General features: G+C 36.4%; 7 protein-coding genes across 11 annotated transcripts; 3 read left to right on the forward strand and 4 right to left on the reverse strand.

Moving 5' to 3' along the window:
* Positions 1-1,028: 1,028 nt before the first annotated feature.
* LOC140756438 (facilitated trehalose transporter Tret1) lies at positions 1,029-20,495 on the reverse strand. The gene is made up of 7 exons (XM_073091944.1): positions 20,240-20,495; positions 6,098-6,327; positions 5,344-5,667; positions 4,807-4,942; positions 2,764-2,987; positions 1,932-2,117; positions 1,029-1,544 (listed from the first exon to the last, which is right to left on the reverse strand). Exons 1-7 carry the CDS (start codon positions 20,310-20,312, stop codon positions 1,287-1,289), a joined length of 1,431 nt encoding a protein of 476 aa, XP_072948045.1. The 5' UTR covers positions 20,313-20,495; the 3' UTR covers positions 1,029-1,286.
* LOC140756436 (disintegrin and metalloproteinase domain-containing protein 10) lies at positions 17,671-43,311 on the forward strand. 3 transcript variants are annotated; one of them, XM_073091942.1, is made up of 13 exons: positions 17,671-17,812; positions 26,639-26,833; positions 27,313-27,428; positions 28,037-28,280; positions 28,683-28,878; positions 33,344-33,507; positions 34,917-35,114; positions 35,454-35,562; positions 35,819-35,930; positions 41,675-41,827; positions 42,282-42,441; positions 42,712-42,884; positions 43,156-43,311. In XM_073091942.1, the coding sequence occupies exons 1-13, from the start codon at positions 17,797-17,799 to the stop codon at positions 43,264-43,266; spliced, it is 1,947 nt and encodes a 648-aa protein (XP_072948043.1). In that variant the 5' UTR covers positions 17,671-17,796; the 3' UTR covers positions 43,267-43,311. The 3 variants fall into 3 exon arrangements, with proteins under 3 accessions (XP_072948043.1, XP_072948042.1, XP_072948044.1); XM_073091941.1 differs by lacking the exon at positions 17,671-17,812 and adding an exon at positions 24,561-24,815; XM_073091943.1 differs by lacking the exons at positions 17,671-17,812; positions 26,639-26,833 and having other exon boundaries at positions 27,320-27,436.
* On the reverse strand, positions 43,282-49,569 carry JMJD7 (Jumonji domain containing 7). The gene is made up of 12 exons (XM_073091948.1): positions 49,301-49,569; positions 48,917-49,222; positions 48,579-48,695; positions 48,242-48,359; positions 47,919-48,128; positions 47,535-47,703; positions 47,271-47,341; positions 46,328-46,478; positions 45,344-45,499; positions 44,711-44,877; positions 43,929-44,159; positions 43,282-43,595 (listed from the first exon to the last, which is right to left on the reverse strand). Exons 1-12 carry the CDS (start codon positions 49,472-49,474, stop codon positions 43,375-43,377), a joined length of 2,091 nt encoding a protein of 696 aa, XP_072948049.1. The 5' UTR covers positions 49,475-49,569; the 3' UTR covers positions 43,282-43,374.
* Positions 49,570-49,721: 152 nt separating this feature from the next.
* On the forward strand, positions 49,722-50,431 carry Sf3b5 (splicing factor 3B subunit 5). Its single transcript, XM_073091947.1, has one exon. It carries the CDS (start codon positions 49,851-49,853, stop codon positions 50,106-50,108), a length of 258 nt encoding a protein of 85 aa, XP_072948048.1. The 5' UTR covers positions 49,722-49,850; the 3' UTR covers positions 50,109-50,431.
* On the reverse strand, positions 50,418-53,846 carry LOC140756439 (exosome complex component MTR3). Its single transcript, XM_073091945.1, has 4 exons — positions 53,594-53,846; positions 52,571-52,688; positions 51,713-51,872; positions 50,418-50,916 (listed from the first exon to the last, which is right to left on the reverse strand). The coding sequence occupies exons 1-4, from the start codon at positions 53,763-53,765 to the stop codon at positions 50,428-50,430; spliced, it is 939 nt and encodes a 312-aa protein (XP_072948046.1). The 5' UTR covers positions 53,766-53,846; the 3' UTR covers positions 50,418-50,427.
* A 303-nt stretch (positions 53,847-54,149) lies between these two features.
* On the forward strand, positions 54,150-109,588 carry LOC140756442 (putative divalent cation/proton antiporter TMEM165). 3 transcript variants are annotated; one of them, XM_073091950.1, is made up of 5 exons: positions 54,150-54,500; positions 55,113-55,232; positions 102,520-102,873; positions 108,413-108,686; positions 109,211-109,588. In XM_073091950.1, the coding sequence occupies exons 2-5, from the start codon at positions 55,119-55,121 to the stop codon at positions 109,279-109,281; spliced, it is 813 nt and encodes a 270-aa protein (XP_072948051.1). In that variant the 5' UTR covers positions 54,150-54,500; positions 55,113-55,118; the 3' UTR covers positions 109,282-109,588. The 3 variants fall into 3 exon arrangements, with proteins under 3 accessions (XP_072948051.1, XP_072948052.1, XP_072948050.1); XM_073091951.1 differs by having other exon boundaries at positions 54,150-54,327; XM_073091949.1 differs by lacking the exons at positions 54,150-54,500; positions 55,113-55,232 and adding an exon at positions 77,715-78,104.
* Positions 109,589-118,166: 8,578 nt separating this feature from the next.
* On the reverse strand, positions 118,167-124,007 carry LOC140756623 (uncharacterized). The gene is made up of 7 exons (XM_073092170.1): positions 123,893-124,007; positions 123,192-123,394; positions 121,848-122,220; positions 121,163-121,297; positions 120,699-120,843; positions 119,630-119,763; positions 118,167-118,315 (listed from the first exon to the last, which is right to left on the reverse strand). The coding sequence occupies exons 1-7, from the start codon at positions 124,005-124,007 to the stop codon at positions 118,167-118,169; spliced, it is 1,254 nt and encodes a 417-aa protein (XP_072948271.1).
* Between the last annotated feature and the right edge of the window lie 20,172 nt (positions 124,008-144,179).

Below are 144,179 nucleotides of genomic sequence, written 5' to 3' on the forward strand. Positions count from 1 at the left end.
GGTCACGCCGATCTACTCGAAATATCGGCGGCCGGGATGACGGTGCTCGGGTGACGTGCGTGCGGTGGACAAGCTGCTATAGTAAATGTATGTACGCTACTTCGGTGCCGTCATTAATAATTATCGGTACCGGCTAGGTGACGGTGGCGGTGGACAAACGCCATACTGTGTGCATTCTCGATGGTAATGCACGCAGTGCGTGTGATGCGTGCAAACGCGTGTTAAATATTATTTCTCAATTCTCTTCATAATAAAATAAAAAAAAATCTGTAATGTCTCTTCTAATCGACGGTTAACTCTTGATTTTTCCTAAATGTAAAGGATTTCGCTAATAAATATAAAAATATAACTACATATAGTTTACACATGCTGCATTTGCTTATAAAACATAGTAAGTACTTATTAACACTTTAAGTCACATCATCCAAGACTATTTAATCTCATAAAATATCTGTATCTGTAAGTACAGTAGAATCCGTTTACTATGACTCCGTTATTGACCAACCGCTTATCATGACGTTATTACATAACGAAGTTTGGTTTTCATATAAAATTCTTTGTTAAAAAATCGGATATAATGACTTCCCCTACAGTGACATGTCGCTTATTATGACCCATTGTCGATATATTATGTCTGGTTTTAATGACCAACAAGACAACATGATTTTTACATCTTCGGTAAAGTTCGTTGATCTTTGTGGTCACGAAACCTACACTCAGATTCTTTAGCAGCACCGGAAATGTGGAAAGATTATGTTGACATTGATAGCGCTCTCCTCACATCTGAAGCACCAACCGATGAAGATCTCGTACAGAACATGAATGTTAAGGAACAACTCAAAAGTGATGAGGGAGAGGAAGCCGAGAAAGAACCATTACCTACCGCAGAAGAGGCATTAAAGGCTACTAATTTTTATTTTTATTTATTATGGTATGTTTCTCTATTAAAATACATAAGTAAATATTTATATAAAAAAGATTTTGTTCACGAAACGCTTTATGACCTGAGTCCGCTTATTATGACGTGTTTGTCAATTCCCTTCGATGTCATTATAAAAGGATTCCACCATAGATTTATTATCCTACTGACGTGATTCCACTGTAATAATAAATTCTTAAAACAAAGCTGCATATACAAAATCATTTCACGTAACATGAAACAGTCATCCCTACAAAGTTAACTCAACAGTACCTAACGTATACATTCAAAACGAAAGCTGTCAAAGTTTCGCATTTTCCTACAAGATAACCAAGGCCTCTTACATTACCCAGGCCTCCTACAAGGCCTACAACCGAGTCACAGAGGCCTCGCAGTCCTCTGTCTTCTTCCCCGCTAACTCCGCGTATATCTCTTCAATCGTTCTCATCTTGGTCTCAGGCACACAGCACGCGATGTATACCGTGCTGACTAAACACACTCCGGAGAATATAAAGAAGACCACGTATAAACCCACAGATGCTGCTATGGGCTGGAATACTCGGAGTTCCACGGAAACCAGCGCGCATGCGAATGCTATTACTAAGGATGTTACTGTGCCTCGGAGCTGGAAATAAAATATTTGAAAGTATTAAAATAATTTAACGGGAATAAGAAAGTATGTTATTTTACGCCTACGTCTGTAAGTAAGATCAATTTTACCACTTTGTATAAAGATTTTAAATTGATGACTCTGGAAGCACCACCGCCACACCTATTTCTGAAGACAGCCCCAATAAGCACAGATATTTTCTGTTTTTGAAGGCTGTGTTAAGAAGATTTTAACACGAGATGTTACTGCTTATTTCTTAAGTGTACCAATGTTATTATTTAACAATGGCATTGTGATCAAGTCTACTTGGCTATGTTAACCATGCATCTGACTAGTTGCTCCATAAAAAAGGAGCTCCATAAGAATAACTGTAAAGTATAAAATTACATAAAAATAACTCACTTGAAACGAAAACATCTCAGTCATGACGACGAACGGCACCGGCTGCAGCCCAGCTGCGTCGCAGTAGATACACAGACAGAGCGCGGACACCGGCAGCCACGCGGCCGTCCCACTGCCCACCCAGAACCACGCGCCCAGAGCACCCAGGGATAACCCGGAGACCAGGCAAGTGGTGCCTAGCAACACCTGGAAAATATGTTTCCTTTAAGAAAGGTGCTGGGGTATTAATGAATTATGAAAGTATTTAAGTAATTCCCGAACTAAGTAAAATACGTCTGGATAATACATATTAATATATTTTTCTGACAATAGTAAAGAATGACCAGTTGTATTACAAAAGTGTGAGTGGCCTGTTAGTATTGCATAGAGGTGCAATTAACTCATTTCAACAGGTATGACAAGTAAATGGTACTGAGAAACAATTGGCCATTGAAATTAATAGTGTTAAAACTTTTTTTTAACCGACTTGGAAGAGGAAAATACGATACATACGTACAGCCATAGTACTGTACGTATTTTTATTAAGTAAGATGCTAAGCAGATTTAGGTAAGTGACTCTTTTCTTAAAAAGGAATCTTTATTCAAATTATATAAAAAAAAAAATAGGAAAAAATGTCGAATATTAAAATTGAGTTGTAGTTAAATAATTGGGATTTTCAATCATAGTTTTAAAAAACTACAAGGAATTGAGTTTGGGTTTAAACCATGAAAATTTTCAAAGGTCACTTAGCCTTTACAAATTGTCCCTTGAAATTAACGAGTACCCACTTTTAGGACTCATGAATTAATCAAAGTCAGTCAAAAATCAATAAAGCAAAGACATCCAACAAACCTTCCTCCCAGTCCGTTCCACCAAACTCGAGGCAGTACACGACCCGATCAGCTGCACCACACCCAACACAGCCGCCTGCTGGTTAGCGGTCAGTACCCAGCCGCCAGCCGCCTGGCTGAAGATGAGGGACGCGAAGTGCAGCACCGCCAGGCAGCCGCACAGCTCGCGGGCTATCGTGATGGTGAGCGTAATGCGGAAGGCCCGGAAGGTGCTGCGGTCCGTTACTGGGAAAAACAATGTAAAATATAATTGAAATGAAATGAAATATATTTATTTTGCTTTGGCCTGCGGAGGTACTTACAAATTGTCAGTTATAATATTTTTTCTTATACTACCTACTTGTAGTAACAGATCGGAACGCGACCTCAACTGAGAAGATCCGGTAGGAAACTCAGCCGGTTTGTCTTTTTTTTGATAATCATTAGGTATATTTATTGACTTTCTTAATACCTAATTAGAGCTTTAATTTAATTTAACAAATACAGGCACACAGTTTACGTCTTAAATATTTTCTTAAAGATTGGCCTATTTTTGTGTTCTTATATATTAATGTTTAGAAACATTTTATTATTTGCGGGTTTAGTATTCTATAATGTTAAATAAATAAATTAATCTACACTAATATTATAAAGAGGAAAACTTTGTTTGTTTGTTTGGTTGTAATGAATAGGCTCAAAAACTACTGGATCGATTTTAAAAATTGTTTCACCATTCGAAAGCTACATTATCTACGAGTAACATAGGCTATATCTTTTATGAAATATATTTGATAAATAGATTATGAAGCGGTACAAAGTTTGCCGGGTCAGCTAGTTAAAAATAAAACAATTGTATCGCCATCGATTATAGAAGTTTGATATTATTAGAAGCTAATAAGCACGTGACGTATTTTTTTTTGTACTGCTTAACACAAGTCTCGTCAAAGATTGAAAGGGCCTTAGACCATAGTACACTACGATAGATAAGTAGATAGTGCGGATAGATAGACTTTATATACCTTTGAGAATCTTATTTAAAGGAACTCTCAGGCGTGCAGGTTTCTTTACCATATACTTTCTTAAGCTTGTGAGAATTAATTTGCAATATGAAAATTTGAAAACTGAGGCAGTCCGAGGGTTTGGGATTGAATCCTGAACCTCCAGTACAAAAAGAACTAGCCACTGGGCCAATAGACCTGACTAGGTCTATTGGCCTAGTGGCTAGTTCTTTTTGTACTGGTTCTTTTTGTGCTTGACTAAGCAATAATAAAAAATCCGTTAACCGTTGTTTACAGCAAACCCGATCCCCGTTCCCGACCACTTAGGAACACAAACACGCGGTCATTACCGTCCGCAAACAGCGGGAATGATGTTTAGCTGCCACTCGGTAATGACACGTTTACACAATGTTACCGACTCCAGTTATGGGTTGTTTACTTGGATGTAAATGATTATCGGTGATCCCAGGTGGGATTCGGGTATTTATTTTTTTCATACTAGTAACTTTTTGAGAGACCTGTGCGAGTCAGTGGGTCAAAAATTTGGATAAGTGTGAGTCGTACTCGCACACGGAGGGTTCCGTGCAACCAAATCTTCAATTCCTTTTGTTTTTAATATTTATTATTGTTTTAAGAATGGAACATGACAGATAGAAGGGACCTGGCAACACTGGATGAGTACAAGAAGATATAAGATGGCGGAGGTTAGGAGTTCAGTAAGATATGTATAAAGTTTTATTTAGGCCTAATAAATCAAAGAAGTAATGAAGTACAAAATTGTGTTTCAACATAATACAACAGTTATAGCAGCCATAAAACTGAATGCATTGTGAAAATTTGAACTGTCTATCTATTACGTTTTATTAAATAAAGCGAAAAACGCCGAAAAATAGCGGTTTCTCGTATGGCGACCCCCATTTATTTTGAAGTTTTCTGTGTACCCTTAAATCACTGAAATTAGTAGAGACAGTATAAAGCACATATCGTCGTATTAAACAACACAAACACACAGACACAAACGCACACACTCATACGATATTAACGTTAGTTATTTAGATAAAACTCACCAATAGTTTTCAGAGCGCTAAAGAATTTCCCAGTGCTCTTCGTCTCTAACTCCAGAAGTAGTCGTTGCAGCTCGTCTTCTACCATCGCGTCAGTGTTCTGCCTGCAGCGCAGCCACGCCAGGGTGTCACGAGCCTCCTGGATTACGAACAATATGGTTTTTTTCCTGCTGATACTCGTAGGTACAGTGTGAACAACAATGTAAACTGTGGAAATGATTTGAAAAAGTCTCTGCCAGTCTTGCTTAACATTAGTTACAGATGCGTAGCTACTCATGTCAACTTAATTGAATGAATTCCTTGTGCAATTCTAACAAACGTTTCATCTTTTCATATTGATTATACTGATATTTTATAAGCCAGAAGTAGGTGTAGCAATGGTTCTTTCGCAGTCAAATCGCGAAGGATTCTGCAACCTCTAAAACACATTTTATTGTAGTTATCGATATATGGTAGTGATTGTACATAGACAAGTCTGGTTACAACGTTCATTCCTGAAAAATCTTAACAAACAAAAGCGCACAGAATCTAGAAACTCACCTCGACCTTCCCACTCTTCAGCAGAAATGACGGTGTTTCCGGCATGGCCATGAAGATCAAGATGTGAACGAGAGGAATCGCCAAGCAGATCCACAATGTGGCGTGGTAACACAAGTATTCCCCCATGATGTACACCACCAGGTTCCCCAGGTTCTGTGAGAGGACCACCAGGCTCCCAAGAGTTCCTCTGATCGCGTCTTCGCTGATCTCCTTGATGTATAGCGGTGTGACCACGTAGCAGCCACTGACGCCGAAGCCGACAATCGCTCGGGCTGTGATCAGGGCCCATGTTTCCGTCGAGTACAGCTTTAGGGCCCAGCATAGCTGGAAGAGAAGACTTTGTTAGAAGCTGTAGATTGTCATAATATGATCGGTCTAGAATACGTAGTAGGTATCTACCGAATACATAGAAGTCGCTTTCTAAGTAAGTAGGTTATTAATATTATCAATCCATTACTGTCCCACTGCTAGGACTTTGTTCTCAAATTGAAAAGAAAGCTAAAACTATAATAGTAATACACGTATTCATATACACGACACACGACACTCAAAATGATGAATTTTATTTCGCCTATGTGTGCTAACTTTAACAAATACCTATCACAACCAAAAGGCAAAAGAAATGCATAAAAGTTTTAGATGAATTTTGACAAACCATAAATGGGATCAAACTCTTTAAGTCTAGAATTAAAATTATATGTAACAATAACTTATAAAGCCTTTATAGCCGCGATAATCTCCAAAAAATACTTACAGCCATCGAAAACGAAGTCAACATGAGAGCCTTCTTCCTGCCAAAGTTATCCACGATGAAGGCAAACAGGAAGACACTAGGCGTCCCCACCAGGTACACGATGGACGCCATCCAGGATATCACGTCGGGATGCACCGGCTCTGCTGCTGGAGTGTCCTCGGACATTAGCCGAGGACCCATGGGTGAGAGCCACCCCACTGCAGTACCGTAGGAGAGGACTGGCATGACCACTGGAAAAAAAGATGTAGGTATAGTCCGCGTAAAACTGCTAGTCCTACGAGGATACTGTTAGTGTTGTGTGTCGTGATATGAAACCTAGAAAAGAAAAACGAACTAAACGTAGGGTAGATAATTGATGATTTTTGAAACCCTTTGTGGTTCGACTCCAGCGGCACCACCGCCACACCTATTTCTACCTAATAACAGCAATGTTAAGCGCTGCTGTGTTCCGGTTTGAAGGGTGTGGTAAGGGAGACAGACTTTTCCGAGGCGTTCCAGCTTAGTCCTCAGAGGTAGCGGCGCATCTGTGGCCGACCTCAGGTGGGAATATCTAATCCTATCTGGGGTTGATTACAGATGTCTATGGGCGGCAGTAGCCACTTACCATCAGGTGGACTGTATGCTCGTCTGCTACTCCTATATTATAAAAAAAAAGATAGATTAATCTACCACAAGTACTTGTCAACGGTTTCTCCCCTCCAACTCAGTTTCGCCGTGACCACGTTCCATGCAACTGGGTCGAAATATCGGCAATAAACAACGCATATCGTGAGTACCCGTTACATAATAAAATGTCTCAATTGCGCGATAGTTTTAGTCTAAAATCATATATTTTATAACGCTTTTATTGAATTGGCCTGTGTGTATTCATGTATGTATCTGATTTTACCCACTTTGAGCAGTCACATTAATTCAAAATATTGAACTATTACAATTACAAAGAAATGATGACTCGATTTTAATAATTTTGTATCATTGTCTTCATCAGGATCGTCAAAATTAATGATTTTCCTTGTGCAATATAAGCGTCGTTTAACGTTTTTTTATGTAAATTAAAGTAATAAACGGGCATGCAACGGTCGGGACAGGCCTTCTACGTAAGTAATCGCTGCCACCCATAAACATCTGTAATCAACCCTAGATAGGCATAGATTAGAAAAGATTATTCACTCCTAACAAGAAAATGTAACCAGTTTTGACAATTGAAATTGTCACTGTCATCTATTTTCGTGTTTGAAAATATGAAAAAAGGTAGTTTTTAGAGCATTTACGAATGAAACGAAATTTCTCCGCACTTTTTCTTCGATTTCGTGTTGTTTTTGCACCACTTAACTGCACATGTCGGTATTGTTCCGCGTAAATTACACCATGACAGTCGGAGACGTAATGGGAAAGCAGTCAGCTTTTATATGTGTCAGCCATTTAATAGCTTCCTTCAATTACAAGGCGGTGAGATAACTATACTTATCTTTGAAGATAGGATTAGAGACCAATCTGAAGGTCGGTCACATACGCGTCACGACCTCAGAGGTCGAGAGGTCGAGAAAGTCGAGTAAACCTTTTGAAAGTATGCTTATTACACTTTTAAGATTTAAACACAGCATTGCTAGACACTTCTTAGCTATTGAGTATTGTTGACCTTCTACAAGTTTTCCTAAAACTAAACCTTAGTCGAGTCAAATAGGGGAAGAGTGTACTGATCCAGGAGTTTGAATTATAAAATACCTATATGTGGAGACGTTGTTATAAACAGTGATAGCCTAGAGGTGAAGAAACTCGGCCTCTCGATCGAGGGGTCCTAGGTTGAAATCCCAGGCACTCCTCTGATTTTTCAAAGTTATGTGTGTATCAGAAATTGGTTATCACTCGCTTAAACGGTGAAGGAAACATCGTGAGGAAACCTACACACCTGAGAGATTTATAAAAAAAATATCTCAAAGGTATGGGAAGTTTACCAATAAGCACTTGGCCAGTGCGGTGGACTATGGCCTTATCCTTCTCACTCTGAGAGGAGACCCGTGACCAGCAGTGGGACAGTAATGGGTCGATGATGATGATTATCTGTAGAAGTAATGTTTATAGTAAACTATAGTTATAGGTATGTACTATTTATTTATTACAATTACGATTCACAGAAACATGTTCTAAGAAATTAATTGAGATATTAAAACATAAATAATGTTAATCCACTCGATATCGAACAAAGTCTTTCCCATGAATATGAATTTTCTAATTACATTTGCATAATTAAGTACACAATTATATAACACGACGACGTATTGTACTTGATCTACTCGTATTATATATAGATAAATCTAACTGAAGTAGTTATTGCAAGATTTTTTGAGTGAGTACAACAAAACATCATTTTGTACGATAGATTTTTTACAATATAAATGTAGCAGTCTAGCATGCAGTCCACCTGATGGTAAGTAGCTACTGTCACCCATGGACATCATCCTATCCATACACTTCAACCAGAACACAGCAGCGCTTAATACTGCTGCAGTTGTGAGGCAGAAATAGTTGTATCGGCAATACCTCAGGGATAGAACCACGTTCCAAATAACGTTAATTCTAACAAATTGACTATAATCCTAAGAGAAAGAGTCCAGTAAAGAACTGTTACAATTACTACTGTTACCTACTGAAAAAAATATAAGAGCTTACGGACAATGATATCAAATTATTATATTGTCATCATCCTCTGACCCCGAGCGAAGCCGCGGGTAAAAGCTAGTGACCAATAAAGCTACCTACTATTACGTAAAAGATAATGTTTGCTATGTAATAAAATCTCTATCAACAATGTAAGGACTTGTTTACTGGTGCAATTAAAACCAATATGTGGGGATAGCAATAGCTCGCTTAATTATGAGGTTCAAACGATGTCAACGACGTGACGGGCCTCGTGCCTTCAAAGTACACGTGCAAGGGACGAATAAGGGTTTTTTATTAGAGTAGCAGACGAGCATGCAGTCCACCTGATGGTAAGTGCCCTCTATCGCCCATTGACATCTGTAACCAGACAAGATTGGAATCCTACGCGACGTGGACCAAAGATGCGTCGATATCCCTGAGGACTAAGCTGGAATGCTCCGAAAAAGTAAGTCTCCCTTACCACACCCTTCAAACCAAAATACAGCAGCGTTTAACACTGTTATTAGGTTGAAGTAAGCCGTTCTTTCACCCGACAGCCAAAGAAGGGTAAATTTTCGCGCGTTTCTTGTGTGTTTGTAAATTTCTTTATTAAGTACTTTGAATCTTCCAACTGGATTTCGACAGTTAAGGTATCCTGATCGGTATTAAATACCCAAGTGTTCTTAGATCGACGTTTTAAAAAAACAAAATGGCGGATTTCTGGTAATATTTAATGAGGATTATATTTTTGCCCGGCTTATACTCGTAATAAGCAACATATGTTTTGTTTATGACTGTTAAAATATAAGATATGTAATATAGACTTTTTAGTCTCCAATTTCTGCCCCACTGCTGAGAATTTACTTATATTTTTTTGGCTATTGGCTAACGGCCTACCCAGCTGCACCAAGTTTTGGTGGCGACCCAGCTCAGCTGGAACAAAATAACTATGAGCTGGAAGGGAGGGATAGGTTGGTTGCCGGGATCGTCCACCTTCGCTAGTTGATGAATCAATTTGCAACAAACTCAATAAGGGTGAAAGTGTCCAGCAATGAAGGTCAATTGGGCGCAAGAATCGTTCAAATAACAATCCAAAATTTATATTGTTACAGTTCATAGATCTGTTCTAATTATGTTGTTGTTCAAGTTGTTATTCTAATGGTTTTGTTGTTCAAGTTGCTGAGTGCCGGACTGTCTCGATGGTTCGAGAACAAATATGTACTTCAGATAGGGTTGCCTATCACTAATAGACAAATCAATTACCTAAACTGTAAACCTACTTCTGCCTAATAGCAGTGTTAAACACTACTGTGTTCTAGTTTGAAAGGGGTGGTAAGGGAGACATACTTTTCCGTGATGTCAACCCCTGTAATGCATCTAATTTCGATCACTTAATCTAAGGGTCCTAGATTTGAATCCCAGATATGCACTTCGGATTTGCGTAATAGAAATTAATTATGACTTGCTTTAACAGTAAAAATCATGAATTTCTTAAAAAAGTTTTCAAAATAAAGACCTTTTCGCATTTGGCCAGCGCGGTGATCTTGTGGTGGTTAATACACCTATCACTCGGAAACCCTAGCCCAATAGTGGGAATTTATTATATATTCATATATATTATATATCTATTACTTACTTGTTACAAAATACACACGTACACATTCACACTCATATACATATGTCTACACGGACATACTTATACACACATTTATGCATATTAATATAGCTTTGGTGGTTGTTAATAAATTACAAATAGGAACGAGTGTTAGTGAGTGATCGTACTTTATTATTATTATTTGAAATACTCATAAAATGTAGGTAAGTCCTTAATGGCTGTTAGTAGATTAAGCATGAAAAAAATGTACAATACTTTAAGAGCTGTGAATTTTGTTAATAAATAAAATATAATATTAATTTGACAACAATGGGTGGCAACCCTAACTGCAACAATTGAATTGTTTGTATGTGTCCTTACAATGTTCATATTTCATTTCATAGACATTGATTGTACGCGAAAATTCTATGGTATTTCTATTAAATTTTGTTGTTAAATATATGTAATTGAATTACATATTATTATTTTTTTACAGGATAAGATTGGTCTTTAGGTAAAAATATCTTCAAAATAAACACTTTTGTGTTAAATATTAACACCTAATTGTTCATTTGATAAAAGTAGATACCTAATACCTCGTTAAGAATGAAGTTCCTTAATTTTTATTGTACTTATAAATTACAATAATGAGACAATATAGGTTGTGCACCTAAGACTTATGTGCTTAAGAATTATTTTTTTTAATTTTTAATCAACCCCAGATAAGAATATATTCTTACCGAGGTCGGCCACAAATGCGCCGCTATCCCTGAGGACTAAGGCTAATGTGTTGGTAGTGGTCAAAGGTGGTAGAACCCTTTGCGGTTCGACTCCGGCGGCACCACCGCCACACCTATTTCTAGTTAATAACAGCAGTGTTAGGCGCTGCTGTGTTCCGGTTTGAAGGGTGTGGTAAGGGAGACAGACAGACAGACTGTGGCCGACCTGAGGTAGGAATATCTAAACCTATCTGGGGTTGATTACAAATGTCCATGAGCGGCAGTAGCCACTTACCATCAGGTGGACTGCATGCTCGTCTGCTACTCCTATATTATAAAAAAATATGTCTCCCTTACCACAACTTTCAAACCAAAACACTGCTGTTAAGCAGAAATTGACATGGCGGTGGTACCGCGGGAGCCGAACCACAGAGGGTTATATCACCTTTAAAAGGTAAAGCTGTTCTGCTTTTCACTCATCATCATCATCATCGTCATCAACTAATTACTGCTGGGCACGGGTCTTCTCTCAGAATGAGAAGGATTAGGTCATACTCCACCGCGCTTGCCAAGAGCGAATTGGTAGACTTCACATAAGTTTGAATACTTTTTTTAAGATTTCTCAGGTATGCAGGTTTCCTCACGATGTTTTTCTTCACCGTTTAAGCAAGTGATAATTAATATCTAATACGCACTTTGAAAAATCAGAGGTGCTTGCCTGAGATTTGAATCTCGGACCGCTCAATCAAGAGGCCTAGTTTATTAATCACTAGGCTATCACCTTTTTACTCAATTAGTAGGTTATCATCGTAATTATTTCCAGCTTTCCATTATTTTATACATACATACGACACTGTCACATTCTGAAAGATATTAATTGAGCGGTTGTTATCGCAATTATCGAATCGAATGGATGAATTGTCAATTGTTTTAATTAATGCCAGATTGTTCCGTCATGTTATTTGCTTTTCTTTTACAATTTGTGCGTTTGTGACCTAAATGTGCACGAAACATACGAAATGAGATGACCTGAAGGAAACATTTAAATAATTATGTAGTCGTTGTCAACCTATTACTGACCCACTGCTGGGCACTAGTCTCCTCAGTGTAAGCGGGTTATAGGCTGTAGTCCACTGCTGGGCAAGAGCAAATTGCTAGACTTCAGTCACCGTTGAAATTCACTCATATAACAGATAGGATTACATATTCCTATCTGAGGTCGGACACAGGTACGCCACTACCCCTGAGGACTAAGCTGGAACCCCAACGAAAAGTATATCTCCCTTAGGGTGTGGCTTCAAACCAGAACAGAGCAGCGCTGAACTCTGCTGCTATTAGTTAGTAATAGGTGTGGCGGTGGTGCCGCCGGAGTCGAACCACAAAGAGTTCTACTACTTTCAGAACCCGATTTCTAATACGTTCACATATTAAAAATTTAAAATCACAGACATGCCTGGGATTCGAACCTCGTACCCCAGGTTGAGGTCGTATTTCAAACTACTAATCTATCACTACTATTGTCTTGGTGATGAGTTTACCCATTACTTCCATCGTGTACCTACTCGTAAGTAGTATCAGTACTAATTATTCGACCCTGGTACATAAACTTGGCCTAGTATTGGTTCTAGTAAGAACAAAATAATTCAGAAGGAAGCGTAGGCGTCTTAAAAAACAATACATATAGTGGCGATCGGGTTGGTAAACATTTTTTTATTCAAAGTGTAATTGAGTATGATTATGACAGTTTTACTTTTTAACAATCACTGGTAGTAACCACAATATAAAATCAAATATTTTGTGTAGTAACATAGGCATGTAGAGTATTATATTTTTATATATGTACTACTTAACATTATAAAGAGGAAAACTTTGTTTGTTTGATTGTAATGAATAGGCTCAAAAATTACTGGACCGATTTTAAAAATTCTTTCACAATTCGAAAGCTACATTATCCACGAGTAACAGGCTATATTTTATATGAAATATATTTGATAAATAGATTTTGAGGCAGTACAAAGTTTGCCGGGTCAGCTAGTTAAGTATAAAGAAATAGCAAACGAGCATGCAATCCACCTGATGGTAAGTGGCTACTGCCGCCCATGGTCATGTAATGAACCCCGGATAGGGGTCCTTCCTACGATATGCAGATGCGTTGCTATTGAGGTCTAAGTTCGACACCTCGTATAAGTATGTCTTACCACACCCTTTTAAGCGGAATACAGCAGCAGTGTTAGGCGCTGTTGTGTTCCGTTTTGAAGGGTGTGATAAGGGAGACTTATTTTTTCGAGGCGTTCCAGCTTAGTCCTCAGGGGTAGCGGCGCATCTGTGACCGACCTCAGGTAGGAATATCTAATCCTATCTGGGGTTGATTACAGATGTCCATGGGCGGCAGTAGCCACGTACCATCGGGTGGACTGCATGCTCGTCTGCTACTCCTATATTATAAAAAAAATAATAAGTGTGGCAGCGGTGCTTCCGCAGTCTAACCACACAAGGCTCTAGCTCGTATAATGCCGGTAAATCGTATTTACCGTGTCTATGTAGACAAGTTTTTTAATATTCCACGTACCTGAGATAGGTAAGCACTGTGGTCATTACAAGTCCAGTTAATTTGTAATTAGTTGTCTTATCGTAAGTCAAATGCGCCTCATTTCTATAATTAGAAGGCATCCCTTTGAATATTTAGTGGTTTAAATATAATTTACCAGTTAACGTGCGACTTGTGAAGTAACCACACTGAATGAATTCACTGAATGTTGATAAGGTAAATTCCTTAGTTACTTTACATTTAGTAGTATTAAGTATGAGCAGTGATAGCCTAGTGGTTGAGAAACTCCGACTCTCGATCGAGGGGTCCGAGGTTCAAATCCCATTCACCTCTGATTTTTCAAAGTTATGTGCGTATTAGAAATTAATTATAACTCGCTAAATGGTGAAGAAAAACATCGTGAGGAAACCTGAGAGATTTATATAAAAAAATAAATCTCAAAGTTATGTGAAGTCTACCAATACGCACTTGGCCAGCGCGGTGGACTATGGCCAGCAGTGGGACAGTAATGGGTTGATGATGAGTATTTAGTCAATTGTCATTGTGTCAGTTATGTGACTGAGAAAAGAATAGTTGGCTAGTATGGCGTAGTTTCAGGTTTTTATTTTGGGCATTTTTTTTTTATTTTTTATATGTAACCTTACGATAAGGCAGACGGGCTGCCTGATGGAAAGCAGTCACCGTCGCCTATGGACATTTGCAACACTAGAGGAGTCGCCAATGCATCGCCGGCTTTGAAGGAGAGCTCTTTTTACACCCCTCTTGAAGAGCCCCATGTCATAGTCCTGAGGGAATACCTCAGGAGGAAGTTCATTCCACATTTTGCACGTACGCGGCAAAAATGATCGATTAAACCGAACCGTGGAGGACCGCCACGGGTCCAGTTGATGTGGATGGAACTTCATCCTTCGGCGAGTGGTGCGATGAAGGAAAGGCGACGTAGGCACCAGATCAAACAGTTCCTCAGAACACTCACCATTGTAAAGTCGGTAGAACACGCAGAGGGAACCTATGTCCCTCCGCAGGCTTAAGGGTTCTAACCGATCAGAGATCGCTATTAATTAAATAAGGATATTTGTAGTTTTCAAGGTTAGCGCATGCAGTCCGAAAGAAAGTTAGATTAAAATATCTTCATAATATAATTCGCCAAGTACGAGTCGAACTCGCACATGGAGGCTTCCGTACCACCAAATGTTCATTATATTTATTCATTTTATTATTTTCAACAATACTTAGTTATATGAAACGACAATAGATGGCGTTGGGGTGATGATGAATGATTCGTAAACAACGTATAATAAAATTAAAATAACTGTACTACAATATGTTATGGTTCTTATTTGTTACATTCTTATTTATTATAATACCAGTTATAGTAGTAAACGGATTATAAAAATTTCAACCGTCTTCCTAGTACGGTTTAACAGTTAGATCGAAAAATGCCGAAAAATACCGGTTTGTTGTGTGGAGAACCCCTTTAAAATTCAACTTTATTTTATTTTTAGTATTTGTTGTTATAGCGGCCACCATTATACATTCTCTGTAAAAAAATCATGTGTAGGTATATCTATTACGGTTCCGGAGATATAGCCCTGTGACAAACGGACAGACGGACAGACAGCGAAGTCTTAGTAATAGGGTTCCGTTTTTACCCTTTGGGTACGGAACCCTAAGAAGCCAGAGAAAATTTATTTTAAGAAAGTTTACTTTATAAGTTGCCACTAAACTTGTAGTCTACTTGGTACTAATTACTTAGTTACTGCCTTCTGTAGACTTCCAGTTAAAAGTTCGTTAATATTTGCCTTGCTACTCGTGTGGTAGTGGTACCACCGTGATAGGCATCGAAGAGCTTTTTTTATAAAAAAAACATACAAGAACAGAGCCATTTTAATTTCATTAAATTTGTATCCTATCATATTGTAATCGTATATGCAATGTCACTACAATGCAATCACTGCATTATCACTACTCAAATGTAATCGTCTAAAACAGTGTTTCTAAAAGCATAGGTCACGATCCCCCGGGGGGTCGCAAAGCCTGTACATAATCGTAAACCCGCTTAAAAAAGCAATATAAAGTTCAAAAACATAATTTGACTAAGAAAATGTTAATAGACATTTTTGCCGTTTTGCTACGTAATCGACGAAACAATATTTGTTTTAAGTACTTAATTATTTTTAGAACATTTATTTAAAGACATAAAAATGTTTTGTTTTAATATCATAAAATACACGTTAGAAATAGATGTGATGCGATACATTTTGGTATGCTAAGGGGTCGTGCAATAATAATTTTAGTAATTCCTAACTTTTCCTCTCTTCCTTCTCTATGAAAATAAGTGAAGCCCTATCCTATTCTTCCATAAACACTTATATTATAACCTACTGAATTTTGCAAAAAAAATAAGGAACAATAAGTTAATACAGGTAACTGATGTAACCACAATTCGGACTCCCCTGGTCCTAGTGATCAAACATACGCGATTTAAAGCCTATCCATTTGGTGCCATAGATTAGTAAAGATTACTCACTCCTAACGAGAAAATGTACCTAGTTTTGAGAATTGAAATAATTGCGTAAAAAAGTTTTGCCACGTCTCCGTGCTAAAATGTCTCTAAAATATTTGTAATTATTAATATAAATTATTTATTTTTTATGTAAATTACGCAGTATTAGTTATTTATTCGTAAATTTTCTCTAAAAATGTTTTTATTTGTCAAGCATTCAAAAAAAGAACTTACTAATAAGCCGTTTGTGGCTTCATTCAATTTCAAGGCGGCGAAGTATCTTTACTAATCTATGGGTGCTTGCGTAATACTGGAACGACACCTAAAGTTTGAGAAACACCGATTCAAAGAATCAATTGCGTATAAATATGCGGCGTCCCACACCGCGGGGCGCCACATGCCACTATTTTAAACCTCTACTCGGAAATCTTATATCAGTATCCGTTAATGAGAAAGATTTATTCGCGCCGTTATACCACCTTCGACATGTGTATGTTGCGTTTATTATTTATGTTTTCTTCCTGAACGATTCGATTTTTAAATACTTGTAACGCTGGTTTAGGCTGGCAACATTAAATTAAGTTAAAACTTAAATGCCCTTTTTATCTACACTAATATTATAAAGAGGAAAGCTTTGTTTGTTTGTTTGGTTGTAATGAATAGGCTCAAAAACTACTGGATCGATTTTAAAAATTCTTTCACCATTCGAAAGCTACATTATCCCCGAGTAACATAGGCTATATTTTATATGAAATATATTTGATAAATAGATTTTGAGGCGTTACAAAGTTTGCCGGGTCAGATAGTTGATTAATAAATAGATAGAAAGATTTATTGGATAGACTTATTGGATAATACATATATTGGATTTAACAATAGATTTATTGGACGGAGATTCAATGTAGCGTTAGTCTCATAGATTATAATTTTATTTCTCATTTCATTTTTTTTTCTGCATTTTTGTTTGGTTATTGCATAGATTAGTATTCATCTATTGCGATTTTTTTGTTGAATTAACATTTATTGTTGTCTAATATTTAAATATCTCTGCACATAAAGTTAATTAAGATAAAAACTGTCTTCATGTAGGTATTTCTGTCTATTTAAAATAATTTTAGGAATTACTAAACGGATTTGAACGCAAATAAAATATAATTTCTTTATAAAAGTCGTTACAATATATAATGGGCTTTATTAGCAATTACTTTCTTCACCCCAATGCTGGGTTACAGGTAAGTTACAGGTATATTTCTTATTAATTATGACTACGAATAGATTTAGGGATCTTTGTAAATTAAAAAAAGTTATTTGTGAAAAGGGCCCACAGGCTTGAGGCATCGTAAAACAAAGATAAATGACAAAGTACCAACAAAACTAGGCTTATTACCTGTATTAGGGTCAATAGTGCAAAATAATAACTTTGTTCTCGTTCATTTAGTTCAGTTCCGTTTCCATTCAGCGGCCATTTTTATTTATACAGCTGTTAATGCATTTTAACAATAAGATTAATAGTTTTAAAGGTGAACAGTATGGAGTGACTTCGTTGTATATAAAAAAACTGTGTTAAGTGCGAGTCGGGCTCGCTCATGAAGGATTAAAATAGAACAACGTAACTCTGCCATTTAACTAGATGTCAACTTAAAGTAATCTAGAGGCACGGCAGTGCCTCCGCCAAGTCGAGCCTAAGTTCTTATGGGATCGAAAGGAGGTAGGTATTATATTGAAAGTGCTTTTTCAGTAAACTAAATATGTTTAATAACAAAAAGCAGTGATTGCCTAGTGTTTAAGAAACTCGACCTCTTTATGGAGTGGTGCGAGGTTCAATTCCCATGCACGCACCTTTGATTTTTCAAAATTATGTGCGTATTAGAAATTAATTATCACGTGCATAAAACAACCCTTTGTGGTTCGACTCCGGCAGCACCACCTGTACACATATTTCTGTCTCGTAACAGCAGCGTTAAGCGCTGCTGTTTTCTGGTTTGAAGGGTAAAGGAGACATACTTTTCCGAGACGTTTCAGCTTAGTCCTCAGGGTTAGCGGCGCATCTGTGGCCGACCTCAGGTAGGAATACGATATTTGGATTTGATTACAGATGTCCATGGGCGGCAGTAGCCACTTACCATCAGGTGGACTGCAAGCTTATTACAAAATGTATTTTAAAATGTTTTTTGTTTGGTATTTTGAATAGTGAACATCTTTAAGCTTTTAAAACATCAATAAAAAAATTAAAGGACGGGTTTACCTCGTTTTTTATTTTTAACATTTGGTCAATTAACAAAGTTATTTACTCCACGAGTAAATATTTAATTCGTCAAGTAAAACATGATTTGGTTTATGACATGTAACCAGTTAATTAAAATTAGGGCCGTATAAATAACATAGATAAAATAGAAGCGTGGACGTCAGAGACTTGTATCTAAAATACAAATACAGGTCTGTGGTGGTGATTTACCATCGGGGCTGGACCGACACGAGGCCTTAGTAATTATACGGTATTTTTATAAGATTGGAATAGCAGACGAGCTTGCAGGCCATCTACAACCATGGCAACCACCACCTTACTTACGTCACGTAACTTAAATGGTCCACTGCCGCCAATAGACATCTGTGACCAACTCTAAAGACATTAAGATCTTCCTGAAGACAATCACAGATGTATTGCCATTCCTGGACACTAATATAGTTGTCTTATATCTCTATAAGTCAGCCGCCATTAGTCGTCTTATATATAAGTCAGCCGGCATTAGTCGTCTTATATAAAAGTCAGCCGGCATCCACACCCTCCCACCGAAATGCAGAACTACCTCAAGTTACAAAATTGTTGTGGGAGTTGTTACTCCCTAGTAAAACCATATTGGCTCTACCACCTTTAATATCTTATTCATCGCAGTCATGAGAATTTAATAAATAATTCTAGTTAGAAGAGATACGGATCTCTTTTCAGAATTAGAATTGAGTTGAGTGTTTTTAAGTGTTAAAAAGTTTTATCAAATATTTGTTGGGCACGGGCCCAGCAGTGGGACAATAATGAGTTGATAAGCATTAGAAAAAGATGTGCCCAAAAACTGAGGAGTTGAAACCATTAATGAATATATAATTAAAATTACCTATTATGACCTTAAACTTCAAAAAATAAGTACTCTAAAAACCAGTTAAACCACTTCTAAAAGAAGACTCGTAATTCGACAAACATACAATTATGTGTGTAAACTTGTAAATAAGGGCCGACTACTTATTATAATGATTTGATTTATGCGTAACCATAACTTTAATTTATTTTTGGTTTATTTACGCAAATACGCTGATTATGCAGTGATTATAATCAAATAGGCACAAGGCATTATCATATTTGTAGACTTCACACCTTAAAAAGTTTCTTCACGATGCTTTCCTTCACAAGTTTTTATAAGCTTTTTAAAGTTCATCTCAAAATTGAAATTGTTTAGGCCACTTTTATATGCAGTTGTTAAAAAGAACCCTATATTTAAATATAAGTATTAGTAAAAGGAAATGCAATAAATTGTATTCTTCGAGCTTATTCATTAATACGGAATGATTCGATAAAGCACTTGATATTCAAGAATGAGATAGCGCTCCAAGAATCGGCGCGGGAAAGCTGATACGAATGTGCCATTTTGTGATTGATGGATTACTGCAAGCCTTTGCATGCAAATCGTACGCGTTTAAATAATCCTACATTAAAGTAAATGTAAAATAGAATTGCATGAAGTCAATTATAAAGTTAAATAGCTTCCGGGTAATGGCTGCATTTCCCTAAAAACGGTGAGCGTTTTTAAATGTTAAAAAAGTTTTGTATAATATTTGTTTTTGTGTCTGGTCGCACTTGACGCTTACTTTTTTAATAATGAGATCATAGATTTTTGATTATTTTTTTATTTTCTTGAAGTACCTAAGCCCTTAATACTGAATACGATATTACTTTTTGTTATAAATAAATATATGTTTTGTTATAAAGGTATTTTAATTCATGTATTAATATGAAATAATAAAAGTTTTATAATTTCTATTAACAGGAATTTATTTTTATATAAGTAAATAATTGTTTCTTTATGTTAAATATATTTTGTGCATTGTAATAAAATAAAATAAATTATATAAAATAGGTACTTACTGAGACTGGCCACAATGATCTGGTTGACTTTGCTTCCTTCAGAACAATATTTTTTCACGGTATATTTTAACATTTTAATATTTTATAATTTACACTTTACAAAAAATAGGCAACTTATTTTTATATCACAAAAATACAGTTAATAAATAAAAAGTAATAAATATTATTTATCTGTAAACGTAATATTTTTGTCAGCCGGGATTGACGCGGGAACGCGCGTCTACGGCCGGATTCGTTATTCGAATGAACATGCGTTATTTTCAATGCTTATTTGAAGTCGTTTATTAGTCTGGCCGGCTCCTGAACCCTATAGAACTAACCCATTGATATGTGTTGTTAATGATTTCTCAGTAACTAGAATATAATTGATAGAACTTTTTACAGTGTGAGCACCATGTCAGGTCTAATTATTTAAAAGTAGACTAAAGATGTCCATAAAATAATATCGTTAAAGATTAGATTAGACTGCTTGCTAGTTTATTAGTTTTTATGTAAAATAAAAAGTAAGGATCGAGGATTACAGGGCGGTAAGGAAAAAAATACTCGCATGAGGCGTTCAAGCTAAGTCATCTACTCAGATGCCAGCAACATCAGCTTTAGACTCCTAAAGCTTATGTTGCTGGTTTCAAGGACCTAATCCAATTTAATGAAATTTCGTTTTACAGAGCTTTTTGGAAACTTACAAATAGAGTGACCTATATAACAGCAAAGTACATTTGTATAAGATGGTATGTTATTGAAGATTATTACAGATGTCCCGGAGCAGCAATATCCACTTACCACCAGGTGGACTGCATGCTCGTCAGCTACTCCGGTAGCTAGTCATCCATCAGCCTTTAAGAGTCCACTGCTGGACATAGGCCTCCTTTAATCTGCACCACTTCGACCGGTCTTGTGCCGTCTCAATCCATCGGTTACCCGCCGTCCGCTTCAGGTCATCTATCCACCTGGTCGGCAGGCGTCCTGTACTCCTTTTGCCGAGACGTGGTTTCCATACGAGCACCAGCAACTAGTAGTTTTATAAAATACTTTAGTATTTTATTAAAACGGCTCATTGACGCCTATACCAAGAAGTCTAAAAAGCCGGTCCCTTCCAACGAAACGGAGGAACCGCTTTACGCTAGAAAAAAGTGTGGCAATACCTTCCCAGTTTTCAGGAATCATACTGCTTGTATCTCCTTTCGTTGCATCTTCCTTTCCTACAAACACTTCATCATCATCAACAGCAACCCATTACTGTCCCGCTGCTGGGCATGGGTCTCCTCTCAGAATGAGAAGGATTAGGCCATAGTCCACCGCGCTGGCCAAGTGCGAATTGGTAGATTTCACATACTTTTGAGATTTTTTTTAATAAATCTCTCAGGTATGCAGGTTTCCTAACGATGTTTTTCTTCACCGTTTAGCAAGTGATAATTAATTTATAATACGCACATAACTTTGAAAAATCAGAGGTGCGTGCCTGGGATTTGAACCTCGGAATCCTCGATCGAGAGGTCGAGTTTCTTAGCCACTAGGCTATCACTGCTATGCTATCACATACACTTAAAACATTCTAATTCATAATAATTTGTGTAGAGGTACATACCTATTTTTACTTAATTTTATAATGAAAAAATATAAAACATTTTTTAAATAATATTTTCCTTATCACTGTCGACGCAATATGGTTTGCATGATCATTATCAAGTGTTAAGACAGTTTTTGTATCCCTTATTAATTCTAACCTTTTTCACTTTAGACATTTAAGTATTAGAAATGAATCTTCATTTTTTGAGAGTGCACGAAAACAACGTGACGTAAGTGGACGTAACCCATATACCTGAGAATTCTCAGTATTTTTGCATGTCATCGTCGTCACCCTACTACTGCCCCCACTGATGGGCACGGGTGTCTTCATAGGTATAACTACTAATGAAGTACCAATTGTTGGTACTTAGCTAGTGATTATAGCTCCACACACCTCGGTTTTGTGAAGATTTTTCCCAAGTGCAAGTGATAATTAATTTCTAATACGCACACAACTTTGAAAATCCAGAGATACGTGACAAAACTTGCGCGGGTATCTGATTTAGGGAAATAGTACATGTACAAGACCACGCTGCTTATTATATTACATACATACGTACTATTCAATATAAATATGCGAGCAGGCACACATTAGTTTTAGCTTGCGCCATAAGGTAATGGCAGATTGAATTCAGAAGTAGTGTCTGAAATTAGTCAGTAAAAGAAAATATCGTTGACACAAGTAATATCTCATAGGTATATATCGACAAAAACGCATGTAAAGCGCAGAAAAAACAGATTTACGTAGGTCCGCGGGCCGCAAGGGACGGTTCTAAGAAGATCCGCGGTCCGCCGGGCCGCGTATGTCCCGCGGGCTGCAGGTTGCCGACCGCTAGGCTATCACTGCATGAATAATATTCGCTATTTGTAAAACGCGCGACGAGGTGCGAGCGGTGCCGTGTTTCTTCGCGTTACCTCCTCAGACATACATTACGTGCGTCGATTTATATAAAGAGTACTTTCGTTTAAATTATTCGTTTCATTCGAATGCAATTTTCCTATTCCACGAAACGGCTGACAAATTATAATATGTGGAGACAGTGTTAATTAAAATTTGTCATGATTTCTTTTGACCACTTTGAAAATTCGTGTAAAGTAAATAAAATTCTTATAAAAGGTAGAAGCCTTCATGGTTCGATTCCAGGACCACTTCTATTTTTATACTAAGTACCTACTGGTCATTTATTTCTACCGCTAAAAGCTTCATTAAGCGCTGCTGCGATCGAATGTGGACTAATGAGGAGTCAAACACTTATACGAGGCGTTCTAAGTTAGTCCTTAGAGCTATCAACATCACCGATTCCAATAATAATCTTATATGGAGTTGATCAACTACCGTGGTTGACTTTATGTTCATTACCAATTTATTTTGAAACACTTTTTACAGATACAGAAAAAATACAGAAACGGTTTGGATTCGAACCCCGGACATCTAGATTAAGGATCAAATATCTAATTACTCGCTTAATACACTTATAAATTAAATGACTTAATCTCGATAAAAAGCAACCTAACATGATTCTTACGTAATAGCGATCATTTAAAATCAATATAGAATTAGCATGCATATCATGCAAATATTCAATCAGACAGGACAGTGACACTAATGGCGCTGGTACAAGTAAATTAAAGCAGTTGGTCTTACACGATTATGTTAATATCCTCGTAGATACATACTGTAATGTTTGTAAGAACCTCTAGGGCTATTAACGCACTGGCTCACCACTACACCAGCTCCGAGCAGGGCTGCACGTCCGATCCGTATCTCGTACGTCACCAGACTGACTTTGACAGCTACCCTCTCTACTGGCATACGTGAGACAATGTTCATATATATCTATTTAATAGATACATACACTACATCCCTTCCTTTTTAACAAATTTCATTTACTTATATATACATAATTTCCAATCTAAGTAATATCTTATTTTCATTTTTTGTTTTACTTATTCAAACCATTTGTTTTAATTTTGAAATCAATAATATTATTTAAGTATATTTTATTCTTTAACTGTCGTTTCTTCGATTGACAAGTCTTCATCTTCAACCGCTTTCCATTGCTCTTTCACACGCTCTTATTGACTTATGTTTCTTGAAGTCTTTAGCCAGTTTCTTTATTCCTTATTATTATATCCCATCCTCGTCGCCACTTGTAATGTTTGTAAGAACCTCTAGGGCTATTAACGCACTGGCTCACCACTACACCAGCTCCGAGCAGGGCTGCACGTCCGATCCGTATCTCGTACGTCACCAGACTGACTTTGACAGCTACCCTCTCTACTGGCATACGTGAGACAATGTTCATATATATCTATTTAATAGATACATACACTACACATACGTCATACGCTCATTAAAGGTTATTGTTTGATTGGCGATTGTTTGGAGAGTAATAATTATAAGTATGTTGATCGATTGTCGTAACAACCAATGTTTATTCGATTTTTTGACTGAAGTACGAAACGAACATGTGGTTGGCCCGTGGACAGATGCACGGCTAAAAAAATCGCCTCATATGTAAGTCATCCGACATTCTCACCTTTCCACCAAAACGTAAAATAATAAAAATAAAAATATGCCTGTAAAAATGTGATTGTCGAAAGATAAAACTATAGTTATTAAAATTTATAATTTTTCCACCTACACATATCATCTTAAGTGCGTGCAACCTATGCATGGAAACTCTTCATTAATATTTTTTATGAATAGTTTTATGACAGTATTATTTACTTTTCTCTTTTCTTATCACAAAAATAGAAGAACCTAAGCTTAGATCAGTGTCAAACTGACAGCCCATGGCGTAACATAGTCAATACTTTCGTTATATTCAAATTCAAAATTGTATAATGATCCAGTTCGTATACTGTGTTCTGGTTTTGTTGATAGCGTGCCTTGCTCTAGAACATTCCCAAATTCGACGCAAGACATGTGGAACCCATGACCATATGATCGTGGGTGCGAAATTCGGGAGAGAGACCCATTTACTATGCCTCAAACTGAGACCCATTGGTAAGACTTGGACTAAGAATATATCATGTTCTATCGTCAATCCACTTCTGTTTTTCAGTTTTATCTTTTTTATTATACAAGTTGCACATAAATCAGATACCATGGCAGCCGTACCAAGAAAATCCAAGTCTATGATAGCAATTTACGAAGCAACTAAAAATGTTCAGTTCATTTGTAACTGCTAAAGATTTTGTAACTAACCCTACACGACGGGAAAACTGCCTAAGTTGCTGGCCCTAATGTAGCTTAAACGCAAAATCATCGTCAACCAATTACTGTCCCACCGTTGGGCACGGGTCCCCTCTCAGAATGAGAAGGATTAGGCCATAGTACACCAAGAGCTTTTTTATAAGATCTTTTTTTATATTTTTTATAAGATCTCAGGTATTCAGGTTTCCTCGCGACGTTTTCCATCACCGATAAATCAAATGAGAATTAATGTCTAATTTACACATAACTTTGAAAAGTTAGAGGCCTGGGATTTAAACCTCGGACCCCTCGATAGAAACGTTGTGCTTCAGCCATTAGGCTATCATAGTTTTTTTAACGCAAAAAAATAGTATTTAATATGTTACGATTACATTTGTATGTAATTTGTTACGTTAACAGGTTTACGTCACATTTCAAATTAGAACAACAAAATCTCTTTAAAAACTAGGTTCTAAAACTTAAGTCCTCCCTCAAAACTCCATAAAAATTCCATAAAAAACGGCTTCTTTCGAAGTCAATGCAGAAACTAGTAATGTCATATTTGTTTTACCATAATGAGACATGATTTACGATTTAAAATCTAACGGTGTTCAAATCCATATGGTCATCATCTCGTGTTACTTAAACTAATAGTTAGCGGACAGGTTTTGCGTACCTAACCCTGTTTATTACTTGCAGTCGTAGGACAAATGTTTGTTTTAGAAATGGAAAAAATAAACAACACGTAGGTAATTACTCGTAAGGTACGCAAGATATAGTAAACGCCGAGACCTTACCGCATCTAGAAAATTCGTCGCATTTCTTTCGAGAAGAAAATTCATAAAATTATATTACACTAGCTGACCCGGAAAACTTTGTACCGCCTCAAAATCTATTTATCAAATATATATAACATATAAAATATAGCCTATGTTACGCGTGGATAATGTAGCTTTCGAATGGTGAAAGAATTTTTAAAATCGATCCAGTAGTTTTTGAGCCTATTCATTACAATCAAACAAACAAACAAAGTTTTCCTCTTTATAATATTAGTATAGATATACATAAATAAAATTATATTTGGTCATATATGCGCTTAGGATAAGATTTACTAAAACCTTTAAGATTAGTAAAGCACATAACATACGCTAGTTAGTTCTAACATTATTTAGACTTTCAGCGTTACTATGAATTTGTCCAATATATAACATCTACCAATTTTAACAAATAAGTTATCGCGGTAATTTAGCCTCAGGGCTTCCTCATAAGAACAGCTTCATGCTTGTGGCAAATATTAAGAAACTAAAGATACGAGTCAATAAGTTGAACTGCATGCAGTAGTGTGCGGTTGTAACACTTGTAACACTTGTAACTGACTGCATACGGCAGTGGCCACGCATATAATTTAGGAACTCGATATACAAGATTGATAAAGATGATTATATTACGTACTCCACCGGTGACCCTAACAAAAAGATGATAAAATATTTTTCAACTGATAACTGTGGAATGTAGGCTGCTGAGTTTGCTGAATTCAATAATATTTTTAAAGAATTATAGTCAATTAATCAACTATATATGTATACATGCATATAGACCACTAACCATTCCCCATGAATGAACTCGTGTTCCAGGGTCGTCCACTCTTACCACCCATCAATCAGCGCTTCTCCTCAACCCTGATCCAGAAGAAGATCTGCACTCCATCCAAGCATTCCCTCTTTCCGAAGTGACCATGGCATTCGGGTACCCTCTGGAAGATCCTTCAGCCGGTTCCGCTGAGGGTTATATCGGGGATGATCATCATTTTTATGGTGTTTTGCATTTGGGTATGTACCTACTATGCACGTACTGAATGTAGAAATATTTAACATCGATAATTTAATTATCAGTAATGTTCAAGACTTCGTCTCGTAGCTACATTTTCTGAGAGGAAGTTTGCAGGTTCGATACTTGGTTTGGCAGCCATCTATATTTTGAGATTATTTGAGCTATGTTAAAACTTAGAAACTTATTAGGCACCCATTTGTATGAGGCATGTCATTCTTTATATTGTTATTTTTACCTTCAAAGCTGGTAATTCATTTTTTTACAACAATCTGACAACAACGCACGATATGCGAAAAGCCAGAAGCAAGACTTCAAATTATAGCACTGGACTTCTGCAGTAGAAGGTCGAAATTTTGTATAATTTTCTGTATAAATACTACAAAATATGAGGGAAAAAAATACCTATAAAAATAAATGTCAATAGAATTTTATTTTTATTCAATTTTATAATGGATTTTACCACTTCGTATTTCACTAGGCAACCGCACACTCCACGCCGATCCTTACGGCAAGGACGACCTAAGCAAGTATTTTGGCGCTTTCGAAAACGACAACATGGCCGCCCCGGTGCGACCGCGCCGCGACCATGCCCAGGTGATCAGGTGATGATGGACTTAACGTTACACCTTGTAATACCATATAGTCCGCGCCAAACTTCTAGTCTGCTCTGAAGTTGTTACGTCAGTCAGAGAGCCAATGCGATCGAACACAATTACAAGCATATACTCCGTAGCAACGTAAGGGCACACTAATGTGCGAGAGCGGGCAGCGGATAGGTGCTGGACTCCGCGGGTCTTAGTCCTGCTAATATCTACAATTTACTATTGCGACTTATTTCTATATTCGGAGGACCCCTAGCGCGGACTCTAATACCATACCATTACCATTTTGAAGGTGGTAGGACCCTTTGTGGTACAACTTTGGCGGCACCACCGCCACACCTGTTTTTGCCTCATAACAGCAGCGTGAAGCGCTGCTGCGTTCTGGTTTGAAGGGTGTGGTAAGGGATACATACTTTTCCAAGGCTCCAGCTTAGTCCTCAGGCGATTTCAGGTAGGAATCCAAACTTATAATTTAGGTTTATCTTATTCAAGCAGCAACTATATACACAAACAACAGGAACCGAAGCTTTCTACTTATATAATAATATCATGTTACTTAGTTCTCTTTGCCCCATTCCTCATGCAATCGTTTATTTTCAGCGCGGTCCACTACACAGTCACATGGAAAAGCTACCCTTCAACATCGAGGGTTATACTAGCAAATCTGGCATCGCTAGAGCCAGGATATGTGACCTGCTTCTTCTCGCTGATAAGGAGTTCTTCGAGAGAGATGCCAATTCCAGCTTGAACCATGTAGTTCGCAGAATGATTCACGCTGTTGCGCAGGCGGATATTATATTCAGGAATGCTGATTTTAATGAAGATGGTATTCCTGATAATATTGGTAAGATTGGTATTTTTACTTGAAGCCGTCGATGCATCGCTACAGTAGTAGAATTAAATTGCTTTCCTTCAATCTATTTTTCACTAATTCCAATCTTCAAATCAGAGTATAGTCAACTTTACAAAGCTGGTATAAGGTAAAACTAAGGTTTCGTGATTTGTCTCCGGAGCAGCACCGCAACATTTATTTCTTCCGAATAAACAGTATTAAACACTTCTAATTTAAAGTGTGTGTTAACGAGATATGCTTATACAAGGCGTCCTTCTTCAGCAGGCGGAGCAATGTTCCTGTAACCGACTTTCCAGTACCAATCTTGTTCAAGACCAATTAAAATGTCTACAAGCGTCCAACATTCATTCGTTTTCAGTTGCATCCTCATTCTTCAATTTTACGTTTCATCAGGTTTTTCAGTGAAATACATCCTAGTGCTTACCTCAAATGAAACCAACACAAGAGTATTCGGAGACTTGCTCAAGGAGAACGCAATTGACGGTCGGACCTACTTGATGCGATTCGCGAGGCTACGACGGCTCTCTGAAGTGTGTTTGGGCGTTGCCTTCTCTGGACACGCGTTTTATAACCGTACCCTTGGATTAAGGTCAGTATGTTATGGGAGCAGCAAAATAAAATCAGCATAGTACTATCTACCGTGTTTGTAAAATATTGAAAAAAATGTAGTTTTTAGATCATTTACGAACGAAATGACACTTCTCCGCACTTTTTCTTTGATTTCGTGTTTTTGCACCACTCAACTGCGCACGTCGTCATTGTTCCGCGTAAATTACACCATGACAGCCATTAAATGGCTGACGTAATTGTCAGCCGTTTACGCCATTTAATAGCTTCCTTATTGAAGGAAGCTATTAAATGGCGTAAACGGCTATTAAATGGCGTAATGTAATTGTACAAGTCGGTGAGATATCTATTTTAATTTTTTTTTTATTTATTTTGATAGTGAATGGCGTTGAACGAAATCAACCAACTCCACTTTTTGTCAAAATGCTTTCTTTTTTATTTATTTTGATAATGAATGGCGTTGAACGAAATCAGCCAACTCCACTTATTGTCAAAATGTTTCTTTTTTAATTTTTTTGATAATAAATGGCATTGAACGAAATCAAAATAAATAAAAAAATACGTGTGGCACTCGGAGACTGCCGCGGTAAAGCTATTGCATAGCATTTTTTATGCTATGAAAACGCTCAGAAGGAATTCCAGAAATACAATATATTCTTCCATAATCATCAACATTTACATTAATACATCTTTATCCACTATTTTATCATATCTCCATTATATAAGACATTGCAAATATCAGCTGACATTTCATAACTCCAAGCAAGACTGAACATTCTAAAATATAAAATAGAAAAGTATTTAATAAGTGACGTAAAGTATTAACAACCAGCAATATAAATGGATCAATACGATGTGCCTGTGACATTTGGCCAAATGTTACAGGTACATCGCATTTTTCATGAATAAATGCACTTTGTTTATTCATATTTAAAACTTTGTACACAAATTATTTGTACCATAAATCATAATGGCGTTTTGATTTTGTGCTGTCAAGTCTGTCAGTTGTAATTGTACGTTTAAAAATAACAAACACTCTTTTACGTTATTTTATCAATCCAGAATTCAACATAGCTTATGTTGATAAAACATATTATTTGGATAATATGGTAATATCATTTTGAATTTTATAATGGGAATATAAAATATACTTCACGCAATTTTAAGATTTCTGCACGGATTATAAAAAAATGTGTATTACTGCCATCTGTGTTCAAGTTGACGAATTAAGGTTATCAAATAAAATAATAGGGAATGTAAAATAATACTTTATTCAATTATATCCATATTTTTCTATTGACAGTCAACAACTAGGTTGCCTGGAGACTTGATATCCAACAGTCCTCCACCGCTATTTTCACTTACACCACCAGGGGCGCCGGCAGCATTTGGTCAAGGTGACGGCGCACCAGTATGCCATTTTCAGTTCTGACTTCATAATGGAGTCTACCTAATCTTCGGATGACGACTCCGAACTCCCATTTAACTCTTGGGTTGGTGTAACTGCGGACTTGTACCTTATCACCTTGTCCGAACTCCTGCGTTGGCGGTGCATTGTAATGTAATCTGGATAGTGGGGCGGATTTCTTAAATAAGGCATGCATATAGGTTCTTACCTCTCTGCCGAACATTAACTGATAAGGTGATAACTCTTTTGTATTAGGTGTACGTCTCAAGCGTGCCTTGACAGTTAACAGTATCAAATAAACTTCCGCTCTTGCTGATATAAAAGAACATTCAGGTATTAGCCGATTATTTTCTTTTTGTACATTCAAAAATTTAAATTTTAGCTTTGTATATATTTCTTCAAATTCGTACCTGTATTTTATTTCCTCTTCTAAATTTTCTTCTTCTGTAAGCCATTCAATTTTTTCTTGAATCGCGTAGAATTTGTTCAAATTTTCTTGTAAAGAATTCAGTCGTATATTTATTTCTTCAATGTCAATTTTTTCTATTCCCGAAATGTAATTTTCGGTTCGTTTCATTAACCCACGTAATGTGGCTCGTATTTCCTTACTTGTTTTTTAGTTCATTCGACATCTCGTCGCCAATATCAAATAAAATAATAAGGAATGTAAAATAATACTTTATTCAATTATATCCATATTTTTCTATTGACAGTCAACAACTCGGTTGCCTGGAGACTTGATAGTTGGATATCAAGTCTCCAGGCAACCGAGTTGTTGAAAGGCATTGATCTATAAATATAAAGATCCGCCACAAGCGGGCAAAACTTGAAACATACAAAATACGGCAAGTGGTGTAAAACGACTCCAGCCAAGTCCAGTCGCTCTCGCGCGGCGTAGTAATACACACGAATGTCACTGAACACGTTGAACGTCATTATTTTGAATTTAAAGCCTCAAAATGCCTTCTTGTGCAATGCGTAAATGCAAAAATTATGCTCGAAAAAGAAACAAACTTCATGGAATCACCTATCACACGTAAATGAAGAGAAATTATTAAATTTTGTTTATTTTTCGTGTTCGATCCGCCATGATTACGTGAGTAACCAGAAAGAGACAAAGTATGTTTTAGTCAATGAAAGTGATAAAGACGCAAAATGCATGGTCATAGATCAACAGAACAGAAGTGACATTTTATTGAATCTGACGATGTTCATATGTCGTATGTTATAGTTTAAGATCCCACTGCTTAATTTTTATATTAGTGTGTTTTTAGTCAAAATATAACATTTTATGGTTTATTTTAATAAAATAAAATCGATATATGGGAAATTCTGTATCCTAATCTTTAAATTTCCTTCGATACCTGTGGTAAATAATAAAAAATATTACCATAAAATTTATATAGGATAGTATACGGTATTTTCAAATTTCTTTAATTGAATAAATATTTCAATCATTAAGGTCGTATTTCTTCCTTAACCTAAACATAATTTAATAAATAATCTTAGTATAGCCAGAAATTAATCCTCAAAAAGACCACGGTAAAATTAGAATCTTATATATAAAATTCTCATGTCACAATGTTAGTTACTGTACCTACTCCTGCGAAACGGCTTTACTGATTTTCACTAAAATTTATATGCATATTCAGTAAGTCTGAGAATTGGCTACTATCTATTTTTCATATCTCTTAAGTGATAAGGGTTGTTCACCCTTAACATTTTTTTTATTTATATGGCAACACAATGTTTGCTGGGTCAGCTAGTACATTTATAAAATTTACACAACTTTGCAATTAATGGTCGTGTGTAAAATAAAACTGATAATAATAAACATAGATTAGTAAAGATACTTCGCCGCCTTGAAATTGAAATAAGCCACAAACGGCTTAATAGTAAGTTCTTTTTTTGAATTCTTGACAAATAAAAACATTTTTAGAGAAAATTTACGAATAAATAACTAATACTGCGTAATTTACATAATAAATAAATAATTATTTCAAATATTTTAGAGACATTTTAGCACGGAGACGTGGCAAAACTTTTTTACGCAACTATTTCAATTCTCAAAACTGGGTACATTTTCTTGTTAGGAGTGAGTAATATTTACTAATCTATGATAATAAATATAAACAATTTTTAAATCGTATATTTTAAACCAGTCGATACATCTGTATAGATACATTCTTTCAAATTATATTTTTATTTAATAATTATTTATTTAGTTAAACTGTACTATAACATTTCTACGTAAACGACGTACTAAAACTATTATCGACAGTTTTGGACATTTTTTACCTTCTGTTCCATTATTTCATTGTCTTTGACAAGCATGCGGATCAATGGGATAGCCACCATACGTCCCGTTTTTAACGGGACAGTCCCTTTTTCCGATGCTTCGTGCCGTTGTCTCCGAAATGAACCGTTGCCATTGTCAATTAAGTAACAGTATATAGTATAATTATGAAAAAAAACATGGGGTGCTCCATTTACCAGTTTTGTAAAAAGCGCCCCACATTTTTTCCACAATTATAATATTTACTGTTCCTTAAATGATTCATAGATTGAAAATTATTTTCTACTTTTTAGTTAATTTTATCATAAAAGCGTGTTTTTTAGTATCTAACTATATTTTTTCAAGTAAAAAGTATTTGACATAAAAAAAATCGATGTCCCGTTTTGACTGAAGTAATCATTGGTCACTATATTCCATGGTCAATATTTACGTTTGCGTAGACTTGAAACGCAAGGTCAAACACTAGTTGTCTTTTTTTATCACATTGTTCTAATAGCTCTGTCCCTTATAGAACATTTGTCTATGTAGTAAAGGTAAGTAAAATAAAAAACGTGCATGTGTGCTATCAAAGCAGTTTCGCTCAAATTTTCTCTTAAGTTAGCGGGCGTATAACGTGTCTAGTATAAAATGTCATTGTTGAAAGGTGTTACTTATTTTCGTTACGGAATTTCTCGATTCGGTCGCCGCGCTCAAAGCCCGCGATAAAAGCTATGCAATAGCTTAAAAAAATGAAAAATAGTGGAGTTGGCGGGTTTGCAAATTAAGATATCGATATACATACAGTTTCACGTCCCTCGGCGGCGGTATGGGCGGCGCGGCGGGCGGGCTGTGCGACCGGCGCGCGTACGGGCGCTCGTTCAACACGCTCGCGCTCGCGCACGCCACCGACGACGAGCGGGAGAGGGTGCCCGAGCGGATCGCCGCGTTGACACTCGCACACGAGATGGGTGAGTACTGATGACGAGCGGGAGAGGGTGCCCGAGCGGATCGCCGCGTTGACACTCGCACACGAGATGGGTGAGTACTGATGACGAGCGGGAGAGGGTGCCCGAGCGGATCGCCGCGTTGACACTCGCACACGAGATGGGTGAGTACTGATGACGAGCGGGAGAGGGTGCCCGAGCGGATCGCCGCGTTGACACTCGCACACGAGATGGGTGAGTACTGATGACGAGCGGGAGAGGGTGCCCGAGCGGATCGCCGCGTTGACACTCGCACACGAGATGGGTGAGTACTGATGACGAGCGGGAGAGGGTGCCCGAGCGGATCGCCGCGTTGACACTCGCACACGAGATGGGTGAGTACTGATGACGAGCGGGAGAGGGTGCCCGAGCGGATCGCCGCGTTGACACTCGCACACGAGATGGGTGAGTACTGATGACGAGCGGGAGAGGGTGCCCGAGCGGATCGCCGCGTTGACACTCGCACACGAGATGGGTGAGTACTGATGACGAGCGGGAGAGGGTGCCCGAGCGGATCGCCGCCTTGACGCTCGCGCACGAGATGGGTGAGTACTGATGACGAGCGGGAGAGGGTGCCCGAGCGGATCGCCGCCTTGACGCTCGCGCACGAGATGGGTGAGTACTGATGACGAGCGGGAGAGGGTGCCCGAGCGGATCGCCGCCTTGACGCTCGCGCACGAGATGGGTGAGTACTGATGACGAGCGGGAGAGGGTGCCCGAGCGGATCGCCGCCTTGACGCTCGCGCACGAGATGGGTGAGTACTGATGACGAGCGGGAGAGGGTGCCACCAGCTGGACTCATGGCGATCCTCCATAAGACGTGAAATGCCCGAGCGGATCGCCACGTTGACGCTCGCGCATGAAATGGATGAGATTGGGAAAAGATTACCTATTTAACAAAATCCCGATAGAATACTACCGACACTAGACCTAATTGTGTGGGGGACGTAGAATAGAAAATTGTACACGTAGTATAATTATATTACTAAAATTGTCCTCAGCCAAGTTAAATGAATATTGTACTGGCTGCATATTTTAATACTACCTTTTTGGCGTAATTTTGATGGATTGATATCCGAATTAGATGAAGTACGCAATTACGAGTTTCCACTCTACTTCTACTTCGGATTCTTTCTAATAGACTTAGTACGAACTACGAAGGACTTACTGAACGATTTCAGTTTCATCCCATGCTCATCAAACTTCATTGAACATCTTATTTAATGTTCTTATTCTGAGATAAGTAGAAACATCCCTAATTACTGCTTATCCCAGCATTAGACTTCCAAAGTCTGATTGTTGCATGTACGATAGATAGAGTAACATATATCTAATAAGTCACACAGTTTGGCAAGGCGATAAAGCATTTCTTGATACATCCCAATTTCAACTAGGACACAGTTTCGGCGCCCATCACGACGACAACTTCCCGAACCCAGAGTGCCATGGGTACCTCATGGGTTCCCAATCATCGACATCCACGTCAAGCCATCAGTTCGAGTTCTCGATTTGCAGCAAACGACTCATCGCGGCAACGTTGAGCAGCATGAGCTACTGCTTGATTGAGGAGGACAGGCCTTATTGTGGGAATGGTGAAAATCATGATTTTTCAAAGAATTTTTTCATGTTACTTAAGTTGCAATAGGCATTTTGTTTAGATGTGGTCACAGCCTGCATGAACATCTGTTGTAGGGGTGTAGTGTATTGGAATAAGCGGCAATCTGCCCCCAGACGAACACGGCAAAGGTTCTAAATCACATGATTTTAATATACGCCAAAATTTTATTGAAATTAGAAACGGCAAATTCGGTCATCTCCCCGGGCGGCAAATACAGCTTACACGCCGGGCGACAATTTAAATCTACACCTTAAGCTGCAAATACATCCTGAACTTCGGACAGTTAAAATCCACGTTATCTATTATGTACCAGGTATTGTGGAGGAGGGCGAATCTTGCGACTGTGGTCTCCCCTCGCACTGCAGTCGCCGGGACCCTTGCTGCACGCCGAGAGCGGGCGGTGCTCTCGTATTTGAAGACGGGTTTGTTTTTAGATTTTATGTAGGTACCCACAAATAGGGTTAAAAATTGCCTGTTACATCTATAGAATTTGTAGTAATATCATATTATTGTAATATAAAACGTTTCAATGGCCTGTGCTCCCAGGTTGGTGTTGGTTGACGTCATAAATTTTTGCGTGAAAGTTCAGTTCAAATTCAGTATTGCTCTTTATAAGCCAGAATTCAACCTTATTTGCTTTTTTACAACATATAAATAGAAGAGTTTTACCAATGACAGGGCCCTACACAAGGATGGTTGTTCCGTTGCCCCGACAGCAATTTGCCACCCGTCGCAAAGTCTCTGCTGTAACTCGAGATGCGAGTACGCAAACATTTCCAGGAGTGGAATAGTAAGTACTGTTATCGTCGTTAATAAGAAGCTTGGATATTAACGATATCACATTTTTATAACGTTACATTAAAGTAATAAGTGACTCATTTGATACTACAGTTTAAAAACAGATGCGGGTAGGTGAAGTGGGGACGACACCTTGGCGGCGCTCGAATTAACAGAGAGCGACATTCTGGTCGGAGACTTCAGCAAGAGCAGTCGAATAACGGAGATACTTGTGTAGTTATAATACTTCTAATCACTAGTGTGAACTTACTTACGTATAATTGTTATATCGTTACTCTGTACCGTTTATGTGACTATATTATTACATGACTTCAAGACCTACAAGATGAGTTTGATTTCATCAGAAGTGTACAAGAACCAGCTCACAATCATGGACGGCGATTCGTAAGTACGAACATACTTGACACAGGAATAAAAACCGTGAGTTAAAACATTATTATGTCATATGTGAATTCATCTTGGTAGAATAAGTAAAAATGGGGGTAGATAATGTCGTTGATGTAAGGGAAAACTCATTTGAATTAAGAAAATGGATAGATTGAGACTAGTAATTCAATGAAATGTTAATACCCTCTGAAAATGATATACTTAAATTTTGTGAACAAACTTTACTCTTATCAAATTACTTGTTAACATTGTAAACTGAGGTGTTTACTTCAAAATAAGTGCATTTTCTGTGAAGAAGTGTCTAAAAGTAATTTTGCAAGGCAGTTCTTGTGGTAAATCTGTCCATTTGGTTAAATTCTGTGGTGTAAAAAGTAAATCCTAATTGTTCTAAAGTTACACCTACTTTGAAATATATAGAAATACACGTACTTATGAAAATATTTTAAGGATCTTTAATCTTAAATGTGAGGCTTTATAGATATGGGAACCTAATGGTTGTTAATATAGGCTAATGTACGCCAGAAATTGCATACAGGTTAGATTTGAATTTATTTTTGATAACTTTTAATGTTTCAAACGGGGTTTACGTATATGCGTTTGTTTTTATTGTATGGAAGGGACTATGCGGTAGCAACAAACGCAGTTACAGAGTACAGTATACCTACTTGATATAAGTGACACGTTTATTAAGTTGCAAAATTTTGATTATTCATAATTGTACAGAAATGTATAATATCTACGTGGTACATATTTAACTGCCTGCAAAAAAGTATCACGACCACGGTATTGAGTGGCTGAGTGTACCCAGGAGGGAAATGGTAAATGAGTTTAAGGTTTATTGTTTTTTTTTTGGATATTAATTGACTATATTTAAAAATAAACTTGCATTCACATCTACATTGTTCACATTTTCATTTTATAAATCAATGAAAGTTTCCTTTTGATTTCATATACTTGATACGTAATTGTTATGAAAGAAGCATACGTACGTTGCCAAATTTAGATTTCCATCAATTCTAGGCGAATTCACGCAGTACTGTGTACTACTGTGTTTTGACTCCCATAAAGTATAAATGCACATTAGTTAATGATCTATAAGAAAACTGAGAAACTTATGCGCAGCGGTCTTTGGAATATTATATATAAAAATATCTCTCTTATCTCCCATTCTACTTCAGACTGACTCACTTATACATAATATTAAATGTCTGTTTTAAATTTAGTATGCAACGTTTCGTTTTGTATTAATATTTCTTTACATCTCGTAATTTTAAATCTTTAAATTTCAATTTGAATTTGACACATTACACGTCCTTTTGGTTTGAAAATTGGGCACTATCAAATACTGGTAAATGAAGTTTGTACCTTAAACGTTGAGACGCTTAGACTATCGATATTATTAATTATGTGAGCCATTTACGAAATGATAAACGGGATCCACTTTGTATGGGATTGAGAATAAATTATTTTAAGTAAAATAATAATAATAATAATAATAAATTGATGCTTTTATAACTTGAGCTTAGTTCTATTTACAAGTTACAGCAATTAAGTTATTATACGTATTAAGTGAGAAACGGTCACTGAAGCCTACATAAATTTAGATAGTCTCTTGTATACCATATTTAAAATGAGTCTTGCCTGCGACTTTGTTCATGTGGAGTCAGAATATAATTTGAATTGCATTTTTAAAACGAGTCTTGCCTGCGACTTTGTTCATGTGGATTCAAAATATAATTTGAATTGCATTTTTAAAACGAGTCTTGCCTGCGACTTTGTTCATGTGGATTCAAAATATAATTTGAATTATACAATGCCCTCTGTCAAGATCACGGAGTACGTTAGTAATTTGGAATTGTCCATTACCTGGTCATGTAATGTTTTTTAAAAAAAATGTATACTTTTGACATCAACTTCGTAGTTTTGGTTTTAATGCATTTTCAAATATACAAACCGACAGACAATTTTTCTTTTTCAAATATATTCGATGTAAACACGTGAAGATTTCATTCTTATTATATGTATATCATAGCCAAATGAATAATAATGTAATCAAATAAAAGCATAGGTACATTTCGATGGGATTTTCTTATACAATAATTTACTTTTCATATAAATTTCATACGGTTCACAATTGCGTCATGTCTAGGTTTTCTCTATAGAAACATCGAGCATCTCCTTGAGAGTGTTGGTTGTAAATGATACATATTATATTAATATAATCTATATAGATATTACGCACTAATATAATTTTTATTACAAACTATATAAAAGTCAGGTGAAGCCGAGGCGTTTGAAATATATATAATAAATATGAATTGTTCGGTAATAAGGTGTATCATAAGATAGTTTGACTAACTGTTTGTTTGGCTGGCTGGTATAAAATCATGATCAACTTTAATAGACCTTTTTCAGGTCATAGAAATTTTAGGTTGTGATTGATAAGGAGCCACATGTTATGTAAAACAGTTATAGTTTTAAATCTGACGATCGTGATGAGACAAAATTAGAATCAGACAAGATTATTAAAATCATGTCATGTCATAGGTATTTCAAAATTTTTAAATAAATCTGACCGTTCAAAGTAGGTAAAAATCGAATTCAAATATTCCGTTACATACATACAGGTCAAGTTAATAAAAGCGTGGCAAAAATAAAAGCGTGTTTAAAAAAAATCTTTTATCAGTTGTAGACACAAATAAGTATAGTTAAATAATGGCCGGTTTCTGAAGTCATTTTTCTTGGTAGGTAGTTTACGAGTGTGTATTCAATAACACTATCCGTTTGATAACTACCTACGGAAAAAAAAATCCGCTTCCGAGGAACTCAATGTAAGACAAGGTCTGTTTAAACTCCGTTTAGATTAACGGACCATTTTAATGTGTTTATTCTTTCCATAACATTATTTGATTTTTTTTTAAAAACGACGTTTGCGTAAAGTCTAGCAAATCTTCCTTAGTATAATGCATAACTTTTACAGTAAAATAGCCCAAACTATAACTTCCTTATGGGAATCTTAATTTAAAACTTTTGGTGAAATAAAAAAAAAAAAAAGTTAAGTAGTTAAGCCATACACAATTGACAAGTATGTCGCTGACGTGAACGCATGGGTCCTTTGCTTTGTTAATTAAATTTTGAAATTCATGTAATAGTATGTATTATTATAACTGAATATAAATTCAATTTAATGTAATGAAATTTCTTTCTGACTTTCAAAAGTGGGTTATGTGGCCCTACTTTGAAAGAAATAATTTGAATTTGTGATAAATAACGTAAAAAAATTGGGTTCATACAACTTATACGTGTTATATTGTGTGAAATTCATGGTTAGTTTACCATTATTTAGTCTTTAACTTTGATATCATTCATTTCAAATATTCACGATATATTATTATTTTGATACTGCTTCATCAGTTGATAAAAGACGTACATTGGAAAGGCAACTATTTGTATAAAATAACATTGTAATAATTAAAAGAAGTACTAAGTAGTAATAAAATAATTTTATAATAGTATTTTGAGTCGCACAGATTCATTTAGTGGCCAACTATAGATCTATCTATCTATCAGTATAACAGTTATTGAACAGGTTGTTGAGCATTCCGAAATGGACTAATAAGATTAACGTCGTTATTCTGATGCGTAACTTTATCGAATCAATAGTTGTTGGAGATTTAACTATTGGACTTAGAATCCAGACATAAGTAAAGTGGGCAGCTAGATGTTGTCATTACTGTAGGTGTAGGAAACTTTTTTTAGTTTGATTTTTATTTATCTGTAGTTAAGATGGATTAGTGCAGATGCCTCGAGCAGTGTAATGTTCGCGGGTGTCTCTTGGTGATGCATATGGTTGGGTGTATGTATGTATGTTGGGTGGATGTATTACATTGAGTGAATATTGCATTTTTAGAGTAAATTTGAGTTGAGCACTGGCCGAATGTTATCGTAAACAAGGTATAAAAACTGCGGTGATACATGACTAGAGTGATCCTATATGAACATCACCTAGTTTAAACCGTGTGTTTTATTATTTAACAATGGTCTAATGCATTCGCTTCAATACCTGTCGCGCATATGACATTTATGTAAAGAGTCCTTATGAACTATGCCTGCAACAGAAATCCGTGGTGAACACTGTTGGGGCAGATTTATAACCTAGGTAATACACAACTAGTGTGATTCTATATGAACATCACCTAGTTTAAGCCTTGGTTCGGATCAACAGTTCGGGCTTTTTACATGCGAGTCGGTATTGCAAGAAAATGCGTAGAGTTTAAGCCATGTTTTTGATAAACAGTTCGGGCCTCTTACGTGCGAGTCGGTATTACAAGAAAATGTGTAACTCTTCTGGACTTAGGCATTAAACAACTGGTTTTCTTTTGCAGCTCTTGCATCAGACCATACACGATCGAGGACGAACGTGTGAGCAGGACGGCCGAATGTTATCGTCGTTAATAAGAAGCTTGGATATTAACGATATCACATTTTTATAACGTTACATTAAAGTAATAAGTGACTCATTTGATACTACAGTTTAAAAACAGATGCGGGTAGGTGAAGTGGGGACGACACCTTGGCGGCGCTCGAATTAACAGAGAGCGACATTCTGGTCGGAGACTTCAGCAAGAGCAGTCGAATAACGGAGATACTTGTGTAGTTATAATACTTCTAATCACTAGTGTGAACTTACTTACGTATAATTGTTATATCGTTACTCTGTACCGTTTATGTGACTATATTATTACATGACTTCAAGACCTACAAGATGAGTTTGATTTCAGTACAATATAGCGTTTTTTTTTTTGTTTCTATAACTTAATTTTGTTACTAGAATAACAATAGTAAAACTGAATGAGGACATAATCACTTCATCAAACGAAATGTGACATGGTCTATGCATATTCAGCGTATCGAAGACTGGATTCGCGACCTATATTTATACCATTATATGTTATAACCATTTTTATTTCATAATCTTTATTGTTATAAAAAATCCTCATAAAGATGGCGAAACTTAAGAATTAGCCAATAGACGAGGGCCAGCTTACGTCAGGTGGTCTTTTTGTGGGGCGGCAAATTTATAAAATCATATATTTTGGCTTTGCTGAAAATTCTGGTGAATATTAGCGTTAGAAAATGAAATGTATATTATATTATAAAATACATACATACTAAATCGTCCATGAATCTGTTATTTCTTCCTGGAAGGCATTTTCTTTATTGCCTTCGCTCTGGGCGAGTAATATAATTAAACTTCAATTCGTGCCCTAAGCGAAAAACAAATTTGCGCCCCGGACGACTTTACCCCACGTTTCGCCTCTACAATACAGATACACCCTTGCCTTTCAGGATTGCACAACGAAAGACGAACAGTGCGTTTGTAATAACACAATCGAATGTCGGTGCGGTCTTGGCGGTCGATGCCTGTCGGACGGGAGCTGCCATGCAGCAGAGTGTGCTATACTAGGGCTGAGGGAATGCAGCTGTTTGAAAAAAGGGCCCGTATGTACTTGTGTGTTTTGGTTAATACATGTGGAAAAATATCGGTGATACTACCACTTTTTAGGGGGATATACTTGACAGGGCTAACTCTGGTGATCTTAGCTCGGAGTTTTTACATATACAAAATGTTTAGAAAACTTCAATAGCGTGATTCAAGCAAGCTTTTTTTGTAATTTGAAGTTGCAAATGAGTAGCCGTGCTGGTAGTTAATTGCCAACCATCTGTAATCAACAATACATAGAATTGAGCTCCTACCAGAAGTAGTCTATGACTAATAGACGAGTAGATGCCTCGTAATAAGTGTCTTTCCTTTACCTCACCCTTCAAATTGATGATTTTGAAACTGATGTTGAACACTGATGTTGAAAATTGAGAAACGTTATAGCGGCGATCCATCTTGAGTCATGGAGGATTCTACTGTTTTAGTAAAATATTGTTTAATATTGCAACCCAGGGTGGTCTGGTCGGCCGAGCACACAGATGCGGCGTGTGTTGCCAGATTAATAATGCCAATAAGCGGCGAGATCAGTGCGTTGGCGCGGAAATAGCTGCGCGGGAAGCCATGGCGGTCAACATGCTGCCAGATGACTGGCCCAATGATGAATATATGGGACGTGAGTAATAGACACACACACATAAAATCATATAAATAATAAACTGTAGTTTAGTAATTTTTAAGCTGTGTTCGACTTGGAAAGGCCTAAATATAATGGTAGGTCTCCTCCACGTATGAAGTTGGATGGGTGATCACTAGTGGTGATGCCATTGATGATCACCCATCCAACTTCACCAATCCGGTGATCACCCGGTCACGCCAGACGTTGTTTAGTTTCATATGTTGAGATCTACATAATTGCTGTCTATTCATTTGATTCATATTTCAGCAAACATAACGCTAAGCCTGTGCAAGGACAAAGAGTGCAAGACGGCGGCGTTGCGAGCGTGGGTCCCCGGCGACTACTGCGTGTCGCTGAACACGGTGGGCGTGTGCTCGCCGCGCGGCGTCTGCAAGAACGTGACGCGCGCGCCCCGCGTCAACGTGTACCCGGACCTGATGGTGAGCGGGGCGGGGGGGAGGGGGCTACAGTACAACATGGTGACCACTGCTTGACCGACGGCTAAAAATATAGCCTGCGTCACTTCCATATTCGATAATCCGATACGAATCAAACGACACCTGAAGATAAAATCTGTCAAGTCGTTTGGGCTGTAGGGTGCGTGCCAGGAAATAAGACAAACACATATCTTTTATGAAACAGACATCTTCAAAATTTAAGACACAATTCACTATTGACATGTATTTTATTATATTTAAATTCTTGTTTCAGAACATGAAATTGCAGACTTATAAAAGTGTTTCTACAACTGCGCATATAGATGTTATAAATTATCTAGTTCTATATTGTCTTTGTTGGAGAATTCCTTCAATGATTGCATGAAATAAATCACGAAAAAAACTTCTTAAATATTTTATTTAAAAAAAAAAGTATACAACGTCTTATGATAAGATCATATTTATTTAATAATGCGTATAATTTATATATCACTTAGTATTTATTACATAGTTTTTCAAGCATTTTAAAATAACAATATTTAATGTCAAACTCCATGTCGTACCAATAGTTGACAGCTATGCAGCCGTGGCTCTGTGTCACGTGATGGAACCATAGACTAGGCAGGTATAAACAATCGCCCTTGTTAAGCCGGATTTTGTATCTGTGCGCCTTTTCGAATTCCGGATACTCGGATAGGTTGGGGTTGAGAGGATCTAAAAAGAAAGTATAATTGAGGATAACTATTTCTTTGCGCAAAATAAACTATGAAAAAATTTGCAAAAATATTGAAGTGGTCAGGGAGACATATTTTTCCTCCTCCTCAGGGGTAGCAGCGCCTCTATGGCCGACGTCAGATAGGAATCCAATCTTATCTGGGGTTGAATACAGATATGCATGGGCGGCATTAGCTTACCATCAGGCTACTCTAAAACTTATGGCTGATTCAAATGTAATTTAAGGATTCGGCAAAATTTGCACTCGTACATTTAGGCGGGAACCCTTACATAATTTCTGTAAGAAGCAGAAATCCTTTAAAGTATACTCACCAATACAAATCCATGGTAACCCAGCATCATTTTCTATTTCACTCCTCCCATCTTCACTATCACCAACTTTTTCTTCCACTGGAACTATTTCCCATATATCCTGTATTCTTTTAAACTCGGCCTGAGGATACCTCTCATAGGGTACATAGGGTAAATCAGTGGGAGGTATCAGGATGAATTCCTTGTAACCGTCTATAACACAGTAGATGTTTTCATATGGGTCCTTATGCACTGAAAGAAACAAAATTAAAAATTTGTAAAAAGTAAGGTGTTTTTTTATATAATATAGGAGTAGCAGATGAACATACAGTCGACCACAGATGCCCCACTACGTCTGAGGACTTAGCTGGAGCACCTCTGCAAAATGTGTCTCCCTTACCACACCCTTCAAACCAAAACACAGTAGTGCTTAACACTTCTGTTATTAGGTAGAAATAGCTGTGGCAATAGTGCAGCCGGAGTTGAACCATAAAGAGTTCTACCATCTAAAATAGAAACTAAGGTTCGAACTAGGATATACCACCACAACTAAATGATGAAGCACTCCTTGCGGTTTGGTGAAAGAGGGGTGAATGCTAGGTAACTTACATTTGAGGAGTTACACCCAACACCTATTTCAGCATAATAACAACAGTGTTAAGCGCTGCTGCTGTGGTCTAAATTAAAGAGTCGGATAATGTAGACATACTTATCCAAGACATTTCAACTTACTCCTTAGGGGTAGCAGTGCAATTATGGTCATCCATTACTCTAATTATTATGAGGTTGATTATAAAACTTACTTGAAGTAACAGCCCTCTCGTCACCCATCCAAAAGTTAACAGCATCAGGACTCTTGTTAAATGCTGTACTCGCAAAAGGTACTTCAGGCAACACATCTTCTAGGAGCTCAGCAAAATCTTCTGTCAAATTGGAATTTTGACGTTGAATGTAGGGTATCATGTTATCTCTAAAATATAATTACTATATCAATTTTACTCAAAACATCTAGATAAATATCTCTACAACTGAACAGTTTATTATTTGGCTGGTTAAAGAAATCATGAAAGGCAAAAACTCAGGAGATGGAGGAGAATTAACACTTCGAACGATCAACAATAGTTGATCAAAGGTAGAAAAGGACCTAAACTCTGTGAGATGAAATAAAAGGAGACAGCCAAGAAAAGATGAGGTTGGAAGAATCGTCTGGAGAAGCTTAAGCCCAGATGTGGATATAGTGTCTTAGATGATGATGATGATGATGATGATGATAACTACTTAAAATATTCAAATAGGACTTTTTTCATCAACAAATTTAAAAGACTTAGACAGACATTTTTTTACCAACAAATTTTGTAAGTAAAAGTTGACAAAGCTACGTCCATTTGTGAAGTTCAATATTAACAACCTCAACGTTAATAATATAGAATACATACTCTTTGGCTTCTAATATGTCCAGAAATTCTGCCATAGTCATCTCAACTTCATAGGGCATCACAAAATACTCCAACCCATCTTTGTTCTTCGTAATTCCATCAGCTAAGCCATTAGGTGTCAGTGCCACTGTCACGTTTTTGTCTGCAAATCTCTCCCTGTAAAATTTCATAAAACCAGGATTTTACTTTAGCAACCATTTTCCTATAATCTTATATATTGAATTCTCGTGTCAATGTTAGTTACCCTACTCCTCTGAAACGCCTTTACCGATTTCCTCCAAATTTTATATACATATTCAGTAGGTCTGAGAATCAGCTACTATCTATTTTTCATACCCCTAATTAATAAGGTTTGCTCAACCTTAACATTTTCTTATTTATATGGCAACACAATGTTTGCCGGGTCAGCTAGTATTCTTATAACATCATATTATCTTCTACTTTGGTACTTAGTTACTTCATGAGGACTGTGTTGTAATGGATGTATGTGCCAAAGCAACCACTTCTAATAAGAAATCTACTTCATGTTACATACAATGCTTATAGGATGTGGCACTACCAGTTCTTGAAAACTTTTAATTATTCTTCACACATTTAGTAAAGCGAGATAAATATTTAAAAAAACTTTTTGAACGTAAGTAATTTGACTTTAAGGATACACATGTAGCAGAATGAACATTGTAGACACAAAGAGAATTTACTAAGAATAATGTGTTTAATAAAGTATAGTCCGCACCAAACTGCTAGTCCACTCTGAAGTTGTTGTGCGCAGGTTTAGTTAGCATATACTCCATAACGTAAAGGCACACTAATGCAGCTATGTACCAGTGGGCAAGAGTGGGCAGAGGATACGTGCCAGGAAGATCCCGCAATGTCTTTATCCCACTATTATCTGCAATTTGCTATTACAAAGCGACTCGTTACTATATTCAGAGCGGACTAGCAGTTTGGCGCGGACTATACTAATTCCGTCAAGAAGTGCACCTGAAGTACTGAGCATTCCATTTGGTCACAGACGTCCACTCTGCACAGCCACCTCTGATGATAACCGGGATATTCTTTGACACATACTCTCTGTGGAAGACCAGTGGTTCCAGGGATTCCACTTCCGCTACCTCACTACCAAGATACAAGGCTGTTAAAATAATATTTATGATGTACCAAATTATTTAATTTGAAAGGTAGATTAGTATGGTTTGAGGGAATTTACCACCGCAACACCTACTTCTATTGTGGGGTACTTATTGTTTTGGTGAAAGGATGTGGATGCAAACTGATTTTATGAGGTTTGAAGGTGGTAGAACCCTTTGTGGTTTGACTCCGGTGGCACCACCGTCATGCTTATTTCTGCCTTATAACAGCAGTGTTAGGCACCGCTGTGTTCTGGTTTGAAGGGTGTGGTAAGGGAGACTTACTTTTTCGAGGTGTTCCAGCTTAGTCCTCAGGAGTAGCCGCTCATCTGTGGCCGACCTCAGGTAGGAATATCTAATCCTATCTGGGGTTGATTACAGATGTCTATGGGCGGCAGTAGCTACTTACCATCAGGTGGACTACATGCTCGTCTACTCCTATATTATATAAAAAAAAAGGTCTTACGCCTTAAGGGAAAACTCGTCTGTGATTGGCTGCACGTGAAACTCCTGTTCTATAACATGGACACAGATGTCCATGAGCAATAGTGAGACTTACTATCAATAGTTCATGCTCGTTTGGGACTATCATATTATAAAAAAAAAAACATTTTTGGCCAATTAGTGTCACATTGTTATGAGCATAATCCACAGGTCCACATACTGGTCAAATCTTGATTACTTTACTTCACACACACCTATAAATTCATAGTCCCCCAGTTACTTTAGACAAACTCTGCCCATTATCAGTGAAAACATATTTCGTAGTAGAAGTAAATATTTGTATCACGACTTACCCGAGGATTCTTCATTCAAAACGTCAAAAGCCTCAAGAATTTTACGAGACATTATATGTTTAATTAAAGATTCATATCAATTTTCATTACTTTATTTTCAAAATCATAAACATAACCTTTAACTTTAACAATTCTGTATCTTATCAAGACTGACAATTGACATTGACAGGCTATTATTACCAGCAACAAAAATTTGTAAACAAAATAATCAGATTTTTTTAATCAATTTCTAATTTAGAATAAATTTAAATATATTTCACAGGCATCGGTTTCTTCAATATTCCTTTGATGGGTGGTCCACTTATATCAACTTTGGGAGTCTTTGGACAAGGCGGTGGTTCTAATGGTGGTGTAGCGTCATCTACCGATGTTGGGGATCTCGAGCGCCAAAACGCCCGAGGCATAAATGTGTACGAAGAATCCACGGCGGTCACTGTTAGAAATGAACTTCATGGTTAACATTAACCTTAATATCTCTTCTTACTTATTATTAAAATATTATTATTTACCGATTAGGCTCATTATCGGACAACATAATAGCTAGATCGCTTAATTCAAACAGAAGACGAATGTTTAAACTACAATCTGTCACTAATTATTAGTAAAGAACGCAATATTAACCATCGAAAACTGATAATAATTACTTACTCTTCGGTTTTTGGTTAGAAAACTCCGATATAGATAGAGCACTCTGAGCTCTTGGGCCAGGCAGCATGTTTAATTCAAAGAAATCCTCTGCCCCTTGCTGTGTTAAACTTAATTTGTGTTTCTGATTTAGTTGACGAAGACGTACGGCCTTATCGAAACTTTGCAGAAAGGTTTTCGAAGTGTTGTGAATTTGTGTGCCATCCAAGATTCCTGAAACGAGAAAAATAATTTAAGAAACATTTTGTAATATTGGCTGTTAAGTCCTTAACGCCCATATTATGTCAACCAGATTGGATTGTTTTCATATCCTTAAAGGTACATACGTAATTGAGCACATCTTGCAATTATCGTTTCTTTGTACCGATGTCTCTTAGTCATTGGATTTCCTGTAAAATTAATATCCACCAAGCAAAGTAATGTGCAAAGATTATCAGCAGTAGCCTGCAAAAACAAAATATACACAGTTTTAATAGATTCGATTCCAAAAAATACATAAAAATTCCGAATACAGGATTAGGCAAATTCTCGAAAATAAACTCTAAATCGATGGATAGAAAGGATATATCATTTAATTAGTTAAAAGGATCTCGAAAAGACGCTGATCATAATGAAATCAGCAAAGCGATATTAAGTTAATTTTATGATTTTTGATAAACCCACCTCGACATTTTCCAATTTGTTTTTCTTAGCAACTAAGACTTCCAATCTTCGCAAAGGTTTCGCCCATGATATATCTGATATTTTATTTTCAGACACGTCTAGAATTCTTAACGTTGCCTGCAATATATTATATTACAACTACGCTACTCATTTTCTTACTTTCATTGAATTATAAATTATTAGATTAGACTTTATTGATAAAGCTAATTTTGGATATGAATCTTTCTTAACAATATGTAGTCTCAGTGGCACGTAATTGTAGTATGGGAAAATGCTGAAATATTTATAGAAAATAGCATTTTAATGAAATAATCAAATGATATTTAGCTATTACTTACGCCAATGGCTATCATTGTCCTAGGGTCAAAGCACAATGGATCGCAGTCATCAACATTCTGCTTTTCAATGTGCAACTCTTCTAAATATTTCAAGCTTTCTAAATTTTCGACGACGCTTATGCGATTATTGCTCAGGTACAGTTTTTTAAGCTTTGTTAGTTTTTCAAGACCTTCGATTTTATTAATCCTGTTCCATTGCAAATGCAAGTGTGTTAAATTGTATAAGCAATCTAAGTTTTCTATTTTCCATATGAAATTATTGTGAAAATATGCGTATATGATGTGGCTTGTGTGCTTGGGCTTAGGCTGTAATATAGTGAAATATTAGATATAATCTGTTCGCAACGTTTCGGTCGATAGATGTTAATTAGTACTAAAACTTACTATTTCTGTAAGTGATTTCTCGTACATGAACAGGTGAGTTTGTCTCTCCGCCTGATTGAGTTTCTGTTTTAATATTTTTCTTGCCTGCTTACGCAACTGAGCTTCATTTTGTTTCAACTCCGCTAGTTTCGTAGCATTTTCCATTAGCTTAGCAGCTTTTTTGTCTTTTAACATGGTTATATACAATTAAATTGGTTCTTAACAAAATATTGAAATCGATCAAATAAATTCGAAAAATCCGCCGTAGTCAATAACAAAACAAAGTATCATTGTCATGGTTACGGTTTAAAAGTTAAATATTTATGGTAACCTGCAAAGTATCTACATTTTTTTAATCTGTGGAATGTTTGATGCGGATGGCTGAAAAGTCAGAAGTCAGAGTCGGTAAAGAATATAAAGCTTGTGTCAAATTGACAAGTTTGTCAAGGTAACGTGACATTTTGTTGTTCTTTTGGTTATATCGAACCGCTCATATTTTGTAATATCTAAATCTAATTGTATAACTAAAATACTGTATACTACTCACATGTCAACCTAGTCTGATCTTAAAATGGGTGAACGATATAACATTCACAGTCAGTTAGAGCATTTACAGAGCAAGTACATTGGCACGGGTCACGCCGATACGACCAAGTACGAATGGTTGACCAACCAACACCGGGACTCTTGCTGTAGCTATATGGGACACCCGGATTTACTCGGCTATTTTGCGATCGTGGAGAATGAAACTAAAGCTAGAGTGAAGTTTAACTTGATGGAAAAGATGTTACAGCCTTGCGGACCACCTCCAGAGAAACCGGAAGATTAAATTAATATAATTTTAGTGTAAATTAAGGGGTAGTGATACATTTTGAAAAGGACTATTCCATTTATTAATAAGTATCCACCGTTCGTGACAAATGACTGTTTATTCATTGTATATTGGTATAAGCATGAAATCATTTTTAGATGAACATGAAAAATGTTTAGAACTTTACTGTGTTACTACTAATTAATAATCTATGTATCTAATAATTAGTAACTTCATAAGCTAACCTTCGCTAGTCGGAGGTACTTTGAAGAAGAATAATAAGTAACACGAGACCAATTTTAAAGTATTTTCTTACAAATAAAACAATTATGGCACATTAATTATTAGAGTTTAATAATCTTTTCCATTCCTCCAGTTTCGCATTCATGACTTCTTCCCTTTGCTTCTTTTCTGCATCCCACACTTTTTTCCTTTCAATATTCTTGACTACGCTGGCTACCAGAATTTTTCGTATTATGGGCATTAAGTTTGCGCATTCCTTCTCTAATATTTCCATGATATTTGTGACTAATTCAACATCCATGGATCCAATTTGTCGGAAATCGGTCACTTGGTTCAACTCGCACAACGTAGACATTGTTACGAGGCCGTGATTCGCTCCTTCTTTTAGTGGTGATCTTAAAGCTAGATGTTCCTCTGCTTCCGATGGATCGAGGAATAATTGATCATTAATGACAGCTACTGAGCACGCTGTGATAATGTCGTACATGGGTATGACAGCATCGGCTAAGGCCAGGCCAGCTGCATTGATGGCAGCAGCTAAACAGCCTCCGTCGTGTTCCAAGATGTAGATATAGATGTCGACCTGTTAAAGAAATTGGGTTCCCATAATTTTCATGCCAATAATAACGCTTTAGTTTCTACACTCACAGCCCCACACTAGGATTCCGTGTATCATGGGTGCCATGGACACACACAAAGACAGATACATAAACACCCAGACCCAGAAACAGAAACCTAAATTCATCATTTAGATATCTGTTTGGCCAGGGATCGAACCCGTGACCCTCTGCACGTCAGACCGGTATGGTGAACGCTCCGCCACACGGGTCGTCGAAGATGTTTATAAAGCTTATGTAAGTATGTCTCGTTCTTTGAAACTGTACAGCACAAAGGGATTAACAGATTTTAGTTGACCTGTGAATTCATCTATATTGCGGCAGAGACAGACAATACTTCCCTTGATGTTTATTTAATTTTTAATCAGTTGAGTTTTTCGTTTTTATAATAATTACTACTTGGTGAATGCAAATACAATGACTTGCTTAGTTTACGTAGTTTTAAAAAGGTGGTAGCACCCTTTGTGTTTTGACTCTTGTGGCACCACCGCCACACCTTTCCTGCCTATTAATAGCATGTATTCTGGTTTGAAGGGTGTTTAAGGGAGACATACTTTTCCAAAACCATCCAGCTTAGTCCTCAGGGTTAGCGACACATCTGTGGCTGACCTCAGGTAAGAATATCTTGTCCTATCTGGGGTTGATTACATATGTCTGTGGGCACCAGTAGCCATTTACGATCTGGTGGACTGCATGCTCGTCTGCTACTCCCATAATATTAAAAAAATACATACCGAGTTATCAATAATCTTTGATTGTTACCTGGTGATTGGGAAATGCCTGCCTACACACAGCTGGTTCTAGAGCCTTCTTCACGGCAGCTGACAGAGCCTTCTCTTCAGAATCTGGTACATACGGCCGTCTTTTACGAGGACAGGAAAACGGTGCAAATTTGAATTCAACGTACAGCTGACCGAGTGGCCTAAAAAAGTTAAAGAGTTATATTTAACACTAGCAGACCCGGCAAACTTTGTACCGTCTCAAAATCTTTTTATCAAATATATTTCATATAAAATATAGCCTATGTTACTCGTGGATAATGTAGCTCTCGAATGGTGAAAGAATTTTTAAAATCGGTCCAGTAGTTTTAGAGCCTATTCATTACAATCAATCAAACAAACAAAGTTTTCCTCCTTATAATATTAGTATAGATATAGTATCAAAAAAGTAGTAATTACATGCAAAATAAGGATAATTTATAGACATACAAATCAAATGTGAAAAGTGTTTGGTTGTTACCATAAAGAGTAATTTTTATGTTTTTTGGAGATCCCCCTTATAATGTACAAATGTTCCACAACCTCCTACTGTGCAGTTTCTAACTTTACATGTTTACTAACTTTACTGTACATATTAGATATGTAAAGTAAAGTTAAAGGTATGTAAAGTGAAGTAAACAGACATTTTTTTACCAGAATTATGTCTCTAAATGCTTTTAAAAATATACATTTTATAATTTTTTCGAAGATTATACAGAAGAGATTTCTTTTTTTGTTTCTTACATTTTATTTTCATGATCCTTAAAGAAGTCTTGAAAGAAGCCTCCTTAACGATCAGGGGGTCACAACCATTTTGAAAATCACTGCCATGAATATGAAAATGCAATTTATTTAATTTTACCTGAACTCAGTCTGGTGCGGTATTTCTCTGGGTTCAAAGACAGAACAGGTAACCTTTGTGTTCTTTGATTCTACGTATGAAGAACCCTTCGCTTGTGAAACCGTATCTACTCTGGCAACTGAAAAGAATGTTATGAATAAATAAATATTTTCAAAATGTAGTAGACAAACAGTAGTGTCGAAGACGTTATATATGTAACTGTTTGTTTTACTAGGTTATAGTCCCCGCCAAACTGCTAGTCCGCTAAAGTTGTTTTTTTTTTATTTATTTAATACCATAAAAATATACATTGGTTCACAATTGAAAGATATCCATATAAACCCTATGTAGGTTTGTCTTGGATACTGGGTTACCCTCGAACAGTTGCTAAAATAAATATTATCAATGGATGTAAACCCATCGATGTTGGATCATACAACTATGGCGATGCGATTTATTTTGGTATTCAGTGCGGACTAGCAGTTTTACGCGGACTATACCTCACAATGTTTACCTTCATCGTTCTAGAAATTTATTACTAATTTCTAAAATGGACATAACTTCAATAAATTAGAGCGGTGCATCTGGGATTCGAACTTCCGACCCCCCGACTAAGAGGTCGATTTCAAAGCACTAGGTTATTACTACGACTACTATTACTACTTTCTAATGCTAAGCAGGGCCGGATTTAAGGGAGGGCAACCGGAGCGGCAGCCCCGGGGCCTCCACAAAAGAGGGGCCCCCAAAATAGAGACGTCGGATTTTTTTTTTTAACTCCGACTAGTAAACACTAGTAAAAAAATATATCTTTTCCTTTGATATTTTTTTTCGCTGTTTTACCTTTATCTACAGTACCTACCTGCGGTTCACAATAAAATATTTATTGAAAAACTCAACTGAAAAAATTTTTCATTTTATTCGGAAAATAATTTGGGGCCAGGGGGCCTCCTTTGTTGCCCCAATGCCTATAGACCTCTAAATCCGGCCCTGACGCTAAGCTTATTACCGCTAAATTCCTAATGCAAAAAAGTATAAAATACGTACGAAACCTACACAAACTTCGCACGTCGTCCGGTGCGCGCCCATCCTTTCTCAGTCCGTTTTCATCAAAAAGATCCTTATAAAGTTCTTCTTTCGACTTCTTGAATTCTTTCGTGAAACATTTGTATGATATACTGTTCTCTGGCGCGTTATTTCGTCGATAATCAAGCGGCATTTTTGTCCAGGTTGTTCAATTTAAAAAAATTAGGAAAACAACTTCGATAATAACTTCAATTTTCAATATGAATTATTGATTTTGACATTTTTGACAGTGACATTACAAACACAGAACACCTAACGGAGACAAAATAACAATCCGCATGCGGTTGGTTGGGCTCTGTGTTGCCCTCGGAAGAGATACAACAACATAAAACATTTGTTATCAGAGTTGTTATTATTATTGTTATAAAGTAATATAATAAGCCAGTTGAATGATATAAAAATAATAAATAATGTAAATATAAAGGCGGAGAAATGTTATTGGAGCCATCTTGCCTAAGCCAGTGAAAAAAACAAATAACGTAATCACAAGCTGTCAATGTATCATTCTGTGTCAATGTGTCATGTTAATGTCAATTGGTGATCTGAGATTGTCAATGTCACCAAGCCAAGTTGTTACTGTTCAATTAAAATAGTGTGATTCGAACGAAAATGTGATATTCGCTTTTCACTTATGTTCCTTGTGATGCATTAAGCATAAGTTATCTCAATATACGAAACATTCAACCGTGACAAATGTAAGTTGATTCAGTTGGTCGATTGGCATTGACTATGACCATTCACTGACTTCGCTCTGCAACCGGTGACGTTTCATGGCCTGTACAAAAACTGTTTAATTTATATTTACTGACTTTCACGGTTTGAAAAAGGTCATCTTTATCATCCGCGGGACATTTAAGGCTTGTCATAGGTACATAATGTTTTTATAATTTTATTTATTTATGCCATATTTACGCACGCTGTTTTAACGTAATTATTCCTAGTTACTATCACTGTCAATGCCACTTGTAGATTAAATAGATTGGCTTTGAATCGTAGATATTAACGCACTGCTTTTTGATATAAAAACATTTTTTTGTCACATGAATAATTAGTTTATATAAGATTGGGGTAGCTAATGAGCATATCCACCAATTCCGCCCATGGGCATCTGTAACCTCATATTGAACAGGTCTTCAACCTGAAACTGATATCAGATGTGTCGCTACTCCTAAGGACTAATATGGTCACCTAATATACAAGTCAGTTGTTAAGTCCTGAAATACAAAATCACAAAATCCAACAAAAAAAATGTTAAATGATCTTGCTCTTATTTCTTAAGTCAAATTAAGTAAATAAATAAATTTTGTGAAGCATACCTTTTTGGCCTTTTTATTTATATCATTTCCCCAGTTCACAGTAGTATTTTGTAATATTTAGCTCTTTACTGTAAAGCCTTAGTGATTTGTACCACTCTCAGTCTTTCTAAGATTTCAAAATCAAAAATATTCTATTTTTGAGAAACCAACATTATCAATTTCAGTTCAAAATGCTGCGCTTAAGAACTGTTGTCTTGGCTGTGTCGGCGTTTATAGCAACATGGGCACTCTCCGCTGCAGAGGGTCAGGCGCCATTACCACCCTCGTCATCAGCGACCACAGAGGTATGTGGCATTTCTATGTTAAGGTACTTCTTGCTAGTTCCATTTTTACAACCTGAAATTATGAAAGAAAAATGTTAATAAATGCCTCTGAGGTAAGCATTAGTGATGGAACCATGGGCTAAGGGACTCTAGCCTTCCCCAAAATGTAAAGATATATTTAAGTTTAGATGTGATCTTATAAGGAATGAGAAAATATCAGAAATAAGAGAACCTTTTTTGTCAATTTTCGACTAATATCAGAGACTGCATTCTACATAAGCATTCTTTCCATTTTGTAATTTTGGTTAAGTCATCTCAGCAATAAGAAAACTTGTTTTTGAGAGACTGCACTCTATATCAGATTTCTTGTCCTATTTTCGCTATTTTTTTGTAGTTTTGGCTGCATCTGACCTCCCGAACAAAATTCTGAATCTATCAGGGTCAAACATATTATAGATCACATCTAGCGTAAACAGTTAGCTGAAACTTGAATTAAGTGTATATTTTAATTAATTTAACTTAAGTGAATTGCCTGACTAAAGTCATATCTGTTCTATATGGGCTTGAGCAGGTTTTTATCATTGATGAGATAAGCCAAGATATTAATCAAAATTAATCCATTTATTATTCTCATACACAAATTACACATTAATAGTTCTATTTTATCTATTTATAGATAGCTAAGTACAAATAAGAGCAAAAACAGACCATGTGAATGATAATATACTGCCGCCCATGGACATCTGTAATAAACCCCAGATAGGATTAGATATTCCTACCTGAGGTCGGTCACTGATGCACCGCTACCCCTGAGGACTAAGCTGGAACGCCTCGGAAAAGTCTGTCTCCCTTACCACACCCTTCAAACCAGAACACAGCAGCGCCTAACACTGCTGTTATTAGATAGAAATAGGTGTGGCGGTGGTGCCGCTGGAGTCGAACCACAAAAGTTTCTACCACCTTTTGATTTTATTTATTTTAGGTTTGACAACAAGTAACAATTTTGTCATAAAGAATGTACTCAGTCACAATCAATAACCTTTAATTAGGACGAATGTGATAAACATTTAATCTTTCTTATGAATACTTGCATCTTTTGTGGTATGTTGGTACCAATGGAGTTTGTGTACTATGAGCCTCCAAAACTATTTAGCCCATAGTATTATTAGAATACTAGTACAATAGTATAGTATATAGTGTTCTGTTCTGAACATCATGGTAGATTTAACTTGGGTGTAGAGGGAATGCAAGTATCTGTATGATATCGTTAAACATTTGGGCTAGTTTCAAATGTTCTTAGATTACAGTGGATAATCAAATGAGCATGCAATCTAGCTGATGGTAAGTGGCAACTTACATTGTCATAGACATCTGGGATCAACCTGAGGTAGGCCAGTAATTATACCTGATGATGGCCAGATACATTGCTACCAATAAAAATATAAATGTCTTGAAGTTTTTCATCTTTCATCACCTTTCAAATTAGACCACATTACCACAACTCTGTTATTATTCGATAAAAATCAGTCTAAATCTTACATCTGTTGTTAAATTTAAGTTCTATATCAAACAAGTACACCAAACAGGTTATTGAATAAAAACTACATATGTTCTATAAAAAAGTGTGGCACAGGTAGAGTATAGTCATTTGCACGCAAAAAGTAAATCTTTATTATTCTGTAGTTAATGACAACAGCACAAGCTTAATGATATTTTCTTGTAATGAAGTTATGTTAAGTTTTCCTTAAATCTTGTTTGCAGAGTTTTTTTTTGTAGTAATCTCAGTGTTTACAGCGTGACGTAAGTTCCTATTACAGAAGTCACATTGAACTAGAGAATTATTATAAAAATAAAAACCTGACTTAAAAATATGGTATGTGTACGTGGTATGTATGGTGGTGTATATTTTTTATTATTTTGCATCTGCACGCATCCTTTGTGGGAGGGAGGGTGTTACATACTGCATTGTTTAAAATATATACCATCCATATTATAAATATATACCATATTAATTAGTAGCGGATTATTGCGAAGTAGTTTAATTCCATAATAGCTCAAATAAATATAGTTCAAAAAACTAAAAAACATGCTTTTATGATAAAATCAACTAAAAAGTAGAAATTTATTCTATTTCATTCTTTCGTACATGCAGGGTAAGATAAGGATGTATGTTGATCTCTTTCTACTGAAAAACGGAGTTACTCACTGACAAACATACAAGTGAGGCTAATATAAAGCGTGTAAAAATAGCCTACGTTACTGTTACAATTGAGATGAATCCAACGACACCTCATATGTTAAAATCAGTGAAACCTATTGGGCTGTAAGGCGTACCAAAGAAGGCGACATAAATTCGCTCGAAACACATTACCCTCTGCATTCGGATAAAAAATATACATATACAAGCCTGTATGTACTGATGTTACGCTCTTAAAAAAAGCATAATAAAAAAATAATATTATGTGTTACATCGGCGCGCGCATCTTTATTCTTAAACGCGTTAAAAAAATTTAACGACAATAATATCTAACATTTATATTATTATAGTGTAACAGGCAAGTCTAGGTCATATTTGTTATAAACGCTACAAAAAAACAAGATCACAAAAAGTATTTACAAGGAAAATTGTATTAAAAGTAACACAATAATACTTTGTGGCCATCAATTGTTCCGTGACCTTATTAACAATCTTTTCTTTGTACTCTCAATGGTAAAACGGCAAATATAATTTTGATCAAATGGTTTTGTTGCATTTTGATGAATTGGCAAAGATAGTGTTATTTTAACATAATTGTATTCTAGTAGTAATGACTCCTACAATTTTATACTGACAGATACTTTATTTAAAGTCTTACTAAAGACATTAATGTAGTGCAATAATTTATTAGATAACTTGGAAATATAAATAAATATCGTCACTAAATACATGGTACTTAATCAATTTCAAATTAATTATTAGTAAAGTATTCAACATGTTTTTATATCATAATGTTATTTTATAGGTTTCTTATTTATATATATCTATTGGGATATAATATGAAAAGCTTAGAACACTTTACTCATTACTTATTGTAATCGTATAAAATTGTTAGTTATAAAAATATGGTAATAGTCCCGAATATCAAGAAGGTTTTGATGCTCGTACAATAGCTGCAAAAATCGCACCCAGAAACCGCTAAATTAATATAATTTTTGTTGGTATTCGGTCGTATGCTGTCCGCATTGATGCTGAAAAAAGCAAATATTGCACGACGAATAACAAATAATATTCATATTCATATATCTACCTATATACTCAACCCATTGTGGGTAAACATTGTTAATGCATTGTGTAAGATTATAGGTATACTTGTTTGTACCCGCGCCTTCAGATCAGGATTTTTTTTATATAATGTAGCAGTAGCGGACGGGCATGCAGTCCACGTGTTGCTAGGTGGGTACTGCCGCCCATGAAAAATTATAATCAACATTAAATAGGGTTAGATTCCTACCTGAGGTCGGCCACAGATGCGCCGCTACTCCTGCGGACTAAGCTGGAACGCCTTTAAAAAGTCTCCCGTACCCTTCAAACCAGAACGCATCTGCGCTTAACACTGCTTTTATTAAGTAGAAATGGGTGTGGCGATGGTGCCGCCGGAGTCCACAATGGGATCTATCACCTTCAAGATGGTAACCATAAACAAGTAAACTAATTTTTGTATGTGAGCCCTTTAAAAAAAACAGTGATAGCCTAGTGGTTAAGAAGCTCGGCCTGTCGTCCAGGGGTCCTAGGTTCAATACCCAGGCACGCACCTCTGATTTTTTGAAATTATGTGCGTATTAGAAATTAATTATCACTTGCTAAACGGTGAAGGAAAACATCGTGAGGAAACCTTATGCAGGATTCCTGGGAGTATTAAAAAAAAAAAACAAATCTCAATTATATGTAAAGTCTACCAATACGCACTTGGCCAGCGCGGTGGACTGTGGCCTAATCCTTCTCATTATGAGAGGAGACCCGTGCCCAGCAGTGGGACAATAATGGGTTGATGATATATATATAAGATTTCTAGCCTGGCTCTGGGTGTTTCTGTAGTCTTCGTGTGTATATAGCACTCCAGATACAGGAAATCCTAGTGTGAGCCTATGAGTGTAGAACGCGTTTAAAATATTTAACGCTATGTAAAAAGGCGTGGTATGGAACAAGTAATTATTTGACAGATAAATCTGTGCGGTCTGAAGTAGCTCCAGCATGTGGAGCTGGAGCTATTGCCATTACGTAAAGTTCGTAACGTTCGTTGATAAAATATATTTTTAATGCGATGTTATGAAGATTCTTTCGGCGTTTCTTCTTCGTAACGAAACACCTTGTGTAGTGGTGGTACCTTGTTTATAACATATCTTTGATTTGATTTAATCATAAAAATTGCTCTTATGTTAAGCCGGTAAGCTAGAGATAAAATGAAACGCTTCACTCACTATTCTGGGAAGTAATTAAATGTGAAGTGTACAGACAGATAATTAGGATTATGGCACTTTTAACCATAAGTAGGTTGACTGAAGATAATATTTTGTCGCGTGAATTGTAAAATTAATGTCTTTTTTAACACGCCTTTATTAGCTAGCTATAATGGTGGTCGCTATGCCAAAAAATACTAATAAAGAAAGACAAAAATACAAGATACGCGCGAAAAACATAACCCTTCCTTGGCAGTCGCGTAAAAATTAATAAAATAACTATGGTTCAAAAAACTAAAAAACCCGCTTTTATGATAAAATCAACTAAAAAGTAAAAAATAATTTTCAATCTAGGAATCAATTAAGGAACAGTAAAGAGTATAATTGTGAAAAAAGCGTGGGGTGCTCCATTTATCAGGTTTGAAAAGCGCGCATAAAAGCGTGTTTTTAAGTTTTTTGAACTATATTTATATGTTATAGATGCCGTAAGTTGCATGCGGTCTACCTCATACTAAGGTGTCTCGTATTCTAGTTCTCAAGAGTGCCAACTCGTCTGTAATTGACTTAGGAACCCTCTATATTATTATGGAGTTGGTTGTAGATGTTAATATATGGCAGTGACCATTTACCATCATGTGGGCTTCATGTTCGTTTGTTAATTCAACCTTTTAAAAGCTGTGTCATGGTGGGCACCTTTTTTTTTTGTTTACGAGGGGGAAATCTTCAAAAGGTACCCTATGCCGTAGGAGCGACACGGGGTTATGCGGGGTTAATCCCCCGGTGGCCGTCCTCGGCGCTGCGTAGAGGACTCCGGGATCTCCAAAGGAACGCAACCGGAGACCTCTTAGCGCGTTGCCCTGTCGGGCTCGCCACTCCGTCTGATGTGCACGACGGTATGCGACCACACATACCGCTGTCTTTCCCGGGGTCGCTGTCCGGGCGTTTCGAGCTCCCACTCTCGCCACCTGCAACCCCGGAAGCCCCTTTTAGTCGCCTCTTATGACAGGCAGGGGATACTGCAGCCCTATTCTGGTCCCGGAACTACAGGGACAAGGACCTAAGTGGTAAGGTGGGCACCTAAGTGACCGATGTAATACATCACCGTCACCACCTGTCACCAAACACCAAGATAAGCTGTAGTCTCCCAAATCCCTAAAATTGAGGCGGTACGCATGCTCCTTTGCTATATATCGTCCTATACGTTTTCTACACTCACAGCCCCACACTAGGATTCCCTGTATCGTGCGTGCTATGGACACACACAGAGACAAATACACAAACACCCAGACCCAGAATCAGAAACTTAAATTCATCATTTAAAAATCTATCTGGCCGGGGATCGAACCCGGGAACCTCTGTGCGTCAGACCGGCATGGTGACCGCTCCACCACGCGGGTCCTAAACCCTTACAGTCCTATTCCAGCAATAGGACTTCCCATAGAGTTATAGGCTTTTAAGACGCAATCCACTGAGCTGATCAAGTGCGGATTAGTAGACTGCCTACGGACTTGGGAACATTAAAAAACTCTTAGGCGGTTTACTCATGATTTTTTTCTTTTACCGCAAGCTAGCGATAATTAATTTCTAAGCATATACCTTTGAAAAATCAGCGGTGTATGCTATGCCTGGGATGCGTACCTTGGACCTCCCTGACAGACCGAGAATCGTTACGCTCTCACATCGGCTATAAGTATAACTAAGTTTAAAATTAATTTATTACATTACTAGCTAACCCGGCGAACGTTGTGTTGCCATATAAATAAAAAAATGTTAAGGGTTAACCAACCAATATCACTTAGGGGTATGAAAAATAGATAGTAGCAGATTCACAGACCTACTGAATATGCATATAAAATTTGGTGAAAATCAATAAAGCCGTTTCGGAGGAGTATGGTAACTAACATTGTGACACGAGAATTTTATATATAAGATTAAAACAATAATAACGGTAAATGAATGTAAGTCTTATTCTATATTTAGATTATACGTCATGCTATTGTTATAACATATGTAAAGATAAAAGAAATGACTGAAATATGTATATTGCATTCACGTGTAATATGAATCACTATGTCGAGTTGATTACTAAAGTTTTTTACCTAAATAAAAATGATAATTTATAGGTTTTTTTATATTATGAGTAATTAGAAATTGTATTGTTTTTGTTATTTTAGTTATTCATTATGTTGTTTATTGAGTAATTGGCAATTGTATTGTTTGTATTGTTTTAGTGTTTCTGAAGAAATTGGTTTAAAAACGAAGTCTTTATGTATGTTAATATATTTCGAGGTAATGGCTCACCGATTGTCGTCAACCCATTAATATTCCACTGCTGGGCACGGGTTTTTTTTTATAATATAGGAGTAGCAGACGAGCATGCAGTCTACCTGATGGTAAGTGGCTACTGCCGCCTATGGATATCTGTAATCAAGTGAAGTAAGGATTAGATATTCTTATCTGAGGTCGACCTCAGGACCGCCGCTACCTTTAAGGGCTAAGCTGGAACGCCTCGGAAAAATATGTCTCTTACCACACCCTTCAAACCAGAACACAGGAGCGTTTAACACTGCTGTTATTAGATAGAAATAGGCGTGGCGGTGGTGACGTCGGAGTCGAACCACAAAGGGTTCTACCACCTTACTAGACGGGCTTACTCTCAGAATGGGAAGGGTTTTAGGCCATAGTTCCCGCGCTGAAAATTCCCAGGGATGTAGGTTATCTCACGATGTTTTCCTTCATTATAACGACTGAAAACTATTTTCCAATAAGCACGTTAGGATTTTGCAATTTTGTTATTATTTCTTGAGTTCTTACCCCAGAAACAAACTTTAACCCCACAGAAACAAATAACTGACTACGGCCGTGATATATGTGAATAGATTATTTCAATTCTAGGACTTTCAATCTCAGGATTTTCAAATGTCTCTAACTTTTTAACCAATAACACTGTGTTAATTATGTATAGTCCGCGTAAAACTGCTAGTCCTGTCTGAATATAGAAATGGATCGCTTCGCCATAGCAAATTGTATGACTACACTTGCTGGCAACAACTTTAGAGCGGACTAGTTTGCCGCCTGCTACCTAATTTAAATTTTATTCTCATATTGTGTCGCATGAAAACTTTAAAAATTACACGCTAAAGGTGGCGCCCTCTAGCCAACGTTGAAGTTTTATTACTTCAACGTCTTTCCGATAGATGGCGTAGTGGTCGCCATATTTATATTTTTACGGTAGATGGCGTAACGGTCGCCATGTTTGCCTTAATTTGTTCTATAAAATATGTAACGCGGTTTTAAATGATCTTAGGAGTTGAATATGTTGATATTAAACGCTTTCTACACTCACAGCCCCACACTAGGATTCCCTGTGTCGTGGGTGCCATGAACACACACATAGACAAATACACAAACACCCAGACCCAGTAACAGAAATCTAAATTCATCATTTAGATATCTGTCTGGCCGGGGTTGGAACCCGGGACCCTTCGCGCGTCAGACTGGCATGGTGACCGCTCCGCCACGCGGGTCTTCATTATATTATATAAAAATATTTGTTTGTTTTTTAATTAAAATATGATGATATAGATCGCAGGTATAGTATACATAATTCATTATACCTAATTACCTACTACAGTACTATACAAAGAAGTGATTGCAATATTTACGTTTTATATTATATGTTAAATGTTTAATTTATGACATACAGCTACCTCGCTACATTTTTCTCTAATATGTAGTTAAGGTGACTAAAGGTTTTTAACATAAATCGGGACACCGGTTTATTTGTTTGAATTATTAGGGCTAATTCATATCGGGAACTAAATTTTGATATTGCTTACTTAAGCTTGCCAATCCCATATATTTTGATTTATCTTAAAGACAGATTGGTTTTGGAGATCCCGGAGTCCTCGACACAGCGTCGAGGACGGTCACCGAGGGGTTTTAGTGCGGTAAGAATCCTATATAACGCCGTGTCGCTCCCACGGCACTGGGTACCTTTTGAACGTTTTCCCCTCGTTAACAAAAAAAAAAATTAAAGAAAGATTTATTTTTATGTCGGCTTAGGTTCTGAAAAAGAAATTTTATTTTATTTGTTACTTTAAAAAGCTACCCAACATGAATGTTTAGTCATTTTTTCAGTTTCAGTTCAGGATTCTTTTATTCATTTACTGTTACTGTCGCAGTTTAGGATAACGGCATAATTTCTCAATGATGATGATAGAATAGTTTGCGGTTCGACTCCGGAGGCATCACCACCACACCTGTTTCTGCCTAATAACAGCAGTGTTCAGCGCTGCTGAGTTCCGCTTTGGGTGTTCTATGGAACACGTACTTATCTGAAGCGTTCCAATTTAGTCCTCAGCAAGGCATGAGTGTATGACCTCAGGCAGGCCGTAGGACTGTAATCTATGGGGTTGATAACAGATGTCCATGAGCGGCAGTAGGCACTTACTATCAGGTGGACTGCATGCTCGTTTGCTCCTATTTTAATACGTTACAACAAAGGGACAGTCCCGTTCAAAACGTGACATATACTCACGTTATGTATTACACGTCATGGCATTATTTTATAGCTTTTAAGTATGTGGGCCTTCCCCTTACAGGAAAGCCACATGACATATTCTTCTCACAATGTTAATATGTTGAATACACAAAAGATATGTAAGACAATGGTTCCTTTGAAAAATTCTCGAAACTAATGATAGGTTGTTGACTTTTAAGTGTTATTCTAATGTCTTCTCAGATTATTTTGCGGTGATTATCTATGAAGGTATAGTCTGCGCTAAACTGCTAGTCCGCTCTGAAGTTGGTGCGAGTAGGTGTAGTCATACAATTTGCTATTTCGACGCGATTCATTTCTATATTCAGAGCGGACATACACATACACATACGCGGTATATACACATGTATATCACATCATCGGAAGGTCCTCGAATGGAGACCACGTCTCGGCAAAAGGAGTACAGGACGCCCCCCGACCAGGTGGACTGACGACCTGAAGCGGACGGCGGGTAACCGCTGGATGCAGACGGCCCAAGACCGGTCGGAGTGGCGCAGACTAGGGGAGGCCTATGTCCAGCAGTGGACCAGTAAAGGCTGATGGATGGATGGATGATATCACATCACCACATTTTTTCCCAATTTGGAAACCAAAACAGTTCAGTGTTTTTTTTTTCTTTTTTGTTTGTCAACGGTGTTTTTTATATTAAAAAAAAGTTAGGAATGGTAGATACTTTTGGTTTTAGGGGTTTACGTTTTCTCATATTTCTAGGCACTTTTTTGGAAGTTCCAGTATGCACTTAATTCTAGATATTAAATGAGCACAGAGTTTTCCATAATTCTCTCAAATCATAAGCTGGTAAACACAAAAAAGTCTAATCAAAAGGTGTTCAGTAGTTCAAACAACGAATTTCGAACAAACAAACAACCAAACATACAAATTTACGTAAGATAAAACAGATAAAAGATCACTGATCCTTCCAACTGGTTTATGCGTATTTGCGGTTACGTCAATATTTCAACAAGAATATTTATGTTAGTTTCACAAGGCTCGATTAGTCTTCACACTTATCCATGTGCAAAATATTTGCAAGTTGACCGCTAATATATGACTTCCGTTACGTACGTTTGATTATGCGATTGCGAATTTTTAATGTGAAATTAGAGAACATTTTTTTAATGGGACAACAATGTAAATGTGTGTTCTCAAAGTGCCATTTACGACGCCTTGGGGGTTACATAGCAGGGTTGTTGCTGATGCAGGTTTTTACTAGATCAGCGGATGCTGATGCTGATGCTGATTTTTTCAGATTAATATCAGCTGATGCTGATGCTGATATTTAAAAATACTAAATATAAATATATTTTATACTGAGGTATTTGTCTTCCCTTACGAGAATAGTCTTTTTTAACCAACTTCACAAAATGAGGCGGTTTCTCAATTCAACCGTATACAGGGTGAATTTTTAAAACGGGCCTTCAGGGCCAAATCCGAAACTATAAGGATTAGCGAAAAATGCTGAAAGGAGTTACGAGGCCGATTTTGATAAAAACTAAAACTGCATCATTACTTTTTCAAAATATCTTTTTCCCTAGCCGGGAATCGAACGAGTTCATTTTAAAAAAAATTACACCCTCTATATTATTCCACCATCTGATAGTGTCGCTTATAAGGATCAAATTCTGGGAAGTAATGTTATGTGACAAATGAAAGGAAAAGGAAAATTTTGAAGAAAATACATATTTTTCCATACATTGCCATACTAATCCTTAAGGATTATACATAACAAATGATTTATGTGTAATTCTTTAGAAACATACGTAAGTCATACCATTGAAGAATTTGTTGGTTAATCAACTAATTCTTCGATGTTATAACCGTGACATACGGCTTAGTATGAGAAAGTAATAGTTTGGCAAGTAAATTACCGCCGTTTTTAGGATTTATTTTTTAATAAAAATAGATAAGTGATTAAATAGTAAATTGTTATTGTTTGTTGTTTATAACTACGTTTCAACAGTAAATATAATTTTCTATATCTCTTTGTTTAGTTATCACTCGGATTTGACTCGAAAAAGACATTCTCGCAAATTGTCAATTTTACATCTGTATTAAACGAATCTCCGCCCATAGCAAGTTAAATCTATTATAATGGTCCTAAAAGTAACCTTAACTAAGTCGGACATAATAATATAAATTCTTGAAGAACAAAACATCCATTTCGAATGATTTGAAACATTGAGCCAAAAAATTGTTAATACGCGAAATGTTTAAATTGATGAATGGCGGGAACTTAACTGCCAAATTAATATAAAAAAATATGTATTTTCTTAAATTTGAGCCTTTTACTTTAGTTTGTCATTTATCATTACTTCCCAGATTTTGATCCTTATAAGCAACACTATCAGATAGTGGAATAATATAGAGGGTGTATTTTTTTTCAAAATGAACTCGTTCGATTCCCGGCTAGGGAAAAAGTTATTTTAAAAAAGTAGTGATGCAGTTTTAGTTTTTATCAAAATCGGCCTCGTAACTCCTTTCAGCATTTTTCGCTAATCCTTATAGTTTCGGATTTGGCCCTGAAGGCCCGTTTTAAAAATTCATCCTGTATATGTCTTTTTTATGTTTGTTCGCGGATTACTTCGTCGTTTATGAACCGAACTGGATGATTTTTATTTTGTTGGAAAAAAAGACTGATATTTCCATAGTAGTTCCATTATAAGAAAATAAGGGTCTGATGATGGCAGATCAGAGAAATCGAGGGGAACTTTCAAAAATCTTAAGGGCGACTAGTGCATTTGTAAGATTTTTAGTATGTCATCACTAAAAAAGGTGAAAAAAAAATTAATTAAAAAATACAATCGACTTCCATGTCACTACAAAGCAAACATCAACTGAAACAAATTTAGGCTCAGCACATATCTCCGAAGCCGGCGCTCATATTGAACACGCTGTTTACGCCGTTATCCAACGAAATATATTTAGCACCGACTTCAGAACCAAACCAACATCCACTTCAGCTACCCTCCACTCTGCAGTGACACAGAAGTCGGCATTTGTTTGTTATTTTTTATACAAAAACTACACTGTGTCGTATCTTTGTTCAATAACGAAATATTTGGTCATATTGCACTTTTCACTGGATGTGGCATTATGAATTGAATACATAATTCTGTTATTGATTGATTGAACTATGATCGAAAGTTATTGATGTCTGACCAAATTACGTTGTTAATACAATCGAATGATTGTTTGATGACAACTTGTGTTTATAAACTTTTGTGATTGGCTAAAACTCCACGTGATTTAAGCTCGGTCCCGCCTTCAACGAACACGTTACAATTTCAATATCAGCATTAAATATCAGCATCTTTTGTTGCGGATGCGGATGCTGATGCTGATATTTAAAAGAAAGCTGATAATCAGGGGATGCTGATATTCGCAACAACCCTATTACATAGTGTCTATAAGTGCACGCGGGTCGGTAAGAAGTAAATACAAAATGTAAAAAGCACATCTTGGATTCGAACCTCGGACCCCTTGATGGAGAGCGCAATCTTCGCTGTCATTGCAAATACATAATTTACCGAGGCGTTCCAGCTTAGTCCTCAGGGGTAGCGGCGCATCTGTGGCCGACCTCAGGTAGGAATATCTAATCCTATCTGGGGTTGATTAAAGATGTCCATGGGCGGCAGTAGCCACTTACCATCAGATGGACTGCATGCTCGTTTGCTACTTCTATACTTATCATAAAATAATAATAATATTTTGTCGTATTGGATTCATGGTCACCCATGCCTTTTAGTGATTCATGGGTTATATCACGAAAACATCCGCCTTGGCTACGTTCCATGTTTTTTACGATAAAAACTTTTTACAAACGCGTAGGTGGACTGCAGTCTAGACCAGCGGTCGGCAACCTGCGGCCCGCGACCTTCGCATCTTCCTAGAATCTCTTCAACCGGCCCGATTACCTAATCTCCTAGTACTTGCAATCTCATCCGCGTTATTCTAAAGTAATGTTTAGTGGTTGAAACTCGGGGCCCCGATCGAGGTGTTTGAGGTTCGAATCCCAGGCACCTTTTTTTTTAATTTATGTGCACATAAGAAATTACTTATCCATTGCTTAAAAGTTTAAGGAAACATCGCGAGGAAGCCTGACCTGAGAGTTCCTAAAAAATCTCAATGGTTTGTGAAGTCTAAAGTCTAAACTAATTCGCAGTTGGCCAGCTAGGTGGACGGTGGCTAAAACGGCTCTTACTTTGTGAGGAGACCCGTGCCCAGTAGTGGGATAATAATAATGGGTAAAAATCGTTCCTTGAAAGAGTAACTTTAGTGATGATCTTTTTTTGCTCCGTCTTCTTTACTATTACTTTTTCTACCTTTTTTAGCGCCCGTGATGCGAAAAAGGTTGCCGACCCCTAGTCTAGACTACATAGTGTTTTAGTTTACCTTACGTCTGATATTAGATACTGTGCTATTTAGATAGATACTTATCTCGTGTATCTATTGACGTCAGTGCATCAAAGTCTTTTACCTTTTTGAGTGCCTGATAGTTTAGTGTCATTAGATGTTTATCTTTTTTCGTTTTCTTTACGTGTTTCTTACCGTTGTTAGAAGGGAAATAATTTGTCTATTTTAATTTGGGTTTTTTTTGTGGTTCGATACTGTCGACACCACCGCCATATTTGTGCCTAATAACATTGTTAAGTGCCGCTGTGTTCTGGTTTGAAGGGTGTGGTAAGGGAGACATACTTATCCGAAGCGTTCCAACTAAGTCCTCAGGAAGTTGGCGCTTATTTCTTTTTTATGTTATAACTAGCTGACCCGGCAAACGTTGTGTTGCCATATTAAAAATAAAATGTTAAGGGTGAACAACCCTTATCACTTAGGGGTATGAAAAGTAGATAGTAGCCGATTCTCAGACCTACTGAATATGCATATAAAATTTGGTGAAAATCGGTGAAGCCGTTTCGGAGGAGTACGGTAACTAACATTGTGACACGAGAATATTATACTTAAGATGTATCTTCATTATGTTTGTGTGTTTAAAGTACTTCGAAGTAAAGTTTTTTTTTTCTTTCTTATCTTTATAAAATCCTCGAATAGTTTTTTTGTCTATAAATTAATTATAATTATAACACAAATTAAGAGTTGCCTTTAATGTACCTACACCAGTGAAAGAGATTGTGAAAGAGATTGATTAGTACGGTGGTATGCCACCCCGATGTGACCTTGACGCGTTTCGCGGTGGTGAAGGTCAACATGATTGCCACCCGCATGGAAATTAACTAGAAACCCCCGTGTGACGTCATTATCTTCATGGTATATCTGATCAAATATTTATACATGATACTTATTTTAATTGAAGTGTCGTTTGTTGTCCATATTACCGTCTAAGTGTTTATTTTTATTATTTGTACTGTTTAACCAGTGGTTGAAATTTGACGTTAAGAAATATTGAAATTATGATAAGTGGCCGACCGAAGTAACGGCTTCGGCCACGTTTCGGCCAAAAAAAAGTTTCGGCCATAATCGGCCTAACCTTTCGTCTCAGCAGAAACATACGTTCGGGAACTTTTGGGTTGCATTCGGCTGTACTCGGAAGTTGAGTAGCTTGCGCTTCTTCTCTACCTACTCTGCTTGACCATCAGTACATCTCAAAATTCAGGGAATTGTGATAGATTTCAGGAATGTAACAAGTATCGAATACGGTTTTAGCTAGCATTAGCATTAAGTCCGCCTTTTGCACCCCATTGTTTTTAACATGGTCAATAAAGAGTAAATAAATAAATAAATAAAACTAGTACAGAAATTAAATGTTCTCATTCTAAAGGAGACCCGTCTGTGCCCAGTAGTGGGATAGTTGATGTACCTAAACGAGATGATGATGATGATGATATTATAACTATTTCTTTAGTTTCAGGGTAAATAGTGATTGTTAGTCTGATGGTAAAAATCATCATTCTATTAACCCAATTACTTACAAGGTTCTCGTTTCCATTAGTCTAGCAATTATCTATCTGACTATACAACTTGACACACTTTTTCTATTAATTACACCTTATTTTATTGATTTCTTCGTAGCTAAATGTAATTATTCGACTTTATTAAAATAACCTCGGTTTTTTTTTTAGATTGGGAGACAAATTATTTTATTTGTCATTATTGTAGTATAGAAATTATAAGTTGGGATTCAAGAATGACATATGTTTGATCTCAAAATCTAGATATATGGAGACAAAGCAGAGCTACTAAAGTATTGCAATTGTTGCAATTTTCAATAGTTGTAACTAAGACTGAATTTTCAAAGTTATGTCGAATTTGAAATTCATTATCAATTGACTTAACACGGAAAATATTGTAAGAAAACCCACGCGTTCAGAGCTTATTAAAAATTGACCAAGTGCGGGTCGAAGTCACACCCAGGGGTCCATCCAATTTTCATGTTTTTTTTTTTATTTATTGTTGTTTACAGCAGTATAAAACTTAAACATAAATATATAATCCGCCAAACTACGAATGCAGTTTGTAGGCGGAAAAAGTTGCTCTCATTTTCATATTACATAATACTAGTATGTGTACATAATAATTTTTAGTATGTGTTATCATAGTAGCCATAGAAGTAATTGTATTGTGAAAATTTGAACTGTCTACCTACCACGGTTCAATAAATAAAGCGGCAAACGCAGAAAAATAGAGATATCTTATATGGCGACACCTATTATTTTGAAGATTTATTTATTTTTAGTATTTTTTGTTATAGCGACCATTGTTATACATATTCTGTGAAAATTTCAACTATTACGATTCCAGAGATAGAGCCCTGTGATAGACGGACCGACGGTAAGACAGCGGAGGCTTAGAGACAGGGTTCCTTTTTTACCCTTTGGGTACGGAACCCTAAAAAGCTCTGAAAGGTTTTTGAAGTCTATATTTAGAAATCCCTAATCTGACAGGAGAAACATGTCCACCAGCAGGACGGTAATGGGTTGATGTGAAGACTCATAACTCTTAACTGGGTTCTTTTAACTGGTATCTTTTTTCTCAACTTGGTGCAAGTTGAGAAAAGATATACCAGTAATTTGTAAAGTCATTAAATGTGTTTCACTTCTGAAGTAACCTTGCTATGTTTATGCTCATAAATATTACGCCATTGACGCAAACAGCAAACACTGTACAATGGTAAGTTATTATTTGTGCAGATAAAGGAATCTTAGACAATGTGATGCTTATTTGTTGTGCGACTCACTTTAGTAGCTAATTTACTATGTATATGGGTGACTGAAGTGATTGTTGTAGTTATTTTAAACGTTGTGGCTATCTATGTAGTACTCTTATAAAGATGGGAAAGAAAGAAAGAAAACTAATTTGCAAATGTAGAAATAGTACATTACAATACGAGGACGAAAAATTTTTTTCTGACAAGTGTGAGTTTGCAGGCCGAGCCGCAGGCGAGGACTGCAATCACACGAGTCAGAAAAACATTTTTCGTCCGCGTGTTGTATAAAATTTTATATTACGGGGTCGGAAATGGGGGTTTTGCGCACGCGAAGCGTGCGTAAAACGTCAATTTACGCACGCCGTGATATAAAAATATGCATGATATAAATAATATTAAAATCATAACCCTCTTTTTTGCAATATACTAGAAGTGATAGCCTAGTGGTTAAGAAACTATGCCTCTCCATTGAGGGGTCCGAGATTCAAATACCAGTGAGGCACCTCTGATTTTGAAAAGTTATGTGCGTATTAGAAATTAATTATCACTAGCTAAACGGTGAAGGAAAAGACATCGTGAGGAAACCTGCATGCCTGAGAGATTTATAAAAAATCTCAAAGGTATGTGAAGTCTACCAATACGCACTTGGCCAGCGCGGTGGACTATGGCCTAATCCTTCTCATTATGAGAGGATACCCGTGCCCAGCAGTGGGACAGTAATGGGTTGATGATGAACCCTCTATTTTATCGCCGTAGTCGGATAATGAAAACCAAATATAATAACATTACAAGAAACAAGAAAACTAAAATAAGATAATATATATTAAGTCTCACTTCCAAGGGCGGAATCTCTTAAATGTTGTCGTCCCTTGAAGTCGGGGATGGACATAAAATGATATTTTAATATAAGAGAACTAACCTGCTGAAGGCTCTACACGTTGACAGCCCGTTTCGTTCTTTGAATTCTCCGTTTTGGTTGGAGAAGGACGTGGTGGATTAAAAAAAAGCATTAGATTTTACCATTTGGCGTCGCTAACAGGGATCGCTAGAAATGCAAATATAATTGTTACATATGTGAACTATCGTCGCCCTCCCTGGGCCGTTGCCTGGTGATGTCGTTGGGGAGATTGTGATCCTAACTGGTAAATGCAATGTATTGCAACCAACATGACTCCATCCATTTGCTTCTTTTATCGCATAAAAAAATATTCAGACATTTCTTTGATGAACAACAACCATAAACCATATTTAATGGTCCACTACACGAAAAGTGTATTTACCGAATGTGGTCATGCCGTTACAATATTTATAGGTATACGTCTAGTCCATGAAGCCCCTGACCTTGGCTGGGCTCACGAAATGCTTGGTTGTTCGGGCTTATCGCATGAATAGTAGTTGGACCATAGAGTTGAGGTGAAATAGAAATGGCAGTGGGTTAAACTGTTTGTTGTATAAATGACAACACTATAGTATCAGTTATAAAATTATTATATTAAACGGTTTGATTATAAAATATGTTTTTCTCAATATATTGTTATAATTAATTTTATATCTGAAATATAAAAAAGGTGGTCTTACGATTCGTGTATTTGCTAAGAGCGGTTATGTATGTTGTAAACAAAATTGGCTTGTGATTTCTAAGTAGGTGTTTCTAAGCTATTTTTATCATTTTGTCGGTATCTTTGAAAAAATCTGGAAAATTGAGTTGGAGTCTGTTTTAACTTCATTTTTGAAAAGTAGTAGTAAGGAATAACTCGAAAATATAAGGTGGAACAAGTAATTAGGCGTGGTAAGGCGTGAAAATCGGAAATACGGATCTAATGAACCTCAGAATTTAGTAATTATGTATTGAAATTGAAATACGCTTACTGAACCTATTAAAAATCGATTAGATCTCTAATAGATGTGGTGTGATGCCTTTTCCTTAAAATTTCAATTCTTCCGCATCATAACAGATGGCGCTGTAGTCTGTACTAATGAAGAAAATAACAATTTTTATGAATGCCATTTCTATGACACATCTACTCTGCAATATTCACGCACCCTATAAGAATTACAGAACGTCAAAATTACTGAAATTCAGGGGGATTATTACAGACCACGCGATCTGTGGGACGGATTAGGGGGTGAAGTCATTTTAGGTTTCCAACCCTTGCTCGTGATAAATAAAATATATTCGATATAATCAAAAGCAATGTATACAAATGTATGTATGTGTGCGTATTAATAAATTAAAGGTTGTTTGTTTGTGTCTGTGTTTGAAATATAGTTATTTTGCTGTATGTTTGTTATGGTTATGCATCGACCCATTGCTGTTCCACTGCTGGGCTTAAGTCTCATTTGAATAAGACGGGTTTAGGCTATATTCTAGTAAGTGTTTGTAGGCTATCAATTGTAGCTTCACCTTGGAGAATATTTTGGAGAACTTAATCATGTTATGTTTCACTTATAAAATAGCTTGTCGTGTATAGAACCTTTAATATATAATTATGAAGAAATTTTAATAACTCGGGGAGTGTTCGACCACGTCAGAATCTGCCCGGGAAAAGAGGGTATCCTAGGGACCCGAAAATCTCTACCTACCGTCCTTATATTGAAATCGCCGTAGCATATCGACGGGTCTTACGTAAACTGGTGCAAGTGCGTTTTCACAACTTTACAGTAGAGCGATTTGAATGTTCTAATGCGTGTAACTTTAACATTATTCACGTATAATGCAGTTTTTTTCAAAAGGATTCAATTATACCATTTTAAAATTTTAACTATGTATGTTGAATAATGTTAAAGTTACACGCATTAGAACATTGAAATCGCTCTACTGTAAAGTTGTGAAAACGCACTTGCACCAGTTTACGTAGGACCCGTCGATATGAGAGACTCGGACGGTATGACGTGCCAGAATAAATTGAGAGAGAGAATAGAACCTCGATCCTTCAGCTACAAACCGATATATCAAACCACAGTGCTACCATTATTTTTGTATAACAAAACCATGGAATAACTTATTCCAACTTATGGAATGACTATGGACAATGACTCGAAATATTCATGCATAGCTAATACATGCATGGCTAATTGCAATACGCTTTGTTCACAAAAAACTTTTGAAAATTGAATGAAGTCCTGAAATGACTCAACGCTCGTGACTAACTCAGGTAGTCACTAAACAATTGATTCTAAAAACTATATTTAGAACATTTTAAACAGTAGATTCTTAGTCACGTAGGCAAACTGATAAGAAATAACTAGACTCGAGGTAATACCTAAAGAATTATTACTAAAAAAGTCAGCAGCTTAAACGTATAACCCATATTACTTCTATAATTTAGACCAGAGGTGCCCAACCTTTTCTTGGTTGAGGGACCACTCTTATGACATTCTTGTTAGCAGGGACCACTATATGTCCCTGTAGTCCCGGGACTAGAATAGGGCTACGGTACCCCCTACCTGTCGTAAGAGGCGACTAAAAGGGGGCTTCTGGGATTGCGGGCGGCAAGAGTGGGAGCTCGAACCGTCCAACAAGCAACCCCGGGGAGGACGGCGGTGTGTGTGGCCGCATACCGTCGTAAACACCAGGTGTGCGGGAGGAGCGTAAACTGCTCCGCCAAGGGCAGAGCCCGATAGGGGCATCGCGCTCGGAGGACTCCGGTTGTGTTCCATCGGAGATCCCGGAGTTCTCCAACAAGCGCTGAGGACGACCATCGGAGGGGTTTTAGTGCGGTAAAAGTCCCACATAACCCGGCGTCGCTCCCACGTCGTCGTGTACCTTTTGAAGGTTTCCCCCTCGTAAACAAAAAAAAGGGACCACTATATAGGTACAAAAAAAATACACTGTAATAATCAAACTGAAACTTTAACTTTTGATGAAAGACTCGATAAGAACATACATAAAAAGAAATAATAATATTATCAACTTATGTAGGATCAACTTATGTAGGATCAACTTATGTAGGATCAACTTATGTAGTTTTGTATTAATGTAATTTCTGTAATTACTTGCGTCATCTTGAAAAGTTCAGCTATCCTAGGACTAACATTGTTACTCAAAGTTACAAGCAAATCATCACTTACTTTTAAACGGCTAAATTTAATAAACGGTCGGCTAAATTTAGAATTTTTCGCGGACCATTATTTGGTTTCTGCGGACCACTGGTGGTCAACTGGTTGGGAACCCCTGATTTAGATGAATCTAGCGACACCTCATATGTGAAAATCCGTTTGAAGGTGATAGAACCCTTTGTGGTTCGACTCCAGCGGCACCACCTCCACACCTATTTCTACCTAATAACAGCAGTGTTAGGCGCTGCTGTGTTCCGTAAGAGAGACAGACTTTTCCGAGGCGTTCCAGCTTAGTCCTCAGGGGCGGCGGCGCATCTATGGCCGACCTCGGGTAGGAATATCTAATCACCATAATACCATCAGGTGGACTGTATGCTCGTCTTCTACTCCTATATTATAATTAAAAAAAACCATTTGGGCTACAGGCCATGTCAAACAATGAGACATACATAGATACATACGATCTCTTATTAGGCAAACGTGATGATGATGAATGAACAATAATGAATATAGATTTTTATTCTGGGCGTAGGTGTTCGTATGTTTGTGTAATTGTGTATGTCTATAACACACATGCACAGATAACTTATAGTAAATAATATGATACATCTACCTATCTAATACCTTTAAACGAGCAATTCTTGTAATTACATTTTATGACACCTAATTATGAATCAGACTGTAGGGTATATTTTCAGAAAATGTAAAACAAAAACACATATATGCGGTCGAATTTAGAAACCTCCTCCGTTTTTGTAGTCGGTTAAAAATCACCGAGCAAAGCTCGGTCATCCAGGTACTAACAGATAATATGTGTAGCAATGATTGTGAATAGTCGAATGTCATATCCTATGTAACTTCTTTCATCATCAACCCATTAGTGTGCTATCGTTGAGCGCGCGTCTCCTCTCATAATCAGAAAGATGAGGACATGGTAGTCAATCACGCTGGCCAAATGTTGATCGGTAAACTTCACATTCTTATGATTTTTTTGAAATATCTCTCAGTCTTTCAGTTTTTCTTACAAAGTTTCCCTTAGGCGTTAGAGCGTGTTATAATTAGTTTTTAATATGCTCATAACTTCAAAAAATATACTGGGATGTGGAGTACCGACCCTCGATGTGAGAGGCTGAAGTTCTTTTTACTTCTTTCAGTTTGCAAATAGCTCCTAAAGGGAATTAAAATAAAAATTAAAGTTTAAAATTTTATCTAGCTCTACCGGTTTAGTTGGGCGTTCAATCAGTCCATAAGCGTTAATTAAACTAATTTAACTAAATTAGATTTTAGTAAAATATTATTCCTACCTTCCTGGTAAATAGGGAAGAAGTCCGTATTCTAGATCCATAGTCAAATATCTAGATATCATCAAGGTTGAGGTCGCTAATGTTTCAGTTGTTTTTTTAACACGCTTTTATTAGCTTGGGTTGTATGTATTGCTTCCGGAATTCGTCTTAATGCGCTAACTTGTTGTATAATTACATAATTAATATATCTTAAATGAGTGTAGCTTTTTATGACGATATTTAACCCATAGGCAGGTTACCCAATTAATTCATGTAAATATGCGAAAACGAAATAAATACTATTTTTTTCGTCGCAAAAAGCCCTATACTTTTTTCTCCGTTTTAAATGTTCTTTTTTTTTGTTTGGTATTGATAAGCTTTAGTGTTATCGGTGAAATAATATTTAAAATATATATTTATGGTAGAATTTAGATTATTATTAGAACTCAAAATTTAAAAAATGCGAAGCCTTATCAAAATTCTTTACGATAAAATTTTTATTTAACCCTAAATCCGATACTAAAAAATATTTCTTTTCAAAATTCTAAAGCCGCGAAATTGCGAATTTTTATGTGATAAAAATAGAATTCGGCATAGCCGTATTCCTTAATGTATAAAGAGAAAAATTACGTACACAACAAGATTTAAGACAGTTAAGATACCGCTGATATAAAGCAGAACAGAAGTATATGCCGTATATCAATATTATATAACTAAATAAAAAACATAAAAAGATTGGTCGTAAAATCAAGATAAACCGTGATACCTAATTATCTATTTTTTCGTAACATTTTTACGAAATAAAACAATGTTTATAAATGACTACGTTGCGAAAGGAGATTGCTAAATCGATGTAACAACTTAATTTATATGCAACATGAGTTGATACGTAACGAAACCAACTAAACCTAGCTCTATCTTACCTAGCATAGACGCCTTCGCACTAACTTTCGTCCGTCGAGTTTTCCTCTAAAACTATTATAGCGGTGTTCGGTGAAACTTAGTCGTTTCGCGTATCACCTCGCGTGTGGTCGCGTACGCTAGCGAGCTACTAGTGCCGTTCGTATCATATGAAATATTATCTGATGTGCGATACCTTTATCAGTTGAAGAATCCGTCCCGATGTGGAGTTGTTGGATATAAACGGAGTGCACGCAACGCTTCCGTCGCGGACAAATGTGTCTTAATTCCGACTCGAGTGTGTAGTATTAGTGTATTGTTGTTATTGTCGTCGAAACGTTTCAAAAATGAATAGCACGGATTTTGGGTTCCTCTCGACCACCAGTATGGTGCCGGAGGATGACTTCACAACGCTGTTTCCGACAACAACAATTATGCCGTCAACAGAAGCGCCCGACATAAGGTCATGGTTGACAGATCTCGTCTTAAAGGTATGTTTCTAAAATACGCCCGTGTTGTTAATATTGAAACGCGTTGTATTATAAACTCGTTAATGCTTTGATAATAAATTCATTTAAGCGTCTGATTGTTAAGCAAGGTTATCCTTAAGTTAACAAGCATTCAATGTTGATGAAGACGCTTGTGATTCATGTATACTTTTATACAAATCAATAAAAAATAATTGTTTGAGTTGCCGGTATCTAAGATAGTAAATATATCTGTATCTACTTAGTATGTTATTGATGTTGTTTTATAGCTTGTTTTTAATTAATACAACCAAAACAAAGCGTCTCTTTCCTTAAAAATGTTTATTGTTTGTTTTTTGACTATCGGCACTATTTAATAAAATATTTTTCTTATTTTAATTTTTGATAAAAATATAAGTTTAGGTTGTCGGTTTATTGAAGACATTTAAACCGATTATGGTGGGACTTGTCAAAAATAATATTACGTTCAAATAGGACTTCACATTTTAAAAATATTTTGATTTTACCAAGTATTACCAAGTAAAAAATCAATGTAGGTATTTTTCCCGACACTTTTCGCTCATCCTTAAAATGAGGCTCATCTCCTTTCTCTGTTCTGATTAGTTATATTATAGTTTTTTTTATTACTTTTATATACTGCGATTAATTATGGTCTTTTACTGATACAAAATCATATCACAAATATTATTGGCATGCATATTGGCATATGTGAACATTTTTCTATGAATGTTTGTATGTTATGATGTCGTTGTGTCTACAAATAAATACGTAATTAAAATGAAAACTGCGTACGTGGGCGAATCTATGTTGGGAAACTTGTTTCAAATAACACTAATAGTGTTTCGTGGCTTCGTCTCACTTTATGCCAGATCCATCTAAAGTAATATATAACTTTTTTTCTTTTATGATATAAGGAGTAGCAGACAATTCACCTGATGGTAAGTGACTACTGACGCCCATGGACATCTGTAATTCCTACCTGAGGTCGGCCACAGATGCGCCGCTACCTGTGAGGACTACGCTGAAGTGCTTCGGATTAGTATGTCTCCCTTACCACACCCTTCAAACCAGAACTCAGCAGCGTTTAACACTGCTATCATTAGGCAGAAATAGGTGTGGCGGTGGTGGTGCCACAGGAGTCGAACTACATAGGATTTTATCACCTTCAAACTTCACCTGATGCCAAGGTCCATCTCAAGTAATATACCTTTCTAATACCAAAATAAATATTTCATAAAATTGGTAAATTATTTTTCAATTTCACCTCTGACATATAAAGTTTACTACCAGACTGGTAACTGAGTTCTCCTATGAATATTTTGGCATTGTTTCATTTATATACCTGAAAGGTATGATTCCATTATTGCTCCAATACTGAAAATCTATCTCTTAAAATGGAAAAATACCACCACCATACCACCAAGGTGCACTATAACTAGTCTACTAGTACAGATGTTTTATTAGGTACATTATTACCCTGAGGAAACTAAGTACTTTTCCTCGAAAGGTTTTCCGTTCTCGTTAAAACTCGTTAAGTTTTTTTAGGTTAATTTAAAGATGCCTGGACTCTTCGTGGGTCCTTATTATGACTTTAGAATAGCATGTGAAGAGCTCCTGTTATATTGTAACGGTGAGACTATTACATGAGGCATTCTACCTTAGTTGTTAGTCTTAGTTTCGAAAGGTAGACGAGGTTCTGTGTAGTGGAAGTAATGGAAGAATACCACCTCTATGCCACCAAGCTACACTATAACTAGCCTACTAGTGCGTCAGATGTTTTATTAGGTACATTATTACCCTGAGGAAACTAAGTACTTTTCTTCGAAAGGTTTCCTTCCTTCTTAAAACATTTTTTGAAGGTTAATTTAAAGGTACCTGGACCCTTCGTGGTTTTAATCGCTACCCTTATTTTGGCTATAGAACAGCAGCGTCAAGAGTTGTTGTAGTAATGGGGCGACAATCACTCGAGGCATTCCAACTTAGTTTGTAAATCTTAGTTTTGAAAGATGGTAGACGAGGATCCGTGTGGGTACCACCGTCACACTAACACCGCTTGAAGCAGCTCTTGCGTCAGTAGTAGTCAGTACAAGGGCATGGATGACGGCTGCCTTACATTTGGACCATTTTAGTCCTGAGGAGTGCATCTGTGACGACTAAAGGTGGAACCCATCTTCTATATAGAGTTGTTCATGTTCATGGGTGACAGTGACCACTTACCATAAGATGGACTTATGCACCTTTGCTACTTCTATTATAATACTAGGTTGTCCCTGCGGCTGTACTCGCATTCAAAGGTTTTTGTTTGTCCGTCAGGAAGATTTTTTTTTCGGGATATAAGGTACCCTATGTCCTTTTCTGTACCCCTGACAACGTGTGGACAAAATTTCATGGCAATCGGTTGTGTAGTTAAGGCGTGGAAGTGTAACAAACAAACTCACTTTCGCATTTATAATATTAGTTAGGATGTAAACTGGGGGCCTACCACCATCTTTTAAAAACCATCATAGTTCAAGAAGGTTTTATTTCCTCCTTAAAACAGTAAAATATTCCGTCATACAGTTGAACAAACTTAAACCCTTATTCATTTTTCGGTTACCCATTGTATAAAACCAACTGAAATCATATTTTGCTTAAAAAGTTAAATTTCCTGCAAAAAAAGTAAAAGTATGATTAAAATAATATTGTGTTAAGAGATGGTAGTAACCCCCGTGGGCTGTGACGTATTTGACCTCAACAAAGAAGATTTATGAAGCGTGGTCAACACTTACAATGCTCCCACAATGAATTAGGTTCATGTGTTACATACTTAACACGTTCAACGCCACGCTAAATTTCTAGATATTTCGCGTACGCCGTGGCCGACACCAGGTGTCCGACACATGACTTGGTCCTACAGGCCGTGGCGGACACCAGGTGCCCGCCAGCACTATCTAAATTTAAATGTCTCCAACGGGCCAACAGTAACTAAACCGAACAAAAAATGTATAGAGAATGACCCGCGTGGCCCTGTAGACTACAGTGTATAACTTAGCCAAAAGAAATAATAAAGCTGTGTAAAATAATGATGACCCGACATCGACACTTAAATTTTTTTTTAATGTAAATAAGATACAAATCGTTAAGTGAATTTTAATGATCCTACTGTTTACACACACGAGTCATTCTGGTATTGTGTCACTTTATGAAGAAGCTAATTTTCGTGGGTGTCATTACCCATACAAGATCAATATTTACTCGACCGAATTCGTGTAATTGTCTGTGACGAAGGAAAGACACACCCACGTACTAAAATAATAATAAGAGTTTGAAGTTTGAGTAATAAAAAGATTCCAAAGAATTGAGAACCTCTTGCTTTAAAAAAAAAGACGCTTTCTACACTCACAACACATTCTAGAATTCCCTGTATTGTGGGTGCCGTGGACACATGCAAAACTAATATACAAAACAAGAACATAATTCTAGATTCCAAGAATAGAATATAATTCTAAAGCTGGAAGCTAGAAGCTGGTACGCCTCGGAAAAGTATGTGTCTCTCACCACACCCTTCAAACCAGAACACAGCAGCGCTTAACACTGCTATTATTAGGCAGAAATAGGTTTGGCGGTGGTGCTGCCGGAGTCGAACCACAAAGAGTTCTACCACGATCAAATATTTTAGTATTATGGTCGCTATAACAACAAATACTAAAAATAAAAAAATTGAAAATATTTTCCTTAAAAAACCGGTATTTATCAATGTCTTTTATTATATCAATTTTCACAATGCATATACTTCTAGATATAGCTGTAATACTAACAAATACTAAAACTATTTTACAAAATGTAGGTATAGTGTTAAATACGGTGTGGTACGGAACTCTCCACATACGAATTTGACTTGATTTTGACCAATTATTTATTCCAAAATAATTTGGAATATTTTGGAGTATTTTCTCGTCTTCAATTGCCGTATGTTTTGTGACGTCAATTGAAGACCAAAATAACGAAGGTCAGAGAATCTTGGCTGCATGTCGTTTATATCCGACTGTTGGCCACGGGTTTCCACGTAAAGAACATAATCCATTTATACATGGATATGGGTAGATGGTGGAAAATTTGATACGTTTGTGTGCAATATGACGTCATAAGCACCGGTAGCCTGGTGGTTTGACATTCGACCTCGATATGGATGACCGAGGTTCAAAGCCCAGGCATACCTTTACCGCACCGTACGTTTTTTTAAGGCGTACCTTTATTTTTTCGATGTAATACGCGTATTACAAATTAATTATTACTTGCTTTAGTAATGGGGAGAACGTCGTCAGGAAACCTATACGTTTTGAGATTTTTTTTCAATACATATAACTGAATATAGCAACTTCTCATTTTTCGAAGTCTGTAAAAAATCTTAAGGGTATGGAAAGTAACAGTTCTTACTTGTCCAGCATGGTGGACTATGGCTTAAATCCCTCTCATGTGAGTTAACCCGTGCCCAGCAGTGGAAATGTAGTGGGTTAACGATGACCATGACGTCATCTGACCAAAATACCCAAGGTCGTAACTTCATGCGCACGTGCCCGCGGTTTGTGCAGATCATAATTGATGGACGAAGTCAGGCCATGAACTCAGACGGAAGGTGACCCCGATTTTGTTGTTGATTAAGGGAAAACCTTTTTTATAATATTTATGTAGCAAATGAGCATGCAGTCCACCTGATTGGTTAATGGACATTTGTACTTAATCAGATTTAGAATTAATTTAGAGTCCTACTTGATTTTGACTATAGATAAGTTGCAACTCCTGATGACTAAGCTGGAATGCCTCGGATAAATCTCCCTCTTCAAACCAGAACACAACATCACTTAATACTGCCTTTAAAGGTAGAAATAAGTGTGTCAGAAAACGCAATTTTAATATTTTTGATGTTAAAGGAGGGTTAGTATAAAGCTGAATCCTAATTTATGGATTGGATTTGGAAATTTGGAAATATCTTTACACAAGAAGTATTGCCCAAAATGTAAAATTGCGTCCTGTGACTAAGGACCAAAAATTGTAACATTTCAATGGATTAATTCACGTTTCTTAGTTTATTATTATCTAACTCCGAGAATGGAGGTTTTCATTCGACGCACCTTATGTTTGTATACCAATTACGCTGTCATGTTGCGACAGATGATTCATACTATGTTTTGCCGGCTTGTCTCCAAGACGATGCCATATTGAGTTCAGTGGATCCCGAGGTCGACTATGTGTTTGATAAATCATAATTAAATTTAACTTAAAAGTGGCTAACATAGATATTTTTTCATATTGAAGCTGTATGCTACTAGTATGCACCTGATGGTAAGTGGCTACTGCCGCCCATGGACATGTAATCGATCCTAGTTAAGAGTTCTGCTTTAGGTCGGTCACAGATGCAATTTTATTCCTGAGGACTAAGTTGGAATGCTTCGGATAAGTATGTCTCTCTAACCACACTCTTTAAACCGGAAGACAGCAGCGCTTAACATTGCTGTTATGAGGGAGAAATAGGTGTGGCGCTAGTGGCGCCGGAGTCGAACCACAAAGAGCGCTACCACCTTCGGATTGTTTTAAAACCTATCGATTTAATCTATTTATATAAAATGACTTCAAAGTCGATAACATTATGGTTTATTACAATTTTTACATTAATGTTGCCAATCAGAGCCATATTTTTTATTTCTGTCGTATAAGGGTATCCCCTGCGTTTAAGGAAGGAAAACATATCGATTATTGATATTGAAGTTGGTTTTTATTTGTGCAAATCTCTTTTCGTTTTTATGGTTATTTCGTTTTGTAGCAAATATTTGAGATTCATCTAATGATGTCATCGAGGCTCTTGGACATGTGGTGTCAAATCCAAATAGAACAAGAGTTCTTGTAGTTCCATCTAGACCCTACCTTGTGGTGTTTTGAAGTGGTTTGTTACATCTGAATAATGTTGTCCTAAATGTCCTAAGTTTTGAAGGTGGTAGAACCATTTGTGGTTCGACTCTAGCGACTCTAATGCTTCACCTATTTCTTCCTTACAGCAGTTCTAAGCGCTGCTATGTTCCGCTTTGACGGGTGTAATAAAAAGGGTACTTTCCTGAAGCGTTCCAACTTAGTCCTCTGATGTAGCAACGCAGTAGTGGCCGACCTCAGGTAGGAATCTAATCTCATCTGGGGTAGATTAGATGTTCATGGGCGGCAGTAGTCACAATCAGACGGACTGCAGGCTCATTTGCTCAAAAATCGTGCAGAAGATTTTTCAATGTATCTAGTGTATGTATCTACTTATGTAGTATATTTTTATGTACACTAATCTCTCCGACCATGACATAAATTATATTTATACTGTTGCTTTCACATTTCCTCGCCCCAATTGACGTGTGTACTTGTGTCTGTGACGTAGGGAACACAAATAGAGCCGGTATCTTTCCGGCGTCTCGCAGGATCCGAAATTGTTAGACTTCGTATGAAATTATGAATGCTGTTGTTATGTGCGAGAAAAGCAGTGATAGCCTAGAGGTTAAGAAACTCGGCCTCTTGATCGAGGGGTCCGAGGTTCAAATACCAGGCAAGCACCTCTGATTTTCAAAATAATGTGCTTATTAGAAATCAATTATCATTAGCTTAAACCGTGAAGGAAAACATCGTGAGGAAACCTGCATACCTGAAAAATCTAAAAAAAAAATTCAAAGTTATATGAAGTCTACCAGTACGCACTAGGCCAGTGCGGTGGTGGACTATGACCTAATTCTTTTCACTCTGAGAGAAGAGACGTGTCCAGCAGAAGACACGTGCTCAGATTTGTAACGTTTTTTGGGTGGGCTTTTAAAATTGATAGAACGCGTTATGGTTTAACTCCGGAAGCTTCACCGCTACACCTATAACGAGCTCATAACAGCAGTGTTAAGAGCTGCTACGTGCTGGTTGAAAGAGTGTAGTTTTCCGAGGCATTTCAGCTTAGTCCTCAGGAGTAGCGGCGCGTAGTGGCTGACCTCATACCTCACTCTAAGCACACTAATCTTATCTGGGGTTGATTACAAATGCCCGTGGGCGGCTGTAGTCGCCCACCATCAGGCGGGCTGCATAGTTATCACACAAATTGGGTGACGTATTTTTCAAAGAAAGTTGAGATTTGTTTTAGACTATAGTAAACTTAGTAACTAAAAAAAAAACGCTTTCTACACTCACAGCCCCACACTAGGATTTCCTGTATCGTGGGTGATATGGACACACACAGCGACAAATACACAAACACCCAGAAACAGAAATCTAAATTCATCATTTAGAAATCTGTCTGGCCGGGGATCGGACCCGGGACCCTCTGCGCGTCAGACCGGCATCGTGACCGCTCCGCCACGCGGGTCGTCAACTATTTTATAGATCGTATCGTATCGTATATATTTTTATAGATCGTATAAAATACAACTTTTAGGATTTCTTTTAGTACAATAAATATGCAATCACTCTATTGTTCAGTGACCACTGCTGTCCACGGATTGGACGTCTAAAATAATACGCAATAGTTATTAAATAACCACACAACGGGTTATTCCTTCACCGTTAGTTTCGTTCAATGGTTATTAAGAAATTTCACGATTGAACGCCTCTTACCGTAAAACAATGTTCATTGTTTACAAATTTAAGAAAATAATGTTGCCATTATTGTTTTTGAAAGCGATTGACCTAATTTTTAGTCTTGTGACATTGTCATTTGTCACGCCATGCAATGTGGTGTAATTGTACAGTTATATATTAATGTAGTTTTATAAATAAATAATAGTAGGTATGGTGCTGACTCGCAGTTGTAAGATTGGTTATGGTTTAGTTTGAGAATGTATGGAAAATATTGTTATAAACCAAAAACTCAATTACTTAAAAATATTGTGTATCTTACTTCTATAATTTGGAAAATCCAACGACATGGCATATGTTAATTTCTGTCTAGCTGTTTGGGCTGTTGGGTGTGCCAAAATGAGACATACTCTCGAAAAATATTACCCTCCCCTATCGAGTAAAAATGTTTTTTTTTTTCGTTATTTGTCATGTATCATTACTTCCCAGAATTTGATACTTATATTGATACCTCCATTACTCGATGGAGTAATAACTAATATTTTTTTCAAAATGAACTCATACATTTCTCGCCTAGAGACTTTTTAAAATTCAAGTTATGTTAATTATAATGCTGTTCTATTTTCTACCGAAATCGGCCCGTAATTCGTTCCAGCATTTTTCCTTGAAGTTTCGGATTTGGTCATTCCCAACTCGCTTTGTGTACTAAATGATGGCCTATGATGGCATGTCTTTCTTGAATAGATATCTGGTTAAACGTTTGAGGATAACGCGAGTCCGCAAGGCCAAGACTGAATCGTTCGGATGTTGCGTGCTCAATTCATTGCTATGTATGATATTTAATTTGCTATAAGGGTTCACAACAATACTTATATTGAAAGAAGAATGTATTAAATAATTGAGGTTATCAATCGGTTATAATTAAAAAAATGTCGTAATTATGATGTCTTTATTTTGTTGCATGCCATGGCAAAGGCGGTATGTTTTTGGGGGGCGGCAAAATCGACTTTTTTGTATGACATTTATTCCCCAGAAGTAGAGCTTTGAATCTCAATTTGTGCCCTCTGTTGGAATGTTTAGGGGTCGGCAATTTTTCAAATGAGATGACCTTTTTTGTGTGTAATGAAAAGCACATGTGGTTATGAATTGAAGTTCCGCCCCGCATAGCGCGTAGCCACGCTACGCCACTATAAAAGAGGGCAATATGCATATTATCAGGAGGATGTCATTACCTCTCCTAAACTTAGAACACCAAAATGAATCAAGTGTGGCATCTTAATACCGTGTCTCATTTTTAAATTGAATTTTAAGTTCTTCATTCATGTTGGTAACAATTAATAACCGATTAAAAGACGGATGTCATTAACGTTTACAATATGAAGATGTAAGAATGAGCCAATCATATCATCTCACAATCAGTTCGCTTAAGAATGAAAACTCACAGATCGTTTTTCGTCTACGAGGATGTATATAATGTCAGAAGGTTAGATTTAAAGATAAATAAAAAAATGTAAGAAATAATAAAAGTAGAAATAATAAAAAATATTTTTATAGTTTCTGTGTGTGTGTGTGTGTGTGTGTGTGTGTGTGTGTTTCTAAGTCCTATTTGCAATAATTGTTGTAAATATAAGAAGAAAATATAACATTGTTTAAAAAGGACATAAATAATTAAAGCGGTATTATTTATAAAATAACAATTTAATCTAGTTGCAAAATAGTAATCTGCGAATATTTTGTGACAACCCTAAGCGAATCAAGCGTGTATGCTAATACGCACTCAACGGTTTAAATGTTACTGGTCAATATGAATGCGCGTTAACTGCATCATAGGAAAGGGCACGTTAACAAATAACAGGTAATTTCACTTAGTACTTGATAGAAATGATATTTATTAAATTTGAAAAGTTCTGCAATCTCTATTTATAAATAAGATTTTTTTTAGCAGACGAGCATGCTGTCCACCTGATGGTAAGTAGCTATTGCCGCCCATGGACATCTGTAATCAACCCTAGATAAGATTATATATTCCTACCTGAGGTCGGCCACAGATGCGCAGGAGGACTAAGCTGGAACGCCTCCGAAAAGTATGTCTCCCTTACCACACCCTTAAAACAACAACACACTAGCGTTTAACACTGCTGTTATGAGGCAGAAATAGGTGTGGCGGTGGTGCTGCCTGACTCGAAGCACAAAAGGTTCTACCACTTTCACCGAAAACTTTTCTACCGAATTAATTTATTGGTCTCCCACAAGTAAAGGATTACATAACTATTTGGAATTTCTACTTAAAATTGGACGACCAAAAAATATGTATGATCAAGCAGTGTTAGGTAGTTTTCTAATATATAAGTGTTTGGTATTTCATCTCCACTCAATTAGTACCGGTATTGTATTAAGTTAAGATTAAAACTACTTCGCAACAATCCGCTACAAATATGTATGATGGTATATATTTTAAACCATGCAGTATGTACCACTAAACCTTAATCGCTAAGCCTTAACCTTCTTAGCGATTAACCGTCGTAGAGTCAACTTACCCTGATGATGCTCCGTTTTGGAGCGAAACACGTGTTGGTGGTGGTATGTATGGTGGTGTATATTTTTAATTTTTGCATCTGCACGCATCCTTTGAGGGAGGGAGGGTGGTACATACTGCATGGTTTAAAATATATACCATCATACATATTTGTAGCGGATTGTTGCCAAGTAGTTTTAATCTTAACTTAACAGCATGGATTTCCGCAAAGTAACGCCTGATACAATTAACTACCGGTATTGTGACGAATCCTTAACTTCCATGGAAATTTTAGAATTCGAATAATATTTACAAAAACATTGACTTATCAATGTTTAAATACAATCATTGGTGTGGTGATTTGGTAAAATTAGAATTTGATATATTAATGTTGTTAAGAAACACAATATTGTGTCACAAACATGATTTACCCGCAAAGTAATGTATTTCGAGTGCATGCATGTAATTTTATGTGCATATGTCGCATACTTTGACGCCCCTCCAGCCCAGATGGCTTAACAGACTTCAGCAATAGAGGTGTCATTGGACTACTCTGAATTGTGGGATTTGCCTGACATAGGCTTTTGGTTGACATAGGTTGGTTTATTATTTTATTTTTATAATAACTCCGTAATAAATTCCAAATAAGACGCCTGCGGGCAACAGGGGGCGGCAAAACTGTATATATGTAAGATTTTTTGCCCAACTAACCAACCCTAAACGCGTGTCACGCCACGGATATATCGTTCGACCATATATACAATAAATTGACACATTCCATATTTTATAACCTAAATGAAACGTGACTCATATAATGTATGCGTATTGGTTTAGTGCCAAAAGGAAATAAGTATCGCCGTGACCGATTTATTAATAAACTGATAAATTCCGATTTAAATTTTCTTAAGACCAATTCCAAGACTGAAGACCAAAACTGTTATATGTCCTGTAATTACAAAATTAAATTAATAATGAATTGGACCCTGTCTTTCTTACCTGAGCTTAACCATATGCGTTGCTGCCTATTGAGGCGTAATTTGGAATGCCTCGTGTAAGTGTCCTTTGTGTATTCAGCAAATCAAAACACAGTAGTCTTGTTAGACCATGTTCATTTTGATATTACTGATAGTGTCAGACATTTCTCTATATATTTTGAAAGGCTTGCCCGCAGCCGTGTTACATTACAGTAGATATAAATACGGTAAAACATTGTATAGGAGAGTAATATTTTACCTGACCCGGCACGTGTCTGACACGCTCTACGTCTGTACATGAAAGGAACCTTGATAAGGCAGAAATAGGTATGGTATTTATATCACCCAAAACGAATTAAGAGGGCTCTACCCACAGAAATGGGTTTTAATTACCTCCACTTAGCCCATGACCGCTCTTTACGTTCCACAAATAGCCTTGTCCTCAGCACTCCTATGCACTCTTCCTCTTTCTACAAAAAATCCTTTACTGTTGTTGCTGTCCGTCTCTGGAATTCTCTCCCTAAATCTATCCGTCTATCCAGCTCCTTGCATATTTTTAAGAACCAAGTGAAGGCTCATTATTTGCAGCTTTGACTTGGTTTCCTTCTTCCTCTTATCCCTTCTTCCTCACAATATATTTCCTTCTTACGTTTCCCTTTGTACCTCTATTACGCCATTTACATGTATTTATGTATATACTTTCTTTATGTATGTGTACACCCTACCTTTTCACGATCTCATATATCTTTAACTCCATCCCAAAGGTTGTCTGGAAGAAATCGCTTCTAAGCGATAAGACCGCCTATTTGTGTACTGTCTCATGTATTGTTTTATATGTTGCTTATATTTGGTGTACAAATAAAGAATTTGTTGTTGTTGTTGTTGTTGTTGAAATGTTTTACCATTTTCAAACTATCGTATTGATTGAAAGTATTTCACAGTTGGTAGTAACAATGTGGTGAAACTACTTCGACGATACAATGCGATATAGATATGAGTAGTATTGTGTACTAAATAAATTGGAAACAAGGCAAGGAAACAATGATGGCGGTCGTGGGCGGTGAGGGCATTGACTACTTAGTGGTGAAACATGTGTACAAATCAATAGGTCGGGGTTCAATGGCATTATTATTTAAGTGCATTGGCTTTTTGCTAGGCATCCGACTGGTAATAATATCGAAGTAGTTAACTATCGTGGTAAGTGGCTACTGCCGCCTATGGACATCTGTAATCAACCAAATACGAGATTAGAGTCCTGTCTCACAGACGCGTTGGTAACCCCGAGGACTTAGTTGGAACGTCTCGGATAAATACATCTTCCTTACCACACCCTTCAAGGTGGAACACAGCATTGGTAACACTGGTGTTATTAGGCAGAAATAGGTGTGGCAGTGGTGCGTCCGGAATCGAACCGTAAATGGTTCCACCACCCTCAATGATTTTTCATGCTTGTTGGAGTAATTAAATATGTAGTTTTCTTTACTCATGTATCTGCCCAACTTCCTTGCCCTTTATTAGGGTAAAGATTGTCTTTAAGCGCCCACTTTGTCCACGATTTTTTTTCCATGCTGAAATCTAGGAGGATCTATTTCAGAATTAGATTCTTGTTATGGGAAAATCTTGAACTTTTTTGCCACCGCATTGGTTTTTTTCGACACTGCCAAAACGAATTGAATATATTCGATGAGCTAGAAAAAATATAGGTACTCAAGCGAGTTTCCTACTTCAGGTACTTTCAATTGATTACAGTTGTTATAACAACCTGCTATCAGCCTTGACGTAGGCTTTCGTGCCATAGATAACCTGAGTCAGGTGGTTTGACATGCAACGGATATTAATTCGTGGTGGAACAGTGTGGTGGGATACATCCTATGAAACAGTACCTTTAATATGAGTTTTTACGTTTTGACAAAATTGACTGTTTTGGTATTTGTTTACGTATTTGCCCATACATTTCCAATCAGCGCCCCTTACGGATTCTATCAGAACTGATTGGAAATATATGGGAGATACGTAAACAAAAACCAAATCAGTCATTTTTGTAAAACGTAAAAAATCATACTAAGGGTACAGATCTCAGCGCATATGTAACAATAGAAATCTCGTATGTTGATACATCTGTTAAACAATATTAATTGTTAAGTATTTATACATTTCATGGGAAGTAGAGACAATGACTTCCTGTATTTACATTATGTAACACTTTGTATTGTTTCATCGCCTTCGCGATGTGTATAATTAAATAATAATATAATATTATGTTTATTAAATAATTATTGCATATTACATCAAATATGCAATATGTATAGATAACGGTTACTCGGTATATTTTGTTGAAATTCTTGTTTCTTAGTGCGATTGTAAAAGTGTCGTATTACGTTTCATAGCAGATTTAAGTAGCAAACGACCAGGCAGTACTTTTGTCAAGTGGTCAATGTTGCTTATATGTTGCGTGGTAACGTGGTTAAGTTTTATGCCATTTTGGATAGCTAGTGAAACAGGGCTATTATTTTAATCATTTGTACAATACATTCCATATATCTTTTTTATCCAAATTCACTCTGAAGTGGAAATAATAAGGGTGTTTTTATTGAACTCTAGCAAATTGACCTCCATAACGTAAAGTTTAAGGGTACTACTACAGCGTATTGTCATTTTAAGGAAGTGTTGCGATGTTAGGTATAAGATTATGCACAAAAATAGGATCAAAATAGGGCATTCACTTAGGAGCATTTTATTTTTTGCCTGAAATCGGTACTTAGAAATAAAAACACAAAAACTTGAATATCTCAAAAACAAATCACTATCGGCTAGGGTACTTAATGACAAAACCTATTGCACATGAGCTCTACTTTTACCCCTCCAAGGGAATGTATCGAATTATCAGTATCCCTGTATATACATATTTCTTATGTGCGTGTGTATGTCACTGAACTCCTCCTAAACGACTGTACTGATTTTGATGAAATTTTTTGTGTGTGTTCAAGGGGACTTGAGTATGGTTTAGATTCACAATTTAGTCTGTGGGAAAAGGTTTTTTTAATTAATTTTTAATTCGTAAGTAGTTGTTGATTTTGGAATGTTTCACATTGGATTCGACAGACTTCGCTACCATCGCAGTTTCAAATATTCTATCTATTTTTCAAACCCGTAAGTGATAACGGTTGTTCACCCTTAACATTTTTTTTATTTATTAACATTTTCAACATTTTTAACAAACGCTATTCACTGATTGTACGAGTGGCTAAACATTATTTATCAATGAGTGACAAGATAGTTAAACGATTGTACAACTATTGACATTTATTGTTGTTGTTGTTTGTTGTACTGTTTCTGTACTTGTTTGCTTCTGTTTTCTAACAGTATTTGTTATTCATCTGAGTTTTAGTCGTGAAGTCGTTGGCGTAGTGAGTATCGTGAAGGAAATGATAAGGTAGTAGAAATATAAGGCGTTTAAACAATGCCTTTTCCTATCACGCGTATAGTATGAGCATCGTATAGACGTGCGTGACATATGCGTGTAATTTATTTATACAGGCGGGTCGGCTGGTCGCATACCGTCGTGAACATCAGATGGTGCGGGAGGAGCGAAAACTACTCCCCCAGAGCCCGATCATGGCATCGCGTTTGAAAGACTCCAGTTGTGTTCCGTGGTAGATCCCGAACATCTCCACCAAGCGCTGAGGACGCCCACCGGGGGGTTTTAGTGCGGTAAAAATCCCACATAGCCCGCGTCGCTCCCACGTCGTCGGGTACCTTTTGAAGGTCTCTCCCTCGTAAAGGAAAAAAGGGGCCCGCTGTGTAACTACCGTTTCTGTTCTTTTCTATTTGAAATAGGTTACAGACGTTCAAAAGTATTAGTAGACTTCCAGGAAAAGTTTTCATTTTCCTTGTATAAATGTATTAATTAGAAAATATTAGGTTTAATTTTAATATATCTATTGCATGTAGTAGAAAAGTAAATTGAATCGCAGGCGAACGCTAGTTCACGTATTGAGTTTATTAGAACTCTCAAAATCTAGATTGTTAGTGCACTTAATATATCATTTTAGGTCACGAGCACAATACTATCTGATAACGGTTGGAACATTTAGAAATCACGAAGATCTTATATATAAATAAAGATTTGCATTAAATATATTATTGCAATAATTGTATCTACTGTAATTAGGCATTTTCACAGTATTTTTTTAGAAAGAGGCAATATTTTTGTAATTTTTGGGATATTTTTGAAATTATTACGCGTGTGAAGGCTTTTGTGGTGACCATATCGCGACATGCAGAAGGTCCCAGGTTCGATATGATTATAAATAAAGACACGAGGCATTCCAACTTAGCCTTCAAGGGTAGCCACCCATTAAATATCGCGTACTCGTAGACCTGCAAATCTAACTGGGGTTGATTACACGATCATAGGAGCAGTGGTCACTTACCATCAGATGGACTACATACTCATTAACTTCAATAATTTGTAAGTGCATACATACAACAGTCTTATTATTAAATAAATAAGTAAGTGACATTGCTTCACAAAAAATCTTTGTTTTAAAATAAATATGGCGTTATCTTTCTAGTTCAAACTCCTTAGAACCTCAACGTTATCGCGTGCTATCGTGTGTTCAAATAGAAAAATACGTTTAAATGAAATTTGCAGAAAAACTATGTCGTCAACCCATTACTGTGAAACTGTTGTGCATGGTTTGCTCTCAGAGTGAGAGAAGTTTAGGATATAGTCTACCGCGCTGGCCAAGTGCAGATAGATAGATTTCACACACCCTTGGGAACTTCTTTTTTAGGACCATTAGTGTGTAACTGTTGTGCATGGTCTGCTCTCAGAGTGAGAGAAGTTTAGGATATAGTCTACCGCGCTGGCCAAGTGCAGATTGACAGATTTCACACACCCTTGAGAACTTCTTTTTTAGGACTCTTAGCCTGGTAGAAGTTACTTTGCGATATTTTCCTTCAGCGTTAGAGCACGTGATAATTAATGTATAAAACGTAACTTCGAAAAATGCTGATGATGGCGCCCATGATGTCGTCAACTTTTCCGAGGCGTTCCAGCTTAGTCCTCAGGGGTAGCGGCGCATCTGTGGCCGACCTCAGGTAGCAATATCTAATCCTATCTGGGGTTGATTACAGATGTCCATGGGCGGCAGTAGCCACTTACCATCAGGTGGACTGCATGCTCGTCTGCTACTCTTATATTATAAAAAAAAAGCTTACGTATGATGCGATCATCTTAATCCTGAGCAGTAGCAATGCACCTGTGGTCGGCTTTAGGTAGAACCCTCGTTCTATATAGACTCGATTACACGTTCTTAGGCGGCAGGTACCACATCAGGTGGACTGAAAGCCCGTTTGTTAATCCAAAAAAAAAAGTTAAGAATTAAAAAAAAATCCCTCTCCCTCTCCCCTCTTATCTAACTGCGAATGCTTTTCGAGCGTATGTATGTCTCATTCTTTGGAAAGCCCTGCAGCCCAAACGGCTTGACGGATTTGAACATAGGAAGTGTCGTTGGGTTCGTCTAAATTGTGGGAGTAACATAACATAAGCTACATTTTTAAGCAGTCGGTATTTTTAAGCGGGACGACCCGCGTGGCGGGGCGTTCACCATACCTGTCTGACCCGCAAAGGGTTCCCGGATCGATCCCCGGCGAGACAGATATCTGAATGATGATTTTAGATATCTGTTCTGGGTCTGGGTGTTTGTGTATTCGTCTTTGTGTGTGTCCATGGCACCCACGATACAGGGAATCCTAGTGTGGAGTAATAACACTCCACACTGATATTGTCTTAGCAGTCTTTTTAGGCTTTTTCGTTTTCATCACATTTCTTTTTACAGTAACTAGCTGACCCGGCAAACGTTGTGTTGCCATATAAATAAAAAAATGTTAATGGTGAACAACCCTTATCACTTAGGGGTATGAAAAATAGATAGTAGCCGATTCTCAGAGCTACTGAATATGCATATAAAATTTGATGAAAATCGGTAAAGTCGTTTCGGGAGTACGGTAACTAACATTGTGACACGAATTTTATATATGTATATGATTTGATAAAATCGCAATGTTTATGAGTTTTCTGACGCGTGATAACGAGATAATTGTTCGTTTTAATTCCTGTGCGCCAAAAATTCGCGTTTTCCGCTTCCACCATATATTTGCATAGATGTGATAGCGCTCGCTTCCAAGACCTTGAAATTTAAATTCGCAAAGATAATAAGGTTTACTTTACGTCGAATTAGGACATTATTTTAACAAAGTTTTTAACAAAAGCCAACTATAACTTAATTAATATTATAACTGCGAAAATGAGTTTATTTGTTTGATTACTACGCTTTTAGTAACAAACCGATGGTTAATAAATTTTGTACACACGTTGTCAGGATTTCAGAAAACGGCATGGGGTGCGTTTTATCCCGAAAATGTACTGTTCCCGAGACTTCGGTTCCGGCAGACTTATGTCGGTTTAATAACAGCAATGTTCAGCGCCACTGTCTCGTTTGAAGGGTGTGGTAAGGACATTCCAGCTTAGTCCACAGGGTTAATGGTGCACCTGTGGCGTCCTCATCTAAATACATATAATTCGAAGGTGACTGACATAGTGATCTATCAACGCATAGCCCAAACCACTGGATGGATCGAGCTGAAATTTGGCATGCAGGTAGATGTTATGACGTAGGCATCCGCTAAGAAAGGATTTTGATCAATTCTACCCCCAAGGGGATAAAATAGGGGATGAAAATATTACTTCGTAACGCGAGCGAAGCCGCGGGCAAAAGCTCGTGTAAGTATAACTATATAAGTAGTATAATAAAATCGTATCTGGGCTTAATTCCAGATGTCCATGGGCGGCAGTACTTACCATCGGGTACCCTGCATGCTCTTCTGTTGCTAAATATAAAAAGAGATGTTATTTTGACATTCCAAACACTTCAATTCGACCTCGTACATACGATGTAGTTAGGTAGTGTGCGATTTCCCAGACCGACATTGGCATTGACGCTTCCCGCCGAAAATAACACGCCGTTGCGAATTTCCATCAAACCAACATGGCTTCCACACAGGGCCGGATTTAGGCCAGAAAAATATTCAAATTTTGACAGGTTATAAGCATTCATTTTTCAAGCAATTTTTTTTGAACAATATTAAGTGTAGATAGAGTATATTATAGTGTAATAATTATATTTAAGTGTTTGGTTTTTCAAACTATGTTGAAATTGAAATAATTTTATTGGTTGGCAGTAAATTTTTGAATATAGGTAATCTGAATATAATTAAGGGCCTCAAATTGGTTCGTTCGTTCCCCAGAGTTTACACACCTCTAAATCCGGCCCTGTGATGAGTGTTCATTTTTATGAGTACTATGTATATTGCTTTTTTAAAGTATAGGAGTAGCAGACGAGCAGGCAGTCCACCTGATGGTAAGTGGCTACTGTGTGCCCATGGACATCTGTAATCGACCCCAGATAGGATTAGGTATTCCTAATTGAGATTGGCCACAGATGCGCCGCTACCCCCGAGGACTAAGCTAGAACGCCTCGGAAAATTTGGTCTCCCTTACCACACACTTCAAATCAGATTAACCAGAATTTCAAAGATACAGTATATTCAACATTTACATACAATAATCAACATTTTCAATGGTGGTAGAACCCTCTGTGGTTCGACTTCGGTGCCTCCACCGCTACACCTATTTCTGCCTAATAACAGCAGTGTTAAACGCTGTTGTGTTCTGGTTTGAAGGGTGAGGCATAGGATACAAACTTTCCGAGGCGTTCCAGCTTAGTCCTCAAAAGTAACGGCGCACCTGTGGCCCACCTCGGGTAGGAATCTAATTCTATCAGGAGTGAAGTAAGTTATCAATAATTGAATTAGTCATTTAGTTAGTCAGTCAGTCAGTCAGACACCTTGCTGTTTTATATATAAACAAATATGTTTTTTTATATTCTCCGTTTAATATCCTTTCATTTGATACCCTACTCGATAGGCTCGATTAACTTTTTAAAATGTGTTATTATTTCGCGCCAAAAATCCACCATTTTGAATTATTTTTCTTACACCTATCTAAGGAGACTCGAGTCATTGAGACGAATGTAATGACACCTTAACTGTTGAAATTCACCCAGCCGTTTGTTTGATCCGGCCAAATAAATAAAGACAAACATACAAGATACGCGCGAAAAACATAACCCTTCCTTGGCAGTCGGGTAACAAACAGCTATTATGTGATCTACACATGACTCAGTAGATGTGATTGTAACATCAATTTGAAGGTGGTAGAACCCTTTGTGGTTCGACTCCGGCGGCACCACCGCCACACCTATTCCTACCTAATAACAGCAGTGTTAGGCGCTGCTGTGTTCCGGTTTGAAGGATGTGGTAAGGGAGATAGACTTTTCCGAGGCGTTCCAGCTTAGTCCTCAGGGGTAGCGGCGCATCTGTGGCCGACCTCAGGTAGGAATATCTAATCCTATCTGGGGTTGATTACAGATGTCCATGGGCGGCAGTAGCCACTTACCATCAGGTGGACTGCATGCTCGTCTGCTACTCTCATATTATAAAAAAAAAAAAAACATTATTACTGTATTACTTTCAAAGGAATGCACTTATTATTTAAATATTGTATTTTTATGTACTGAAGTGGCAAATTGTTATGGTTATGTGTTCAAATGCAAATTCATTTGTTATTTATTAAAATAAACAAAAACAAAGTAAACTTTTACAATTGTATACAAGTCTTTGAATACAAGTTGTTATTGCTTCGTTTTCTATAGTTACTTGAATGTGATAGGATTATGATTGTTCTGTATAAGTACATTCACACTTAACCACAACTCATTTTCATAGTTTTTATTTTAAATCATCATCAGCAACCCATTACTGTCCCACTGCTGGGCACGGATCCCCTCTCATAATGAGAAGGATTAGGCCATACCACCGCGCTAGCCAAGTGCGTATTGGTAGACTTCATATACCTTTGAGATCTTTTTTTATAAATCTCTCAGGTATGCAGGTTTCCTCACGATGTTTTCCTTCACCGTTTAACAAGTCATAATTAATTTCTAATACGCACATAACTTTGAAAAATCAGAGGTGCGTGCCTGGGATTTGAACCTCGGACCTCTCGATCGAGAGGCCGAGTTTCTTTACCACGTCCATACAAAGCGATACGCCTCCGACCCACGTCAGCGATACTGTTGACAATGATATAACTCAATGGCAAAACTAAGTGATTGGTGTATTTTGCTTAATTCTGCCATTATTTCGCGTTTTGTTATAGGTGATAATTAATTTCTAATGCGCATATAGGTTTGAAAAATCAAAGGTCACGGACCATCCGATTGTTATGCCAAATTTAATACCACAAAGCTATCGCTATTTGCATATATGCATAAAACAATTAAGAAGCGAAGTAGTTCGTTTTTAGAAAAAAGAGTGAAATATCGCCCGTTATTAATAATCAATCTAAGCAATGTTTTGTATATCTAAGATCGAGGTTTGACAATTACTAATAGACAAAAACTGACAAATTTCGCTCTTAGTAAAGAAAAACTTTGGATAGATAAGAAAGATTGATTTTTTATAACTACCTGAAACGCGAAATAATGACAGAACTAAATAATACACCAATCACTTAGTTTTGCCATCGCCATGAGTTATAGATTGAATATCAATAACAGGCTTATAACTAAGTAACCATATAGTGACGTCACAAGCGTGTACAACGTCCATACAAAGCGATACGCCTACAACACACGTCAACGATACTGTTGACAATGATATAACTCAATGGCAAAACTAAGTGATCGGTGTACTTTACTTAGTTTCGCCATTATATTGCAATTTCGCATTATTACAGTTCGAGCGGGGAGGTCCTTCCGCCTTACCTATTGTGAGCATGAAAAAGAATCAAATATTAAACCATAGATTCCTATATGGCATGGGTTCCCAACCTTTTCTTGCTCAGGGACCACTATATAGGTACAATAAAAATATCATCATCATCATCTCAATCATCAAACTGAACCTTTAACTTTTAATGAAAAACTCACTAGGAACATACATAAAAGGAAATAATAATATCATAGGATAAACTTTTGTAGTTTTGTATTAATGTAATTTCTGTAGGTAGATGGTGGAACCATCTTTACAAGTTCAGCTATCCTAGGACTAATATTGTTACTCCAAGGTACACGCAAATCATATCTTACTTTTAAACAGCTCACGGTACTTTTAATTTAAAATTGGTCGCGTTCCATACTTTTTCTTCCGCGGACCACTGATTGGCACTGCTATACAGCTAAGAATTTGACGAATGGAAAGCCTTAGATGAGTAAAATACATAGATTGATCACTCCTAACAAAAAAGTTCTGAGAATTAAAATTGTTGCGTAATACATGATGTTTGTAGAGGCAACAATATCAACAAAAAAACGTTTTAGAAACTTAAAAAAAAGAACGCAAAATATACCTACATTGGCTTCTAAATGTTCGGCAAAACTGTGACCACTTAAAAACTCATTTGTCATTACAAAAACACTTTTGGAGATTAGTTGACTAATCTCGTTGACTAATTGGAAGTTTGTGAATGTTGACACTAGCGTCACGTGAAACGTCGCAATGACCACGTGACACTTTGGTCATAATATCTAACACTTTTTTTTCGTGGGGAAACCCTAAATGGGCTGCAGGGCCAGCGGGGAGGATATGCCGGATTCCTACCGGCTAAAACCCCACGGTGTTCCTCTGGATGCCTTTTGTCGGGACTACAGGTACGCTAGTAGCACTCGTCCGCGGTCCTGACGACAAACTGTCTAACCCTAAGCAATAACGGTTAACCGCACGGGTAACATCTCATCATTTTATGACGGTTAAGTGCGTACAAATACAAGCGGTTGCATGACGTCAACCCATTACATTCCCACTGCTGGGCACGGGTCTCCTCTCAGAATAAGAAGGATTAGGCTAGTTCACCGCGCTGAACAAGTGCGTGTTAGTAGACGGCATAGATTAGTAAAGATACTTCGCCGCCTTGAAATTGAATGAAGCCACAAACAGCTTATTTTAGTAAGTTCTTTTTTTGAATTCTTGACAAATAAAAACATTTTTAGAGAAAATTTACGTATAAATAACTAATACTGTGTAATTTACGTAATAAATAAATAATTATTTCAAATATTTTAGGGACATTTTAGCACGGAGACGTGGTAAAACTTTTTTACGCAACTATTTAAATTTCCAAACTGGTTACATTTTCCTGTTAGGAGTGAGTAATCATTACTAATCTATGGTAGACGGTTTTATATTTAATTATACTGGAAAAGCGGTTAGTCGCGCCGTTAATTGTTAATTATTATTCGCCAGTGTGTAAGAAGGCGTAAGGTCTCCAACAGACTAGCTACTTTTAGTGTCAGTGATCGAAGATTTAGCTGCTTTTTGGAAGCCAAACGTAGCGATCAAATGCTTTATCCTGCACACGTTTGAGCACCGGTCGCAGCTACTTTTGGACGCTCGATGAATGCGAAGAAACACGATACAGCATTAATACTTATAATATATATAATTTGAAGGTGGTAGAACCCTCTGTGGTTCGACTCCGGCGGCACCACCGCCACACCTATTTCTACCTAATAACAGCAGTGTTAGGCGCTGCTGTGTTCCGGTTTAAAGGGTGGTGTAAGGGAGACAGACTTTTCCGAGGCGTTCCAGCTTAGTCCTCAGGGGTAGCGGCGCATCAGTTGTCAACCTTAGATAGGAATATCTAATCCTATCTGGGGTTGATTACAGATGTCCATGGGCGGCAGTAGCCACTTACGATCGGGTGGACTGCATGCTCGTCTGCTACTCCTATATTATAAAAAAAAAAACAGTTGCTAAAACGCTCGTTTTCCATGCCGCGGTCGAACGCAGCAAGTCGCCAGAACGTTTTGTAGCATAGACGCAATCGCCAAGTATGCTTTCAATGGTTTCAATTGATGAAACTTAAAAAATAATCTGAAAAAAAAAGTTTTCTTGATAAAACTGACTTCCTGGAAAAGTGGCCATCACGGTCCATTGATTTTGTATGCGGAAAACCACGTTGATCTAAACATACAAAAAATATCTGACTGTAAACTTAACCCAGAAGGAAAGGAGTCTTTTTGCTAATTAAAGTTTAATAAGTGAAACAATTGCAGTTCTATCTAAAAAAATATGACTGAGTTCTGGGTTTTAGTGGGTAAAAAACCGACATAACCCGTTTTTGCCCTCACGGCATTGGGTACTTTTTGAAGGTAGATTTTAAAGGTAGTGTAGTGTAGGTAGATCCCTTTGTGGTTCGACTCCGGCGGTACCACTACCACACCTATTTCTGCCTCATAACAGCAGTGTTAAGCACTGCTGTGTTCTGGTTTGAAGGGTGTGGTAACGGAGACATACTTCTCCGAGGTATTCCGGCTTAGTCTTAAGGGGTAGCGGCGCCTGTAGCCGACCTCAGGTACGAATTCAATCTTATCTGGGGTTGATTACAGATGTCCAATGGCGGCAGTAGCCACTTACTTGATAGATAGACTGCATGCTATTCGGCTACTCCTTTATTAGGTATATAAAAAAGATTCCCCCTTTGCTAGCAAAAAATAAGGACAAGAATGTGCAAAAATATTTGTGTGTGAATTCATTTTAATATAAAATATGTCTAAAAGTTTGTTCAAGTGAACTTAGTACGTATAGAGGTTACGCTTCGCCACGCTTTGCTGAATTTGAATGTAGGCCCCATGGCATGACATCATTTTAATATTTAACACAAAATTCAAATGAAGGATGTCTGTGAATTCAATAATTATGCCATTGTTTGCACCGTACAGAAAATTGTCTGTTTGAAAAATAATTTTGGAAAGAACTGAATTTGTAAACGGTTTTTAAAATGAGACGCAAACGGAATATTACAGTTTGGTTGGATCCATCTAATTGTTTTTAATTCTAAACGGAATCAAAAACATAAACATAATAAGAAATATTAGAATATTTTATTCGAAATCGATTTTTTATTGTCAAAAATCTACCACCAATCTACTCCATACAGAACTTACAGAGTTTCTTGCTGGAGCCGATCATAGGTGCGTTGCCTTTCCTGAGGTCTAAGATGGTCACCTTATATTTTTTTAGTTAATTGTATCTAAAATTGTATGTATATGTGAGCGTTAATGATGAAAGAAACTCCATGAAGACATTGATATCGACGGGCTTCTTCCTACTACTAAAAATCTGCTACTAGAAATATTCGACCTATCTTCGAAAATTCTTCAGTCTTTCTTCCAAATATTTGATCCCAAATTCAGAAAAGAAAGAAAACAAACTTTAACAAAACAAATTTCTTCCGTTTCAGCGCGCAGCAGTCCAAGGGAGCTTCTGGCAAGGCTTCGTGGCGTCCATCTCAGTGGTGATAGTCTCCGAACTCGGTGATAAGACTTTCTTCATCGCCGCCATAATGGCGATGAAGCACCCTCGAGTGATCGTGTTCGCCGGCGCCATTTCCGCCTTAGTCTTCATGACTATCCTCTCTGCTGCTTTCGGATGGGTGGCTACCGTTATACCCAGAGTGTATACGCATTATATCAGTGCGGCGCTGTTCGCTATATTCGGTCTAAAGATGCTCCGGGATGGGTGGAAGATGAACCCGAACGAAGGGCAAGAGGAACTGGAGGAGGTCCAGACTGAGTTGAAGCGGAGGGAAGATCAGGTTTGTATAATGTACCATATTTCCTACATAAAAAGTCACGCTTATATTTCTATATGAATAATCGAAAGCGTAGAAGAGTAGGGAAGTTTTCGTATCACCTAAAATATGGTATAACTGTAGTTCGACTGCGACATCACAACAGCAATAACTTGTGAATGAAAAATATTCTTTTCTAGAAGAGTAATTTTCTTGTGCAAGAAGAAGAATATTCAACTTTTCCCCGATTTCAAGAATTATTTATGATATTTTAGGTAGGTAGATACTTTAGTATATAGTTGAACCATTGAGTGAAAGAAAAAGATTGGGTGACAGACACCACTGGCCACTCAACATCAGCAGGAACTGTTTGCCATGCATACTTCTACTAATAAATATTCGTATGATATCAGTGTAATATTTTACTTCAAAGGAAATACGATAAAATAAACATGGAATTCATAAGTTCCCACTTTTTGAAGTTTGTTTAAAAATAATTCTAGTTTAATTAACATCTTGACGAAATTTGAAGTCAATTAAAAATAGTTTATGCTAGATAAACAACTTATAGGCATTGTAAAATTTTAAAACTTTCTTCATTTTGCTCACTAAATTTGAAGTTTTTATGTTTTTTTTTAAATTAAAAGTGTGGCATTGGAGACTTCCTCCTTTTTAAGGCTTGTCAAAATGAAGTCAGTTTAACTCATTTTAAATAAATAGAATTGCATTAGCATTTAATTGAACACATCATCCTTTTTGATGGTGCGAAATTTGAAGTCAATTAAAATTAGTTAATATTAAATTATTGCTATGTTGAAGGCTAAATCATTTAAATTTACTTTTAGACTCACGATGAGATATTACTTTCGAACAAACATCTTACGCAGATAATTACCACAGATAGGAGATTAAAAATAGAACGATTTAGATTAAACCTGATAGAAAATTATATGAATTAATGTTACAGAATTTCGTTTTATCGTTCAATCGCTTATCGATACACAGACTCGTAATCTTTTGTTTGAACAAAGCTTTAGTTTTTCGTGATAGATAAATTAGTTTTTTGCTGATTTGATTAATATAATTAATTGGATTTTAATTGAGAAACCGTTACGTATAAATACCTAATGCTCTTTTGTAATCTATATCTAATAATTTGATAAACTTGTTGTGTTACTAATTGATAATAGTGGATATAAGGAAATGAAAAAAAAAATGATTAATTTAATTGTGCATTAATATGTTGACTCACGCAAATCATACTGGCCTGACACTTTATTAGTTTTGGGTTCGATTCCCGTCTATGAGTCCCCATTACAAGAAATCTTAGTGAGGTATAGTCCGCGCCAAACTGCTTGTCCGCTCTGAAGTTGTTGTGAGTAGGTGTACTCATACAATTTGCTACGCGACGCGATTCGTTTCTATATTCAGAGCGGACTAGCAGCTTTACGCGGACTATACCAAGAGTAAAGAAAATCTTTCTAGGCGTTTTATTTAAATAGTTATGTATGTACTCTATTACATCCATTAAAATACAAATTTGTCAAATTTTGCGTTTATTTACTCTTTAATAAAATAAAATACGTAGGTAACACCGTAATATCATTTAGTTTTAGATAATTTTATATCAAGATTATATCAAGAAATGTTTGATAACATTTTAATTTGTGATATCTCTTCTAAAATTAATGAGATAAGTTTCCTAATTAAATAATAATAACTTCGCAATTAATTTTAAATTCTTGAAACTACTTACAAATGTTGAATTCCTTTAAATTTTATTTTTTCAGTTTAATAATAATTTTAGTGTTTTTTTTTTCGGATGGCATTGTAATTCTTTAGTTCGGTAGCAGTGTTGCCAATGTTGTAAAAGGTTTACTTTTTTTTTAAATAGCAACACTCGTTAATGTCAATTATTTTTTAAAGCAATATATAATCTGTGGGGGGTTTAAAATTGGAATGACGTTTGACGGTGTACAGGGCTCTCCCAAAGTGGAGCGGTCGAGGTCGCCCGAAGAGGCGTCATCAGTCCATACCGAGAGCCCGGGAGCCCCGAGCCCGGTGGCCGAGGCCCCCCAGACGCCAGAGGAGCCCCAGCCGGGCACCTCGACGCAAACAGAATCGTTGAGGGTGATCTTACGTCATTATGCCTGGCAGTACGAGTGACACATAGTTATTTTTTTCTTTTCGCTTCCCCTTTTTTGAGTTTTTGTGCATTTAAAAATCACCCTCCAGCTTTCGCCTAGAATGTTCGTATAGCAAAGGAATTCAGCATTTGCATTAGATCTGTATTAAAAGCGAGCTAGTTAAAATTCGACCATTAGTAACCTAACCTATGTAATTTGTATCTTGTGTATTTTAATCTAAACACTGCTGACTGAGCTTAGAATTTTTGTTTACTATATGACTTCTTAAGCATTTAGTCATCCTTTTTTGTAAAAGTCCGCAGAGTCTGGTAAGATAAAGTTATTAACTTCAGGACTAACCTATTTGTTTTTTTTATTTAATGTTCAATGGCGGGAAATAAATTGACAATTAATAAATGTCAAAGTGACAACTTAGCGACGGTTCAACGTAAAGCCGCGTCCACAAGCTTGGCGTTTGCCGCAAACGCCAAACCTCTACAAATGTTTGCCTTGAACGCTATGCTACGAGCGCTTACAAACCATCAAAGCGCCGAGTCAAATGTTGTATCCACACGTTTGAATTTGTGACGGCATGGCAAGCGTGCAGACGTGGCATAAGAATTGTCATAGAAATAATATTGTTAAAAATCCGTGCAGCCCAAATAGAACATTCCCATGTTAAATTTAAAAAGGTAATAGCAGCCAGTGTTCACATCGTACTAAAAGTATAACATCCTATTGTTTATGGAATTTGTCTTTGGTCGGATTTTAACGCGCTTCAAGATTCGTTTATATATTGTTATGCGCATCAACCGTAATTTGTTCCCACCGCATTATTTGTCATGCCATCGTATTCTTATCTGTAATCTAATGTTTATAGCATCCAACATTTTTCAGTAAATACAAAAGATAATTTTAGATATTTTTATTAAAGTTATTCGTATTTAAATATGTAGTTATAAAAGTTATTTAGTTAGTTAAATTTTCAATTATAAGTTAATCATGATTTTGTTTTATCTTTTATACACATTTTAATTATTACATTCAATTTTATTGCTCTGTCGATTATGTTATTTATCAAACTGTGGTATGGTCCATATAATTTTTATTATCTGTGTCAATGACGTATGTTTCGAGTGCGACACGTTCCAGGCGGCAATTTTTCCGGGGCAGCAAAATTTCAAAAACAAACAGCATTTTCGTATTACATAACTTGTATATATCTTACTTTCATCATCGTACAAAAACCTGTTGACATCTGTCTGTGTGAGAATTTTTGTGTCCTAAACACACAATAAAATGTGCGGGGCCCTTATGTCTAAGACATGTTATTTTTAGAATCGGCGATCAAATATTGAGTTGCTTTTCTAAAGCTAGACGCAGCGTTTGGAAGCTAAATGCAGCCACAAAACGGGAAAAACTCGATGCAGCCACTAAAACGCGCGCTTTTGATATCACAAATGCAGCAAGTCGCAAAAACGCAATGCAATCGTGCGAATCATCCCTCCTAAAGCGGGTTCACACGCCTGCCGCAGGGGCAATCTAGGGTGTAAAGGCGGGGATGACCCATAATTGCGATGTGTGTAGGCTAGCAGGGGCAATTTCCGAAATTGGCCCTGTCGCACGGTGGCCTTGGTCCGTTGATTGCCCCTGCCGCCATGATCTAAGCAAGTCTACATACTCTACATTGCACGGCAGACAAGTGTGCAGAGATACTCACGATATCGCCACGACCGCCATGCATCCTATATTGCCCCTGTGCCAGGTATGTGAGTAGCCCGCTTAAGCAGGGATGATTCGCGCGAATGCATTGAGAGTAGCCCAAAGTAGCTGGTCTGCTGGGGCCGTGAGTGTATAAAACTAATCTTTATTTTTTGCCTTGTAACTTAAGATATCACCACAAGACGTTTATCATTTGCTTTGCATGTAGATCACACTTTGTAAGTTTACATTTGTAAGTATATTGTAAAGACGTACTTATCCTTAAGACTCAAATATTTTTACAACTCACACGAAATATTTAATCGTTGATAATGTTTATAATTATGTAGTAATAAGATTTGTTTTAAAATACTATGTTTATACGTTAAGGGACTAAAGTAGATGTGTTACTTTTAACATCGGCGATCGACGATTTGAAGCGTTTTAGAAGCGTGATGCAGCGATTGAACGCTACTTTCTGCGCGCGTTTGAACGTCCGTCGCAGCTACTTTGGACGCTCGATGCAGCAACTTAACGCGTAAATGACAATGTCGCATTATTGTATTCGTCAAAACGTGCTTTTTTGATACCGCAACCGAATGCAGAAAGCCGCCAAAATAAAAAAAAAATCAAATTAAAAAAAATATTTATTGCGGTCTAGAAAATGGGTTATATTTAACAGACGAAGATTGGAGCCATGCTTTTAGCGTTTTATTGATTGTGTTATAAAATGTAATGCAACTAAACGCCAAAACGCACATCAAATTCATTTGTTTTATTTGACAGAACGCAGTTAATCCTGCTGACTGTAAAAGTTGTGCTTCAAAAGTCAGTTATTTAATTTCCATTTAAAAGTATGATTCGCCAATGCTAAAAGTATCATGTCTACAACGACTATAGAAGTACAAATTTTCAGTCTCACTTTAACGTCTACATTTCTTAAGTACTAGTAGTATATACTTAACTCTAAAGTACGCACTTAAAATATAAAATACATAATTATCTTACATTTAATATCTCTGGTATTATCACTGGAATTGTGTCAATTTCGTCACTTATATATTTGTCGTAAAACCCCGTCATAAGATAATCACGTAAGTCATAATTTACGACTCCTAATATGTAGATTGTAGGTGTGATATTTTTATTGCAAAGTCGATATATTTCTGGCTTCAAGTGTAATATAATCGGTGAATAATAAACTCTGCATATGATGTCAATAAACTGTTTTATGTGTGTATATTATAATTATTATATTGGCCAATTAATTTTAAATAACCTAGCATGAGCTTATACTTAAATTCACCATATTAATATTTTGTCTACTGAGTATTAGTTGTGAAATCTATAATAATCTTAATCGGAATAAAAAACATTAAAATTTGATTAAAAAATCAACCTCCTATATCTAACCTATCCCAGGTTAGATTAGAACAACCTGATACCAGATTAGAGTTTTATTAGTATTATTATTTTTATATGTACCTGAGACTAATTATTTATTTATGAATGATCTCAATAATTGAATCATAATGAATTTATGTCTTGCTATAATTAAAGACGATTAAAATATAATAACAATATTTTATGATATTTCTATAAGTTATCTTATATCACTTAAGTAGTTAGAGTATGATTAAGTAAACGTAGACTATATTTAAATCGTATATTATAAAACAAAAATTACAATATCAACAGATTCTTAGAAACTCACTAAATATTCTCCTCATCAACAGGAAGAGAAAGAAGAGACGCTAGACATGCTAGAGCAGGGTCAAGCTGAGAACAGAAGGAAGAAGCGTAACGCGATCATCAAGGTGCTTCTCCAGGCGGCATCGTTGACGTTCCTCGCAGAGTGGGGGGATAGGTCCCAGCTGGCCACGGTGGTGCTGGCTACCAGGGAGAATGCTGTTGGTGTGGTGGTCGGAGGGTCGTTGGGACACGCCCTCTGTACCGGCCTGGCTGTTATCGGCGGCAGGATGGTCGCCCAGAAGATTAGCGTTAGGACTGGTGAGTTACTACCTTTTTCTATGTCTCGGTAACTGAGTAATTCGTGAGGCAACTGGGAGGAGATTATCGCAGAGTGGGGGGATGGCTCCCAGCTGACCACGGTGGTGCTGGCTACGCGGGAGGACACTGGGAGTGGTGGTCGGGGAGTCTTTAGGGCAAGCCCTCTGTACAGGCCTGACTGTTATCAGTGGCAGGATGGTCGCGGAGAAGATTAGCGTTAAGACTGGTGATTTTACTACCTTTCTGATCTCCCCGATGGCTTAGTCCTCAGCGGTAGCAACGCATCTTGCGCCGACATCAGGTAGGACTAATCCAGGATTACAGATGTCCTTGGGCAGCTGTAGCCTTGCCACCAGGTGGACTGCATGTTACTCCTTTTAAAATATAAATTAATACAGTTTACCAAAAGATCTTTCATGGTATTCATCATCTTTCATGGTATCTGTCATGGTTCTTCCATAAGAATTGATAAGACATATTTTTAAATTGACACTACTCGTAATTTTTTTTTTCTTTGTTTACAGTTACGATAATCGGTGGTATAGTGTTCCTGTTCTTCGCAATAAGTGCCCTAATCATTGGCCCTGGAGAATAAGGGCTTACGGACACACGTGGAGCTGTAGTGCTATCTCAGTTAAGACATTGACACAACGTGGACAGTGGATGAGTGTTGTAAATAAACGGTTAGGATTGAGTCGGGCTCGCGTTTTTGTCCCGTTTACAGTAAAATACATTGAAATGCAAGAGTTTCGGAAATTAGTCAAAAGATGGCGCTATGAAAGTTCTGAAACGCGCTATTGAAGTTTTTTTAATATGTTGCATATATACAAGGTCCAAAATGATTAGAATTGATTGTGTCACGTTGCGACTTTGGCAAAGGATCTCCTCCACCAGGCCTTGTGATCATTGTTGATCAGCTAAGGATGAACAATATATAGAAAGTATTAATACGAGTATATAAAAAAATTACAATATCGACTCTAAGTATGTAAGTAAATTTTATAGATCAACACTGCCGATACGATTATATATAACGTGAAAAGAAACTGTGCTATGTTTTAACTTCGGAATTTGTATATACTCAAAATGTGTAGAAAACTTCGATAGCGTGATTCAGAGTACTTGTGCTGCCATCCCTTGGCAATTTGGGAAATTTCGTCATACAATATTGGTGCGTTTGGTATTTTGACAAGTCTTATTACTGAGACGCTTTTATTCAATTTATTTACATATGCATCAATGTTATGTTAGGCTGAGCGCCCATTGGTTACTATTGGCTGAGCTATAGTTGCTTAGCTTAGAGCAGCGTATAGTTAATTTTTTTTCAAAGATATAAATGTCGATGCGTCTATATAGTTATGTATCTATAAGGTAAGGTGTAAGGTTTATGAGAAACATTTGACAGTCGTGTTTAACCACAACTTAATCATTAGTACTCGTTGTTAATAAATAATCTATCCAATGATTGCGCACCAAACATTGACATTTGACAGTCCGGGACTAGAAATTGTAAAATTTCGATGATTGGTTGACAAAGTTTGGATAGATTGAATATCAATAACAAGCATTAATCAACTAGTCGCCCAAGCGATCAATGGGCAGTCAGTCTTACAGTATTGTGTGGATTTTTCATTTTGATACGGAACCCCAATAATTATGTAATGCGACCCGACAACCAGTGGTGAGAAGTGGTTGCACAACCATCTCGTATATTAATTTAAGTGAACGTGGTGTTGCCACATTCGAAACGACTATTATATGTATTTTGTACTTTGAAATCAATAATAAAAGAATCAAATGAAGGAACTAAAATATTTTATTTTAAAACGTATTGTATGTAATATTAAATTGTTATAACAGATATTGTTTCTTGTGTTAGCATTTTTATATCCTAAAAAAATATAAGAAAATATTATAGTATTTTCAAAGAAATCAGAAAGCCATTCGTAATTTGGTTAGTAGTGAACTATAGTATAATGTGCCTAAAATGGAGACCCACAAAGCTTTAAACATTAAAAAATATATGGGTCAAATTGACTTGGCTGCAATTTCTGCATTTGATTCAATTTAACAAAAAGTAGCATTTATAATAGGTTTTGCGTAGTTAGACAATAAAAATATAAACCAACTCTATATAGATCTATAGCAGCTCTATATAATTCAAGAACACTTTAAAAAAACTAACCAGCTCTATATAGATCTAAAGCAGCTCTATATAATTCAGAAGTGTTTTTCATAAACTATTATTGATAAAATCATCAGATACTTCACGCTGTCTCACGTTCATTGATAAGGCGTTAAAGTTTTATCAAAATCGCCAAAATATCGTGGTGCGAATCTAGAAATAGATTAGTATGTTTCAAGTGTAGTGATAAAATGGTATAGCTCTTTTATGCTGTGGCAACACTTGCTGTACGTTATTTACAATACATTTTTTTATTATACACCAAAGAAAATCTTAAAAAACATCAAAAAATATAGATGATAAAAGTTACAACAGGCGGTCTAATCACTAAAATAACGGTTTCTTCCATATTTTCTTCTTTAATATTATGAGAAGTTTTAGATTTTTTCCAAAATTTGGTAAAAACTGTTGATCGAATTTTGTTATATTGACATATGACTCGAGATGTGAAAAATATCATTATATCAAGGTCATTTTTAATGTAAGAAATCTATTACAGTAAAAATATCGCTTAAATTTACAAATTATTTCACTAGACACTAAATTAGCAAAAATGTAAGATTTTGTGCTCAATTTTTCTTAAATTTTAAAAATTATTAAAGCAACTAGCTACAGCATAAAAGAAAAAAATAATATCATTTTTATTTCTGAATATCATTGAATTCAATTGAATGACAGTAGTTGAATGATATTAATATCATCTCGTTTTAAACATCTTAATGATATGATTTCTGATTTTTTTGTTTCGTCATCTTATTTAATGAACCCAGTAAGTACTACTAGTTAGAGAAATGATCCATTTTGTTTATAAAATTTAGTGTTAACCTAAGTCCTGTTACATGACGTCATGCGTTACAATTAAATTGATATTTAATAGATTCAATTAATTGGATCTGTGGCTACTAATATTATAATATTATTTCACTGTAAGATATAACCTGATCATAGATATTCTCGTGGAAACATCGGAATGAAAAGAACTTATATGCAAAAATAGAAATGCAATGTTCTTTAAAAGTTTCAAGTCAGTTCATCGACTATCTTTGGATTCTTATATACAAAAGCTGTATACCAAGCCTAAGACTATCTTACTACATACTACTTATACATGGTAAATTAAAATGTTGAATTAATAAAGCAAGTCGGTCACAGCAACTTTTCATACCGATTCAGAAGCGCGTTTCGTTATCGTGCACTTGAATTGCTAATAACGCGTGGGTGTCACGACATCGGGATGTTTTACAAATGTAACGTAACTGAATTACTGCAAAGAAGGAAAGAAAACACCCCTCATACTTAAACGTATGACGTCAATACAGGGGCCACTTTCAAGTAACAAGGTCAAAAAATAAAGCCTAATGTAAATTCTGGACATCGTTCTAACGATGCAAGGTGGAACAATATTTTTATCAAGGTTACACAAAAGTCGGTAAACGATAATGTCAGGCACGTAAACTGATAATATCGATACATATTTTCGTGTAAACAAGGAGAAAAATATGTAAAAAGAAAGTATTGACAAACATTGACGTCATGTCAAGAAACACTTAAGAAAATATTGCTGTACGTATCGATATTATATCGACTGATATGAAGCTGATATGAATTTGCGACTTGATATAATATATACTATTTATATAACAATAATTGGGTTTATAGTAAATTATACAAAAAATAGCTTGGCTTTAATATAGTTTCATTATATATTATAATATTGCATTGTAATAAAGGATTATACATGTTGAAACTATAGAAATAGATAAAAACAAAGGACAGTTTTGCAAATTAGACAAAGCAGATCGGATAGTGTATAAGGTTCTTTAGATATTCAATTAAGTAATAATAAAATGATTCGTTGTAAACTAATGTACTACAATAAATATATGATTGCTGTAAAAACTATACTTAAATAAAATAATATCATAAATATTTTTGTTACTAAGCAATTATCTGTTATTTACTCTGAACATTAATTGAACTATGTTGATTTTTATAATATCAATTAAATTGATTTTCATTCATTACGTTCTTTGAAAGTATGCCAGTCATTTGTTTACCTCTAATATTTCCACCATATTTGATTCTAATTTTAAAATATTTTTATAATACGTTTTAATTTCTTTTGTATTTGTACCGAAATTTATTTTTAAGAAATACGAGCAATTAAACATTTACCGTCGAAATAAAAATAATAATTCTTCGAACACACTTCAATTTTATATTAATTGAATCAACTGAATTCGAATTTCAATTCAATTGTTACGTAATAGATTCAATTAATTGATTTTGATACAAATATTGAAACGTGTATGTACTGAAGTCGGTGGTCGTGTGATGCGCTGATTGGTATTTTTGTACTTCTCGATGTCTGTGATGTTGTTTTACTGTTTTATTTGTATGTAGATGTATGTAATGTATGTTATTATTATACCATGACGGCATTTGAGTGTGAATAAATGAATTAAAATTGTAAGAATTCTAATTCTTCATAAGCCCTTATAAATGTTGGTAATAACAGTAGAATATTTTCGTGGGAAATTATACAAGGCGTTCTGACTTAATATTTTTAATTACTACTTTATTTTTGTAATATTTATTTATTTGTCTGCAGTTGCAAATCATGCCGACGATTTTACGTAATTTCGCTGACGATTTCTTATATCAAGGCACATGTAAGTACAAAACAGTAAGTGCAAAATTCTGATAATCCTGTTCGATCCACTTATAAAGCATATCTAGCCTATATACTTGCGTCTCTGCTTAGGTCAAAAAATGTTTGCTTCATACGTAAATCACTCGAATGCGACGTAACTAATAAATAAGCATATATTTTTGATTAGAACCTATTATAAATTTAATTTGGTGCAATGTAAAATGATATAAGTATGATATTTTTAATTTTCCTATGTAATAACGGCAAAGTTAGTTAGACAAAACGGCAATCGCTATTCTCGGCCTAGGTTTTGTAAGTTGATTCTATATTCACACTTGAATGTCTGTTTCTCGCCTTATTGTAATAAATCCTGTAAAGTGTAGGTATTTTAGAGAATGTAGTATATTGAAACATGTGTCAAGCTTTTTAAAAAATAGTATTCAAGTTAGAGTACTAAATAAAATTTAAGTATTTAGATGTTTGAGTAATCTATTATGTTTTAATTAAATGCATTTCAAAGCTAAAGCTGAAGTTAGATAGTAATTTTGTATTTTTGTTTTTGACAACCACTTGTCAAAATTATTGACAAAAATTGTATGTTGGTCGATAACCATTTGATCTTATGTTTGATTACTAACTATGTAAGTTAATAGTACATTTTAAAGGTAAAAAATATATCATCGGCTGTAAGAGTAAGGTGTTAAATCCATTTTGTCTTAGAGATATATTTCATACCATGGTATGACCGGGAAATTTTTGGTTTTAGCCTAAACATGTAAACTCACAGAATCATTTCTTATTTCTGCCCTATAACGGCAGTCTCATTGTTGCTGTGATCTAGTTTAACCGGTCTAATAAGAGAGTAGCACTCGAGGCATACCAACTTAGTTCTCACGTAGCAACTCATCTGTGACCGACCTCAGGTAAACCGCAGGACTTCAATCCTATTTGGGGCAAATATCCATGAGCGGCAATGGCCACTTAAATGGATTATAAAAGGACTGTCAAAATATTTGTAACATTATTTTTAAAGTAATATTTTTTGTGTAAAATTTTGGACATTTTGGACTTAGCACATTTATGCTTCAGCCGACTTAATTATTAGCGACAATATGATTATGGTGCGTTTGTAATATTTCATTTTCGTTTTTTATATTTGAATAAGGATTTATTTATATCTAAAGACATGGAGCGTGGCAGACGCGTGTCGGGACAGACAAAGTAGTAATCTATATAATGTTTTTTTAACCTGTGTTTCGACTACCGCACACCGCCACACCTATTTCTACCTAATAACAGCAGTGTTAGGCGCTGCTGTGTTCCGGTTTGAAGGGTGTGGTAAGGGAGACAGACCTTTCCGAGGCGTTCCGGCTTAGTCCTCAGGGGTAGCGGCGCATCTGTGGCCGACCTCAGGTAGGAATATCTAATACTATCTGGGGTTCATTACAGATGTCCATGGGCGGCAGTAGCCACTTACCGTCAGGTGGACTGCATGCTCGTCTGCTACCAAGCCGCGCATAAACTAAAATTGACGAGATATTAGATCGATAAATATGAATTTAACACGGACCGTGTTTGACGAGATCATTATCTGTTGATATCATTTGGGTTTAAGGGGTCATTTTTAAATTATCACACGCTCTTGGGGACCCTTAAAATCTTAAAGTTCTTAACGACGTGTAGTCTACACATTCGTATTTAGCCAACCTTGTGGCTAACCGAGCCTCTCAATTTAAATGCCCAGCGCTCGTGCCCAGCAGAGGGACAGCAATGACGTGTGAATTTTTAAATGACCCCTATGACAATATGGAGCATATATCCCCCTCTCATGTATATAGGTTAATATCGTTTCGTTAAGATGTAAGTACAAATGGGAAGTTTAGTGTGCATCGCATCAAGCAAGCTTCCGAACGTTGAAATGTAAAAAGTATTATTTTTATGTAAAACAATGAATAAAGATATTAATTATGTATCTATGATGTTTTATTTATAGCGAATTGGGTACCTAAACTTATGTTCAAAGATTCATGAAATGGAATGTACTCTACACCTTTCATTTTGAAAGGAGACCCTTGCCCAGCAATGGGATAAAATAAGGTTACCTACAGTTAGCATGACAATATATTCGGGGTCATATGCATGAAAAATATGCATGCTATAAACAAAACAAAAATTCAATGTAACAATAATTTTATTTTAACTAAACAAACATCAAAAAGGTACTAAGTTAAAATAGTAACATCTTGTATAAAACGAGATCGAAACAACAAAAGTAAAAAGCTATAAAATTAAAAATTCCAGATCCAGTCCTTAGAACCTTAGTCCTGCCTTTGAAACCCAAGAAAATGAACAAAATATAATTTTTAAATAAAAAATTATAATAACATCTTTGATTATTGGTAGTGGGAAAATATAGACTTATAATTAAAATACTGTTTCAGGTTTTATCCACATACATATAGATATATCCACATACATATGTACAGCAGAGAAAAGTTCGTAAAAAGTACTTATTACCTGTTAAAGATCCTGTATTAGTGTTTTAGTTATACTTTGCCTCAGGTAGAATAACAGAATTACAATATATCTCAGATCTACTTTTCCTTTTATCAAACAAAAGAAAAAACCCGCAATTACGTGACAGATAAACGAAAATAAAAGGCTTCCATCGATAAACGTTATTGAAAAACAATTTAAAATGCAAGTTTGCTCCTAAATCAATTACCCCAGTCATTAAGCCGTAAACTAAATAAGCTGAGATAAGACAAAATATTATCACGTCAAAAATGATTGATCGATTTTTAAACGGTTCTCTTATCAAATACACAAATACCCTATCTAAATCTTTAATAAATCTATGACGTGCCAAATTATATTTTATGATAAATACGTGCAAACTTATTATCATTTATCGTTCATTGCAAGTACATGGAAATGTTAATTAGCTCACAGGAACGTGTTTTACATAACAATTATTGTTTTGTAATGTTCTTAAAGCGGTTTGAAATATTTCAAAAATAGAATATATTTTATGAAATAGCGCCATCTGTTGACAGATACGGGTAACTTTAACATTAAATGTTTAAATGGAATCGGTAAAAATAAACATTATTAAATATAGCTGAACATAATTGAATATAACTTTTTAATGTTATTCAACAGGGGTTGTTATCAACTAAACTAATTATTATAACTGTGACTAGAATGACAATGGTGCGAAAAAGTGATTACAATAATATATAGTTATTTCTCATTTTCGTCAAAAACCTTAAAAATTTACATACAGGCACTTTTTTAAATACTTAAAGTAACTTACATGGTATTAATGTAGATAAAAGCTGCAAATAATTTTATTCTTATCATAATGGTCTTCTAGACATTTGGTATCAAAAACAACTTAGCAACTTAGAACTATGTACCTTCTTAAATATAATATCACAAATGTTATATTAATGATAACAAAGTTAAACTTTAGTCAAAACAAAAACTAATCTTTATTTATTTATTATATTATTGATTAAAAAACAGACTCATTTTATGCTTAATTTTAAGTGATATAAAAAATCTACATAATTTCTTAAAACTTAAAAAAAAATATCTTAAAACGAATGAAAGTAAAATTAAAAATACCTTGTCCTCAAGTAAAAGTAAAATAAAAAGTATTGAGAATAGTAAAAACCTTTTAGATTGATCTTATATTTGTACATTTTAAATGTACATTATTTTTATAATAAGTAAAATAAAAATAACCCTTTGTTCCACCTATAGTATAAACTTTTGTATAAAATAAAAAAAAAATAACAAGTGTATACTTTTATGCATATTATTATGCAATAACAAACTTAAATAAAAATATATCCGAAGATAATAAAAGAAATATTAATAAAATTAAATATTAACCTACTAACAAAAAATATCCAAAAAATAAAAATGTTAAAAATAATGTTAATAAAAAAGGAAGCAGTTTACAAATTTAGTATCCCCACAACTACTGCAGTAAAGCTAACCACGAAATATGCGTTGGCACTCGTCAGCATCCTCACCCTTCCACCGAAACACAGAACAGGTTTTCGCTAGAAATAGGTATGTATCTAGAATGAATAAACCTTCCTGGTTGAATCATATCTATCTTCGTTCTATATATTAGCTGAACTCTTTCATGAGGTATTCCTGGAGCTGTCCTGTGGCTCTACAAAAAAAGAGCTCTCGAAAGCCGATGATCTGACTCCCCTGGTATTGTAAATGTCCATACACGAATGTTTATGGACGATTAGAAGTCTCCCCGTCTAACTCCCCATCAGGTAGCTTGACTGCCTTATCACTGTCTCTTTATAAATTAATAAATAAGATTACTATAGCAGTTACTATGTAAGGTAGACAGCGATATAATCATCACATGCGTCGAGTAGCGCTTGTCGCAACTCAGAGTCCCGAGCCGCGGGCGGACAACCTGATGGTAAGTGGCTACTGCCACCCATGAATATCTATAATCAACCACAGATAGGATCAGATTTCTACATGAGGTTGCTAACAGTTGAGCCGGTATCTCTGGGGATTAAGTTGGAATGCCTCGGCAAAGAATGTTTCCTTTACCACATCCTTATTTATAGGTTTTATTAAAAAAAAAATCCTACAGCAGTTATTATGTGAGGTAGACAGCGATATAATCATCACAGGCGTCGAGTAGTGCTTGCCGCAACTCAGAGTCCCGAGCCGCGGCCGGAGCGGCCACGTGCGCCGGCAGCAGGAGACACATGCGACGAGTTTCACCCCACGAGTGGTTCAGCGTACCTGGAAAATCAATATAATAATATGTCTGACAGTAACCCCTATTTAATAGTAGTATTAGTATAATCGTTAGTTGAGCTCCACCTGAGGTTACTCTTTTTTTCCAAGGGAGAAATCTTCAAAAGGTACCCGACGACGTGGGAGCGACGCCGGGTTATGTGGGATTTTTACCGCACTACAACCCCCCCGGTGGCCGTCCTCAACGCTTGTTGGAGAACTCCGGGATCTCCGACGGAACACAACCGGAGCCTTCCAAGCGCGATGCCCCGATCGGTCTACCCTGGGGGAGCAGTTTTCGCTCCTCCCACACCATGTAGTATTTACGACGGTATGTGACCACACTTACCGCCGTCCTTCCCGGGGTCGCTGGACCTTGATGGAACAAGATAAAACCTATCTGTCTGTTATAAGAGCAGTGTTAAGTATTTTAGAGTTTTGTCTTGAAGGATTGTGTTAAGGAAGGCATACTTATTCCAGGCGTTCTAACTTAGTCTACAGTAGTAGTAACGCACCTTTTTAATATAGGAGTAGCAGACGAGCATGCAGTCTACCTGATGTTAAGTGGCTACTGCCGCCCATGGACATCTGTAATCAACCCCAAATAGGATTAGATGCGCCGCTACCCCTGAGGACTAAGCTAGAACGCCTCGAAAAAGTATGTCTCCCTTACCACACCCTGTCAAAACGGAACACAGCAGCGCCTAACACTGCTGTTATTACGCAGAAATAGGTGTGGCAGTGGTGCCGCCAGAGTCGAACCACAAAGGGTTCTACCACCTATGATCGACCTGATGTGATCCCTTTTTATCTTATGTGGGTTTAGTTACAGATGTCCATGAATGGCAGCATTTATCATCAGGTGGACTGAATATTCGTTTGTTAGTTCAATATTATAGAACGGCCATTTATCTGTTACTTTCTTTTGACTAGAACTATCTAGAACTATATAAAACTATCTAGACATATAAATAAAGTTGGAGTGTCTGTTTTTAATATCGAAATAACCGCTTTTTACTTTATGTATATGAATTTACATATGGCACATACACCAAAATATTAATTTTTATAATTTTTGTTTGTCTGTCTGTTTGTTCTGGCAAATCTCTGATTCGGGTGGATGGATTTAGACAGGACATTTATTGACAGGGAGCTGATGTAATAAGGAGTAACTTAGGCTGCTTAGTCTTGACGATTCTTTTTTTGTATATGATATTGTTACATTTCTTTTTAACGCGGGTGAGACCGCGGGGCACAGCTCGTTATAAATAAAAATGTTTGAACCCAATCTTATATAAGTAAGAATTGAATATGCCTTACCATAGTACCGCAGAGGCCAGTGATGCGGAGAGTGTGTCCGTGCTAGCAGGCAGGAGGGCGCAGCCCCCGGCGGCAACACCCTCGCCGGCCACCACGAACAGCTACCCAGCTTGTGCCACACTATGTCATCGTACCTGGAAATAAACATGTTAAATCATGTGAAGGTTGTAAAGGAACCCCCCTGAGGTTAAATTAGACAATAATAACACAACTGCTGTAAGTACTGTTAATGCATGTAAGATTATTGCTGTCTTTTAAAATAAAGTTTTCAGCTCGAATGTGTCATGGTTGGAAGGGTGAGAAAAGTACAGAGTAGAGAATACACAGAAATGAACCACAATAAACTCTGGTGTGTGAGTTACCTATCAGGTAGCATATTACTCTCCAAGAAGTGCGTAGAACCCTTTGAAGGTGGTAGAACCCTTTGTGAGAACGTGGTAGAACCCTTTGTGGTTCGACTCCGGCGGCACCACCGCCACACCTATTTCTACCTAATAACAGCAGTGTTAGGCGCTGCTGTGTTCCGGTTTGAAGGGTGTGGTAAGGGAGACAGAATTTTCCGAGGCGTTCCAGCTTAGTCCTCAGGAGTAGCGGCGCATCTGTGGCCGACCTCAGGTAGGAATATCTAATCCTATTTGGAGTTGATTACAGATGTCCATGGGCGGCAGTAGCCACTTACCATCAGGTGGACTGCATGCTCGTCTGCTACTCCTATATTATAAAAAAAAAGTGCTGAAGGTAAATTCATCTCCCATTTGGAATATGTTACAGGTTGCAGTGACCGCTTAACATTCATCTTTTTTACATCAATCCTAACCATAACTCTAAAAACACAAAAAATCTGTTATATAGAAGTTAATAAAATTTTACTTTTATAAATAACTAGCTGACCCAGCAAACTTTGTATCGCCTCAAAATCTATTTATCAAATATATTTCATATAAAATATAGCCTATGTTACTCGTGAAAGAATTTTTATAATCAGTCCAGTAATTTTTGAGCCTATTCATTACAATCAAACAAACAAACAAAGTTTTCCTCTTTATAATATTAGTATAGATGAGCTTACCCAACACGAGGCCCCCACATGCAACTGGGGCAGAGCTCCATATTCTCCTTCTCCTTCTGCACTGAACATATTGTTCTCGTGCTGGATAATATCTTCTCCACCAACGTAACTGGTTTCTGCGTTTTCTTTGGTGGGTTTTTTCGGTCTAGAATTAGAATATTATGTTAGGAAATATATTTTTTTTATAATATAGTTGTAGTAAGTAAATAAGTGATGGTAAGTGGTTACTACCCATCTGCAATCAACCTCAGATAAGATTAGATTACTACATGAGTTCGACCAAAAAAGCACCGTTACCCCTAAGGACTAAATTGGAATGTCTCAGAAAAGTATGTCTCCCTTACTCATTATATCCCGCTGTCATTCGGTAGAAATTGGTGTGCCGGAGATGAATCACAGAGGGTCTACAACCTTCAAAACTTAGTTGAATTTGAAAACTAATTTTGATAACATATAATACTAACGTAAGATAGTAGTAAGCCACTCTCGTCTGCAAGCTGGGTGGAATGATGATGGACAGTTGGGGCATTCACGCAGCCTGTCCGCTTCCCCACAAACTAGGCACCAAGTTATATGGACAGTTACTGGTAACATTGCTTCTGTGTGCTTCTGTAAATAAAATACAATTTCAATTATTAAGTGTACAATTTTTTTTTTTTTAATGTCTAAAATTATTATGAGAATTGGAATAATAGAGTGAATAATATTGAGTTTATAAGTTGAAAAATATTTTCATGATAGGTTTATATGGATTTTATTTTTATTGTAACTGACATTCCAATTTCAAATATAGATTCCAGCTGCCATTTCTGGCTGAGGCAGCCAAAAATTTTAAGTTACACACTTATCTCTGATCGATTTCTATCTATATACTATTGAACGACGCCGGGTTATGTGGGAAAGGTCCCCGGTGGCCGTCCTTCCCGAGGTCATACATGTGTTGGCACTGACTTACATATGAGATATTCTCAGTCCTTAGAAGTGACACATCTGTGATCAGCTTCAGATAGAAATCCTCTTCTATTTGAAGTTAGTTACCATATGTATCCATGGGTGGAACAGAGACCACTTACCATCAAGTGGACCGCATATTCATCTACCCACTTCAATCCACACAAAAAGATCATACATTCATGACTGTATGAATACTTACAGCATCAGTAGAATCACGACTATCCATTTGTTTGTGTACAAAATTGTATCTCCAGCATTGCCGTAAATAGTTTTCAACTTCCTTTTCAGTCATCACATTCTTGATTACCATCTCAAACTTATCTTCAGTACTCGCGTCAATATTATACACATAATCTAGGATATGGCTGTCTCTTTCTTCATCTAAGAGTAGGAGGCAGTCGTCAAAGATGCTCTCTTTCCCTCGCCGTACAAATTCATTATATGTGTTGTTGTATTTCCCTTGTTTTAAGGGCATTTGTCGGATGTCAAATGACGTGTTGAGGTCTGGTTCCCGTGACTTTGGTGCCTTCACATTCAGTGGTAGTGTGTGATCTTCTATTAGTTTACGCTGAAACAATGGATACTTTTTATATTATGTTAATTTTCGATATCAGAGCTGTAGGTATGAAGTTAGGAGTAATCTTCCTGGGTGAAATACAAAATATTGTTAATCATTTCTGTAATAAACTACAATACTTAACCACCACAAATCAAAGAGATTAGACTTTTTTTTTTATAATATAGAAGTAGCAGACGAGCGTGCAGTCCACCCGATGGTAAGTGGCTGCTGCCGCCCATGGACATCTGTAATCAACCCCAGATAGGATTAGATTCCTACCTGAGGTCGGCCACAGATGCGCCGCTACCCCTGAGGACTAAGCTGGAATGCCTCGAAAAAGTATGTCTCCCTTACCACACCCTTCAAACCGGAACACAGCAGCACCTAACACTGCTGTTATTAGGTAGAAATAGGTGTGGTGGTGGTGCCGCCGGAGTCGAACCACAATGGGTTCTACCACCTTTAAATGTGGGGTATGTTTAAAGATGTGGCTATAAACTGGCATTATCAAGATTTTCATGCACATGGTAAGCTGCCACTGCTGACCACAGAGACTGGTAATTGGCCAGACAAGGTTAGGAGTCCTACCTGAAATCAACCAAGGTTTATTGCCACCCCTGAGGACTAGCTTGGAACACCATGGATAAGTACCCATACTTTCTCTAACCAGAATACAGATACTTATCGCTACTGGTATAATACAGAAATAGGTGTGACAGCAGTGCCTCCGGAGTCAAACTATAAAGAGTTCTACCAAATTAATTTTAATATGGGTTTTATTTGAATATGGTAGATCGCTCTGTGGTTCAACTACAACGGCACTCCCTCCACACCAATTTTATATAATAACAGCAATGTTCTGCTGCGTTCTGGTTTGAAGAGTGTGGTAAGGATGTGGCGTTAGCTACTTACTATCCAGTGGATTGCATGCTCATTTACTCTTATATTATAAAAAAATACTTTTCCTTTAACTATGTTACCTTTCTTGGTGCAATCGTAACTTTAGAAGTAGGCTTGGCTTGTGGTAACTTTGTAGTAGGGCCGTAGAAGGGCCGGGATCTCTCCGCTAAGTGCAGGGAGGTGTACGGCAACCACAACCTGTCTTTGGTTCTCATGATCTCCACATAGTAACAAAGTTCTTCAGTTACTATGATGTCATCATCAGCGGCTGCTATTCCTAGAACTGCAGAAATATGATTGGTAAATTGATATTACTACAATAAAAATTATCAAATAAAATGTTGTGACAAAAAAATTAAATAGTCTTATTTAAAAAAAAGGAAGTTACCCCATCTGAGTATTAAAATTTTCTTTGCATGTACCTAATTGAACTTTTTATGATATAAAAAAATATAAAGGTTCTAATTTTTTTTTCACTATTTTTGTAAATCCTTATCCACTCTGTTCCAGTTAATCTAAAGTCGCTGTTCTAAGTTTGATACAACTTTTAAGTTTCAAAAAGGCAGCAAAGTGGCTTAGTTTATTTTTATTACTAAAATCTACATATTTCGTTTTGAAATATTGAAATTGTATGCTCAATCGTTCGTGTATGCCTGTGAAATAATCTACTGTGCGAAATCTTTCGTTCACAATCGTTTTTGTTTTAAACCCTTCTAGAGTAAATTACGTACATGAAGTACTTTACACAATTAATTTAATGGACGAATCTTAAACTATTTACCCATGTCATCGTAAAACAATCCTTTTTCATCTTTCACAACTTGAACTTTTGCGTAAACTTTTTTGCTAAGACGAGCCAAGGCTACGTCGCCCAATTTCCAATGATATATGCTCATTTTATTAGCCTCTACGTTACTATTTAATTAAAAACAGAAAGTTAAAACCATATTGAAATGAATATTTTTCATGCATTTGTAAAATTATGAAAAACATGAAAAATAAATTATGAAAGTAAAGTCATAAACATTATAATCAAGGCCGACCGACGGCGACGAGAAAATTTTAGTCATTTTGTGATTTTTTTAATTATTCGACAGTATTATATTTCTAAAATATTATCTATTAGTACTTTATTTTAACATATATAATCCCATATTGTATTGTTTTCCATTTCTGTTCTTATTTCCCTTGGCCATTAGTCGGAAGTCTGACGGGAAGACATTATAATTAATATTCATAATAGTAAATAAATTCCCATTTTTTTCATAAAAACACTTCCGGAGGATATGATAATAATTCATTAACTTTAGATACAATATAAGATTAATATACTTGAACTAAACGTTGAAGTACATTTTAATAATATTACAATAATATTTCTTATGAATATAACATAATAGAAATATGTAAAATGTATATAATAACAATGTACACTCTACAAAAGGTGCCTTGTTTAGCTACTCGATACTAGATGGCGTAAGAAGTAATAAAGAAATACGAATTGATAAAACCCTTTGCCACACGCAATCATTGAGAGGAAAGGGATAAATAAACACAAATGCTTTCATTTAAAATTTTATTTAAGAAATGAAAAAAGTACATGAAATTATTTAATAGATTAAAAATAAAAATATCCACCGAATTGTTAGAAATAGGCTACATACTAATTACGAATGTAACAATGCAATTTATTACGCTTCTATAATTACTCCGGTTACATTATTATATTAATTTTGTTTTCGGAGCGCTTCCTGATAACTCATAGGTTTAATTGAAATCAATTAAAGAAGACATACACACCCGCACTCACATACACGTCATCACACACAAATAATCATACACTCCTTAATCAGATTTTCACACACTGCAATTACACGTCTCCCGGACACACCGTTATTTTTCTAACATTAAGTTTCTCATTTTAGATGATCTGGGATTATTTTCAGAATTAAAGTTCTTAAAAGACTTTATTTCTTGTAACACAATCTAAAAAGAAAATAAAATGACACGCAATGAAAATAATTGATGATAAATAAAGTTTGGAAAATCCAAAAGTGCACGACTCATAATGCTCATTTAATTATGAAATATAAAAAAAAAAAAAACTTAAGTCGTTCAAAATTAATTGCCGAAAAAACAGCTGTAGTAGGAAGAAGGTACTGCACAAGCGCCCCTGGTGGAATAAATGTACATAATATCTATAGATATACAGTTTATACAGTCTTGTAGTTTTCGTTTTTTATTAATTGCAATTAAACGACACTGAATTAATTAATCATTCGCATTCAGTGACCTACAATCGTCGATTAGAATTTAAAAAAAAAAATTAACTCAAATGATGGATTTTTTCACAAGTTACAGTGTTTTCAGGTTTCACACATGACGGACAGGAATTTTTTTTGACCTATTTTGGTGTTTTTTTCCAATTCTATTGCAGTAAATCAATTTTAAAAAGTATGGAATTAATCTCCATTAAATTATCTCGACAATAGTATGCAAAATATCTTGATTCCGTGAACTATCAAGGCTATAATAATAAAAATAGCCGCCAATATGAAGCGAAAAATTTTTTTCGATCGTAAAGCACTCTCTGATGCTTCGCATCATGAGTCGTGCAAAATGGAATTAGTCTGTTGGATGCGTTTTGCCAGCCGCATTACCTAATGGAATAGTTATTTTTTTTTACCTGGGTAAGAGCTTTTTGCGATATTTTTACTAATTTAAAATATTTGATTCACGATTTACAATTTTTTTCTTGGTCCTTTTATTGATTAGAGTAGGTAAATACTCCACCTAGCCTATAGTTTCAACTTCAGTAGATAAAATGATGATGATGAAAGAAAACACAAATAATGAATAAACGAAAATAGAATTAAATTACTCATTTTTCAGTTGCTGTGGGTCCATCCATCATTGTCTTCCCAGCCATCGCTGCTTGAGGACCAAATATGTTTCTCAAATATTTTTGATATGGTGAGAATATCGGACAGTAGTTCAATTCATCTACAAAATACTTGAGGCAGTGGAGGATACTAGCCAGGGAATCACAAGAATCACTACAGTCCTTAAATGATTCTATAGCTTTCTGACCACACGTTTCATCTTCGATCTCTTCCACGACCGCTGCTTCCGTATACCAGAAAATTGCCAGGGACAGGACAAAAAGTCTTATATAAATGTTCGCCATTTTGTTTTCAAGGCACCTTCTGTTTTTACGGACAAATTAAAGATTACAAGTGTTTATATACCTTTATATTACCGGAATGTTACTATTAAAACTATGTACCAGCTATTCAGAAAAGTAATAAAATTAAATACCTGTATTTATTGGCTATAAACATTCTAATAATTTATAATTCATAAAATTTTAATGAAGAATTCTTAGATAACTGAGGAGTTCTCTAATAAACTTCTTGTTCTTAACGTTATTTGGTTTTGTAAATAAGTTTGTGTGTCATGTTGTTCGTGTCGTGTTGTCGTAAGAGAAATATAGTCATTATAAATATGGATGTCTCCTACATGCCAGTTTATTATGCCAGATTAGGCGTTTTTATGATACCCTTGGTTCACGTTTCAACGTAGTTGGATAGGGCTTATGGGCGCAAATCAGTATCTTACGTTTATATTATAATATTTAATGTTTAAAATAATTATTCGTAATTACAATACTGTTATTGATCTAACCTCAGTGTCTCTTAGACATTGCACTGACTCTTTCGACTGATTTTAAAACATTGATTTTGTAATTTATTTTTAATAATTCATATTGTTGCATAAACCTTCAAAGTAAAAATCAATTAGATTATTATGACTCCAATTTTATTGTTTTATAAACAAAACTTAGTTTAATTTGCATCCTACTAGTAGCGCCCTCTTTTGGCGATTTATGAAAACTTGTAAGGAATGTTTGCGTATTGTAACGCGCTTGTTTATTAAAACAAATGTAATTTGTGTAAGATAAATTATTTGGAGTAACGTAAAATTCATTATAATATTAATTTCGAATATTGAACTATGTTATGAGATTTGTTACACAGTAATTTCAATCGCAACAAAGATTGTCATATCCGCTACAAAACCTATAAATATCAGTTTGATTGTGAAAATGACTCACCATTTTTAATTTTTATCATGTTAATTTTGATTGTCAATGTGGAATTAATATTTAGATTAAAATATGGACGATTTCCGGTAGTACTTCAAAACACTTTGTTAGTCATACCAAATAAATTATATAAATTATAATAATATTACAATACTTATTCTCGTATTTTTAAAACAATATTTTCAATATAATGTTATTTTATTAACAGTTAAATTTATTGTGAATCACGTCACTTGTTATAACAAAACAAGTGATGTAAGAGGGTAGTTCTTATGCTGGTTGTCACTCGAGTAGTATTTAAGTCCACGCGCTGGTAGAGCGTGATTCATTCGCATTTAATCAGTCGTGTAAGCAGTTACTCTGCCCGAATTGTAAATAAAAGTGAATAAAAGTAATTCTCATATTAAAATCGTTTCGTTCAGTTTATTAATAAAGTGCGGTAATGGGATATCGCCGACAGGCTCGTCTGCTACTTTGAAGTTTAGATGGTTACGGTGTACATACCATAATTAGCCATGGTAGAGATAATCACCTTTATGTATCGCCAATCTACGAGACATCTCTGCAGGGACTATAGTGTCAGGGCACCCTAGGTTTTGATGGAATCGAAGGCTTTTCCGTTTTCTACAAAAGCCAAGCAATGACGCAGATTATACGCCTACCTAGCTACCAAGTAGTTTAGTATTTTATAGGGAAATTGCATATTGTTAAAAATTAAGATTAGAAGACACATGTAAGTTCTAAAATTGTCCGGACAACGTTCGTTTCATTCGTATTAAGTTAGCGTTTATCATGAAATGACTGTGGTTTAGTATGCTTCAAACTTCTCCTACTTGTGGGGACCATATTATGTAGTAGATACTTAATGAGATACAAAAAAAAATGCATCCACAAATTTATATACGCGTGATACGTCTACTTAATATCTGTGGAAGTATTTTCCTTCAAGTACAGCCAGGGTTTGCAAAATATACCTATTTTCCATTGTTAACTGTTTTCGCTTATCATTGAACAATATTCGACCTTGAATTGTCATGAATTACTATCACACTTTATTGCATTCCGAACATAAGAACAATAACTTGTACATTCTTACCTGAACTATAAAACATATAAAAGGACATAAACATATGAAATAGATGTATATAAAAAATACAGAAAAATAAACTTTGAAGAACTTATTTTATACAAAATGGCGAAACTGTTGTACATTTTCATTTTGCTGGGGATTTCCAAAATGGTTTATTGTGATGAGCCAGTAGAAATAGATTTCATATGCGTTGTAAAAGCAATTGTAGAATTTCCTAAATGTGTGTTTGGAAGGGACAGTTTTGAAACTGAAGAAATCCAGGACTATATGACGTTACCAAACGGTTTGAAAAGGATTACCGAAATAGATGATATAAAAAGATGCGTGATGGAATTAAAAGAATCTGTGATATCATGTACTTTCCCAGTAAATGATGCAGTGGGTTCCCATGAGGATTATTTCATAAAAAGTAAGTAATGTTGCATACTTCGGAATATAATCATGGTAAGTTTCAAAAGTATATAGTAACTTTTACGTAACTCAGTACCCTCACCATGAGTTTTTAAAACACCCACAATTTTACGTTACGTTTACTCAATCCATTATTCTATTCCGTTTGCTTCAGTAGACTGAGTAAACGTAACAATAAGTGTTCAAGTGACGATAAACTATTTGTCTCCCTCACATGTTCGCAAAAAGGGAGACAAAAAATAAAGCGCAATTTTGTCAATTTAGACATTTAATGTTACGTTACTGACACTATAGTTCTGATACAATCCGCTAGGGGTGCTGATTGGAATGCGAATGGGTAAATACGTAAACAAATACCAAAACAGTCATATTTGTCAAAACGTAAAAACTCATGGTAAGGGTACAGTATCAAAAAAAAAGTTTCTTTCTACATTCGACTTTCAAGTAGGTATTAAAAATATTTATTTGTTTTATAAATTAATACACTATTCTTATTTTTCAGAATTACCACAATAATACAGCTGCAGAATTTTATTTCAGACTACCAGTACTACGTTAATTTCATGTTTTCATATTAAAATAATAATAAATTTGAACCTTTTACATGTTTTAATTATTACTACAATATATTTTCCATAAAAAGCCTCCTTTTCTGAAGTCAGATAATAAACCATATATGTTGATAGCGCCATCTAGTGACGAGTAGCTAGTAACAACCTTTAAACAAAAGCGTAGCTTATTTATAAACTACGAAAGTGTTGTGCTGAACAAGCACAGGTGGCAGCACTTGTACCAACGTGGAAGCTATGATGTTTTGTTACCCAAACAAGTTTTAAATCTGTAATCCATCGATCGAGGTCATATACATAGTCATACTTTTATATAATATTTGCAATATAGAAGCAGCAAATGAGGCTCCAGTTCATCTGATAGCACGTGGTAACTGCCGCTTATAGACATCTGTAGTCAACCTAGCTATATGAAAAAGGCGACAGGTGCCTGAAGACTAAATGAGACGCCTCGGATAAATATGTCTCCCTTAGAACACCATTCAAACCAGAATAGAGCACCGCTTGAAACACTGAGCATAAAAAAGTGTGGTGGTGGCGCCTGCGGATTGGAACGCCAAGGGTTCAAAATGAAATAAATCAAACCTTCAAATGAAATCAATCACTTAAATATGAAAGGGTTGAATGGGTATCTGATAATATTATGTGTGAATTGATGATACCTAAAATTAATTTAATGTAAATCTCTGTTCTCATAGAAGTGACGTATTTGTTTTATTTGAGAATAAAATTCTTTAAACCTAAACCTAACCTTCAAATGTCTGTATACTAATTATCTTTATTGGTAGGCAATGATATAATAACTTATACAGGGTGTCCCGTAAGTACCACGACAAACTTGGGGAGAATATAGGAGAACATAGGACATGGATGGTAGATCTCTTACCGGTTTTTCCCTTAGTCGTTGAAGAGTTGGACTAACAACCCTGGCTCCATCATCAGATCAGTTCCAATATACCAAATTATGGCATTGTCATTCAAATTACATACACATATGAAGTTTACAGTTAAAACTAGGTAAACATTGATATGAAAAATTGTATTACTTTGTTTGCTAGTTACTTAGTTGGTGTTTTACAACTGAAGAAGGATATTTTTAATTGTCTAACTAGTCAATGATGTAATTTTGTACTGTTTGACACGTTTTGAATTGGTAGTAAGCGTAATTTAAATAAAAACTCGATCATTACGTTTTAGTTGATTTCAGTCCCTTTCATGTTAAAACAGCCTTAACTTTTTTCCTCCAACTAGACATATTGTTTTTTGGCAATATGCACTTATAGTTCAGAACATTTTTTTCACCGCGAATAGTCAAAGTTGAGGAAAAAATAGTAAAAAAATTAGAATCTAAAAATAGCCCTATTTTTCCATGGTTCCTTTACATCTTTTAACCAATTTATATTTCAATATGGTGGACCAACTATCTGATAGTATTTAACAGAAAAAATAAACACTGCATCATCAAATTTGTACACGCAGTTAACGAAAGAAGATGAAGAGGGCTGAATTTTTCGAAAAATATAAAGCAATCGATAGTGCAAAAACGGTGACACTTTTACTAAGGTATTTTTTTCTGAGAGGTCAGACCCTAACCTATGTTTGTCGTGGTACTTACGGGACACCCTGTATATCATTGTTGATGGATCGGTAATTTGAGCTTGTGTAACTTTGCAGTGAGACCGTAGAAGGGGGCGGGATCTCTTTTCTAATTTTAGAAAGTGTATTGTAACCACAACATTTCCTTGACTTTTATGATCTCCACATAGTAATAAAATAACTGGCAGCATTTTAAGAATAATAAGTTATACACAGAAGTCCGTGACAATATAAGCATATGTCTATATCTTATAAATAACCCACAAACTGATTTTATGTTTAAAAAATATTACATTAATAATTTTTAGGTTATAATAGATACCAAATATACATCCGTTATAAAATAAATTATTTCAAATATTGAAACATTTCATGTAGGCAATAATATATTTGCTGTTTGTAGAATAAAAATTGGACCGTCTGTAATTCAGAAGGTAATAACGTACCTACAACATTATCAATAATGGATCTTTAGCTACTCGATACTAGATGGCGTTAGGAGTAACTAAGCACTATGATTCAAATCGATCGATCTGTCGAAACGTTGTTATTGCTTGACTATGACCAAAATTCTGTAGTGCAATAAAATTGGTACTTCTCACTCTTCATGTGCTGTCACAATGATATCGAATGATATCACACACATACACAATCTATCGTGTTCTTATTAGTGATCGAAGATCGTAAAATACAATCACAACCGAATACATGATGTTTTAAATCCAGAGGAATGTAAATAATAACCAATGAACATATACTTTAATTTAAAATTTTATATTAATGTTAGTAACAATTTAAAAAGTACATGAAATTAGTTAACACAAATTTAACGAATGTTTATTCACAAAAAAATACTTAGATCACTAATATAAGAAAGAAAATAAAAATTTGTTTCTAAAAAACTAAGTTAAACCTCTAAATAGCGTAATAACCTCTTCTTAAATTCGTCTTCAATTAGTCGACTTATTGAGGCGCTTGGAGAGACTAAACTAAACTAAATAGTATAAGAGTATTTATTTTCCACTTTCTATGCTCCATTCATTAGGGTCTTCCCATACTTCGCTACTTGAAGACCAAATATAATTTTCAAATATTCTTTGATATGGTTTGGAATTTGCACAATTTTTCAATTCTTCTGCCAAATCCTTGAGGTACTGTGGTAAACAATGAGTATAATCACAACAATCCTGAAGTGATTGTATATCTTTTTGATCAAACACGCCATCTTTGAGATTTTCTATCACCGCTGCTTCACTGTTATGAAGAATCATAATCAGGAACAGAGCAAAAAAAGTTTTCACCATTTTGGTTTCAAGATCAATAACGGTTAGGCGCTTTGTGTTTTAAATAAAAGTGAAAGATTAGGTACAAGGCTTTATATACCTGTATGTTACTGTTATATACCTGAATATTACTCCTATTTTAAATATTTGAGCTATTAAGGAAAAAGTAATAAAAACTAAAGTAATAAATACCAATATCCTTGAAGTGTATAAGCAAAATACCATAGTTATCGTAGTTTATAGTTCATAAAATGAAGTCGTCCTTTACAAAGGCATGGCAAAATCCACATACGACTATGTACAACATGACGACAACTTTAATTTTAATGTAGGGAAATTATATATTGTTATAAAATTTTGAAATAAAAATTAGGGTCATAAGATCAAGCTCTTTCTTTAAGCGTTTGCAAATTCTCCAGACTACGTCGAAAGGTTATATTCTAAAAATAAGTAAGTGTGGTAAAAACCTTTTCTGCCAGTTGGGACCATAATTATGTAGTGCACACAAACATTTATTCAAGCGTGATGCTTTTACTAAATGTGCAAAAAAATCACTAAACAGTATTTCATTATTAGATTATTATAGAATAAAGTATATCCGAAATACTTTATTCTTCAAGTAAAGTCAGGGTGTGCAAAATATACCTATTTACCATTGTTGACTGTTTTCACTTATCAACAAAGAATATCCGACCTTGAATTATTATGAATTACTATCACACTTTATTGCATTCCGAATATAAAGATAAACCTGGAAATTTTTACCATAACTATAAAAAATATATAAAAGGAGTTCAACATAAAAATAGATGTATATAAAAAAGAAATACAGAGAAATAAACTTTAAAGAACTTATTTAATACAAAATGGCGAAACTGTTGTACGTTTTCATATTGCTGGGGATTTTCAAAATGGTTTATTGTCAAGAAGAGGCTTTACAAATTAATAAGAAATGTATTGTAGAAGCATTTAAAGACTTTCTTAAATGTTTAATTAAAGATATGTTACCTTTTGACGCTGAAATCGATGAGTACATGGCATTACCAGACGAATTGGAAGTGATGACACAAACAAATGATTTAAAAAGCTGTTTGAATGAATTCAAAATAGCTGTGATTAAATGTGCTTTGGGAGTAAAAAAATAGGCGGATTCTCTAGAGACCAAATTGATAAAACATAAGTAATTTTGTGAGTTTCAGAATATAATGACGGTAAGTTTTAAAATTAAATAGTTACTTTAACGTAGCTTAGTATTAAATAAATATGTTCCCTTCTACATTGTACATTTATTGCATTGCCATTTTTTAAATAAATGAATACACTACTAAGCCCGTTTTTATTTTATTTTCAGATAGTTTACAGAGCCGCTGAATCTATTTCCAAACGAACAGTTCAACATAATTTCATGTTTACATATTTTAAGAGTAAATAAATGTTTATTTATTTATTTTTATAACACATCTAACTATTTACAAATTATAAATCTATATACAGTATATACAAAAAATATAATTTAAACAAAAAATAAATATTAAAACTTAAGGAAATATAAACAATTAAATATAAAACAATGAGTCCAAATCACTGCCTCCCGGTAGAGTCCCAAGAATGCTGGCCGCGTTGCCACGTTGTATGGCCAAACTTATTCTTTGGCCAAAGTACGCACCAGCTCTTGGGTCTCCAGAAACGTCAACCAGACGCGACGACATTTCTTTGAAGAACCGTCGTGCTTCTGGCCCCCACGGACCCAGTGTCTCTACCGCAAACGGCACAAATATGTAGCCCTCCCCCAAGGCTGCATATTTGCGCCGCTTCAGAGATTCAGCCGCCTCTGCCGCACCACCTGCATGCGTCGAGGTCACTGAAATATGGGATGGAGCCAGCGTATCCACGCAAGTCGCATCCCATACAAGTGACATCCCCTGTTTCCAGGGAACGAGAGTCATACCGTCGGGCCGCTTGCCATCGTCACGTGCAATACCATTCGGCTCAAGGCAAGCCGGCACGTTGACGGTAACAAGGGCCCTTCGGATGATATCGTTGACACACGCATGACGCGACAAGCGACCAGCACTGCGGCGGCAAGACAGTCCGTGGTGGCCAAACTGGCTGACATTTTCACCACAGAGACAGCGATGTGGCTCATTTGTTTTCAAACCTAAACGCAGGCAGATACAAATTGAAAATGAAATATTATCAAAAAACGTACCTAAACTGTATGATGGTAAAGCCTGCAGCCAAAAACCTGACTCTTTTTCAGAGACTGCTAAAAGACGAGCCCGCTCTGAAAGATTTGGTGAATTTTCTAAAAGTTGTTTTCGGTATAATTTACAAATGGGCTCGTCCCACAATCTCTGAACAGTTTTATCATCAGGAAAATTTTGCCCTGGGCAGGCCAATGTCCAGGCAGTTTCGGCTTCGTTCACATAGGCAATTTCAGGATTACTAAAAGACATTTTATGTAGTATCTTGTCAATTAAACTTTGCGTGCTATGTGAAGAAGCCAAAAACGCCGGTAGGGATACACTGGAAATTTTGCGAATTCCCAAACCTCCGTACCGAATAGGAAGGGAAGCCTGAGACCATGCATATTCGGAAAGATTACAATTAAGAATTTTGACAAGAGTGTTTCTAATGAGTGAATCCAGAGAATTTAGAATAGTTGTAAATTTGAAAATAGGACTACATCTGCATAAATATGTAAACCTTGGAACGAAAAGACAATTTCTAATAATAAAATAAGCCATATGAGAGTTGATTTCATAAAGTCTGTAAGAAATATCATTGAATTTCTGAATATGTTGATCTATGAGCGTTGTCACAGACTCTAGAAATACTGGAGCACCAAGGAGTTGAAGTGTATTTTTATTTAAAATTTTGATGCCAGGAGCTATTTCACTAAATTTGACAGAAATATCAGAATTTTGTAAGTTGTTAAAAGTTTCATTAATATACAGTTCACATTTTGAAAAATTAATAGTTAGACCGATATCTGAAAACTTTTCAATTATCTCTTTTAGATCCGAAATTACTGAATTTACTTCACCTCCTAAAGTGCCGTCATCTAAATACCAAACATTAAATTTAGAATTTAGATGTGAAATTATAGGGTGTATGGCTAGACTAAAAATGGCCGGCCCAAGTGGGTCGCCTTGCTGACAACCAACAGAAGAAACTATTTCGTTATTCTTGTGCATTAATTTTGAGGGGGTACTATAACACTGCCAAAGATAATTGAAAATTTTGGGAGCGGAAGATTTGATTGCTTTTAGCAAGGCGCCCCTATCAATCGAATTAAATGCATTTTTAATGTCTAACTTTAACAGCACTTCACCTCCATTATTTAAAAGAAAAGTTCGAGTGGCATGTACAGCAGCCTCGCACCCTCCCTTGCTTCCAAAGCCCAATTGCACAGGTGAACACTCTGACGACACTATGGGTGAAATATGTCTGCAACAGACTTTGGAAGCAAGACGGCGGAAAGTACAGCCTACAGCTATTGGACGAATTCCGCCATCCTTTTTTTTAAGGGCACATAAATTGGCACCGTATAAAATACCTGTAATTTCATTATTAACTTTACCTGCAAGCATGAAGTTTATCAGCTGCGTGATATCCTCCAAAAGGGCTCTACCGATGTCACCTGTAGATTTACATATCAGGTCTTTAAGGTGTTGTGGAGATAATCCATCCAGGCCACCTGCAGAACCACCTTTAAAGGACATCAACGCAGCCAAAACCTCTTTATTAGATACTTGCAGGCAAATGTCATCAGAATTAGGTGGATCTGGAAGATGAAATGATGGTAAAGGCGACGGATGCTTATCTTTAAGGGCCGAAATAGTTTCAAAAGAGTCAGGTGCAATAGTGTCATTTGAAAAAAGGAGAGTTGCAGCTCCCTTAAGATCGCCATCGCTAACTTTTTGTTCTATTTTTTTCTTTAGATTTGTAGTCGAAAAACTGGGCTGTTTTAAAATAAATTGTAAATAAATTGTAATTGTAATTTTATTTAAATAAACTGTTTTTACATTGTAAATCAAAAATAAAACTTAACGCACTAGTTTTTGCATGTTTTATTAATTATTTTTACAATATATTTTTCGTAAAATAAACAATGAGCTATGATAATAACGCCATCTAGTGGTGAGTAGCAACTTTTGTATGGTATTAGGTATTTCATAATAAGAACCATGTAGTTTTGCTTCGTAATGTTACGAAAATGTTGTCCTAAATAGCGTATAGATGGCAGCACTAGTGCCAATAGGAAAAGTGTAAGTAGCCAATTTGCAGATGTGCCATAGCTGTAAAAGATTTTAGATATTTATTTTCCGTCTAGTCCAGGTAAATAGTTGATTTTAAATGTTTCTTCTGGGTTTTATCTTTGTTTGCTCTAGTATTTTATAGCATCTGCTACAACTACAGACAGATTTCTTCTTTCTAGCAGGGAATTTAAATGTACCTACCTGGAAAGATTCATCAATGATTCCACATTTTATTGATTGACATTACTAGGTACATATACCTACATTGTTAGGTACATAGGAAGATATATATTATGTACATAGGTAGGTAATGAAATTTTAGAGAATTATATAGGAACTATAGTTAAAATACAGTGTAGGCTGCTAGTCCGTTCTGAAGTTTTTGCGAGCAGGTATAGTCATTAGTCATACAATTTGCTATGGCGACGCGATTCATTTCTATATTCAGAGCGGACTAGCAGTTTTACGCGGACTATACTTTTGTCTTTGCCTGTGACAGTATAAAGGGTCAAAAATAGATCCTTAATGTATTTTATTTAGAAAAATGTTTATTACCTACAATCCCGGGACCGCTTCGCCATGGTTAAATAAATAAAGATAAAGATAAGGAATTCAGAATTACATAATATGAAGGTTTGTAGGGATCCTACTAAGGTGCAAAGGTACGCGTTTCTTGGAAAAGACCACAAAGAAGACCCAGTATTTAAAGATTATGCTATTAGGTATATAAAAACTAGGGTAGAGTCTATGACAACCACATTATTGTGCTTTTTTCTGATTAATTACGAAATAATAAACTTAATTTTATCATTACATATTTTAAATATTAAAAGAAATTAATAATTATAAGCAAGTAAAGCATAGGCATAAAAATGTAGGCATAAAAATCTTCTGAAATAAGAAAATTAATTGAATAGTCCCTCTACATTTTCAAATTTAGAAGGACGGGGCACAGATTAAACAAGTACTACACAATATAATATATTACGTCAAGTAGTGACGCGGTCGCACTGTTTTATTTAAGATGGCTGTTCACGATTGGTGGATCTCGGGAGAGGCGGGGCTGTGCGCACAGCATCCAATGAACAGCTGCTCTCTGATCTCGAGATTGTGTACTGATTGGGGCCGGATTTATCAATCGATTGTGTTATGTAGTATTTTAGTATACTTGTGTGTAGGTAGTGAATGGGCAGCTTTAGGCGTGTGGCTGAATGTTTTTGTTTTATTTTATGGATGAAAAGATTATTTTCGCTTTATTATTATAGGAAACTAATTTTATGAACTTGAAGAAAACATTAATTGATGTTGAGGATTAAAAATGTAAATACATTTTAGGTAGCTTATAGGTAAAACATACCTATAGGTAGATTTTTAGTCGAAAGACATAGAGCTATTTACGAACCTAAGTAACCCACCCAACTTTATGTTTCAAATGTAATATTTTCTAAAAATTACCTTATTATCATATATTAGTAAAGACAACTCACTCCTATCAAGAAAATGTAACCAGTTTTGGCAATTGAAATTGTTACTGTCATCTATTTTCGTGTTTGAAAAATATTAATAAAATGTAGTTTTCAGATCATTTACGAATGAACAATATTTCTCCGCACTTTTTCTTAGATTTCGTGTTTTTGCACCACTTAGCTGCGCATGTCGGCATTGTTCCGTGTAATTACACCAAGACAGCCATTAAATGGCTGACAGAATTGTCAGCCGTTTAATCCATGTAATGGCGTCCTTCAATTACAAGGTGGTGAGATATCTATACTTATCTATGCTTAGGTACTATCTATGTTCCTACCTGCCCAGGTAGGATAGTAGGTACCTATCTACTTATCGTGCATAAAGATAAAGCTTAAATTCCTGTTATTCTGGATAGCCTATTCTGGATAGCCTAGTTAGAATCGAGGGTGTTTTAAGGATAGATAAATCAAAACCTAAATAGCAGGGATTTACCTTAATTAGGTTTTAAATAGATACCTTCTTAAATCTTTTGTTAGACAACTTAGACTATACAACTCTACAAATGTAACTATTTTTTTTAAATATAGGAGTAGCAGACGAGCATGCAGTCCACCTGATGGTAAGTGGCTACTGCCACCCATGGACATCTGTAATCAAGCAGATAGGACTACCTGAGGTCGGCCACAGATGCGCCGCTACCCCTGAGGACTAAGCTGGAACGACTCGGAAAAGTCTGTCTCCCTTACCACACCTTTGAAACCAGAACACAGTATCGTTTAACACTGCTGTTATGAGGTAGAAATAGGTGTGGCGGTGGTGCCGCCGGAGTCGAACCACAAAGGGTTCTACCACCTTTATATAAAACGAACTTTTGCCCGCGGCTTCGCTCGCGTTACGAAGTAATTTTATCATCCCCTATTTTATCCCTTTGGGGGCAGAATTGATCAAAATCCTTTCTTAGCGGATGCCTACGTCATAACATCTACCTGCCTGCCAAATTTCAGCCCGATCCGTCCAGTGGTTTGGGCTGTGCGTTGATAGATCACTATGTCAGTCAGTCACCTTTGAGTTATATATATTTAGATATCCCTGGTTACTAAATAGGTAATTATTTAACAAATCGAATACAGATCTGTCAGCCTACATAAATAAATGTCCAATGGCCATAACTCAAGGCCTCATGGTCAATTTAAAGTTAAGGTGCGTCCTTATTTCGGGGAAAGCGCGGCAGATGTGGCTCACTTTCACTTCCACAGATAATGTATTCATCGATTATTTTGACATCGACTGTTCATAATTATATGATATTAATAATCTATTTCACGTCTATTAGCAAAGTAAAGGATTGATTGCATTGTAGCGTGAAATTGGCCTTTCAATTTATCTACATTGACTCTCAGAGTCCGAGGTTCAGATCCCTGAGTTTTCAAAGTTATAGGTAACCACATAGTCCTCAGAGACATAATGTACTAAATTTTCTAACCAACCTCAATCCTAAGACAATCAGTAGGTATAGTCCGCATTGTCCCTGTAGTTCCGGGACTAGAATATTGCTACGGTATCCCCTGCCTGTCGTAAGAGGCGACTAAAAGGGGGCTTCCGGGGTTGCTGGCGGCAAGAGTGGGAGCTCGAACCGTCCGGAGAGCAACCCCGGGAAGAACGGCGGCATGTGTGGTCGCATGCCGTCGTAAACACCAGGTGTGCGGGAGGAGCGTAAAGTGCTCCCCCCAGGGCAGAGCCCGACCGGGGCATCGCGCTCGGAGGACTCCGGTTGTGTTCCATTGGAGATCCCGGAGTTCTCCACCAAGCGTTGAGGACGGCCACCGGGGGGGTTTAGTGCGGTAAAACCCACATAACCCGGCGTCTCTCCCACGTCGTCGGGTACCCTTTGAAGGTTTCCCCCTCGAAAATAAAAAAAGGTATAGTCCGCATAAAACTGCTAGTCAACTCTGAATATAGAAATGAATCGCGTCGCGATGGCAAATTGTATGACTACACCTGCTCGCAACAACTTTAGACCGGACTAGCAATTTGGCGCAGACTATACCTACTTTAATTCTATCTCAGGTTGACTACCATCAGGGTGTCTACCTGATAGACAGTATACTTGATTTCTATTTCTATTTTTAATATAGTAAAATGTAGCTGTAGATTAGGTACCTACCTATTTACGAGACGAATATACTTAATATAATATAACCTTGATATTCCCGCTATGATATAGGTAGTTAAAACTATAAGCAAAGTACAAGAAACTTTAAGAACTCGCTAGCAGGAGTCCGCTCCAAACTGCCAAAATAGTTGAAAGTAGCAAAAAGTAAGTTCGTTGCGCCGACTCATTGATCCGCTATCAATTGACAATCGAGCACTTTTTACCGCATAGCCCGTGCCGTCTATTGAAGTCTTCCGGTACTGGTGCAGACAGAAGTTTTCGAAATAATTAAGTGTTTTTGAGCATTATTTTTAAAGAATTTGTGAATCGCAGGCATAGATTAGTAAAGATACTTCGCCGCCTTGAAATTGAATGAAGCCACAAACGGCTTATTTTAGTAACTTCTTTTTTGAATTCTTGAAAAATTTAAAACATTTTTAGAGAAAATTTTCGAATAAATATATCATACTGCGTAATTTACGTAAGAAATAAATAATTATTTCAAATATTTTAGGGACATTTTAGCACGGAGACGTGGCAAAACGTTTTTACGCAACTATTTCAATTCTCAAAACTGGGTACATTTTCTTGTTAGGAGTGAGTAATCTTTACTAATCTATGATCGCAGGTCAGCGGCATCGCTGGCCTTAGATAGGACTCTATTTTTATCTGGATTGGTTCCAGATGTCTGAGTGTTCGATAGCCACCTTGGGTGCTATCAGTTATTTTCATGGAGGTCCACAGCCTTAAAAGTTGATTTTTTGGCGCTGGCAATTTTTTTTTTTCATTGGCATACTATACACATTTCAAGACATTTTTTTCTTTCATAACTATATTTGGTATATAGTTATCAAGAAAAAAACACGGGCTGTTTGGTCCTGACGAGTTATTTTTGCTGATAAATACGATTTGATTTCTTCGCCTATGTACTTTTTTTCCGGCCAGGGAGGTGCAAGTAGTTTTGCACCCTCCTGCCGGCGCATATGCTTGCAACTTCTTTTGTATAAAACTAGTGGTGCCCGCGGCTTCGCCCGCATTTTAAAGAAATAATATGACATACATAAAACGGAAAACCTGCATTGGAATGACAGTGGTGCCATCTGTCGAAAATTGGTCTTACCAACTCCCAAACCCTCGTGGGCTCTTGGACAACAACTTTGCTAAAGATCTTCACTTGATCAAATGCATAGTTTCCGATTCTATAACTACTTACGAATTAAAAATTAATTAAAAAAACCTTTTCCCACGGACTAAATTGTGAATCTAAACCATTCTCAAGTCCCCTTGAACACACACAACAAATTTCATCAAAACCAGTCAAGTAGTTTAGGAGGAGTTCAGTGACATACACACGCACATAAGAAATATATATATATATATATATATATATATAAAGATGAGATGAGCTCTGTTCCTAGCAGTATGACTGTCATGGGTGAAGAAGCCTGAACTTAGACATTTATGCGCGACTGTACCTACGGTGCCTCCATTGTCAGCATCTGTCGCCAGTTTTTGTCGTGGCGTTAATTTTCTCCCCTTTTTTGCGTTGTACCGGCTTCTATTATTTTTGGACAGGTAGCAGGTCAGATCTACAAACAAGTGAATGATAACTTGCTTCACAAGTAACTTCCCATTTTGTTAATCCGTGTTTTTTTTTATAAAGTAGGAGTAGTAGACGAGTATGCAGTAGGTATGCGTGATGGCAAGTGGCCACTGCCGCCCGTTGACATACCTATATATGAAATCCCAGATAAAATTAGATTCCTACCTAAGGTCGGCTGCAGATTCACCGCTAACCCTGTTTTTTTACGTGGGGAAACCCTTCATGTGTTCCGTTCAGCTGCGGGGGCAGTGGAGAGGATATGCCGGACTCTTACCGGCTAAAACCCCACGGTGTTCCTCTGAACGCCCTTTGTCGGGACCACGGGTACGCTAATAGCACTCGTCCGCGGTCCCGATGGCGTTTGCCCGCGTCCGGGCCCGTCTCGGTTCGGGATGGAGCTGGAGCTGCTCCATCTGTTCATGTGCGTTGATGTGCCACCTCGAGCCTTGTTAGTTTGACACAGAACACGCACCGCTACCCCTGACTAAGTTAGTATGTCTCGAAATATTATGTCTTCCTTACACCCTTTAAACCAGACCACAGGAACGCTTAACACTGCTGTCGATGGTTCTACCACCTTCAAAACATAAATTAAATTAAATTTTGAAAAGACCACTTAATGATCGCTTAAGGATGCGAGGTCTACCAATACGCACTTGGCCAGCGCGGTGGACAATGGCCTGATCCTTCTCATTCTGAGAGGAGACCCGTGCCCAGCAGTGGGACAGTAATGGGTGGATGATGATGATGATGATGATGATGTATTAGAATTTAATTATCACTTGCCTAAATGGTGAAGGAAAACATCGTGAGGAAACCTGTATACCCGTGAATTCTTAAAAAAAGTTCTCAAACTCAGCGGGGTGGACTATGGCCTAATCCTTCTCATTTGGAGTGGAAACCCGTGGCCGGTAGTGGGATAATGGGTTGACGATGATAACAATACTTAAATACCATCTAGCTCTACTCTGATCATAGCGTAGGGCTGGCCCTGTACGCAACTTGCGCAAGCTGTGACAGACGTGGGATAATGGGTTGATGATGATGATGATGATGATGATGATGATGATGATGAAGATAATGATGACGTTGTTTTACATACGATCTCGCTCTACTCTAATCATAGGCTAGGACCTTACGAAAGCTGCGAAACTATGCAAGTTTAAGCTTAATAGCCTGAAATTCACAGTATCACAGAAGATAGCGTTAATAATAACGTAGCGTAATAGTTATGATGCAATTATCATTAGCGAGGCATTATGCAATGCATGATGTTCGCACGAGATGCTTAATTGTGAGATTACACGGTCAATGTCGGCGTGACTCACGCCGCGGTGCAAGGCATGAGCGGGAGCGGGTAGTGGGTAATAAAAATAAAAATTATTTTTTTATGAAGATCTTTACTGGATATACGGGAAGATTAATGTGTATGACGATATATTGGATTTTGTAAATAAAATGAGAGAAATCATATCGCTTAATTATGATTATATTTAACAAATATTTTTTATTATGTAATAATTACGTTACATTGAAACAAAACATTTTCTATGTCTGAAATTAGGTTTAATTTACAAACTAAGTGGATTTTTTATTAGATATTTTTTTTAATTTGTACTATAAATGAGAGGAAGAGGGTTCGATACCCAGGTACACATATACTCTTACAATAATACCGTAACATATAAATGATCAATTTTGATTTTTGTTCCAGGTATGGGCATTGATTTAAATAGATTGGGTAAAATTAATCTTAACCCTTTTCTTCAGCAGCTGTTTAATAAAAAACCGAAACCGCTCGCATCTGTACCTTGTACCACTCCCCAGATCAACACACAGACAGCCCGGCAGACGAGATGCCCGCGGAGCAGCTGACCGCGTGCCACGGCTCGTGCGGACTTGATACTTACAAGCCAAATTGACATAGAAAAACACTATTGTAAATAAAAATGCTCACATTTCAGGTAGAGTCTGCGCCAAACTTCTAGTCCGCTCTGAACTAGCACCCTCCGCTGCCCGCTCTCGCCCGCGGGGACATAGTGCAGTTAGTGAGCCCTTACGTTGCTATGGAGTATATTATACTTGTAGTTGTGTTCGACCTCATTGGCTCTCTGAGTACAACTGTGCGCAACAACTTCAGAGGGGACTAGCAGTTTGGCGCGGACAATAGGTGTCTAAGCTTATTAATTTCAGTGCCTTTTAAAATCAAAATCAAAACATAATATAATCGCTCGCATCTTTACCTTGTACCACTCCCCAGATCAACACACAGACAGCCCGGCAGACGAGATGCCCGCGGAGCAGCTGACCGCGTGCCATGGCTCGTGCGGACTTGATACTTACAAGCCAAATTTATATTCTGTTCCACTTTCCATATTAATTGGACATACCAATCTCTACTAGCATCTGCGAACGTGAGCGATGTCTGTTTAATTTTATGTTGACGTGGGTGACGTAGATTTAAAGTTTTGGATAGAGCTGTATAGTAACGCACGTTAATAATCAATCTATCTATGGATTTACCTTTTTA

This window comes from Epargyreus clarus, unplaced genomic scaffold, assembly GCF_041222505.1.
Source record: "Epargyreus clarus isolate Ecla_fem2 unplaced genomic scaffold, WU_Ecla_fem_2.2 ptg000035l, whole genome shotgun sequence".
NCBI classification, from domain to species: domain Eukaryota; kingdom Metazoa; phylum Arthropoda; class Insecta; order Lepidoptera; family Hesperiidae; genus Epargyreus; species Epargyreus clarus.

Coding starts and splice junctions, on each gene's coding strand:
- LOC140756442 (XM_073091949.1), top strand. CDS start 77,961: ATGAATAGCACGGATTTTGGGTTCCTCTCGACCACCAGTATGGTGCCG. Junction 102,874..108,412: donor TGAAGCGGAGGGAAGATCAG/GTTTGTATAATG, acceptor CCTCATCAACAG/GAAGAGAAAGAAGAGACGCT. Junction 108,687..109,210: donor GAAGATTAGCGTTAGGACTG/GTGAGTTACTAC, acceptor CTTTGTTTACAG/TTACGATAATCGGTGGTATA.
- LOC140756439 (XM_073091945.1), bottom strand. CDS start 53,765: ATGCCGCTTGATTATCGACGAAATAACGCGCCAGAGAACAGTATATCA. Junction 51,873..52,570: donor CCGCACCAGACTGAGTTCAG/GTAAAATTAAAT, acceptor TAACTTTTTTAG/GCCACTCGGTCAGCTGTACG. Junction 50,917..51,712: donor AGGCATTTCCCAATCACCAG/GTAACAATCAAA, acceptor TTTCTTTAACAG/GTCGACATCTATATCTACAT.
- Sf3b5 (XM_073091947.1), top strand. CDS start 49,851: ATGGGTGAACGATATAACATTCACAGTCAGTTAGAGCATTTACAGAGC.
- LOC140756623 (XM_073092170.1), bottom strand. CDS start 124,007: ATGAGCATATATCATTGGAAATTGGGCGACGTAGCCTTGGCTCGTCTT. Junction 123,395..123,892: donor ATTGTTTTACGATGACATGG/GTAAATAGTTTA, acceptor ATATTTCTGCAG/TTCTAGGAATAGCAGCCGCT. Junction 121,298..121,847: donor TGATTCTACTGATGCTGTAA/GTATTCATACAG, acceptor AGAAGCACACAG/AAGCAATGTTACCAGTAACT.
- LOC140756438 (XM_073091944.1), bottom strand. CDS start 20,312: ATGTTAAAATATACCGTGAAAAAATATTGTTCTGAAGGAAGCAAAGTC. Junction 5,668..6,097: donor TGACTTCGTTTTCGATGGCT/GTAAGTATTTTT, acceptor CTTCTCTTCCAG/CTATGCTGGGCCCTAAAGCT. Junction 2,988..4,806: donor TAGCGCTCTGAAAACTATTG/GTGAGTTTTATC, acceptor TGTTTTTCCCAG/TAACGGACCGCAGCACCTTC.
- JMJD7 (XM_073091948.1), bottom strand. CDS start 49,474: ATGTTAAAAGACAAAAAAGCTGCTAAGCTAATGGAAAATGCTACGAAA. Junction 48,129..48,241: donor TGCAAGATGTGCTCAATTAC/GTATGTACCTTT, acceptor TTCTCGTTTCAG/GAATCTTGGATGGCACACAA. Junction 43,596..43,928: donor GTTACCATGGATTTGTATTG/GTGAGTATACTT, acceptor CTTTCTTTTTAG/ATCCTCTCAACCCCAACCTA.
- LOC140756436 (XM_073091941.1), top strand. CDS start 24,653: ATGATCCAGTTCGTATACTGTGTTCTGGTTTTGTTGATAGCGTGCCTT. Junction 26,834..27,312: donor TTATGGTGTTTTGCATTTGG/GTATGTACCTAC, acceptor GTATTTCACTAG/GCAACCGCACACTCCACGCC. Junction 35,563..35,818: donor GCTCTCGTATTTGAAGACGG/GTTTGTTTTTAG, acceptor TACCAATGACAG/GGCCCTACACAAGGATGGTT.